The sequence below is a fragment of the Arachis hypogaea genome, chromosome 6 (assembly GCF_003086295.3).
Source record: "Arachis hypogaea cultivar Tifrunner chromosome 6, arahy.Tifrunner.gnm2.J5K5, whole genome shotgun sequence".
Taxonomy (NCBI): domain Eukaryota; kingdom Viridiplantae; phylum Streptophyta; class Magnoliopsida; order Fabales; family Fabaceae; genus Arachis; species Arachis hypogaea.
Genome location: NC_092041.1, coordinates 118,114,259 through 118,258,437, shown reverse-complemented (window position 1 = coordinate 118,258,437; position 144,179 = coordinate 118,114,259). Strand labels below are relative to the sequence as shown.

Here is a 144,179-nt window from a genome sequence, read left to right as displayed (position 1 = left end):
AAATTAAGTCGACTTGAATGTTGGTGCTACTAATAAGAATCCGTATATGTATGTGTTTATTTTCATTGTTTAAAGTTTAATTTATTTATCAAACTAATTAATCAGTTTACTTTTGAAAAACAAAAACTAAAAAAATCTTCTAAAGATTTGGCCAAAAATAAATATCACAACAGAAAAGAAAAAATAATAATTTGAGTCAATTTAAGTTATTTTCATAGAGCATTTTTGTTTTGTATTCTTTACTTGATCCGAATAGAAATTATAAAATTACTCCTCTTTATCTATTTTTGTTTTAATTTTAAATCAAATTTATCTTTGATTTATCATATGCTTAAAACAGCTTTGTATGTGTTCATCTTCATTGTTTAAAGTTTAAAAAAAAAAAACTAACTAAATATGGCCAATAATATCTGTTTCTTTTGGCGCAAGTAATACCTTTTTCATTTTACTTTGTTTAAATTTTATTTGATAAGAAGTAATCTTAATTGAGGAATGCTAGGGGCCAGCATTTTTTGTGTTTTTTAACCATCAAGTAGCCATCAAGAGTGTTTTTAATGGTGTGAGATTAAATCCAATGGTGTGAGATCATTCAATTTTCTCTTGATGATTAAATGCTGGCCAAGTTTTCAAAAAACTGTTGGCCCCAAGACTTTCCCATCTTTAATAACAAACCACAACGGTTAAACAAAGTTACCAAATTTGTTTTATTATTATTATTATTATTATTATTATTATTATTATTATTATTATTATTATTATTATCTAAAAAGATAAAATTTTATTTGTATCGTTATGTTATCAAATTAAATATACAATACGGATCCTTTATATCCCCTTCACTTTGATAGCTGTCCTCTAATAATAATTTCAGCAATTAGAATCTCACAGATTTGCCAAATTTTGAATTTGTTTAAATTTATAATGATATTTAAATTAAAAAAAATATTCTTAGAATATTTATTTTTATGTTTAACGTAGAATGAATTGTGAAATATTAAGTAGAGACCTAATTATAAAATTTTAAATTAACATAATTAAAAATTTAATATAATTATAAGGGCTCAATAATTAAACCGTAGATAAAAGTATAACCAATTTTATGTTTATAATACTATATTAAAATGAACTCGACTTGAATGTTGGTGCTACTAATAAAAATCAGTGTGTGTTCATCTTCATTGTTTAAAGCTTAATTTATTTATCAAACTAATAGTTTACTTTTGTAACAGAAAAAAGATCTCTTAAAGATTTGGCCAAAAATAAAGATCACAACGGGAAATTTTTTTTGAGTCAGTTTAAGTTATTTTTATAGAGTATTTTTGTTTTGTATTTTTTACCTTTTTTTGAATTAGGAGTAAGACTTGAACTTGAAATATTTGAGTGAAATTGGAAAGAGTATACCATTTGAATTATCCTAAAAAAAATATAAAATTACTCCTCTACAAATTCTGGTAAAAACCACTACATAAAGACGCAGTTTCTCAATTCTAATTAAATATAATTAAATTAACTAAAATAAAAACTTAAGTACTTAATTTCATGTGGAGTTTATAGGTAGGACCGTAGGAGTAATTAAATAATAATTTAGTTAAATTTATTAAATTATTTAATAATTTTTAGTTATCAACACATAAAGTTCTGTATCCAAGTATTTCACAAACACCCTCTCTTTAACACTAACAAGTAACAACTATATAACCCAAAAAATAAAATCTAAGATTTAGGATTTATGAGGATTCTGTGGGGGCAAAAAGTGAGGATCTAATTTGCTCCAGAACATGTACAAGTGCTTGAAGCATCATCATAAGCATAACTATAAGCTCTTGGACGTGCAATCTTAAACATTTTTGAGTAATTTGTAGGTGGGCATGTCTGTGGTGTTCCGTGCTCCCCGGGGCAACAACTCCGAACTGTTGAATGCTGCACACGCGCTCTTGCATGCAACTACCAAACTGGTAACACCCTTTACCTGTAACTCCTTTGGACAGTTATCATTTAGGTCAGGAATACAGCCAGCATATTGACAGTTACCGGTTCTTCCGGTTGCATATACCCCATAGGAACATTGTAACCGTCTACCAAGCTCACATCATAAAAGTGTCATTGCCGGCATTTCCAACCGTGAACTCGGCCAGTGTTACCGGCAGAACACCTCCGCCGATACACTTGAGGCCACCGAAACAGTCTCCGATAGCACATTCACCTTTACCGGTCCTATCAAAACTGCACTCGGTTCTAATCCAAAAACGTCCTGACCAACCAGCCGGCACATTTAATTGGGTCAAAAAACCGGGTCTTAGAGAAAGTTCCGTGTAAATAATATTTGGGCAGTTGCCGGAAAGACTTCCGGGCCAAACAGTGTATTTGCAATTGTTTTGTAGGGTGAATAATATGGTTGATGCAATATCACCTGCCAATATATTCATCTATCAGTGTTTTTTTTTTTTGACAAAAATATTCAAGTGCTTTGAAATTATAATTTTAATATACTTGCAATGGCATGCCAAATCCAAAAAAACGGTCGCTAGTAATATGAAAATGTTTTCATAAAGATGATTGATAAAAATTATTAGATGATTAAATATTTAATATAACATGTATCAATGTTTTAACTATCATTTTCTCGTAAAATTATTTTTAAGTCAGTAGTAAAAAAGAGTGCATGCACCAATATTTATCATCTGCTAATGAAGAATGATGGCAACCAAAACACAATTTTTTTTTATAAGTATTTAAATAGTTTCTTAAAAAACTAATTTAATTTTAAAAATTATACCACACATTAATACTATATATTTTCATAAGTTAAAAATTAAAAAAAATTATTTATGAACTTATCTACACAGGTCTTAATTAATTAATACAATTATTTTATTTCAAAAAAAATATTTAGGAAGATTAATTAAAATATAAAATTTATATTTTAATCATAAAAGAGGCATGATTCAAACTTGATTCAAAATTAATATTGAGTACAAATAATAAATTCAATCCAAAAAATATGCTTTAGACTGAGTCAAATTTTTGAACACTCTATGATGAATGATAAAGATATAAAGTATAAAATAGGATTTTTACTAATAACACAAACTTATCTATAACAAACTTTATTATTTTGTTATCTTCATTAAAAACTAAAATTACTTTTTGGATCCTATAAAACATATGCAGCTCTTTCAATTTCTACATATAGATTGATTAACTTGTTTACAAGTGTTCTTATTAATTAATAGTACAATTATCCCCAATTGAAACATCTCTTAACATTGCAAGTCATCTTTATTTTCTTAACCTCTTACAACCTTTTTTTTTTGGAAAAAATATATTAAGCTTTCTAAAGAAGAACCTAATATTAACTTTTCTTTCAAAATTATTCAAAGAAAAAAAAACTAACAGAATATTTTTTTTTTTCTTGATTAACTACTTCAAAGTGTCAAAATGTCAAATTGTACCTTAAGAAACATAAAATGCACTTAAATTTAAAAGTTTGTGAAACAACGAAGGGATCAAATAGAAAATCGTTCCTCAAGAGTCGATAGAAAAAAGTAGTGTTCAAAAGATAATAAAGTTTGGGATGAATATCCCAACACAAACCAATAAAATTGCCTCCAGAAAGTAATGTAAAATAAAATGACAAAGTAGGTGTGAAATTAAAAAAGTTGTTGAATAACCTCAATCCTCATCATAAGAGAGACTAAAACGTAACTCAGTCTTAAACCCTTCACTTTAATTTGCAAATAGGCCACTCCAAAAATGAATTATACTACTGGATACTAGTTAATTTTTAGCAATTCATATTGTCCATGAATATAAATGTGTATATATTTTTTTTACTCCATGAATATTTATTTTTCATTATGATTTTTTTTTGATTAGATGATGTGTTTTTTTATTTTTTTTTTTTTTTAAGTGTGCAATCAATAATCACTTTATACAAGCATTTATAAAAGATGTTTTTGATTTCATTTGAGTAGTTATTTTTTACCCCTAACATATATGTTGTGCTATGTGATAAAGAAAAATATATTCAAGAGATGTCACAGCAACATCTATGCTACAGTGGTATTTCCTTTTTAATGTCTTGGTCTACACCAGCAAACCTGTCCATAATTGATAAGGTCATGAATTAATTAAATTTAAGACAGTATAATAATAGAAAGAACAGAGAGAAGAGAAATATGCATGCTTACATATAGTACTTTCTATAGGGACCAACTTTAAGATTGCCCTTGGATTCAACCTTAGCAGAAAAATTTCCATCGGTTTGGAGCTTGACTCTGGCATAAGGAACAATGTTAATATGATGATCAGTGAATGACTCTTCTTCAGGATACATTTCATCTAGATTAATGAAGACATAGATTAGACTTTCCTTGCTTGTGTGGTGACAACAGAAAACATTAGACACTAATCCAATCTCATCCAACTCATTCACATGCACAATTGCCATGAATTTCTTCTTAGACAAGTCATAGATGTACCAAACATTGACAAAGTCAATAATAAGAAGAAAATCACTGCAACCCAAACGAACGAGTTTCCTACCAGCTTTGTAATCACAAAACGGCGGAAAATTGCACTCAATGGGGCTCCAAATGTTGGCATTCAAATCATATGACATGAGCCATTGATTGTTATCATCATCCAAAGAATACAACACAATGAGGGTTTCCCACAAAAAGTAAGAGTGAGGATTCAAGCGCACGCTAGCGGGCACTTCCCTCTTTTCCCAAAATTCTGATTTTAGGTTGTAGATATCAACCCATAAATTATCACCAATGAAGCACAATTTGCCATCGTATGGAATTATTATGGGGCGCAGTTGGATGGGGAAGATGATGGTTCTGCATAAACTCCAAATCCAAGTATGACCATCATACTTGAGGCACCACATGTTTTCACCGTCATCAAAATCCAGTTCTCTTCCAATATCCTCAATTAGGTCACGAAGAAAGAACAAGCTGAGACCAATGGAACAACAAAATTCTTTAGATAATGGTAAACTAGAATCGCTTGTTCCACCATGTGGAAGAGGCCATTTGACAGTTACAGGACCTCCGTCTTCAAGATCAACAGTTCCATTCTTCGTGAAGTTGACATCACTGATAGTTAACATCCTGCGACTGTAGGTTGTACTTCTAAATCCATGATACCGATTTTCCACCAAGATATATATGCGTTTTGGATCACAACAACCAGCATCATCCTGTAACTAAGAAAACAATCATAATAATTAGGACAAAATTAGATCACCATAAGTTTAGAACAATTATGTATCAAACAGAAAGCTTTTCAGTAGTGTAAGTATTCATAAGAAATGGATTAGTCATATGAAACCAAAAAATATATATACATTTGAAATCTACCTCGGGTTCAGATTGCTGGCACTTGGCATCAGCAACGGTATCCCCCAGAACCGCACCTTTCAAAACCGCAACAACCCCTTGCCACCAGTTGTCAAAATCAAAACCTGCGTCGAATTTCGTAGCCTGACTACCCAAATCCCTAATGCGATTGGCGGCCTTGGCCATCAAATTCTTGCCACCTTCAGAAACACTACTGCCTACACCAAACACACTGAAACTGCAAGCCTTCACAACAAAAACCCCACTCCCAAAGTTCTCCGCGTTATGCTGGAGCCACGAGCCGAAGTTCTCTGCTTCGAAAGTTAGGTAGCGCTTTCTAGAGAGGAAGCACTCCGGAGGTCGTTTCCAATGTTCCGAATTTGAAGCGACGAGGAGGACGATGTTCTCTTTGGGTAGCTCTTCGGGGTCGTAATTCCGTGCATCTACCAACTCTAGATACACGCAATGACGGAGGTGCTCTTCCGAGGCTAAAAACTCGCAGAGGCGCTTCGCAAAGGCTTTTGAGGTTCCGATCCGGGAGACGAATAGGATCTTGCCGCATGTATTGCGTTTGGGTTTGAGTTTAAGTCGTCTTTCACGGAGTTTTGCGAGTTTCTTTTTGTGGAGGAGGATGCGGTGGGAGTCGTAGATGAAGTACAAGGTTGTGGCGGTGGCACTGGCGGCAATGATGGTGGATAACAAGAACGGCGACGAAGGAGGCATTATTGAAGAGACTGAGAATGAAGATGCAATTGAATAGTTTTGATCATGTAGCCGCCAAGTTCAATGTAGTGCATGCATGGCTTTCTCACTTTGAGGGGTCTTTCTGCAATTTTAGTAATTTATTAGGTTTGTGTATATGATCGTTATGGTCCACTTGAATTTTAAGTTTGTGTTTCTTTTGACTTTTATAGAATAAGAATTCTTGTTTCATTCCACGGCGTTATGGTATCCCTTTTATATATGTTGCACTATGCCATGAGCTAATATGTGATTTTACTTTATATATAAATATTATTTTCATTTTTATTTTGTAATGCCACATAAAATAAAATTAATAAGTTTATTTATTCACTATAAACATAAAATTTAGTAGTTAACCTTCTTTTAGGTTTGTTTAGGGTAAAATAAAACCATTTACAATGGGGATGGTACATTACATTTCTAGACCATTGTGAGAATTTCACAAATTAATTAAATATTCTAAAATTCAATCTATAGAGTAGTAGGAAATGCAGGGTAAGTGTAGTAGCGTGGAACCCCATGATTGGCTGTGGCTCCATTGGAACCATATTATGGATGGGTGAACAGAAGAAGCTAAACCAACTAAAAACACGTTTTACCAAATGAAACAATAAGAGCTCTATAATTTAATTTACTTTAATAGGTACAACGTTGATCATCTGTGGAATCCCTTCTCCAAATTATTATGCATGGAATATTTAGAGGCATATATTTAACTATTCATAATAAACTTTCATTAATAACTACAAATACTACAATGATTTGTTTTGTATGTTTTGTTAATAGGCATTTTATTTTGAGGAGTTATGAAGATGTCAAAAATATTTTTTTATAAAAATATTTATTTAAAAATATGATTCTTTAAATAAAAATAATATTTTTATAATATACTAAAATTTAACTTTACAATTGATTATCTAATAATTAAAAAAATTATAATAAAAATAATTATAATATTTTTATTAGAGTACTTGTCTTGTTAAATAATTATTTTTCAATGATAGGTAGATTTTACTATATCAAAAAGATGTCTTATTAATAAAGTGTGAACTATTTTGTAATGGTAGGTGAATTTTACCATGTCAAAAAAAAGATAGACATGGCGTGATGCTAGTAAATTATATATTGAAATTAAAGAGAAATTTGTATGTAAAGAAAAAAAAAATTGTTTTTAAGGGTATCTTGTACTTGCTTATTAAAATTTGTATGCTTTTGCCAAAAAGATGTATATTATAGGAACTAAACATTTTGTTACTTATCATCTACCATTCAGTTACAAAGAATTAATTATCCTCACAAAATTGGGATACGAAAAAGAAAAACGTGCTTCCAAATTCTATACACACGAATATAGTAGAGGTACAAAATCAGAACTTCATATATTACTAAATAATTTAAATAAAAATAGAGAAAAACGAAAAGTAACGACGTAAAGTAAAGAAGCGGATTAACACTAATAAGTAATAACACTGTCTGTTAAAAAAAGAAAACCTTATATTTTTTTTCTCTTCATTAGAAACAAAATTTATTCCCGGATCCAATACAAGATATGCATCTCTTTTTCACTAATTTGTTTACAATTTTTTCTAATATTACATTTATCCGTCAATGACAAACTCATTAGCCAAACTAATCATCTCCATTCCTTCATTCATCCTTCCTTTCCTTTGTGAGAATGAGTTCTTCAAATTTGTCTAAAAGCATCAACAAAAACGATCATCAACTTTCTCTCTCCCCTACATAACTGGACATATTGCTCTGTCCCACTCAAATTTTAGCAGAGCCAACTTTTGTACATATCTAATTTCACATTGAAGAAAATTCCTTTATGATCTTAAAAGCAAGAAATTTCTAATTACTCTTAGCATGCCAATCATCTTTAGTTTCTAAACCACCTCCCACCTACTACCTTCCTTTTCTTTATTGGGAAAAATATTAAGTTTTTCAACTGTAGCTAACATGTATTGTATACTTTAAATATTTAGATTGTGCAATTCAAACATATATCAATGATCAAAATAATACTGATTTGTGAAACAACAAATGGATCCATCAAATAAAGAGAAATTTGTTCATCATCAATAATCCAAAGAAAAAGGAGTGTTCATCATAAGTTACCCAAAGAGCATCCAAAGGACAAGGCTTATTTATTAACATCCAACCCCACCTATATCTTCCCTCTTCCACTCCCACACAACAAACAAGTTTCGGATGAAATCCCTACCCAACACAAACCTCTAAAATTATTGCCACCAAGCTGATGCTGGTTCCACCTATGAATGTTCTGAATACTAGCTAATTATTTCAGAAGTCTCAAAATTTGACTATTGTCCCAGTCGAACTAAAAACAAAAAATAATAATGATAAAATGGGTGTGAAATTAGAAAAATTGTTGAATAGTCTCAATTCTAGCTAAATACCCAAAAAACTCAGTCTTAAACTTAGATCAAGCATCCTATCTAAATTGTATTCTAAAGTCTAAATCTTACATTTAGCAATTAGGCTTCAATGTATGGGTCCTTGACCGCTTCTCCGAAAATGAATGATGTCACCACCAGTATGATGCACAAAACTAAGCTACAATCCTCCATTTAATTTGGTGTCTTGGTCTCCAACAGCAAACCTGTACAAAGAAACTCAATGGATAGAGTGAGCAAGTTTGAAACAGTATAATAATTATAAACAAAGAGAGCAGAGAAAGGTTCATGCTTACATATAGAGTTTGCTATAGGGACCAACTTTAAGATTACCCTTGGATTCAACCTTGGCGAAAAAATTACCATTCATTTGGAGCTTGACTCTAGCATAAGGAACAAGGTCAGGATCACCACCATGTTCTTCAACAACCTTTTCATCTAGTTCCATGAAGACATAAATCAGACTTTCTTCGCTGGTGCAGTGGCAACAGAAAACATATGACACCCGTCCAGTCAGCTCTTCCAAACCATTGACGCGCACATCTGCCACGAGATTCCTCTCGGAAAAGTCATAAATGTACCACATATGGGCAGAGTCAACAATGAGGAGATAATTACTACATGCCAAACGAATGAGTTTCTTAGGAGAAGAATCACGACTTGGTGGTAATTGGCAGTAATAGGATTCCCAAAGGTTGGCCTCGAAGTCATATGAGCTGAGCCACTGATCCTTACCAGAAGAAAAATAAAACATAACGAAGGTCTTTTTACGAGGCTCCGTTCTGTCCTCCCACAAAAAGTAAGATTTAGGAGTCTGGCTTACGTACGTATCATCGACACTTCCCTTTTTTCCCATAAATCTGATTTTGGATCATAGATTTCAACCCAATATCCATCTCCAATGTCACCCCCAAAGATGCACAACTTGCCATGGTATGGGACTACTGTGGGATTCATCCGGTGGTAGAACATGCTTCCGCATAAACTCCAAATCTAGGTTGAACCGTCATACTTGAGGCACCACATTTTTGCAGGGAAAAAATGTTCCAATTTTAGCTCAAATTCAAATTTTGATCCATTGTTACACATGATACCACCAGCAATGAACAAGCTACCACCAACGGAACAAAATCCTTGAAAAGTTGGTAATTCGGAATTGATTATTAGATCATCTGCAAGAGGCCATTGGGCAGTTACAGGACCTCCATCTTCAAGATCAACACTTCCATTGGCCTCAGAGATAATTAACATTCTGCGCCTGAAGGTTCTTTTTCTATCTACTACATCCACATTTTCCACCAACATATATATGCTTTTTGGATCAGAACAACCAACATCATCCTAGAATTAGAACAACAATCATAGTGTTTAGAATAAAATTATATAAGAAATTAAAACGTCATAGTTATAAACTGACCTCAGGTTCAGATTCCCCGCACATGCCATTAGCAACTGTATCTCCCGAAACCGTGGCAACAACACTTCCCCACCACTCTTCAAAATGATCATAGTATTGAATGTGATCCAAATCCCTAAAATGATTGGCGGCCTTAGCCATCAAATTCTTCCCATCCCTTTTGCCCACTACAAATGCAGTGAAATTGCAAGCCTTCACAACAACCGCTCCGATCCCAAAGCTTTCCGCGTTATGCACGAGCCAACTGGCGAAGACCTTTGCTCCTTTCATGTCGTCCTTTTCGTAGAAGCACGGTAGGGGAGGTTGGTTCCAAACACGCGAAGTTGAATCAACGAGGAGGATGAGGTTCTCCTTGGGTAGGTCTTCGGGATCGAAAGTTCGAGCATCTACGACCTCCAAAACGAGGCCTTTCGACTCTAACAAATTGTAGAGGCGCTTCGCTAGGTCTTCTGAAGTTGAAAGTCTGATTGGCGAAACGAACATGATCTTGCCACGTGGATTGGGTTTCGGTTGTTCTTGATGGAGTGTTATGAGGTTCTCTTTGTTGGGGCAGAGGTGAGACTTGTAGATTAAGAAGAAGGATGCGGCAGTGACCGTGGCGGCGGCCACGCCGGTCAGGATAGTGGATACCGATATATCCGCCGGTAACGAAGACAACCAAAGGGGCATTATTGGCGATGCAGCGGCCGCAGGCGCCAGCTGCGGAGTTCAACGCCGCTTCTGAACGTTTCTCAGTGATCTCGAATGTAAGAGACAGCGCCGCCGTCTGGACTCCTATAAGCTGAGTTTTGATAATGCCGTTTCAGTTGAGGAAGAAGCTGGCGGTGGGGCAGCGATTCGAGATGCGAAGCTTCCCAAACAGTCAACACTCACAGTGAGAGGCTCAGGCCACTGTAGTCTTTATGTGTCTTGGGCCTGGAACTAGCCCAATATTTTTTTTTACATTAGATATATTGGGCCCCTCTATTAATTAATTAATTAATACAACTATCGTATTTAATTTGAATTATAAATATTATTATGTATTACTATAAATTATATATACAATTATTAAAGTAGGTTATATTTTGTGATTTTATAATATTTTATTTTTGCAAATTTTTTTGTCATCTATATTTACAAGTTGACTTATTTTATTTTTCTAAAATTATTAAAAGTTTAGCTACTAAAATTTTGAGTTACATAAAAATACTTAATTTTGATTTGATTTTCATATTTACATTATAATAAATTAGTCCATATAGTTCATTATTTTTATATTTATGTTTTCATAACAAAAATTATAAATGTATTTAATTAGTTTAAATTAAAATTTAATTTTAATATTTATTTATCACATTTATTAAAACTAAATCTTTTATATTTTACTTTAAGCTTTTAATTTTATCAAAAGAATTTTATAATTTAAAAAATTGAATTAAGTAAATTAACATAATTATCAATATGTATACATTAAATTGAATAAATTTTTTTAAATAAAATATGTTAGTGTTATTTACTATTTCAACTTATCTATAAATAATAAAATTCACATAGTTTCATCTTCGAGCTGGAGAGCTCCCTGCAACTCACGCCAGTTCGCATCCGAAGTGGAACTTTCCATTCGTCCGCTTGGACCAATTGGTGTTTAAGATTGTTCCTCTCTTTCTAAATGGTACTGCTGTATTGATTTAAACATGCACCAAGAAGTTCGAATTTTAAAGATGTTCAAATTTATATGATATTTGCTAGACTCCATCGAGGAAAAACTATTAGTTTTCCATGGTGTTTTTTTACTTTGGTGTGTTCTTGATGTCAATAAAAAATTTCTATTCTTATAAATTTTACTGTAGATACAGATTCATAATTTCATATAAATTGATGTCCTTGTTTATAAACGGTGAAAATAAAATCAAAATCCTATAGTCAAAGATGGTTGGTGCAGTTTATAATGATAACTGATTGCTTACTAAACAAAAAAATCAAAGTTAAAATCTTGTAACTCTGGCGAGATCAGGTTTAAAGGAATTATTCATAATTTATTGCTGGAAAATCCTATCATTTATTGTTATTTTCGGTGTGATGGACCTTGGTTCAAATGTTTGTTATTTTCAACTTCTCGACTTGAATGTTGGTGCTACTAATAAGAATTAGTGTGTGTTCATCTTCATTGTTTAAAGTTTAATTTATTTATCAAACTAATAAGTTTACTTTTGCAACAAAAAAATCTCGTTAAGATTTGGCCAAAAATAAAGATCACAAGAGAAAAAAAAAAACAATAATTTGAGTTAATTTTTATTTTCATAAGGCAATTTTCTTTTGCATTTTTTACTTGATCCTAAGAGAAAATATAAAATTATTCCTCTACAAATTTTCGTAAAACGAAAAATACAAAAAAAAATGTTACATGAAGACCAGCTCCTAATTCTAATTAAATATGATTAAATTAATTAAAATAAAAATTTAAGTACAGTTAATTTCATAGGTGAGAATCTTTAAATAATAATTTAGTCAAATCTATCAAATCATTTAACGATTTTCAACTATCAATTTTACGTTAAATTAACTACATTTAACTAATAAACCAACCACAAACACCCTTTCTTTTAACACTATCAACTATATAAGTAAAAAAAAAAAAAAAAAAAAAACAAGAGATTTACGACTTATGAGGATTCTGTGGGACAAAAAGTGATGGTGTAATTTGCTCCAGAACATGTACAAGTGCTTGAAGCATCATCATAAGCATAACTATAAGCTCTTGGACATGCAATCTTAAACATTTTTGAGTAATTTGTAGGTGGGCATGTCTGTGGTGTTCCGTGCTCTCCGGTGCAACAATATTCCGGACTGTTGAATGCCGCACACGCACTCTTGCATGCAACTACCAAACCGGTAACATCTTTTACCTGTAACTCCTTTGGACAGTTATCATTTAGGTCAGAAACGCAGCCAGCATATTGACAGTTACCGATTCCTCCGGTTGCATGTACCCCCATAGGAACATTGTAACCGTCTACCAAGCTCACATCATAAAAGTCTATATTGCCATTGTCGGCACTTCCAACCGTGAACTCGGCCAGTGTTACCGGTGGAGCACCTCCGCCAATACACTTGAGGCCACCGAGACAGTCTCCGGTAGCACATTTGCCGTTACCGGTCCTATCAAAATTGCACTCGGTTCTAGCCCAAAAACGTCCTGACCAACCAGCCGAAACATTTGATTGGGCCGAAGAACCGGGTCTTAGAGACAGATCGGTGTCAAGAATATTTGGGCCATTGCCGGAAAGACTTCCGGGCCAAACAGTGTATTTGCAATTGTTTCGTAGGGTGAATAATGTGGCTGATGCAACATTACCTGCCAATATATTCATGAGTTTTTTTTAGGGACAAAAATATTCAAGTACTTTGAATTTATAATTTTAATATACTTGCAATGGCATGCCAAATCCAAAAAAACGGTCACTAGTAATATGAAAATGTTTTCATAAAGATGATTGATAAAAATTACTAGATGTTTAAATTATGAGAAAGTATAGAGAGTCAATGAAAATTTTATACAATGTGTACAATGAAAATTTAGGAAGTATTATTTTTAAGTGAAGGTCAAGGACTAATTTGCGGCTGGCCAATGGATTGCTGCATGCACAAGGCGGGATTCAAACCCCCGACACTTGTTTAAGCGGACGAGTGAGCTGACCACTCGACCAACCCAAGTTGATTTTTTGGCAGACAAATTTAATTTGAATATAATAAGAAACCCAAGAATGCTGGCCCAAAAGTTAGTTAACCTTCTTTTTATTTTAAGGAAAGAAAAAGTTACAAGTCCAAAAAAAACAGGAAAGAAAAAGTTAAGGAAAAAGCTATGAATAAAAAAGAAAACAAGGCTGACCAAAAAAAAAAAGAAGAAAGAAAAACAAGAAAGCTAACTTATACACATATATGCTATGTCATATGATAACATATACTACATAAAGGTTAAGGAATAAATAATTATCTAAAAATTAAAAAAAAAAGTTAATGAATAAATAGTGAAATTGGCAGTATTAAACTATTAATTATTAAATACGCGTGTAAATATACAACAACAAAAAAATGCATATAAGAATGTAAAAAGAGGGAGTTATTGTTATTTACCCAAGAGGATGAATAGCCAGAAGAATGCCTGAGACATTGAGCTCGAGGATATAATTATGGCTTTGATCGATACAAAAAATTTTTAAAAGAAAGAAAGAAGGTTTGGGAAATGGAAGGGAAGCAAGGAATAGTAATGAGATTGAGAATGAAAATTGAGGGCTAAAGAGAGTTCAATTTATAATTAGTTCAAACCGTAACCATTTTGGAGAAACCATATGATATAATAATTTGGCCCTATCTTTCTGTGATCCATGTAAGGTTGTGGGTGATCTTGTGATGAAACTTTGCCAATTCTGCTGTCCATATATATGATCAATTATACATATTCTATTCGATTTTACATGACAAATAATATAAATGCCAACATCAAATCGGAGTTTTTTTTTTAAATACATGTTTTAGTTATATTTAGGATTACGATATTAGAAATGTAGTTTTGCGATATTTTTTATGAGACGAATTGTTTAGACGCTTTTCTTATGGTCTTAAAAAAAGAAGTTTGATAATATTATTCTAGAAAAAAATTTATGTGAAAAAGATTCAAGAAATTTTGAATTAAAATTGAAAGATTAGTATCACCATAATTCAAAGAATGACCAATTATTCAGTTGATTTTATGGCTAAAAATATTTACTCAAACGTGAAAGAATATGTGAAATGACTTCAGCTTTAGAATGAATACATAATTTCATATGCTTAGATAAGAATCAAGCCAATTAACTTGACTAATTGGTAATTATAGGCTTCATGTTCTCTTATTATCATTTGTTTTCAATTTGTGTTAGAAGTTAAAAACTAATTTAATTTGAATGAAATAAACATATATGCATAAAAAATTTTCTTAATTAACTTTTAAAATTATAATTTATATACATTTGAAAAAAAATTTTCAAGCTCCACCAATGCTGGTATATGAATTAATGAATGAATGTCTTATAATTGTTACACGTCACTCAATCACAATGATGTTAACTTTTATCTAATATCCTATCAAAAAGTTTCTTTTTTCTACGTGGACTTTTTCTGGTATCTCTAGAAAACTTAATGATATCAATGCCTTTTAAATACTTTTGATTAAAAATCTATCATATGTATATCCTATTGGGAAAATTAGTATTTAATTATATTTACTTTATATCAAATTTATTATTCAGTCACACGTGCACGGTGCACCTATAAACACACAAGATATGTATGATATATAACATGTTTCTAACATCTTTTGATACAATATACTAGAATTGGTTTAAAAAAATCAAATCAATGAATTCTTGATACATATTGATTTTGATCATTATTTCAGGTTTTGTCATAATCAAATATAACATTATCTATATTGACATATTAGGAACTAAGATGATCCTGCGGGGCAAAAAGTGATGGTGTAATTTGCACCTGAGCATGTAAAAGTGCTTGAAGCATCATCATAAGCGTAACTATAAGCTCTTGGACATGCATTCTTAAACATCTTTGAGTAATTCGTAGGTGAGCACGTTTGTGGCGTTGAGTGCTCCCCGGTGCAACAATACTCCGGGGTGTTAAACGCCACACACGCGCTCTTACATGCTACTACCGAACCCGTATCATCTTTTACTTGCAACTCCTTTGGGCAGTAACCATTCAGGTCATTTTCGCAACCTGCGTATTGACAATTACCGGTTCCTCCGGTTGCCCGTACTCCAATGGCCACATTGTAACCATCCACCAAGCTTACGTCATAAAAATCTTTGTTGCCATTGGTTGCACTTCCGATGGTGAATTCTACTAGTGTCACTGGTGGAACGCCTCCACCAGTGCACTTGAGTCCACCGGGACAATCTCCGGTGGCACATTTGCCATTACCAGCCATATCAAAGTTACATCCGGTTCTACCCCAGAATCGTCCTGACCAGCCAACTGGGGCGGTCATCTGGACCAAAGAACCGGATGTTAGAGAAAGACCGGTGTCAAGAATGGTCGGGTCATTGCCGGAAAGTGTTCCAGGCCAAACAGTGTATTTGCAATTGTTATGTAGGGTAAACAATGTAGCTGATGCTACATTACCTGCAAATATATTCATCCATAAAAATAATTACAATCAAGTCCTTTGAACCATAAGTTTTACTTATTCACCCATGTAATTACCATTCAAAGATAATATTGCATATGTAAGAAACTGAAAACACTTTAGGCTTAAATAGTTTATTTATATATACAATATGTCATGATTACAATACCTGACATAGAGATTAATTTATTAATCATGATCTGTATTGTTTACTTAGCTTAATTAAAGAAAATGTTTACATATGTAAAGGAAATAAAAGAAGAGGGAATTTTTGTTTACCTAAGAGGAGGAAAAGCCAGAAGGTTGCACAAGACTTTGAGCTTAATGAGGTTAGGGCCATGGCTTTGACAGAAAAGTAGTACAGAGAAATAGGAAGGGGAAGGAAAGTGAAGCAAAGAAGAGTGTTGAAGTGATAATAATGAGAATGAAAAATTGAGGGCCAAAGGGACTTCAATTTATAATTGTACATTATATTGGTGGACCGTAACACTTGAAATTTGAAGTAATTATGATATAACAATTTGTCCCTATCTTTTTGTGAACGAGGATGTAAGCTAAGATTGTGGGACATTATTATATCTCTATATTATATAGTATTTTATGCGTATGAGTATATTATATCTCTGTGGATATGTAGATAATAGATTAGCTCAATGGTCGCACATGTTGGTATGTTACTTTAATTTCATTGGTATTTAGGGTGTTATTAGTTTTCAGTTTCCAAACTATGATGAAAACAGCAAGTATATCCAAATGTCTTTCTATTTCTACACTTTTTACTCACGAACTTGTGGTTTGAATAATAACACGTGACTACGTGAGTTGTGACTCCCCTTTTTGTGACTTGGCAAGGGACAAACAACGTAGGACACAAAAAGGAATTGATGGGTCACGTATGTTGAAACTCTATCTTTAATAAGTTTGGAAGAAAGAAAGAAACGAGAAACAAATCATGACCATGGAAAGAAGATATAATCATTGTTCTAACTTCTCAACTAAACATTTTCCATTTATAGTTAATCACCTAATTGGTCTTGAAAGAAAGGCCGAACACGGAATGGGTCACAACAAAGTACTAAAGTACCATTGTGATCATCGAGAGATTGGTTTGTTGACAAAAGATCAGTCAATTCAAATATTGATAATTATTTTATAGTACTTAAATGATTAATTATGTTCCATTTGACAACTGACATGTTCATAGTACAACTCATATCTTGGGGGCAAAATTATACTTTTAAAATTAACATCAACATTCCCACCATTTAATATTGAATTAAATAAGGAAAAAGTAATATGTAATGAATGAAGCACATCAAAACTTCAGTTTTCTAAGTTCCTTCATAGATCTATCGATATGCTCTCTAAAAATGATTTAGAAAATGCTAGTAGAATGTATTAACATTATAAAATTATGTAATTAAATTCATTTGGATGATTGTTTAAGCAATTAGTGTAGAATAATTACTTTTTTTGGTTGCCCATGATATCTCCAAACCCAACAAGCTAAAGACTAATTCGTCATAGATCTAAACTTCATTTAAGAGTTTGCCGTTGGCCAATAAATTGCTGCATGCACAAGACGGGATTCGAATTCCCGACACTTGCTTAAGCAGATGAGAAAGCTAACCACTCGACAAACCCATGTTAGTTTGTAAAATAATTACTTTATTGATCCATCAATGTATAATTGAATGGTTATGTAGAATTTCCAAATTAAAGTTGAAACAGATGTTATGCCACTAGGTTTAAATAAAATATAATTTTGAATAAAGATGCTATACCAGATACCTGAATTGCAACAATTGTACAACTGTGACCCTAATTTCCTGAATTTCCAACAAACAGCAACAAATGATTTACAATTCAAATATCAATTCCAAAATTGTACATTGGCCACTTACAATTAACAACATTATCCACTCTTTTGTTTCTTGCTGTTAAAGAGTGCATTAACATAGAATGTAAAAGGCATCAATTGAAAATCATAGCGCGTTGAAATAGCAAGATACGCACATGATAGACCTACGTATAACTTGAACAAAATGTGAGAGAAAAAGGTGAAATATGTGAACAGCGCAGTGAAAGCAACCACCAAAGTATAAGTAACGATGCACTTGGATGTTGAAAGTTGCTTTTCATTTATTTGGCTAGGGAAGTGACCTTGAACCTTGAAATCAGAGAGCAATTGATCCTTCTTCTGGAATGCGTTCATTAGCCATGAAGCAGCTTCAGTTTCACAAGCTGGAATCCCGTCCACCGGAATCCGCAAAACATGTAGGTGGACTTCAGACGGATCCACACCGAAGACATTGTCCAGAAAAGTTGGACATTGATTTTTATACGCGATAGTCACATCATACACTGCAGGCAATACGGCCAGGAAGTTCAGCATATGAACATACTTAAAAAGATTAATAGATTTTGAGAAGAAAATAACATCAAGAGTCACTTGAAATATTGTGCAACTGTAATGTGAAAATAATCAAGCACGAACTAACGGTGAAATTAGGTCTATGAACTGGAATTATATTTCTACAGGAGACCGATGGAACATAAACGTCATGAACACACATACATAAAGTATGTAAACTACATCATAATAATTCTACAACTACTAAAAGTTTCAAAAGGGTTGTCAGATATAAATTGCTAGCACTGCATAATTTCTAAAATAGGCACCAGTGAGACATTATGAAGGAGTGACTGAATGAGTATCATAGGAAAATTGGAGCAAGGAATTATAATAGAAACCTGCATCCAATGAGCCTCGTAGAGCTTCCAAGCAAGCATGAAACCCTTTTGTTTTTGGCAGCAACACATTTTTCAGCACAGGTAGCCCAACTTCAGAAGCATATTTTTGACTATTTTGACTCTTCTGTTCACTGCATAAAAGCAAAAAAACATATTAATGGTGCTCCTTAATTGAATTATATATTGCTTAGTTGGTTAACATGAAGCCCAAATTTTAGCATGATAGTGGTTATACAAACTTAAATGCATGCATTCAAAATTTAAATACTTTTTTGAACTGATATGAGTTCAGTTCATTATCAAATGATGATGCAAGACTTGGTAAGTCAAAAAGATGAGATCTAAGGTGAGAGGGATAGGTGGTAATACGTATAATCGGTTCCTTCTGGAAAAAGAGCTAGCCATAAAGGATCTTGACGATCCTTTAGTGCCGAAAGCTTATGGTGCAGTATTTTCTCATCTATCTCCCACTTCCTCTCCACTGCAATGAACTCCAGAATGTGAAATCCCCAACCAAATATAGGCAATTTCATCAAGCTGCTTTTAAGGATGTATTTTATGCATCCAAGTCTTCCCTTACGAAGTGCAAGATTCCACAAGTACATCCAATCAACCTCAGTTCTGTGATTAGCAATAAGTAAAACACGTTCCTTTGACGGAACACTGTCACCAGAAAAGACAACTTTAGTTTTGTTTATCTTTTCAAATAGAAAGGGCCACAGAGCTAACCAAAGCGAAAAGATGAATGACACTGTCTTCCTACTACAATGTGTGCTGAAAAGCCTCAACACTACAACTGCCACTGGTGCAAAATAGATTAAGAACATAAAAGCTGTGGAAAGAAACACCACTAAACATAACAGACCCCTTAACAACCTAAGAGAGGTCAGGGGTTGGTGCTTTAGTTTAGTATCGGATTTAAGAGGGCTGCAAACATCCATCTTCTTCAAGGAACTGTTGATAACTTCCCTCTGCAATAATTGTGGTTTAATATTATTGCACGATTCCCAAAATTCTGGACAAAAATAGTAGCAGGTACAACAACAATAGCATAAATTTTCACATTATTTACAACAAGCAAAATAGGGTAGCAATCAATTTATGTGACAAAGTTCTGCCCGGATTAAAATGCTCTGTTATGTAAATTGGGCAATCGCATAATGAAATGGTCCAAAGTTAAAAGAAAACTTAATCAACAATATCAATGATCTTAATTTGAAGGCTCTCAATGTCTTAAGATTAAGTGGCAAGGTTCTGAATTGCTTCTTCCGTTTTTACAGTGATGTTTCAGCTAAATTTGTAGCAGAGTTACTTATAACGGATATAGATTTAGTTGAGGTACAAACATATGTAATCCTCGGTTACCAGAGGAACAACAAAGTATGTACTGAAACTTGTTTTAGTTTCCATTTCCACTTTCTAACATTTTCTACTTTTAGAATTTGCGAGAAAATCCCAAGAAAAAAGAGAGGAAAAACAGTAAAATGAAAATGGACACCAAACAGGCCTCAGATTCCCCAATTTACTCTCATTCAATCAATAAAATTTACAAGCAAAGACAACGTGTAATTCAATTATTGGCAAGCACACTTAACAAAGAAGTAAAACCATGGAATTTCTTGTGTTATAGGAATCAGAGTGATTGAACAGTTGGCGTCAAATAAACGCTCCAAATCCAAAATCACTGTTTCTATTAGTATTTGATACGTACGTAAGTCCTTGATTCCAATCCAGTATGCCAAGTACACGTACGAGTTTAGAATCTCAAAATCTTTGTTTTTACGATAACAAGCATCCTAATCCTAATCATAATCATAATCATAAACTCGCGCGCGCACAGTAATCAGGAATTAAAAATCCTAATCCTGAATTAATTTAAAAAAAAAGAAAAACCTAAAAAAGGCAGAGACACATAAGTAATAAATCAGAGAAAAGCGCATGTCGAATTGAAATATTAAAATCGAAGGAGTTAAAAGCTGAGTGGAAAGAAAGAAAAAGTAACTGACCTGGCGAGGGAACTGGTTGTTGTGAAGCTTGTGTGTGAGAGAGAGTGTGAAGTTATATAGTGTTAGTGTGTTGCAATGTTATTGTTTAAAAGAAGAAGAAGCAATGAAACAGGGAAGGGAATAAGGAAGGATTAAGGAATGAATAGTTGGAATATCGAATTCCGAGGGCGTGTTTGTTTGTTAGTATTGGAAGCGGTGTTAGCAGAAGAAGAGAAGAGAAGGGAGAGAAGGACACGATAGCTTTGGAATTAGTTTCATTTCGTTTTCTTGTCTTGTGTTCTGCCTCCACTAGGGCTGGCAATGGGTAGGGTAGGACCCTACCCGCGAGTTGAAAATTTCATTAAAACTCTACCCTACCCTACCTGCGGGTTGATAATCTCTCAACCCTAACCCTACCCGCACCCTAAAATTCTAAACCCTATCCTATCCTACCCTACCCGCAGAAATATCAAATTTTTTCAAAGTAAATATAAAATTCAATTATTTTAAATTTTATACGTATTAATAACATAAAAAATAAAAAAACTAATGCTCTAAATTACTTAATTAACTAACTAGTTTTGTGGTTGTTCACTTATTATAAGTCATTACATAAGAGAGGTTGTGGGTTCAACTCTCACTTCCTTCACTATATAGAGACATTTTTATAAAATGTGTTATATATGAGATGCGGGTATGGTAGGATAGGGTACACCCTAAACCCGTACCCTACTCTACCCGCAGGCATACCCGGACCGTACCCTACCCTACCCGCTGCGGGTAGGGTAGCCTACCCTACCCGAACGGGTTGGACCGGATTGGGTACCCGTGGGTAGGGTATGAATTGCCAGCCCTAGCCTCCACTCTCTCTTTCTCATCCAGATCTCTTTCTTTCTTTCTTTGCTCTTCTCTCCTGCTATCGCTTCTATTGTTTCCACCCTTTTTTTTCTTATATATTTGTATTCTTCTAGTTTAGGTTTATCTATTACTTTCTCTGAATTTCGAGATATTGGTCCCTCAATTTATATACCGACTTTAATTTAGTCTTAGTCACAAAAAAAATATTTAATTTAGTCTTTAAAATTTTAATTATTTTTATTTAATTTTTAAATTTTATTAATATAACTCATGTTAATTTTTAAAATAATTTTCGACGCATAAATATTAACATAATATTAAATGTAGACAATTAAATATTATATTAAATTTTGTAAAACGACGTTATTTTTATTTTCGCATTCAGATAGCTCAAAAAAATATTATAAGTAATATTTATTGAAAAAAAAATTTTAAAACAAGTAATCTGACGTCGTTTTGGGTATTTGAACATCAAAACCAAAACGGCATGGTATTACAAGTTTTAGCATATCATTTAGTTGTTTACGTTGACGCTTCATTAATATTTTGTGCCAAAAATTGTCCCAGGACTAATGTGGGTCGCTTTTATAAAGTTTAGGGACTAAAAAAAATCATTAAAATTTCAGAAACTAAATTGAGATTCGTGTACAAATGTTGGGACCGAATTGAGTATTAACTTTTGAATTTCACTGCACTAGAATACAAATTTCATATTGTTTTTTATCGGCTATGTTATGTGTACTCTAGTCATTAAAATCAACCACTAGTATAAAATATATATTAGAATATAAATACACATTAAAGATAAATTAAATCACATATGTATTTATACATAAATATATATTAAAAACTTATTTTAATAGCTAATTTTAATATATAAATAACATTTTTTTTAGCTTGTATATCTTGTAGAGTTATTTTCGTATAAATTTAATAATTTTTAGTTATTAATTTTATATGAAAATAACTATAATAGTATTTATTTTTTTTAAAATTTTTTAATAACATTCAATTTCGTCTCTTTTATTTTTTTTAGATTAAAATATATTTTTTAACAAAATAAAAATAATAAAAAATCCTAATTATTTGTTGAATTTAAATTTTATACATTATTAAGGTAAAAAAGTTTTATAATGTGAATTAATTGTTTATTGTCAATTAATAAAAATAATTTTATACATAGTAAATGAACAAAAAGTACTTTTGTCTTATTTTTCACATAATAAATGAATAAAAAGTATCTTTTTCTTATTTTATCCAAACATAATTAATAAATAAAAAAAATTTACATGAGATATCAAAACATAAAATTATTTTTATTTTTGTAAAAGATCTTTTCTAAAGATGACGTCCAACCAAGCCCATAGTATAAGAGTACAATGAGAATTCTGATATAGCTCCGTTATAGTACAAAAGAATAATAAGAATATTGTTGTTGTTCAAAATACAGGAGAATAATGAGAAACCTTATCAATTTCAACCCATACAGCAAGCCCAACAATCTCAAGAAGTGTCATTAAGAAAATCCAACAGAAAAAGAAAAAGTAGATTGATGCAATTTCGAATAAATATGTAGTCTATTTCCAAGAACATAGAAATGACATTGATTTGACAGAAAATGATCTAATTAATTTTTTTTAAATCATACAAAGTTCTAACTCTAAAAAGTAGATTGATACCATAAAAAAAAAGATGAAGTTTATAAAAAATAATGATATTTGGAATCTCATAAAATTATCTAAAGGTGTGAAATCAATCGGTTATAAATGAATATTTAAAACCAAAATGAATTCTAAGAATAATGTCGACAAATATAAAACTTGTATAATCGCTAAAGATTTTTAAAAAATTAAATAATTTTCTAACAAAATTACTATCGGTTTAGAGCTTGATTCTGGCTAAAGAACAATGTTAATATAATGATTAGAACGAGTAAATGACTCTTCCTCAATCTCCATTTCATTATGTATTCATAAAGACATAAATCATATTTTATTTGCTTGTGTGATGACACCATTTCCAAGTAGAACAATCATATTTGAGGCACTACATATTTAATTTAATATGTTAAATTAATTATAATGAGAGTATATAAAAAATACATAAGGTATAATTATTTATAAACTAAAAACATTTTTTAAGTGGTTAATTATGTATTTTTTATATATTTATTATATATTTTTATTATAATTAATTATAATCATATATTAAATAATTAAAAAATTAATTAATTTTTATTCTAATTAACATATACTAAAATGTCTAACTAATTAGAGTTTAACTCACATTTATTATCAATAAAAGATAATCTAAGTAACACTGATTTTTTTTTCTATATCGACATACTAAATGTTATAATATACAATTAAACATAGCTTGGCTTCTTCATATTATATTGAATAATACATACCCTAACAATATTGAACACAAACAATTTTATACTTAGTACCAACTATTTTCTATCATTTGAATTTATATATAACAATTGTTTTTATTTTATAACTTATTGTATCATATGATTTTTTATTTAAATTAAATAAATATAGTAACTATATCTCGGATGCTGTGTGATACTGTGCTGTAATAGGGTGACGCTGAGTTATATCATGAATACTAAACATCTGAGATAAGCACGTTTTGTGAATGGGATTTCAGTACCTGAGATAAGAACAACTCGGTAATTAACTCTTCAGCATTCGAGATATAGTCAAGGATTTAATTAGGGTCTCAATATTCAAAATATGTATATTATGGTTTAGATGTCTCTGCACACAAGATATGTTGGAGAATAAGTCTATTTATAGAGGTCATTCCAAAACTTTCCCTCACACAATTGACAAACCAATTTTTTTCTTTCTCTTCTTTCTGTTTTGTTCAGATAGAGAAATCAATTCTTCTTTATTGTGGTATATCCTAATGGGATAGGCTGACACGGTGATAAAGAAGTGATTTTCAAATCTAATAAGACGTGAACTCGGCCAGTGTTACCGGCGGAGCACCTCCGCCGATACACTTGAGGCCACCGAGATAGTCTCCGGTAACACGTTTGCCGTTACCGGTCCTATCAAAATTGCACTCGGTTCTAGCCCAAAAACGTCCTGATCAACCAGCCGGAACATTTGATTGGGCCGAATAACCGGGTCTTAGAGAAAGATCGGTGTCAAGAATATTTGGGCCATTGCCGGAAAGACTTCCGGGCCAAACAGTGTATTTGCAATTGTTTCGTAGGGTGAATAATGTGGCTGATGCAACATTACCTGCCAATATATTCATTCATGAGTCTTTTTTTTTGGGGGGACAAAAATATTCAATTGCTTTGAAATTATAATTTTAATATACTTGCAATGGCATGCCAAATCCAAAAAAATGGGTCACTTGTGATATGAAAATGTTTTCATAAAGATGATTGATAAAAATTACTAGATGATTAAATTATTTAATATAACATATATCAATATCTTAACTTTTATTTTCACATAAAATTATTTTTAAGTGAGCAAGAAAAAAGTGCATACAACAATATTTATCATCTGGTAATCAAGAATGATGACAAGTTGACAACCAAAACACAAATTAAGATTTTTTTTTTGGCAAATACATTTAATTTGAATATAATAAGAAACCCAAGAATGCTGGCCCAAAAGTTAGTTAACCTAAAAAACAGGAAAGAAAAAGTTAAGGAAAAAGCTATGAATAAAAAAGAAATCAAGGCTGACGAAAAAAAAAAAAAAGAAAACAAGAAAGCTAACTTATACACATATATGCTATGTCATATGATTAACATATACTGCATAAAGGTTAAGGAATAAATAATTATCTAAAAATTAAAAAAAGGTTAATGAATAAATAGTCAAATTGGCAGTATTAAACTATTAATTATTAAATACGCGTGTAAATATACAACAACAAAAAAATGTATATAAGAATGTAAAAAGAGGGAGTTATTGTTATTTACCCAAGAGGATGAATAGCCAGAAGAATGCCCGAGACATTGAGCTCGAGGATATAGTTATGGCTTTGATCGATACAAAAAAGTTGTAAAAGAAAGAAAGAAGGAAGCAAGGAATAGTAATGAGATTGAGAATGAAAATTGAGGGCTAAAGAGAATTCAATTTATAATTAGTTCAAACCGTAACCATTTTGGAGAAAAACTATATGATATAATAATTTGGCCCTATCTTTCTGTGATCCATGTAAGGTTGTGGGTGATCTTGTGATGAAACTTTGCCAATTCTGCTGTCCATATATATGATCAAATTATATATATTCTATTCGATTTTACATGACAAATAATATAAATGCCAATATCAAATTGGAGTTTTTTTTTTAAATACATGTTTTAGTTATATTTAGGATTACGATATTAGAAATGTAGTTTCGCGATGTTTTTTATGAGACGAATTGTTTAGATACTTTTCTTATGATCTTAAAAAAAGAAGTTTGATAATATTATTCTAGAAAAAAATTTAATAAAAAAGATTCAAAAAATTTTGAATTAAAATTGAAAGACTAGTATCACCTTAATTCAAAGAACGACCAGTTATTCACCTGATTTTATGGCTAAAAATATTGACTCAAACGTAAAAGAATATGTGAAATGACTTCAGCTTTAGAATGAATATATCATTTCATATGCTTAGATAGGAATCAAGCCAATTAACTTGACTTAGTTTTTTTTGCTTTTTCTTCTGTTTCTTTTTTTTATTATTATTTTTATTTCATATGTAAAAAAAAAAAGGTTGAAACACTGGCAATGGGACCATGGACACCTAAATTTTTATATATTTTATATACACATTCAAGTCTGGGATAGTTGAAGTGACTTGGATGGAAAATTGTACACAACTTAAGATTTTGTTCTTTTAGTGGCATGGGTTCAACACTAACTTTTTTTTTTTAATGATGTGGTTTAATTTGTTTTTGTTAAAAAATGTATTTAAGAATGGTTTCATAGTCATGGAAAATATATTAACTCCTTGTAATTTAAACTTTCATATTTGTTGTACTTTTAAATTGAAGGATCAAGAGAAGAATGGAATATAATTTGTTTACTCCCATACTAAACTTTCTATTAGATATATACAATTAATTTCAATCTCTTACCTAATTGGTAATTATAGGCTTCATGTTCTCTTATTATCATTTGTTTTCAATTTGTGATAGAAGTTAAAAACTAATTTAATTTGAATAATGAAATAAGCATATATGCATAAAATATTTTCTTAATTAACTTTTACAATTATAATCTATATACATTTGAAAAAAAATTCAAGCTCCACCAATGCTGGTATATGAATTAATGAATGAATGTCTTATAATTATTACACGTCACTCAATCACGAGTCGATTATACTGGGTAAAAATTGGATGAAAATCGGGCCATTAACATTACATTACCTTGATATTTTCTTATAAACTAGCATGTGAAAATATTCAAATTTCCAAGGTTCCAACTATTATTTGACATGGTAAAATTTACTTAGAAAAATATAACAAGAACCAACTCTCTCTAAAATTAAAGCATAACTATAATCAATACTAATATTGTATAATAACACCAAATATTTAAATAAATACAAATAAAATAATATTATGCATTAGTCTAAAATTTTATGCATTTTAAACATAAAACATTAACTTATAGTCTTATAATAACTAATAACACAAAATATTAAGGTTTGCAATACTTAAAATTCACATAAGAATAGCTATCATTCATCACTAATAACACAAAAGATTAATTGTGTATGATGACTAGGCCACCGGACCGACTTCGGGCGACCCAAACCATGGCCCGGATCCGATCCTAAATAATGACCGGGTCTATTTTTGAGACTCTTACTCAATCCTAGACCCGATAAAATTACACAAAATTAGTTCCTAAAGTGCTCAAAATTGGGCCGGATCTTTGGGTCAGGCCGAATCATGCACACCCTATATAACATGTAATTTTGTTTAACTAATTTTGTTTAATTAAAAGATACATGATTAGTTACAAAGAAAAGGATGAGCTATTATTTGCTTTCGGTTGTTAATGATAAAACAATATAACGAGTATGTATTATAAGCACGCCGGATATCATCCATCGCTCCAAATCTCAATTAATTAATTAGGTAACTTTCTTCTATTCATACCCTTTTTATTATTCTTCAATAAAAAGCAACTATTAAAAAAATTAATTCTTATTTTATCAAATTAAAAAATGCTATGAATAATAAAAAATAATTAATATAAAAGTTAGCGTCAAAAATAGTTATTATTCATGTTAAATAATGTTATCATAAAAGGAGTATAATTAAAAATAATTATTTATTATAACACGTGTTAATATTTTAATTCTTTTTTTATATAAACGAAGATATTTTATATATACGAGTATTATCACCGAAAATATAATAAAAAAATCAATTTATTATAACAACAATAATAAATTCAATTGTTCGTATTATAATTATTAGACTCGATTTAATCCGATCGATTTATATAATCTAAATCGAATAATATTTAATTTTTTTGATAAAAAGATAATTATATCCCTGATTTTTGTTTTAAAAAATATAATCCAGTGAGTTATATAAATTGGTCGGTTTGACTAAATCTAATAACAATTGGGTTTATTGTTATTATTATAAAAAAATAACCGATTCATTAATACGTCCAATAATAATGCAACACATAAATATCTTTACAGAAAGATGTTTTACGCGTCTTTATGGAACATCCTCCTAAATATAGAGGCATAGAGCAAGACAGATATTTTTTTTGACTATGGCCCAATTTGGGCAAACAACTTAATTAAGTTACTTTTAAAGAAATAGTTTAAACAATAAATGTTTATATTAAAAGTAACTTATAAATAAGTTATTTTGTATTTGGTTTTTTAGTTCTAAAAATACTTATTTTAAGAAAAAAGTGATAAAAAGCTTTTTATTATGAAAGAAGTCATTTTTTTTAACTTCTCCTTAAGCACTAAAATAACTTTTTAAAAAGTTGTAATTTTGTTCTGAAAATTATACCAAACATTAATACTACACATTTTTCTAGTGCACTCCAGATAAAGTAGGGAGTGCAGCACTCCTTAAAAGTTAACCTACTATCAAAAGTTATCAAGTAAATTTAATTTATTTATTATTGTTATTATTTTTTTGTCATGGACTGAACAAACAAACCAACACTAACAAAAAGACTAATTCCTCTGTTACTCTGTTATTGTCGATGTGATGTCTTCAAATATTTTCACTGTTTTGTTTGATGGCAGGTGCTTCCACTATCGTTTTAGCTAGCTATAGATTTTGACGCTCTTGAACCCACCCTATTCCGCTTCTACCATAAATGACCATCAAAGTCCGAAAAATTGCTGCCATAGAAAAGAAAGACGCATGTCTGTCGCCACTGCTGGTTAGCTAACTCCAAACGCAAAACGGATTCTGTAGAAGAACCCCGGTTTCCATGAAGGCGCATGATTCTCAGATGACGACACAGTCAAAGCACAATATGCATGGCAGTTACAACAAGTCCATTATCTTTTATTTCAAGTTAACCTCAACGTGTAATGAAAAATTAAAATACAATTATATTTAAACAATTATTTGTATTATTTTTTTATTAATTTATTCAAAAAATAATTAAATTCTGAAGCTAATTGGTATAAAATATTACAGATATAAAACTAAGAAAAATTTTTATTTGTATAAAAATGAGCCTAATAAATAATTATTCTATTTAATATATAATTAAGAGTATTTCTTTCTTTGCGAAGGAATTATAGTTCAAATGACATAATCTCTTTATATTTACCTAAGAATTGGTAAAAAAAAAATACTTCTTTCTTTTATTAACTTTTTTAAACATTAATTATTTATTTTACATACAATATAAAAATAAATGAATATAATATTTATTGAGTATAAGCAATTACACAAAAAATTTTGTTGTCATAGTATTTGAACGAAAGAAAAGAAAATGTTATTTTAAGAAAAAATAATAATATATTTTTAATAATATTCTTAATATAAAATAATAAATTTTAAATATTTTTTAAATAATATATATTAACTAAAATAATATAATTATCCCAAATAATATATTATAAATATAGTAAAATAACATATTTCAATAAAAAATTGTTAATACAAAATTATATAAATATTTTTTTTACATGAATTTTTGTTTCGCACAAAATAAAATTATTATATGTTTGTTTGCTTTTTACGTTGTATAAATATTTTTTTAATTAAATTTATATAGTACTAAATCTTTTATTATTCTGTTCATGTTTAATATTTTAATTTTGTTTCACACAAAATAAAATTATATATATATATATATATAATACAAATTTTTTTATCATTGTATTTATATTTAATATTATAATTTTATCTCACATAAAACAAAATTTATTTAAATTTTAATATTATATATATATATATAAAACACAATTTTTTTATCATTGTGTTTATATTTAATATTATATTTTATTTCACACAAAACAAAATTTATTTAAATTTTAATATTATATACATAATATATATTTAATATTATTTTTTTTAAGATTCTAATATATCTTTTTTTTTGGTTTTAGTACATGAATTTTTAACTTATTTTTTATGTATTATTTATTTTAATTCTAAAGTCCAATAACTTTATTTTTATACAGACATATTGTTTTTAATATTTATATACTAATTTTTTATTTTGAACTTCATCCCAATATCTGAGACTTGCCAAAAAAATTTAAAATTTGTAAAAAAAATAATTAACCTGATTAATAGGTTACTTTTTTAAATCCAGACCATTCAAATAAAATATAATAAATGAAGAGTTTAGATTTAACAAATTCACAAGGTGTGCAACACTCCATACTTAGCAAGGAGCGTTTAAGGATGAGCCATATTATATGTTAAAAGTAAAAAAAAAAAATCACTTATAAACCTATCCAAATGGAATATATCCAACAACTTTTATATTTGTGTTTTCTGTTTTATTTTTCTTATTTAAAGTATATTTTTTTTTATATTTGTGTCTCTTATTTTATTTTTCTTATTTAAAGTGTAGTTTTTTAATTGGATGAATTCATGTTTAATATCTACAAGTACAACTCTCAAATCTAACACAGTTTATAGCTGTAAATGGATGAAATGAAACATGATATATTTCTTTAAAAATTTAAGAAGTTTAAAAAATAAAGGAAAAAATAACAACTAGCTACTCATTTAAACATGTTGGTCATAACATGATTAGTTTATGGAGAATGCTAGGGACAATGATTTTGTTAAATAATATAAATAACTACTAATCAAATTAAAATACATTATATCTCTAAATTAATTTTTTAAATTTTAATATTAAAATAATTATCTGTACACTAGTAAAATGAACATCTAATATATCTATTATTTATATTATTTAATATTTTCATTGTTTACCACTACTTTTCCTTAGTTTATTACATGAACAAATCAAATTAAATGTACCCCAACTATATTAGGCTGAATTTGTCATGCCAAAATTCCATTGTAGGCTACAAGTTTGGTCCACTCCGTCCACATTGATAACAAAGTTCTTTTCAGAGTAATGCAGAAAGGGGACACATGGGTACATGCAACCCATCTAGAGGTTTCACTGATCTACATGTCAAATCTATCTCATTTATGTGTTATTTACTCTATTTATTTATTTATTATTTAAATGGTTATTATTTCGGTATTGAATTTGAATTTAATTAACAAAAATAAAAATCATGAAAAGATTAGGGTTGAGTTTATAGTTTAAAAATTAAATCTTTTATCTATTTTTATTTGAATTTGGATCTCATGTTTAACTCTTTCATATACTCTTTAGAAATAATTTTTAGTTTTACTATTCTTTCATTAAAAAAAAATGTATTATTCTCACTTGAAAAATAAAACATCATTATTGAAGTTTTTTATTCAAAATTATCAAATAAAATTTTTGTTCCTCTAATTATATAAATCATAATCTCAATAATTAAAACTAAAAAAACAGTTAAATTAATAAATTTTTATAAATATATTTAGTTAGCATCTAATAAAACATGTCAAGTATAATATATATTAATGTTTTACGTTATCAATCGTTAATGACAAGTGTTAAAAAAATGACAAAAAGACAAACATAATTTACTTTTAATTTTTAAAGACCTTATTTTTTAAAATTATTTTATTAAAAGTAATTAAATTAAATTTTTATAATTAAATTAAAAATTTCACTTAATTTTATAATTATTGAATAATTTTTTATATTTAAATTATATAATTTAACGGTTGTAAAAGAATAAAAATTTTATACAATTTAATTAAATAATTGAGATTTCGTAATTTAATACTTTAATTTTTATAAACAAAAAAATTAATTATATTATTTTTAATTTTAAATTAAAATACATAATTAAATGCTAATTTTTAAATTAATAGTCAAATAATATTTTTTAAAGTAATTTTAATGGATTAAATTACACTTTTAATTGATTACTTGATATATGGTTGATTAGCTCATCCCTTTTATTGTTCTATTTTACATTAATTTATGCATGTTTACTCTCAACTCATTTTATTTATATTACAAATTTTTATTATTCACTCAATATTCAATAATTAATTACTTCAAGTAAGAAATTCGTCAATAAAATTATTGTGGATTGGAAAAATTCTCAAAGACAATTAATCATTATATCTCAGAACAATTGATTCTGAATACATATTTTTTAATTTTTTCGGTTTGCGTCAATCAAATACTATATGCATGCCATAAAAAATTACTCTCAAGCAAAAAAATATCCCGCACGACTATATTGATCGAACAACTCTTACCATTCAATTATTTTTTGCGATTTATAGATAGACATAACTATATCACTTTCTAATATTTTTTATCCATCTTTAATTATTTATTTGTTTATCTATTTCATTTGTTCAATCGTTCACAATCTTTCAATATAATTTTTTCTTTTTCAATCCAACAAGTTGAGCTTGGGGTTGCTATAAATATAATCACAATTTCGATTTATAAGTTGGAAGCTCAACCTGTTTAATTTCAATTTATTTATTCATTAAAAATCTTATTTTTAAAAATTATTTTATTAAAAATAATTAAATTAAGTTTTTATAATTAAATTAGAATATTTACTTAATTTTATAATTATTAAATAATTTTCTATATTTAAATTATACAAAGAATAAAAATTTTATATGATTTAATTAAATAACTGAAATTTTGTAATTTAATATTTTAATTTTTATAAATAAAAAATTAATTATATTATTTTTAATTTTAAATTAAAATACATAACTAAATGTCAATTAATAAATTAATAATTAAATAATATTTTTTAAAATAATTTTAATGAATTAAATCAGACTTTTAATTAATATTCTATATTTTAATTTAATTAAAATTATCAAATTTTAATTTACCTAAAAATTATTTTTTATATTAACAGCATGAAATGGCTATTCAAAAGAATAGAGGTGATTGATAATTATATAAAATATCTTATACTATTAGTATATCAAAATTAACTATAAAATAAACAAATACAATATTATTATGGAAAAATAAAAAAATATTTTATATTTTTAAATTATATTGTTTTAATTTAAATATAATTACTTTTAGTATAATATATATAATTATTAGTCCTTAGTATGATAACTTAATAAGTGCTTGGTTTTGCTTTTATAATATATATAACTATTTACCCTATTAGTGTTAAAGAACAAGTTGTCCTTGCGGAAAATTCATCTTCTTTTATCTCGAAGGCCCTAGGTTCAAACGGCGCCGTTGGTTAGGAACCCTAACCCTTAACCAAAACGGAAAACGCGCAGCTTGGCCTCTCCTCTCTCACAGTCTCACTCAACTAGGGGTGGCAGGAGTACCCGAACCCGCGGGTACCCGATCCGTCCCTATCCGGTCGGAGCGGAGTCGGGGCTGGGGTGAACCCGCTCCGGAGTATATATTATATAATATATATTATAATATAAAATAAAATATATAATGTAAATATATAAAAATTATTAAATATAAAAAATATATAAAAGAATTTTATAGTTGTGGGCTTTATGGCTAGGGTTTCACGTTCAGAGTTTCACTCTTACTCTTCAAAGTTAAAATCCTAATTTCTTCTCCAGTTGAGCTTCTTCTTCTCCAACCCCCCCGGCTGCCGTCGTTCTCAATCTTAGAGAAGGGCTTCGCCTCCGTCCTCCGTTCGAGAGCAGAGCTTCGCCGCCGTTTTCTGTCTGAGAGAAGAGCTTCGCAACCCACCTGCATCTGAGAGCAAAGCTTCGCCATCCTCCTCCATCCTTCGCCGTGAGCCCGTTGCCGTCGCCGTCGCTGTCGTTGTGAGTCCGTCGCTGTCTCTGCATCCTGCAAATCACTAGATCTGTAAGTTTCTCTTTCTCTTTCTCTCATATTATGAATCTGCAACTAAACCCTGGAACTAGAACACTGGATCTGTAACTAGAACTCTGTAACTGTGAGTTAATTTCCTACTATTTGATGTTGATGGGTCAGGTTGTTCTGTTTATCTGAGTCATGTTAGGAGGTGTTTGCAACGTTCATACTTGTATTGTTTCTAATCCGTGGCTAGATATATAATGTTTATTCTGGATTTTCTGGTTTTACATTAAAATTTCATAATGATATATGCAATGGCTACAGAACACAGAGGTAGAAGAATGTCGCTACCCACACCCACACGAACAAAGAACCTTTTCCTTTTTTCTCTATTAATAACTGTTAACTCATCATTTACATATTAATTATTAATTAACAATATACATCATTCTAAATAAATAGTTGATGGATAGGGATGAAATACTATTATTGTTTTCTTTATATAATGAGCTATATTATTGTTCCATTTTGGCTTCGATTCAATCTTCATTTATCAATTGTTCAAAGGAAAGTTTGTGATGTACATTGAGATATCCAATTTGCACGAGGGCCTCTGTTTTGTTATCTTGTGTTTTTTATCTCTTGGCAGAAATTCATTACATTTTTTCTTTTTATTTTCTTCTTCTTCAATTACATTATAGCTTCTCCTTTTAATAATTGTCACTCCTACTTCAATGACAACATTTGACAATAATAATCATATTTTCATTCTAGAATGATATGCATCAAAGAAAGAAAAGATCCTTCTTATTATTGACAAATCATGTACTTTGAATTATTATTGTTCTGTTTATCTGAGTCATGTGCTTATGAGTTATTATTGGCAACTGAATCTGGACAATTATTCATTCTAATAATTTAAAGTCTTATACTATAATAGCACTTAATTAATTTTTTCCATCTGCTTTACATTTACCCCTCGTGTGTTTGAATGACCAAATACTTATAATTTATAATACTATATAGTGGTGTGTTGTGTTATTATTTGTTTCAACTTATATTAAGAAGACTAATATGCTGTTTATTGTCATCATATATTACTTGAATTATTTTTGTTTGTTTGTATTGAAGGATATTTTATGAAGATGTGAAAAGTGATCAAGAATAAGGATTGAAGGCTATTTTATATCTAATATTGTAATTTATTTATTATATTGTTAAATTTATAGTGATTTAACACTAGCTTTTTTTTAAATTCAAGTTATTTGAGCTAATGGCATTGTATGAATTTTATGTCTGTATTTTAATTTATCAATGAATTTTAAGTTTTTGTCTTCATTTATATATGAATATGTAAAAATTAAAATGATATTCGATTTTTATAACGGCGGGTAGGGGCGGGGTGGGGCGGGTACCCGCAGGGGCGGGTTAGGGTACTGCAGTTTACTACCCGCGGGTAGTGATGGAGCGGGTAGTACCTGAATAAAAGGACGGCGGGGCGGGGTCGGGGAGGCCAAAAACCCGCCCCTACCCGCCCCACTGCCACCCCTACACTCAACCACTCTCCTCCCTCACTCCCTCACTTCCCTCTCTCTGGCCTCTGAAGTCTGAACGAACACAATGAAGAACGCAGAAAAGAGAACTCAAACGCAGCTTGGAGGAAGCACCGAAGCAGCCATCCATCTGGTCGCCGTTCATCAACGCCCAGCCACCGCCGCCGTCCGCATTGCTATATCTTAGGCGCAACGTCGCCGTTGTTCGCCGCTCGTCCGCCTCCTTTTTGGTCAAGCTTCTGCCTCTGTTTTTTGGCCGAGCCTTGTTCTGCCTTTTTTGGCCAATCCTTGTTCTGCCCTTGTTTGAGTTGCTTAGCCTTCTGTTCAGCCTATGTTCCGCTGCCTTTCAGCCACCGTTCCGCCGTTGTTCAGCCATCTCCATCGCGCAGTCACTGTCAAAGGCCGTTCGAAGTAGGTGAACCTTGTCGTGGTGTCTCCCTCTTGCGTGCTCTGTTCAAAGCTTCTAGGTAATTTTTTTAACTATAATTGAATAATTTGTTGTTACTGTGAAGTTCTGTGAATTGTGAACGGTGAACTGTGAGCTATGTCTATGATTTAGATTTTTTATTTTTCTGTGAACTGTGAACTGAATGGGTTACTGTGAACCTGTGATTTTGTATTTGTTAATTTGTTAAATAGCTGTTGTGATTCTTGCAATTGAGATTATTCGGTTGCTTTGCTCTTCTCAAATCGTTAATTTGCTAAATTGTTGCTGTTATTGTGATTCTTCATTCTTGAGATTGAAATTGTCTTTGTTTTTTGTTATTGGGTTGCTGGATTTTCTATTTGGATTTTGTACTTGTTAGTTCGTTAAATTGTTGTGATTCTTGAAAGTTGAAATTGAGATTATTGGGTTGCTTTGTTCTTATCAAATTGTTAATTTGTTAATTTGCTAAATTCCTGGTGTTATTGTGATTCTTGAGATTGAGATTGTCTTTATTTTTTGTTATTGGGTTGCTGGATTTTCTATTTGGATTTTTTAATTGTTGAAACATTAATTAATTGTTGGTTCTAAACCTTGTTTTGATTGCTTGAAGCATGATTAATTTTTGAAGCATTGATTGATTAATTGATTAGGGTAGGGTTGTGTTGGGTTATTCCAAGATGAATATGATTGTTTTGCTTTGCGATGCTTGCTGGTTGTTATTTATTTGATCTCACTGCATTTCAGCATTTGATCAATGAAATGTTTTGCAAACATTCAGTTTTTGGTTTGCATTTCTATATATTGACTTGGATATATACCTTACTAAAAGTTATCCAACAGAATAACTCAAGCTGATCTCATGAAAATCCCAAATGACTAATAAGATTGAATGACAAACTTGGATCAGTTGGATGTTGGCATTTTATGTTTGGTTGGTTGTTTTTGTTATTTGACTTTTGAATTTGTATTTGAATGAGATCATAACATTCTGGTTTATGTAATACTTTTAATTTGGATGATATTTTAAAGTTTATATTATAATATAATTATGTTTTAATATGTTTATTTATATTTTATTTATTATTTTATTATAAAATGGTTTTTCGGTTCAACTACGGTCGAAACGGTTGAACCTATGAACCAGTAAACCAGTGACTAGAGCGGTTCAATGACATTGAATTTGAATTTGAATGAAGGAAGAAGAGAATTGATTTTAAAGTATGATTTTTAAATAAATTGAATGATATTGACGAATGATGATTGAGATATTCATATGGTTTATGTATTTGGAATATTTGAGACATTGTTGACCACATGTACATAAGATGTGACCGAGCACTTTAACTCCGCGGATTCCCCCATGGGCATGCATATATATATATGAACTGAGCTTGGAGTTTGATTCCGTGGAATATTATTGCGCTTGGAGTTTGACTCCATGGATATTATTTTTGAGCTTAGGGATGCGAGTACAGAAGGATTGTCCAATGGTTAGCTACCAGGACATGTTGGGTTGGCTGTATAATCGACAGATGAGCTCATTAGCCATAGGACAGGCATGCATTATATGCATGTGTATGCTTTGCTTGAGTTTGAATTTATTTTAGCTTGCCTAATTGCTAAACTGTTATTAACTGCTATTTGAGCTATTTGCTATAACTGTTATCTATACCTGTGCTTTCTTTGTATGTTTTGCCCGTGTTTGTTCTGATGTGGTACTTTTGAGATTATTGGTGATGAGATGATGATTGTGTTGATTGTTTATGTGATGGGTGGAAGGCTGTGATTGGTTTCTGATCGAGTTGTTAGTATAGTATGAAAAATCAAGCTAGTTCAGCATAGACTTAATAAACATATGCTTGGAACAGGTTTGTCATTCATAAAGTCTAGGAAACTGATTAAGATTTTCTTACAAGAAAAGAAAGGTTTTGGATTTTTTGAAAAAATTAAACATGTCTCATTGAAAAAGTTTTGTATAGAATGCTTGATTGTTACTTAATAAACCTATCTTCACTTTTATTATAATCATGTGTATAACTTGTAAAAGTTTTTTTTTTTTGGACGTCCCATGAAAAGCCAGCGATGTCTACATCGCATTTTGGCAAATTTTACTATAGGTTCAAGGACGAGGAAACTTCTGATGGAGCGAGGTTAGGAGAAACAGGATTTTCAGACGAGGATGACCCTTTATATAGGGTAAGGGTTCTTCATTTCGGGGAAAATGCTGATTCCGGGACGGTAAAAAGGTGGTATGAGAGGCAGCTGCTCTGCAGCAGGTTCAGTGAAGGATGTTTGAAGATGGGTTTCCTACACTTGGCAGAGAAAAGAGCGGTCGTGTCTGATTATGAAAGTGATCTGAGGACTTGGATCAACGGTAGATATGAGAAGAAGTCGACAAAATATTGGCAGGAAGGAAATCGGTGGTGGATTAATATAAGAGAGGATTTTTTGAAGATCTTCCAGCCAATTTTCGCATCCTTGAAGAAAATACATCTGATGAAGGGATATCATGGAAATTTAAATTCGCGCTCTAGTATCAAGATTCAATCATGCGGTCCTGGACAACTCAATGGCATCCTAACTGATATGCAATGCCAGGATATCCCTGATATTGAACAGATGCAAAGAAATGATGTACAAAAATTGAAAGCGATAATATGTGAGGTTATCTACCGTCCATATGGTGGACAAGCTGCGGAGAAAATTAAAATTGATGAGGTTCATGAATTGTGTTTTAAGCAACTCGATTACTTCCTTGGTGTAGGCAAGGTAACCGACTTAAAGATAAAGTGGGGATTGGATCCCGTACTGTTTTGGGCTAGCAGCAGACAAATTAAGTTTTTAAGGAAAGTTTATTGGCTTTTATACCAGAATGGGAGGGTACCGACACCAATGAAAAGGCTTCTCTCATTTCAACAATGGACTTTTGAAGCCCATATGGATCAAGCCATGAATATTGTCTACTCTCACAAAAAAAATGAAAATCCTAGACGATATGCTTTACCTGAAAGCATATTTAAATTTTATTGAAATTGTTTGGAACACCTCGACCTCAACATACAGGGAAAGGTAACTGAAATTTTAGATTGTTTGATATTTTTTTTTTGTTTTTACTTCATTAATTATACATATATATACTTTTGCAGCCAAACTACCCGAAGGAAATTCATGAGCTTTTTTTGAGTCATTATGATATCTTGTCGCCCAGTATTCGTGTTATGACTGCGATGACTGTGGAGAGGCCAACTGTTACTAAAGAATAGTAATCATCTAATCCTATGCTAATTAATTTAAAACTTTTCCCTTATTCTTTTTAAACTTATTTTATTCATTTTTTTTCAGTATTAAAAAATTAATTGATTCATTCATGGAAGAAATCAACATCTAAAATATTAAAAAGGTTAGTTTAACTTTGGTTCTCTCTAGTTTTTTTTTTTTCTTTTGCTATTTGCACCTTAGAACCTGTGGTTTTGGATTTTTATTTTTTATTTGTTATTTATTTTTTTTCCTGAACTCTGTTCGTGCTATAATTTATTAGCATGAGGATTTGTGCTAGGTTTGACAAATTTTGTCAAATAGTTGATTCATTGCTGTTAATCTTATTATTGATTAGTTTGTGATACTGAATAGAATATATGGTTATGTTAGATGCAAGTCTAAATTGCTATTAATCAAAGGTTGAATGCTGAGGTTATAAAACAGAGTTGTGTTTTTTTTCCTGCTGATTCTGTTTTCAGTCACATGAAATTAGTAGATACATTATTTTTTCTCCTATTAACTTCTGTGATCTCATGGTCAACCTCAATTTTGCTAATCCTTTCAATGCCATGTTCTTCTTTTTCGTTCTTTTCTGTTGTTACTAGCACAATTTTGCTCCCTTGTGTCATTCATATGCTGCAACTTAAAATTGTTATTGTTTATAAAATGCTAGCATCTTATGTATGTATATATAAATGAAGGCAATGAAAAGTGCTTTGGTTTTATCTTTGGTTTTAAGGAAAGCAAAACTATATTCAGCAGAGTGGAATATCAGTACTGTCAGCTAGATTCAGCAGCATGTGTCATTATTGTTGTTAACAATCTTTGTTTTTCTCATTTTCTCACTGAGCATTGTACCGAAACACGTTTTCCTAACCCCATCAAACACATTAACAACATGCAGAAAGAATAGTTGTAGATTTGTTTAAAATAATTCAGAACTAAAAGGTGAGTGTTAAAATTTTTCTTATTAAAATAATGAAAATTATAGATTTGTTTATGGATAAGAAGGATATTATGACTGATGAGAATTGTGGGAGTTATAAAGGGTTATTGAAACCGAATTGGAATGATTATTCATATCTATTCTAATTAGTACTAACAAATTATAAGCAATTAATTCTGTTAATTGAAAATTGAAATAATAAAAAACGTTGGAAACATGTACATATGTTTTGTGAGAGTACGTTTGTTTGATCTCACAAACTACTTAGTATAAACTATAAATTATAAAGTGAATGGAGCAAAGAAACATCGAAGAAAAATCAAGAAATAACAGATAATCCGGATATGAATGTAAGTTACACTGCTTTGCTTGTTTTTGTAAATATAAAGAGTAGAAATTATTCTTATTTATTAATTTGATTGTTAAAAAAGCTAAAAAAATTCCTGCATTGCATACTCCTTTGGCTTGATTTTGTTAAGATTAAGATGTTTAATCTTAGGTTTTTTGGTTCGAATTATTCCTTTTCAAATTGATATATGGATTATGGTTCAATTAGCTTATGTAGATTATGGAATTATTATTGATTCATGCTTTCTTGATTATGATTTCTTGGTCCCTATAAACTGAAGAAAAAGACATACATTGGTTTGTAATCTCTGATTATGACAAGTTTCAACTAGTTTTCCTGATATACATTGGTTTGGCCCTGTTTTTGTACTTGTTATAAGAACAAAATGTATTAAAAGTATATTGTGTACCTGTTAGAATCCTCTAAGCTGTTCTCCAAAATTGAAGGGGGAGTCATTGTTGTTAGTTTTAATATGATGTGTCACTGATCTGCTCTTCGTTCTGTAATGTTCTAGAATTTTTTAACCCTTTATCATGGATTTTAAGGACTCTGTAACTAAGAGTTGATGATTGGTGTAGTAACTAGTATTTTTTCTGTTAATAATAATAATTAATAAATAATAAAAAACATGGAGTGTGATTGGTTACTTTAGAATGTTTGGAAGTTCTGCTTTCATCTGTTGCATATTTTCATGACTATACATATGGATTCATTGGAGACTTAAAGATCTATGCAGACTCTGTTTTTTTTTTTTTTTTTTTTTTTTTACATATGAGAGTTAACTTGAATGCTTGTATGATGTAAACAATTTATTTATATATATCTATTCCTGTTTATATAATCCACTTTGAGGTTTCTACTATGTATATGATGGGATGAAGCATGTAAATGAGGTACTTAAATGATAGAGGAGTTGATTTGTTAACTGAATGGATTATGCATAAGGCCGTTGCTACCGTGCTGAAGCCCTTATATTTCAGCAGGTGATAATTTGAGCTGGCGGCATCATGTAGTGGACGCGTATTGATGTTGGGGGGTAGACGCGCAGACAAAAGCTGTTCCGCTGCAGTGGTTTCTATTAATGATAGTTATGTTTTTGGTCTTTTGGATTGGAGTTTTTGTAGGTCATGGGTATTTTGGTTTTAAGGATGGACCTGGAAGGACTTGGTAGGCAGAAGAAAAAAAAAAAAAACTAACATTGAGAGTAACCTAAGCATTGACATGAGTTCTATTAAAAGTATATTGATAATATTAAAACTTTTACTAATGTTATATTAAACAAGAAAATTTATTTGGTGAGAGTGATCATAATCAAATACTCGAGTCACTGTTTGGTTAAAAAAAAAAACATTGCAAGTGACAAGTTGTGATCATAGATGAGGTCGAACATTATTGTTGCAAAGTAAGATCATTTTAGAATTTTAGGTAGGACAATCGATAAATCAATAATGTATGGAGAACGTGAACATTAGGTACACATGCATGTTTAGTCTTGATTTAAACGGAAATGTGTTAAATAGGAGTTGATTGAGTGGAAGTGCATGTGATTAGTAGTTTCCGGGTATTTAAAGTTCTGAGGGTTTATGTGTTAACAAAAGCTAATCAGTGTATGAAGTTCGGAAGTTGATTTGGTCTAGTGTTAAATTAAATCCACCGGTTTAAGTCCCTCACTACTAGGTACAATACCATGTGTTATTCCAATTTTCACCATGCATTGAAAACATTATTTTTCTATTTCAAAGTAAACATGCATATTGGGGTCATGGAAATTAGGTATTTCTTAAATCTATGTAATTTATTATTATTTTATGTTTTATTAGTTTCTAATTTAATATGTTTTTTATTAGAGAAAATATTAAACAAAGATTAGTGTAATTGTATTCTTGTAGATTGATCAAAAATTTTAAGTTGTAATTTTTTGAAATTTTGCTATTTCAAACTAATTTTCAAGTAATTATATTTTTTCTTTATCATCTTTAAGAAATCAGTTAATTTTTTACCTTAATCAATTAACACAAGGTTAAAAAATAAGATAAAAGACGATTTTCTATCACATTAAAAGAGAAATGAGTGCAATGTTTAGTTTTGATTTAATTATTAAAAATTCTAAATCATTCAAAATGTAAAGATTAACATTTTAAAGTATTTTATAATTTTTATTTGTATAATATTTTTTTATGTTAAAAATAGATTAAATATTAGTTTTTTGATACTTAATATTATATTTTTGTGTGCATTAAATAATAATAAAAAAATACTCATAACAGAAAAAGTTAAATTTACTCCTTTGTTATATTTATAGGAATGTAAATGATTCACACAAGTGTAAGTGTATAACAAGATTTTTTTTTTACTTTATTTTTAAAGTAGTATTTACTTTTGATTTTATTAATTATGAATTATTATATGGTGTAAGGTAGAAGGAGAAGAAGAGAGAACAAGCCAATATAAGAGTGGCGGCGAGCCAATGATAAATATGTAAATAGATAATGGTAAGAAAAAAGAATAATAAAAACAAAAATTAAAAATTCTAAAAGAATAATAGAACTAAAGATAATTTAAAATGTTGAATATAAAATTATTAGAAATGAAAGTTTTTTAGTCATTAAAATTATGCGAAAGAAAAGAGTGATTTAAATTTTAATTTTTATATCTACTTTAGATTAAATAAAATTGAGAAATAAATAAATTTATAAATATTTATAAATTTTTATCTTCATTGTTATACATAATAACAACTTAATGATTTAGTATTATACCTAAATTAATTTAAATTTAATTATTCTATATATTAAAAAAATTAAATACACATTCAAATTCTCTATAATTATTCTTATACAAATACAACATAGAACACACAAAATTAAAAATTCTAAATCTGTAATACTAAATCTTTAATTGAATATTGAACAATATCAAATAATCAAATTAACTCTAATCAAAATAATTAATTACTAATCAAATATGAATGAATGAACCATCTGGCCATCTAACATAAACGATAAGTAATAGGCTAAAATTAGAAACAATAAAATTTAAAAAGCAAAAAAAACTAAATCAAGAAGTAAAGGCTGAAAGAAAGGACAAAAGGCATACAAAAAATAGACAAAAGAAAAGAAGGGGCAAAGTCCCAGCAACAGCAGATTGAAGACAAGGATGCAGCACCATGAAACGACGGGGACAAATAGTCATAGATTTCACGACGGTGCAAACCAGAGAAGAGATAGGACTGTAGAAGAAGTAGTCAAACTCATGAATGGTGATAGCACGATGGAGTTGCGGATAGTGGAGATGTGAAGAAATACAAAGCAGAAGGCAACATAGGTAAAATTTAAAAAGACAATGGCGCAAATCAGAGAGGTAGCAGACGCAGGCGAACAATGGCAGCTCCACGGGAACGACAACTGCGGGAGAACATGGAGAAAGTGAGACTTGAGAGAAACGACGCAAATGAGTGAGTTGTGAGTGAGTTTTCTTTCATTCTTTGGGAATGTTATCGTAATTCTAATAAAAAAAGTATTTTTTTTTAAAATGACATTTTTTTGAGCAAAAATGAAGAAAAACACAAACTCGCTAACTCGGTTCTAGACTCACGAGTTTGTCCGAATTTGACCGAGTCTAACCGAGTTTACTCAAAATAGAGTTTATACCCGAATCAAATCGATTCCATATCTAAACTCGTAAGCTCGTAAACTACGAGTTTACGAGTTAACTCGAGAGTTTGACAACAATATTAATATACATAAAATATATAGACACAGTAAAATATAAAATAGCTACTTGCATTGAGAAAAAAACAGAGATATATAATGAGAGTAAATTACATTGTCTTATTATATATAAAGGAATGACACTAATGTCTCTGTTTTCAGTGCTAAGAAATTCACAATGATGTTAACTTTTATCTATGTAATATCCTATCAAAAAGTTTCTTTTTTCTACGTGGACTTTTTTTGGTATATCTCTAGAAAACTTAATGATATCAATACCTTTTAAATACTTTTGATTAAAAATCTATCATATGTATATCCTATTCGGAAAATTAGTATTTAATTATATTTACTTTATATCAAATTTATTATTCAGTCACACGTGCACCTATAAACACACAAGGTATCTATGATATATAACATGTTTCTAACATCTTTTGATACAATAATATACTAGAATTGGTTAAAAAAAATCAAATCAATGAATTCTTGATACATATTGATTTTGATCATTATTTCAGGTTTTGTCATAATCAAATAACATTATCTATATTGACATATGAGGACCTAAGATGATCCTGCGGGGCAAAAAGTAATGGTGTAATTTGCACCTGAGCATGTAAAAGTGCTTGAAGCATCATCATAAGCGTAACTATAAGCTCTTGGACATGCATTCTTAAACATCTTTGAGTAATTCGTAGGTGAGCACGTTTGTGGCGTTGAGTGCTCCTCGGTGCAACAATACTCCGGAGTGTTAAACGCCACACACGCTCTTACATGCTACTACCGAACCGGTATCATCTTTTACTTGCAACTCCTTTGGGCAGTAACCATTCAGGTCATTTGCGCAACCTGCGTATTGACAATTACCGGTTCCTCCGGTTGCCTGTACTCCAATGGCCACATTGTAACCATCCACCAAGCTTACGTCATAAAAATCTTTGTTGCCATTGGTCGCACTTCCGGTGGTAAATTCCACTAATGTCACTAGTGGAACGCCTCCACCAGTGCACTTGAGGCCACCGGAACAATCTCCGGTGGCACATTTGCCATTACCAGCAATATCGAAATTACATCCGGTTCTACCCCAGAATCGTCCTGACCAGCCAGCTGGGGCGGTGACCAAAGACCGGTGTCAAGAATTGTGGGGTTATTGCCGGAAAGAGTTCCAGGCCAAACAGTGTATTTGCAATTGTTATGTAGGGTAAACAATGTAGCTGATGCTACATTACCTGCAAAATATATTCATCCATAAAAATAATTACAATCAAGTCCTTTGCAACCATAAGTTTTACTTATTCACCCATGTAATTACCATTCAAAGATAATATGGCATAGGTAAGAAACTGAAAACACTTTAGGCTTAAATAGTTTATTTATATATACAATATGTCATGATTACAATATACATGACATAGAGATTAATTTATTAATCATGATCTGTATTGTTTACTTAGCTTAATTAAAGAAAATGTTTACATATGTAAAGGAAATAAAAGAAGAGGGAATTGTTGTTTACCTAAGAGGAGGAAAAGCCAGAAGGTTGCACAAGACTTTGAGCTTAATGAGGTTAGGGCCATGGCTTTGACAGAAAAGTAGTACAGAGAAATAGGAAGGGGAAGGAAAGTGAAGCAAAGAAGAGTGTTGAAGTGATAATAATGAGAATGAAAAATTGAGGGCCAAAGGGACTTCAATTTATAATTGTACATTATATTGGTGGACCGTAACACTTGAAATTTGAAGTAATTATGATATAACAATTTGTCCCTATCTTTTTGTGAACGAGGATGTAAGCTAAGATTGTGGGACATTATTATATCTCTATATTATATAGTATTTTATGCGTATGAGTATATTATATCTCTGTGGATATGTAGATAATAGATTAGCTCAATGGTCGCACATGTTGGTATGTTACTTTAATTTCATTGGTATTTAGGGTGTTATTAGTTTTCAGTTTCCAAACTATGATGAAAACAGCAAGTATATCCAAATGTCTTTCTATTTCTACACTTTTTACTCACGAACTTGTGGTTTGAATAATAACACTTGTGAGTTGTGACTCCCCTTTTTGTGACTTGGCAAGGACAAACAACATAAGACACAAAAAGGAATTGATGGGTCACGTATGTTGAAACTATCTTTAATAAGTTTGGAAGAAAGAAAGAAACAAGAAACAAATCATGACCATGGAAAGAAGATATAATCATTGCTCTAACTTCTCAACTAAACATTTTCCATTTATAGCTAATCACCTAATTGATCTTGAAAGAAAGGCCGAACACGGAATGGGTCACAACAAAGTACTAAAGTACCATTGTGATCATCGAGAGATTAGTTTGTTGACAAAAGATTAGTCATTCAAATATTGATAATTATTTTATAGTACTTAAATGATTAATTTTGTTCCATTTGACAACTGACATGTTCATAGTACAACTCATATCTTGAGGGCAAAATTATACTTTTAAAATTAACATCGACATTCTCACTATTTTTAATATTGAATTCAATAAGGATAAAGTAATATGTAATGAATGAAAAGCACATCAAAACTTCAGTTTTCTAAGTTCCTTCATAGATCTATCAATCTGCTCTCTAAATATGATTTAGAAAATGCTAGTAGAATGTATTGTTGACATTATAAAATTATGTAATTAAATTCATTTGGATGATTGTTTAAGCAATTAGTGTAGAATATTACTTTTTTTGGTTGCCTATAATATCCTCGACAATATCCTCAACCCGATAGACTAAGGACTAATTCGTTGCAGATCTGAACTCTGTTTAAGGATCTGTCATTGGCCAATGGTTTGCTACATGCACAAGACGGGATTGAAATTCCTGACACTTGCTTAAGCGGACAATGGAGCTGACTACTCGACCAACCAAGTTAATTTGTAAAATAATTACTTTGTTGATCCATCAATATATAATTGAATGGTTGACGTTATGTAGAGTTTCCAAATTAAAGTTGAAACAGATGTTATGCCACTAGGTTTAAATAAAATATGATTTTGAATAAAGATGCTCTACCAGATACCTGAATTGCAACAATTGTACAACTGTGACCCTAATTTCCTGAATTTCCAACAAACAGCAACAAACGATTTACAATTCAAATATCAATTCCAAAATTGTACATTGGCCACTTACAATTAACATTATCCACTCTTTTGCTTCTTGCTGTTAAAGAGTGCATTAACATAGAATGTAAAAGGCATCAATTGAAAATCATAGCGCGTTGAAATAGCCAGATATGCACATGATAGACCTACGTATAACTTGAACAAAATGTGAGAGAAAAAGGTGAAATATGTGAACAGGGCAGTGAAAGCAACCACCAAAGTATAAGTAACGATGCACTTGGATGTTGAAAGTTGCTTTTCATTTATTTGGTTAGGGAAGTGACCCTGAACCTTGAAATCAGAGAGCAATTGATCCTTCTTCTGGAATGCGTTCATTAGCCATGAAGCAGCTTCAGTTTCACAAGCTGGAATCCCATCCACTGGAATCCGCAAAACATGTAGGTGGACTTCAGACGGATCCACACCGAAGACATTGTCCAGAAAAGTTGGACATTGATTTTTATACGCAATGGTCACATCATACACTGCAGGCAATACGGCCTTGAAGTTCAGCATATGAACATACTTAAAAGATTAATAGGTTTTGAAAAGAAAAGAACAACATCAAGAGTCAGTTGAAATATTGTGCAACTGCAATGTGAAAATATAATCAAGCACGAACTAAAAGTGAAATTAGGTCTATGAACTGGAATATATTTCTAATGGAGAACTATGGAACATAAACACCATTAACACATATACATAATACTAGAACTACTAAAACTTTCAAAAGGTTTGTCAGATATAAATTGGTAGCACTGCGTAAAATAGGCACCAGTGAGACATTATCAAGGAGTGATTGAATGAATATCATAGGAAAATTGGAGCAAGGAATTATAATACAAACCTGCGTCCAATGAGCCTCGTAGAGCTTCCAAGCAAGCATGAAACCCTTTTGTTTTTGGCAGCAACACATTTTTCAGCACAGGTAGCCCAACTTCAGAAGCATATTTTTGACTATTTTGACTCTTCTGTTCACTGCATAAAAAACATATTAATGGTGCTCCTTAATTATATATTGCTTAGTTGTATGGTTAACATGAAGCCCAAATTTTAGCATGATAGTGGTTATACAAACTTAAATGCATGCATTCAAAATTAAATACTTTTTGGAACTGATATGAGTTCAGTTCATTATCAAATGATGATGCAAGACTTGGTAAGTCAAAAAGATGACATCTAAGGTGAGAGGGATGGGTGGTAATACGTATAATCGGTTCCTTCTGGAAAAAGAGCTAGCCATAAAGGATCTTGACGATCCTTTAGTGTCGAAAGCTTGTGGTGCAGTATTTTCTCATCTATCTCCCACTTCCTCTCCACTGCAATGAACTCCAGAATGTGAAATCCCCAACCAAAGATAGGCAATTTCATCAAGCTGCTTTTAAGGATGTATTTTATGCATCCGAGTCTTCCCTTACGAAGTGCAAGATTCCACAAGTACATCCAATCAACCTCAGTTCTGTGATTAGCAATCAGTAAAACACGTTCCTTTGACGGAACACTATCACCGGAAAAGACGACTTTAGTTTTGTTATCTTTTCAAATAGGAAGGGCCACAGAGCTAACCAAAGCGAAAAGATGAATGACACTGTTTTCCTACTAAAATGTGTGCTGAAAGGCCTCAACGCTACAACTGCCACTGGTGCAAAATAGACTAAGAACATAAAAGCTGTGGAAAGAAACACCACTAAACATAACAGACCCCTTAACAACCTAAGAGGGGTCAGAGGTTGGTGCTTTAGTTTAGTGTCGGATTTAAGAGGGCTGCAAACATCCATCTTCTTCAAGGAACTGTTGATAACCTCCCTCTGCAATAATTGTGGTTTAATATTATTGCACGATTCCCAAAATTCTGGACAAAAATAGTAGCAGGTACAACAACAATAGCATAAATTTTCACATTATTTACAACGAGCAAAATAGGGTAGCATAATGAAATGGTCCAAAGTTCTGCCCGGATTAAAATGCTCTGTTATGTAAATTGGGCAATCAAATAATGAAATGGTCCAAAGTTAAAAGAAAACTTAATCAGCAATATCAATGATCTTAATTTGAAGGCTCTCAATGTCTTAAGATTAAGTGGCAAGGTTCTGAATTGCTTCTTCCGCTTTTACAGTGATGTTTCAGCTAAATTTGTAGCAGAATTACTTACAACGGATATAGATTAGTTGAGGTACAAACATATGTAATCCTCGGTTACCAGAGGAACAACAAAGTATGTACTGAAACTTGTTTTGGTCTCCATTTCCACTTTCTAACATTTTCTACTTTTAGAATTTGCGAGAAAATCCCAAGAAAAAAGAGAGGGAAAACAGTAAAATGAAAATGGACACCAAACAGGCCTCAGATTCCCCAATTTACTCTCATTCAATCATTTGATTCAATAAAATTTACAAGCAAAGACAACGTGTAATTCAATTATTGGCAAGCACACTTACAAAGAAGTAAAACCATGGAATTTCGTGTGTGTTACGGACCCGGCCCATGGACCCCGGGTCCACGACCGACCCCGAATCCGGGTAAAACGGGCCAACCCGTCTCACCCTGCTGAAGGCCCGGGAACCGACTCTCTAAGAGCTCCTAACCAACTTTTAAATTCAAACATCTCCCTTATCTTAGCCAGATAAGATAAGATAAGATAAACCACCAAACACCTATAAATAAAGGACCAAGTCCTTCCAGGTATTCATTCATACCTCATACCTCACACCTCTTAGATCTATTCTGACTTGGGCGTCGGAGTGTCTTTGCAGGTACCTCCCTTCCGCTCCATCTGGGCAATCCAACATCCGATCCAATCCGCAGGTTTCCGATCCTCCTCTTAGATCGTATCAGAAGCATTCTGTACATTGGCGCCGTCTGTGGGGACCTGCGACAGTCGGAATAGATGGAGGGTATCTTGGACGAAAATCCATCAAGCCAAGACGACTCCAGACCACGTCATCCGACCCCAGAACAACAGGAGGTCATGAACCAAGCCCGGATAACCAGCACTATCCACCGCACGAACGAGCACATGATCACAGATCCACAACACCCCGAAAAAACAAGGGACAAAGCAACACAGATCATTCAAGATCTCTGCCTCCGAGTCCAGGAACTTGAAGGTAAACTGACCGACAAAGGAAAACCGCCAACGAACTCGGAAGCCAAGCAACATCCCGGCCACGATCCTACCGCGGAAGGTCGCCAACCCGGCAACATGATAGGAGAAACGGTCGTAGCCACTCACGCGACCACCGACACGACAACTCGCCAGAACGGCGACACAGCAAAAAACACCACCGCAGCGCGTCCCACGATTTAAGCCGTCAGCACGACTCGGACGAAGACCCGAAACGACGACACACCAAGCGCACAAGAAACGACCACACCATAATGGGAGCCACGCCCTTCAAAGAAAGAATCTTAAGAGCAAAACTCCCTAGAGGCTTCGACAAACCGACCGACATGAAGTACGACGGCACTAAGGACCCTCAAGAACACCTAACGGCCTTCGAAGCCAGAATGAACTTGGAAGGAGCATCCGACGCGGTCCGATGCAGAGCCTTCCCAGTAACCCTTGCCGGACCAGCGATCAAATGGTTCAACGCCCTCCCAAACGGATCCATAACCAGCTTCCACGACATCATAAGAAAATTCATGGCCCAATTCACAACCCGAATCACCAAAGCCAAACACCCCATCAGCTTGCTAGGGGTCACGCAGAAGCAAGAAGAATCTACAAGAAAATACCTCGACCGCTTCAATGATGAATGCTTGACGGTCGACGGACTCACGGACTCCGTCGCCAGCCTCTGCCTAACTAACGGACTCATGAATGAAGACTTTCGCAAACACCTCACCACTAAACCAGTATGGACCATGCACGAAATCCAGAACGTCGCCAAAGACTACATCAACGACGAGGAAGTCAGCCAGGTCGTCGCTGCCAACAAACGGCAACACGTCGCCACCCAACACGGCAATCCGACCCCCCGTCATAACCCACCACCCAAAGAGAACTCACGAGACAGCCTTAGACCAACCCACCGACCACCAAGAATAGGAAAATTTTCCAACTACACCCTCCTAACAGCACCAATAACTAAGGTATACCACCAAATAGCAGATCGAGGCGTCATTCCCAAGGCCCGACCACTCAAGGAAAGGACAGGAGGAAACAAAGCTCTCTACTGCGACTACCACCGCGGATACGGCCACAAAACACAAGATTGTTTCGATCTTAAAGACGCTCTTGAGCAGGCCATACGAGACGGAAAACTCCCAGAGTTCGTCAAATTCATCAGAGAACCAAGGCGCACCGACAGAGACAAATCACCAGAAAGAGAAGGACGCAACCCGAGAACTCAAAAACCACCCCCCAGGGAAAACCCCGAAGAAGATCCGACCATCATAGTAAACGTCATCACGGGCAAGGACGTGTCAAATAAGTCAAAACTAACAATGAAAAAAGACCTCAAGATAATGGCCGTCAGGCACCACGACCTAGTCACCATAGCCGACAGCACGATAACTTTCTTGCCGGAGGACTGCCAACACGGCACCTCGGCCGAAGACGCCCCCTTCGTCATATCAGCCCGAATCGGAACAGGGCTAGTAAGAAGAATACTGGTGGACACCGACGCCGACTCCAACATCCTCTTCCGAGGAGCCTTCGACAAACTCGGGCTCCGCAACGACAACCTCCAAACGCACCGCCACGGCGTCACGGGCCTCGGAGATAACTTCCTCAAACCAGACGGCTCGGTTACTCTTCCCATCACCATAGGAACAAGCAATCAGAGAAAGACGATCTTATCCGAATTCGTCGTCCTAAAAGACTCCACAGCCTATAACGTCATTCTCGGGAGAAAAACAATCAACGACTTCTCGGCAGTCATCTTCACCAAATACCTTCTCATGAAATTCAGGGCCGACGACGGCACCATCGGAACCATTCACGGAGACCGAGAAGTTGCAGCCGAATGCGACAACAATAGCTTAGCCCTAAGGAAAAAATCCCGGGACGCAGCCGGAATATTCCTTGCCGACCTAGACGCGCGGCTAGACGGCCAACCTAGACCGGAACCAGAAGGGGACATGGAAAAGCTACAAATAGGGCCAACCAAAGAAGAATACACGTTCATCAACAGAAACCTCCCACACGACCTCAAAGAAGAACTCTCGCAACTTTTGAAACAAAACAGAGACCTATTCGCATTCACACCAGCCGATATGCCGGGAATAAGTCCCGACCTGATGTCTCACCATCTGGCAGTAGACCCCCTAGCCAAACCAGTGGCGCAAAGAAGACGGAAAATGTCACCAGACCGAGCCGCCGAGGTCCGAAAACAAGTGAAAGCCCTACTCGAAGCCAACTTCATCCGAGAACTCCCTTATACGACCTGGCTAGCCAACGTCGTACTGGTAAAAAAGTCTAACGGGAAGTGGCGAATGTGCGTTGATTACACGGACCTCAACAAAGCATGCCCGAAGGACGCCTTCCCCTTACCAAACATCGACGGACTAGTGGATGCAGCATCCGGCCATCGGTACCTCAGCTTCATGGACGCATATTCCGGCTACAACCAGATCCCAATGCACCGACCAGACGAAGAAAAAACAGCATTCATCACCCCAGACGGAACCTACTGCTATAAAGTAATGCCCTTCGGCTTGAAAAACGCCGGAGCCACCTACCAGCGACTTGTTAACAAAATATTTCGCAACTTAACCGGAAACAAAATAGAAGTCTACATAGACGATATGCTCGCCAAGACGGAATCCGGTGAGCAACTAACCGACGACCTCAAAGTAATAATGAACACCCTGCGAAAACACCAAATGCGACTCAACCCAACAAAGTGTGCCTTCAGAATGGAAGCAGGAAAATTCCTCGGCTTCATGATCACACAACGCGGAGTTGAGGCAAACCCAGAAAAATGCCGTGCCGTCCTTGAGATGACAAGTCCCAAAAACCTCAAAGAAATCCAAAAACTCACCGGCCGACTAACCGCACTATCCCGGTTCCTCGAGGCATCGGCCCAAAAGGCAATCCCTTTTTTCAAACTTATGAAAAAAGGAACCCCCTTCAAATGGGAGATAGAATGCGAAGAAGCCTTCCAACACTTCAAGAAGGTCCTAACGGAGCCTCCAATCCTCGCAAAACCTCAAACAGGGGAAACACTATACCTGTACCTCTCCATAACGGAAGAAACGATCGCAGCAGCACTCGTCCGGGAAAACGAGAAAAAGGAACAAAAACCCATATACTTCATAAGCAAGGTCCTACAAGACACAGAAGCCCGCTACTCACGCTTAGAAAAACTGGCTTTCGCACTCCTCTCGGCATCCCGACGACTACGACAATACTTCCAGGCCCACCCCATAACGGTCCGAACCGACCAAGCGGTCAAACAGGTATTACAGAAACCCGACCTAGCAGGAAGAATGCTAGCATGGTCCATCGAATTATCCCAATTCCAGATCAGGTTCGAACCCCGAAACGCCATCAAAGCACAGGCCTTGACCGACTTCATCGCTGAAATGACCCCGACCAAACTGACACCCGAACCATGGAAACTGCACGTCGATGGCTCATCAAACTCCACTCACGGAGGCGCAGGAATTATACTCGAAAACCAAAACGGGATCACAATTGAACAATCAATAAGATACGACTTTCCAGTATCAAATAACCAAGCAGAATATGAGGCCCTCTTAGCAGGCCTAAACCTAGCCCGGGAAGTCGGCGCCAAGGTACTCGAAGTTAACACCGATTCCCAGGTGGTGTGCTCCCAAATCAACGGGAGCTACCAAACCCGAGACCCCCTGCTCCAACAATACCTCAATAAAGTAAGTGAATTAAAAGAAGGATTCGAAAATGTCTCCATACAGCACGTCCCCAGGGAGCGAAACGCCAGGGCGGACCTACTTTCCAAGCTAGCCAGCACGAAGTCAGGACACGGCAACAGATCGCTAATCCAGGAGGTCGTTAAGTCGCCTTCCGTATCAACAGAAATCAACGCACACCTAACATCCTCAAACCGGGAGTCTTGGACATACCCTATCTTACAATATCTCCGTGACGGAGTCCTACCACAAGATCCGAAAGAGGAAAGGCGAATAAAGAGAGAAGCCGCCAACTATACCATCATAGCGGGACAACTATACAAACGCGGATTCTCTCAACCCCTACTCAAATGTGTCGAACCCGGGGACACGGAATACATACTCCGCGAGATCCACGAAGGCTGCTGCGGCCACCACATCGGAGGAAAAACGCTAGCCCAAAAAATCGTCAGGGCCGGCTATTTCTGGCCCACGATCATTCGAGATTCCATACAACTAACAAAAAGCTGCGACAAATGCCAAAGGCATGCCAATATCCACCAAGCCGCCCCACACCAACTCAGTATCATATCGGCTGAACGGCCATTCGGCAGTTGGGGAATCAACCTCGTCGGGCCCTTCCCCACGGCACCCGGCCAACTCAGATACCTTATCGTCGCCATAGACTACTACACCAAATGGATTGAAGCCGAGCCCCTGGCCTCCATCACGGCAACTCAATGCCGGAAATTCGTCTGGCGACAGATCATTACCCGGTTCGGAATCCCCGAAGTCATCATCTCCGACAACGGAACCCAGTTCACAGATAAAAAATTCAGAGAACTCCTAGAAGGATTGCATATATCCCATCGCTTCAGCTCGGTAGAACATCCCCAAACGAACGGACAGGTGGAATCCGCCAACAAAATTATCGTCAAAGGACTTAAGAAACGACTTGACGAAGCCAAGGGACTATGGGCTGATGAGTTGGGATCAGTCCTATGGTCGTACCGAACAACACCCCAAACGAGCACGGGAGAAACGCCCTTCCGATTAACATACGGCGTAGAAGCAGTCATCCCAGTGGAAATCGGGGACCCCAGCCCCAGAAAAACGGTTGGAGGTAACGACGAAGAAGCGGAACGAGACCTCGTGGACGAAGAAAGAAGCATAGCCCACGTCAAAGAATTAGCACTCAAACAAAGGATCAGCCTAAGGTACAACCACGGCGTTATCCGACGAGAATTCGCGGACAACGACCTCGTCCTACGACGAAACGATATCGGCCTTCCGACCCCAGGAGAAGGAAAACTCGCCCCCAACTGGGAAGGACCATACAGAATCAAGGCCGTAATTGGAAAAGGAGCGTATAAACTCGAACGACTAGACGGCAGCGAAATACCAAGAACTTGGAACGCAGCCAACCTACGAAGATACTACACTTAAATAAGTCACCTTCTGTTTTTTAAGTCACCATTTTGTTTTTTCTTCTATTTCTTTTTTATTATTATTTTCGTCTTTTAGAACCTCGGGTACTCTTTCCCTCACGAAATGTTTTAACGAGGCCCAAACCATTCAAATAAACCTTTTTACAAGTTATTCATCTCCATTACGAGTCACTACCGTTTCTCGAAAAACAAAGACGCGGCCACCACTGGAGGACTGATCACCCCCCAGGCCGAACACACGGATATCCAGAAAACCGACCAAACGAACGGTTATAATAAACAAATGCCTAAAGCCCGAACGGCCAAATAAAACGCTCCAAAACGGATCATTCAAAGACCCAAAAACGGTCGAAAATATCATACAAAACAAAGTTACGGCCCTCGAGCCACTAGGAAAAATTTAAACAAGTTCAGAACTAAAATACAAAGAAACTACTCGATATCAACAACCCGACCATCACAGACGGTCTTGAAAGCTCCCGTCACAGACACATCCACGCCAGGGGCCAACACCAGAAACTGCGCCTTCATCGTCTCCTCGGTAGCAGCAACAGCATCCCTAGCATCAGCCAACAAAGCCGTCTTCTCCTTCTTCAGAACTTCGACCTCAGCCTTCAGAGTTTCCGACTCGGCGAGAAGCAGGGCAGCTTGAGAACTCGCATCTGAAGAACGCTTCCGCTCCTCAGCCAATTGAGAAAGAAGCGAAGTCTCAACGCCGGCAAGTCGGAGAATCTCTGCCCCGGCATCCTCCGACGACTTTTCCGCCTTCTCCTTTGCAGTTTTGGCTGTCTCAAGCTCCTCTTTTAACTTGGTCGCATCAGCCTGGGCCTGTCGAAGCTTCTTCTCCAACAAACCCACTTGGGCCATCACAGGCTCAGCCTTCCGAACAACCACAGCAGAGCGAAGGCGGGCACGGTAAACCGACTTAGCCTGGAAAGAGACGTCACAACCATCAAAAAACGACTCTGTTCCAGGCATTAAGTGCTGATCAATAAAGCCCGTAGCGTCGAAACGACGGTCCATCACACTAGGAACCAAGCCCTCCTCCTCAAAGGTCTCACTACCCGGCTCCTCAGTCCTACTCCTCTTCCGAGAAGCCTCGGCAGCCGTCATCATGACAACCTCGGGCGAGCCAGGAGGAACTTCAACGCCAGTAGGCGCCCCCGAAGGAACTACCTCCTGAGGAATAGCCTGAGAATCCACGGCCGGGCCCGAAACAGGAGTCGAAGGAGACGACGACCCTTCCTCCCGAACCAACGCGGCCTTCAACCTCGCCAAAGTAGTCAGCCCGCCCGCCATCTCAACTAAAAGAAAAAACAAAGAGGAGTTAAAAAAAAAAAAGAGAAAAAGGGAAAACACACCAATATATGTCCGACAAGCCTCGGGATCCCCCATAACGTCTCGAGGATTCAACGGACGTTCGCCAAACAAATGCCACAAAACGCTGGCGATATCCTTATCCTCCCGAGACAAATCATCATAAGAGACCTTAGTCAGACCCGACGGCCCGGCGCCAAAATTCCAATACGTCGGAAACCGGCGCTCACCCTCCAGGGTAAGCCAAAACGGGTGATGCCCCCGAACGGGACGCACCTTGAAATACTCCCACTTAAACCCGTGAAAGGAATCCTCGAATAAACCAAAAATTCGGCGATGAGGCTGAGCACGGAAAGACATATATCCTTTCTTGTGCTTCCCCTCCTTAGTCGGAAGAGTGCACAAGAAAAGGAATAGAAAAACAGGAACCGAAGCCGGAAGGTCGAGATACTGGCACACCAACTCAAAACACCGAACGGCTGCCCAGCTGTTCGGGTGAAGCTGAGACGGTGCCACGGAACACCGACTAAGTAAGCCCTGAACAAACGGGGAGAAGGGGAACCGCACTCCAAGCCGAGTAAACATGGATTCGTAGACCCACATCCAGTCCGGCACGGTGGGTGAACGGAGGTTCAGATAACAAACACGCTCATCAGCATCAGGAAGCACGAGCTCGTATCGCCCCTCCTCCTCACCACCACCACAAATAGCCCCCTGGTCGCGGAGCCGTTGGAGATCACCCTCCGTCATCCGCGACGGGACACCCCACACATCGCTGGTCACCCAACCATAGCGATTGGGAACGCCCCTAGAAGGGGCTATGGGGGCACCCACACTCTCATTCCTCCGACGCTGCATACCTAAAACAGGGAGGAGCACCACCATCAGCCTACCAACTCAACACAATAACAAAGATAAAAACCTAAACACCACTACAGTCAAAGTAGAAAACGGCGGTGCTCAGCCCCTTCCCCAAACTCCACAAAAACACCAAACACAGCAAAACAAAAAGGGAAGCAGGCAGAACAAAGCATGGCAAAAACAGAAAACAGGCACACACAAACAAACGTACGAAAGAAAAAGCAAAAAAGGAAAATACCAACCTGGTAAAGTTAGAAGAAAACTTGAAGGAAAACAGGGAAATGAGGAGAAGCAGAGCAGCACCAGGAAGCAAAAAACCACTAAGTAGTTTTTTCTCAGAAAATGAAGAGTTCTCTTTGAAAAGAAAAACGGACGAGGGAAATAAAAGCCAAAACGAAACGGTTTCAAAAAGAAAGACAAAAAGATGCAACTGACCCTGGGCATAACAAAAACTCGCGGGGGCAAAAAAGAGAAAACCCCTCCTCAATAAATGCCCCCCTCGGAAAAGCAAACTAATCAATTACGCCTCAAAAGACGCGACGGGTGCAGCAGGCACGGAAGGGTCATGTCAAAGACCAAAATACGGTCAAGGCGAGTCCTTTACCAAAAGAAATCGAGAAACCGACTTCCCCATCAAAACAAACGCTCGACCGGCACCGGATGCGCGACGGGAAACACTTTAAAACTTCTAGCGACAAACCGACCATAGTCGCTCTCCCGCTACGGGGGCAACTGTTACGGACCCGGCCCATGGACCCCGGGTCCACGACCGACCCCGAATCCGGGTAAAACGGGCCAACCCGTCTCACCCTGCTGAAGGCCCGGGAACCGACTCTCTAAGAGCTCCTAACCAACTTTTAAATTCAAACATCTCCCTTATCTTAGCCAGATAAGATAAGATAAGATAAACCACCAAACACCTATAAATAAAGGACCAAGTCCTTCCAGGTATTCATTCATACCTCATACCTCACACCTCTTAGATCTATTCTGACTTGGGCGTCGGAGTGTCTTTGCAGGTACCTCCCTTCCGCTCCATCTGGGCAATCCAACATCCGATCCAATCCGCAGGTTTCCGATCCTCCTCTTAGATCGTATCAGAAGCATTCTGTACAGTGTGTTATAGGAATCAGAGTGATTACACAGTTGGCGTCAAATAAACGCTCCAAATCCAAAATCACTGTTTCTATTAGTATTTGATACGTACGTAAGTCCTTGATTCCAATCCAGTATGCCAAGTACACGTACGAGTTTAGAATCTCAAAATCTTTGTTTTTACGATAACAAGCATCCTAATCCTAATCCTAATCCTAATCATAATCATAATCATAATCGTAATCATAAAACTCGCGCGCGCACAGTAATCAGGAATTAAAAATCCTAATCCTGAATTAATTAAAAAAAAAAAACCTAAAAAGGCAGAGACACATAAGTGATAAATCAGAGAATAGCGCATGTTGAATTGAAATATTAAAATCGAAGGAGTTAAAAGCTGAGTGAGAAGAAAGAAAAAGTAACTGACCTGGCGAGGGAACTGGCTTTTGTGAAGCTTGTGTGTGAGAGAGAGTGTGCAGTTATATAGTGTTAGTGTGTTGCAATGTTATTGTTTAAAAGAAGAAGAAGCAATGAAACAGGGAAGGGAAGGGAATAAGGATTAAGGAATGAAGGACGAGCAAATGACTCTTCCTCGATCTCCATTTCATCATGTATTAATGAAGACATAAATCAGATTTTATTTGCTTGTGTGATGACAATAAGAAAACGTTAGACACTTTTTTTTTTTTTTCACCAGGGTATCCATCATGCCGGAAGTCCAAATGACTAATTCCTCGGGTACTGTAGAGGCACATAAAGTGGGCGACCCTCCCAAGCAAGCAAGCTCCATTCCCATCTTCCAGTGAGTATCGAACTCGGGAGAGATGGTTAAGGGACACAAACCCTCATCCATTTGTGCCAACTTGCGTTGGTAAAAAACATTAGACACTATCTCCAAATAGAACAATCATATTTGAGGCACTACATATTTAATTTAATATGTTAAATTAATTATAATGAAAATATATAAAGAATATATAAGGTGTAATTATCTACCAACTAAAAATGTTTTTTAAGTGGTTAATTATGTACTTTTTATGTATTTATTATGTATTTTTATTCTAATTGAAATATACTAAAATATTAAAGTGTCTAACTAATTACAGTTTAACTCGCATCTATTATTAATAGAAAATAATCATTATGTTTCCTATATCGAAATACTAAGTGTTATAATATACAATTAAACATAGCTTCTCTTTCTCATATTATATTGAATAATACATACCCTAACAATATTGAACACAAACAATTTTATACTTAGTACCAATTATTTTCTATCATTTGAATTTAATATATAACAATTGCTTTTATTTTATAACATTGTATCATATGATTTTTTATTCAAATAAATAAATATAGTAATTATAAAAAATAAATATAGTAACTACATCTCAGATGCTGTGATAGAGTGACGCTGAGTTACATCATGAATACTGAACATTCGAGATAAGCACGTTTTGTGAATGGAGTCTCTGTACTTGAGATAAGAACAACTCGGTAATTAACTCCTCAGCATTCGAGATATAGTCAAGGATTTAATTAGGGTATCAGCACTCGAAATATGTATATTATGGTTTAGATGTCTTTGCATCCAAGATATGTTGGAGAATAAATTTATTTATAGAGGTCATCCCAATACTTCCTCTCACACAATTGACAAACCAATTTTTTCTTTCTCTTTTTTCTGTTTTGTTCTTATGGAGAATAATCACTTCTTCTTTATTGTGGTGTATCCTAATGGGATAGTCAGACACGGTGATAAAGAAGTGATTTTCAAGTCTAATAAGACTATCATGTTGCGCACTAACTGGGTTGATAATCTGGATGTGCTAAAGATAGTGATGCTAAGCAATATGGGGGGAGTAGGTACGAAGGAAGTTGAGCGGGTTACATATAGATTTTTGCACGCGCTTCTGAACGGTGAATTTACCAACCGGTTATTTTGGATTGATGGAGATCAGCAAGCGAGAGTAATGTTTGACGTACATGCACAACTAATACCGCAACATGTGATGGAGTTGTATGCTGCGGTCCATGACGTGGTTGTTAGTGGTGGGCCGTCTTCTTCGACTCCTGAAGTTTTCCCGCTCGAGGCCACACCGATCCACTACGCCCAACCTCATGATAGTGCTGACGAGGACGACAGCAAGGGTGATTTAACTTATGTTGCTGGGTCTGGGTCGTCAAGTGATACAGTGGATGAAGATGAGTATGTGCCAGAGACTCTGGTCGGCGGTGTTGGTATGTTTTTCTTGCCTCCCCCTTTGGTCATTCCTCGACTGTTCGATGTTTCGAGTCATTATCACACGTTACACTTGGACACAATGCAGCCGGATGATCTTCTGAATTCTGGTGACGGAAAGGATTACAACATGGATGGTGAGGTAGAATTCTGAATTGGGCATAGGTTCAAGAACTGTGAAGTAGGGGTGTAATCGGTTCGGTTTGGTTTGGTTTTGGACCGAAAATCAACAGAACCGACCTGGTCGGTTCTACAATGATACCAACTGTTCGGTTTGTTGCTTTCTGGACAACTGAACCGAACCGAAATAACAGCGATTTGATTCGGTCAATTTTTTTGTTTTTTTAAACCTAATAATCAGAATTTAAATTACCATAAAATGAAGTTTAAAACCGTCAATAAACTAGAATAACAAGAGTATATCACATCCAAATTCAATACAAATTCAACTTAATTAAACATGAAACAAAGACAATTAAAAATGTCTAGCAAACAACAAAAACAAACACACTTTAAAACATACTAAAAACCAAAACAGCCACTTTAAACCAAATAAAAACCAAACAGCCACCATGCTTAATCTAAATCCACACCAGACTCATCATCATCTTTTTCGGTTGGTGCAATTTCTACAAAAACAAAACAAAAAAATCAATATAGATTATAAACATAAACATAATATAGATTATAAATTATAAACATAAACTATGAAAGGAACTTCAAATTTATTTTTTGCATATCTAATTCAAGTTTCTCGAACTCCTCAATAAGCTCCTCAAAATCAATTGTTATTGGAGAAGCATGAAGCCAATTTATGTGCAAATCAATGCCTCAATTGTCTTTAGAGTTAAAGAACTCCTATAGTTGTTAAGCACTCTTCCACTAGTGGTAAAAGCCGATTCTGAAGCAACAATCGAGACCAACATTGTTAAGACATCTCTAGCTATTTGGGATAAGATAGAATACTTGCTAGAATTTACCTTCCACCAATTCAATATGTCAAAAGTATTTTGATCACGAGGCTTCTCTAAACCATCCATCAAATACAAATCCACCTCGTTCTTGTTGATGATCTCATGAAAATGCACCTCCTTGAAAAAATCACTAGCCATGTCGCCATCAGGTACTCCCACATCTGATACATCATCCATTGTTGCTGAAGTAAAAGATCTACCCCCATTATTTGCATTTACATAGCATTCAAACATCTTGGAGAAGGTCTCTTTCACTTTGCACCCAAAAAATCAGCATCATCCTTATCATATAGCTTTTCAAAGCTAAAGTTCACAAACTTCAACTTGTATCTAGGATCAAGAACCACAACAACAAAAATCATCATATTGATATTTTTTATGTTACCCCAGTATTTGTCATACTTAAGCTTCATCCTCTCAGCCATACTCCCAAGTAATGGATCTCGACTACCGCAAGAAGCCTTGAACACTCGCAAGATCTTACAAAACTCATGAAAATATTGAGAAGAAGTCACAAGCAAACTACTAGACATGCTCTTTGTAACATCATGAAAAATTTTCAAGAACTCCCTAAAGTATTTTGCATTGTCCCAATCAAGATTTCTCATAATACCATCTTGCATTAGAGCATATTCTGTATCTCTCTCCCCTAACCTCTTGAACGCATTTTGAAACTTCAAACCAATTTCAATCATGGTTTGTTGCCACAACTTAGGGTTTGTTACGATGGTTTATGACTGGACAATGGCATGGACTCAGGACTGCACGAGGGTGCGAACCGGACGATGCTTCTGGCTACACGACAGTGCTGCTCTTTGCTACGCCTGCGAGTCTGCGATGGAGATGAATGGATGAATTGTGACGGCTTCGAGCGACGATGGAGGACTTTCTTGGTGGTGGATGATTCTCTCTGGCTCTCTCAGACTCTTATTCTCTCAAGCATGGCCGCATGGAGGAGGAAGAATGGAAGTGAGCTGTGGCCTGTGGGTGAGTGGGTGTCTGTGTGAGGAGTGGACTGAGGCTGCGCGAGTGCAAAAAGAGAGTGAGGGTATTCAGATTTAGGGTTTTATTCCTAGGTTAAACTAAGGGTAAACCAGTAAAAAGAACTACTATGGAACATCTTCTTTGGTTTGGTTTAGTTCGGTTCGATTTCTCCCAAGCCAACTGAAAACCAAACCGAACTTATCGGTTTAATTCAAAAAAAACCGATTTTTTGGTTTTTTCATTCGGTTGTTGTAATTTTTGGTTCAGTTTTACGATATTTTTCGGTCTAATTTGGTAACTTACACCCCTACCGTGAAGTAGTTCTAATGGAAGTGAAGAGCTACAGTATTCGGCGGAATGCGAAGTATAGAGTTCTCGAGTCAGATAGGCTTAAATACCATTGTCGTTGCAAGCAATTTACCAATGGTTGTCCATGGAGTCTTCGTGTGGTACTACGACAGAACTTGAATTACTAGTATGTGTTGAGATTTTTTTTGGATGCATTAGACCCTGTTACGTTAGTTTTGTGTTTTGCATAATGTTGACATCTGCGAAAAATTTGTAGGGAGATGTGTTGGTTCGGTGGATCACATACCTGTCTGGCACCTACAATGTCTCAGGACCATTCTCAGCTGGATAATGGTTTGATTTGCATGGTCGTGTTACCTATGATAAAGATTGACCCGTCGGTGTTTATCCCAGTGTTGCAAAGTGCTTTTCATCAAAGTTTTCATTTGAAGACCTCGTATCGAAAGGTGTGGATGGCAAAGCAGAAAGTGATTACAAAGATCTATGGCGACTGAAAAGAGTCATACAACAGGATACCTGTGCTCTTACAAGCTTTGCTGAAGTGCCTCCCAAGTACGATTCACGAATGCGTTGCTGCTCTTTATTACAACGGGGACATGGTTGACTGAGAGTAGAGTCAATTTGATAAGGTTTTTTAGGCATTTTCTCCATGTATTGAAGTGTTTAAGCATTGCAAGCCTTTTATATTTGTGGACGGGATGCAGTTATATGAAAAGTAGGAGGGCGTGCTGTTAATTGCTATGGCTCAAGATGGTTATAACAATATTCTTCCCATCGCTTTCTTATTAGTTGAGTCTGAGACGACGGAATAATAGTCATTTTTTCTCTTGAATTTGAGACAACATGTTATTCCATAACCAGGAATCCTTATCATATCAGATAGATCATAGGGACAAGTGTAGCGGACTTGTCCGTAATCAGAAATCCCCCAATAAGCATCATTAAGTAGCATCGGCATACTGACGAAGTGTATCCGGGAATGCCTCATCAGGAATGTGTGCACCCTGTCCCTGAGCCACGTCATCCTCACCCCGAAAACCTGCTTCCCTCCCTCCAACCGTGGTGGCGGCCTGGCGCCCATTAAATCCTCAACCCACTCCTAAGTGTGATATCCATGCCATCGCTGAAAGTCTCTGGTACAATCCCCAATGGGCTCTCTAGCAGTGCACAAATCAATGTGGTAGGCAACATCCTGAAGCCTAATGCTGGCCTCACTCCATGAAAGGTGGAACGTGTGGGTCTCGGACTTCCATCACTTGACAAATGCAGAGATCAAGAAATTGTCAAATTTAAAATTTCTCAACTTTACTGCATATCCAAATCCAGCCCCCCTCATATAGGGCAACAGGATGGCCGGCGGCGGGAGACCCAGGGTCACACGACGTGGCAACAGTAACTGTAGTCTCTGCAATTCCCAAAACATTTATTAGCGCATATTAATTACATCTAAACCATTAATTGTTGCTAAACATTACTAAAAATTATAATTCACCTAGATAAGCATTTATATTAAATGTAACAGATACCTATTTATTGGACTAATAAGTTAAATGAGAGTTACTTATTTTATTTATTTAACTTAACTCAAAATTAGGTGCCTATTTTATTTATTTAACTTAAGTAATTACAATCAATTATACAAAGTATACAATGATCCTAGGTATAGCAACGAAATTAATGTAGATCTTCTAACTTTGTCAACTGACTATACCAACTCCATTAGCTAAGTTACTAAAGACTAAACATCTAAATTTATTATTCACTAACAATAAAAAAAAATTAAACTACTAACCTCAAAGTCTAAGACTCCAGCTACGTGCCAAGTAGCATTCAGTTTGTTGATATCTCCTTCGCGGACATATTGTCGGGAGGCTATGTTTTTTGAAAGAACTCGAATTTACACGCTTAGAAGGTCACAAAAGTAAAAAAAAAATAAAAAAATTGTAATGCACGTAATTTTCGGATGCTGTGACCTATTGATGAGCGGATAATTTATACGCTTTTTGGCATTGCTTTTATATAGTTTTTAGTAAGTTTGAGCTACTTTTAGGGATGTTTTCATTAGTTTTTATGTTAAATTCACATTTCTGGACTTTACTATGAGTTTGTGTGTTTTTCTGTAATTTCAGGTAAATTCTGGCTGAAATTGAGGGACTTGAGCAAAACTCTGAAAAAGGCTGACAAAAGGACTGCTGATGCTGTTGGAATCTGACCTCCCTGCACTCGAAATGGATTTTCTGGAGCTACAAAACTCCAATTGGCGCGATCTCAACGGCGTTGGAAAGTAGACATCCAGGGCTTTCCAGCAATATATAATAGTCCATACTTTATTCGAAGAATGACGACGTAACTTGGTGTTGAACGCCAAGTACACGCTGCTGTCTGGAGTTAAACGCCAGAAAAACGTCATTATCCGGAGTTGAACGCCCAAAACACGTCATAACTCAGAGTTCAACTCCAAGAGAAGCCTCAGCTCGTGGATAGATCAAGCTCAGCCCAAGCATACACCAAGTGGGCCCCGGAAGTGAATTTATGCATCAATTACTTACTCATGTAAACCCTAGTAGCTAGTCTAGTATATATAGGACATTTATCTATTGTATTAGACATCTTTTGACCACTTTAAGTCTTTTTCATTCGGTCACTTGATCATGGAGAGGGCTGGCCATTCGGCCATGCCTGAACCTTTTGCTTATGTGTTTTCAACGGTGGAGTTTCTGCACACCATAGATTAAGGGTGTGGAGCTCTGCTGTACCTCAAGTATTAATGAAATTCTATTTTCTTTTATTCAAATCCTCTTTTATTCTTATTCCAAGATATTCATTCGTACCCAAGAACATGATGAATGTAATGAGTTAGATAACCCTCATTATCATTCTCACTTATGAACGCGCGTGATTGACAACCACTTCCGTTCTACATGCAACAGAGCTTGAATGTGTATCTTTTAGATTCCCCAACAGAATCTTCGTGGTATAAGCTAGATAGATGGCGGCATTTATGAGGATCCGGAAAGTCTCACCTTGTCTGTGGTATTCCGAGTAGGATTTCGGTAATGAATGATTGTGACGTGCTTCAAACTTGCAAGTGCTGGGCGTTAGTGACAGACGCAAAAGAATCAATGGATTCTATTCCAGTAGGAGCGGGAACCAACCGGTGATTAGCCGTACTGTGACAGAGTGCGTGAGCATTAGTTTTCACTGCGAGGATGGGATGTAGCCATCAGCCATGGGTGATGCCTCCAAACGATTAGCCGTGCGACTGACAACCGCATAGGATCATTTTCCCGAGAGGATTGAAAGTAGCCACAGTTGATGGTGAACCCCTATACAAAGCTTGCCATGGAAAGGAGTAAGAAAGATTGAGTAGAAGCAGTAGGAGATCAGGCGTCCTTGAGCCATACAGCATCTCCATTCGCTTATCTGAAATTCCTACCAATGAATCTGCATAAGTATTCTATCCCTTTTATTATTTCTTCTTTAAATTTCGAAAACCCATAAACCATTTTAATCTGCCTGACTGAGATTTACAAGGTGACCATAGCTTGCTTCATACCAACAATCTCTGTGGGATCGACCCTTACTCACGTAAGGTTTATTACTTGGACGACCCAGTACACTTGCTGGTTAGTTGAACGGAGTTGTGAATTCAACCAGTGCCATAATAATGATTTCATACAAAGACAAACAACTTGAAAGAATAGTGATCACAATTTCGTCCACCAAGTTTTTGGCGCCGTTGCCGGGGATTGTTCGAGTATGGACAACTGACGGTTCATCTTGTTGCTCAGATTAGGTAATTTTCTTTTCAAAAATCTTTTTCAAAAATTTTTCTTTTATTTTTCGTTTTTCCAAAATTATTTTCGAAAACAAAAATTAATAAAAATACAAAAAAAAAATTAGAAAATCATAAAAATCAAAAATATTTTGTGTTTCTTGTTTGAGTGTTGAGTCAATTTTTATGTTTGGTGTCAATTGCATGCATTAAAAATTTTTCTTGTATTTTTTCGAAAATCCCATGCATTCATAGTGTTCTTCATGATCTTCAAGTTGTTCTTGACAAGTCTTCTTGTTTGATCTTGAGATTTTCTTGTTTTGTGTTGTTTGTTGTTTTTCATGTGCATCTTTGCATCCATAATTTCCATGCATTAAAAATTTCTAAGTTTGGTGTCTTGCATGTTTTCTTTGCATCAAAAATTTTTCAAAATTATGTTCTTGATGTTCATCATGATCTTCATAGTGTTCTTGGTGTTCATCTTGACATTCATAACATTCTTGCATGCATCTTGTGTCTTGATCCAAAATTTTCATGTTTTGGGTCATTTTTGTGTTTTTCTTTACAAATTTAAAAATAAAAAAAAATATCTTTTCCTTATTTCCCTCCAAAATTTCGAAATTTTGGGTTGACTTGGTCAAAAATTTTTAAAATTAGTTGTTTCTTACTAGTCAAGTCAAAATTTCAATTTTAAAAATCTTATCTTTTCAAAATCTTTTTCAAAAATCATATCTTTTTCATTTTTTTTCTATTTTTCGAAAATTTCAAAAATCTTTTTCAAAATATTTTCAAAATCTTTTTCTTATCTTTATATCATATTTTCAAAAATTAGCTAACAATTAATGTGATTGGTTCAAAAATTTGAAGTTTGTTACTTTCTTGTTAAGAAAGGTTCAATCTTTAAGTTCTAGAATCTTATCTTGTAGTTTCTTGTTAGTAAAGTAAATAATTTCAAATTTTTAAAAATTAAATCTTTTTATCTTTTATCTTATCTTTTTCAAAATTTTATCTTTTTCAAAATTTGATTTCAAAACTTTTTCAATCAACTAACTAACTTTTTGTTTGCTTCTTATCTTTTTCAAAACTACCTAACTACTTTTCCCTCTCTAATTTTCGAAAATACTTCTCTCTTTTTCAAAAATTCTTTTTAATTAACTAATTGTTTAAATTTTAATTTTAATTTTAATCTCATCCTATCTTTGATTTTCGAAAATTACTAACCTCTTTTTCAAAAACTATTTTCGAAATTTCTCTTCTCTTCTCTTCTTCTATTTAATTAATTAATTACTAACACTTCTCTTCACCCCCTATCCTTACTCTTTATACAGACTATTCATTCTTTTTCATTCTTCTCCCCTTTCTCTTTCTACTAACATAAAGGAATCTCTATACTGTGACATAGAGGATTCCTCTTTCTTTTCTTGTTTTCTTCTCTTTCATATGAGCAGGAACAGGGAAAAGGGCACTCTTGTTGAAACTGATCCAGAACCTGAAAGGACTCTGAAGAGAAAATTAAGAGAAGCTAAATTATAACAATCCAGAAACAACCTTTCAGAAATTTTCGAACAGGAGAAGGACATGGCGGCTGCAAATAATAATGATAATAATGCAAGGAGAATGCTTGGTGACTTCACAAAGCCAACGTCCAAGTTTGATGGAAGAAGCATCTCCATTCCTGCCATTGGAGCCAATAACTTTGAGCTTAAGCCTCAACTAGTTGCTTTAATGCAACAAAACTGCAAGTTTTATGGACTTTCATCTGAAGATCCCTATCAGTTCTTAACTGAGTTCTTGCAGATCTGTGAGACTGTAAAGACGAATGGAGTTGATCCTGAAGTCTACAGACTCATGCTTTTCCCTTTTGCTGTAAGAGACAGAGCTAGAATATGGTTGGATTCACAACCTAAGGATAGCCTGGACTCCTGGGATAAGCTGGTTACTGCCTTCTTAGATAAATTCTTTCCTCCTCAAAAGCTGAGCAAGCTGAGAGTGGATGTTCAAACCTTCAAACAAAAAGATGGTGAATCCCTCTATGAAGCTTGGAAAAGATACAAGCAGCTGACCAAAAGATGTCCATCTGACATGTTTTCAGAATGGACCCTATTAGATATATTCTATTATGGTCTCTCTGAATTTTCGAAAATGTCACTGGACCACTCTGCAGGTGGATCTATTCACCTGAAGAAAACGCCTGAAGAGGCACAAGAACTCATTGACATGGTTGCAAACAACCAGTTCATGTACACCTCTGAGAGGAATTCCGTAAATAATGGGGTACCTCAGAAGAAAGGAGTTCTTGAAATTGATGCTCTGAATGCCATATTGGCTCAGAACAAAATGTTGACTCAACAGGTCAACATAATCTCTCAAAATCTGAATGGATTGCAACATGCATCCAACAGTAATAGAGAGGCAGCTTCTGAAGAAGCTTATGATCCTGAGAACCCTGCCATGGCAGAGGTTAATTACATGGGTGAACCATATGGAAACACCTACAACCCATCATGGAGAAATCATCTAAATTTCTCCTGGAAGGATCAACAGAAGCCTCAACAAGGCTTTAACAATGGTGGACGCAATAGGCTGAACAATAGTAAGCCATATCCATCATCTTCTCAGCAACAGACAGAGAACTCTGAACAAAATAATTCTAATTTAGCTAATATAGTCTCTGATCTGTCAAAGGCCACTTTCAGTTTCATGAATGAAACCAGATCCTCCATTAGAAATTTGGAGGCACAAGTGGGCCAGCTGAGTAAGAAAGTTATTGAAACTCCTCCCAGTACTCTCCCGAGCAATACAGAAGAAAATTCAAAAGGAGAGTGCAAGGCCATTGATTTAATCAAAGTGGCCGAATGCACAAAGGAGGAGGAGGACAAAAATCTTAGTGAGGAAGACCTCCTGGGACGTTCCTCAAGCAAGAAGGAGTTTCCTATTAAGGATCCTGAGGAATCTGAGGCTCACCTAGAGACCATAGAGATTCCATTAAATCTCCTTCTGCCATTCATGAGCTCTGAAGATTATTCATCCTCTGAAGAGGATGAAGATGTGACTGGAGAGCAAGTTGCTCAATACTTAGGAGCTATCATGAAGCTGAATGCCAAGCTGTTTGGTAATGAGACTTGGGAAAGTGAACCTCCCCTGCTCATTAGTGAACTAGATACTTGGATTCAAAGAACTCTACCTCAAAAGAAACAAGATCCTGGCAAGTTCTTAATACCTTGCACCATTGGCACCATGAGTTTTGAAAAAGCTCTATGTGATCTTGGGTCAGGAATAAATCTTATGCCACTCTCTGTAATGGAGAGGCTGGGGATCATTGAGGTACAACCTGCCTTGTTCTCATTACAATTGGCAGACAAGTCAATAAGACAAGCTTATGGAATAGTAGAGGACGTGCTAGTAAAGGTTGAAGGCCTTTACATCCCTACTGATTTCATAATCCTAGACACTAGGAAGGAAGATGATGAATGCATCATCCTAGGAAGACCTTTCCTAGCCACAGCAGGAGCTGTGATAGATGTCAACAGAGGTGAGCTAGTCCTTCAATTGAATGGGGACTACCTTGTGTTTCAGGCACATGGCCATCCCTCTGTGACAAAAGAGAGTAAGCATGAAGAGCTTCTCTCAGTTCAGAGTCAAGGAGAGCCCACACAGTCAACTTCTAAGTTTGGTGTTGTGAGGCCACAACCAAACTCTAAGTTTGGTGTTCAAACCCCATATCCAAACTCTAAGTTTGGTGTTGGGACTACACACTAAATTGACCTGATCATCTTGTGGCTCCATGAGAGCCACTGTCAAGCTATTGACATTAAAGAAGCGCTTGTTGGGAGGCAACCCAATTTTATTTATCTAATTTTATTTTATTTTGTTTCTTTGTTATTTTTGTGTTTTAGTAGGTACATGATCATGAGGAGTCACGAAAAAAATCAAAAAAATTAAAAACAGAGTCAAAAACAGAAGAAAAAAATTTTTCACCCTGGAGGTAGCGCAGACTGGCGTTTAACGCCAGTAAGATGCATCTGGCTGGCGTTCAACGCCAGAACAGAGCATCTTTCTGGCGCTGAACACCCAAAACAAGCAACAACCTGGCGTTAAACGCCAGGATGGTGCATACAGAGGACAAACTGGCGCTGAACGCCAGGAACAAGCATGAAACTGGCGTTCAACGCCAGAAACATGCATCACATGGGCGTTGAACGCCCAGAACATGCATCAATGGGCGTTTGAACGCCAGAATGATGCATGAAGGCAATTTACATGCCTATAGGGTGAAGGAATGGTATTTCTTTTCACCTCAGGATTTGTGGACCCCACAGGATCCCCACCTCAGGATCTGTGGACCCCACAGGATCCTCACCTACCATATTCCCACCTTACCTCTTAATCCTATTTTTGTGATTTGAATACCCCATGTCACAATTCCCAATATTCTTCATCAATCACCTCAATTCCTCTTCCCAATTACCCCATTCACCATTCACATCAATCCACTCTTCCCCATAAACCCCACCTACCTCCATAAAATTCAAATTCAATTTCCCACCCTTTCCCACCCAAAATGGCCGAACTCCCACCCTCCCTCTCCCTATAAATACCTTTCCTTTCTTCTTCATTTTCACACAACACAAACCCCTTCTTCTCCCATATAGCCGAACCCACCTCTCTCCTCCTCTACCAAATTCTCTTCTTCTTCTTCTACTTTTCTTTTCTTTCTTGCTCGAGGGCGAGCAAAAATTTTAAGTTTGGTGTGGTAAAAAGCCTAAGCTTTTTGTTTTTCATCACCATCAATGGCACCTAAGACCGGAGTATCCTCAAGAAAAGGAAAAGGGAAGGCAAAAGCCTCCACCTCCGAGTCATGGGAGAAGGAGAGATTCATCTCCAAGAGCCATCAAGACCACTTCTATGATGTTGTGGCAAGGAAGAAGGTGATCCCCGAGGTCCCTTTCAAGCTCAAAAAGAATGAGTATCCGGAAATCCGACATGAAATCCAAAGAAGAGGTTGGGAAGTTCTAGCCAACCCCATGCAACAAGTCGGAATATTGATGGTTCAAGAGTTCTATGCCAATGCATGGATCACTAGGAACCATGATCAAAGTATGAACCCGAATCCAAAGAACTACATCACAATGGTTCGGGGGAAATACTTAGATTTCAGTCCGGAAAATGTGAGGTTGGCGTTTCATTTACCCATGATGCAAGGTGATGAACGCCCCTACACAAGAAGGGTCAACTTCAATCAAAGGTTGGACCAAGTCCTAATGGACATTTGTGTGGAAGGCGCCCAATGGAGAATAGACTCCAAAGGCAAACCGGTCCAACTAAGAAGACTGGACCTCAAGCCTGTAGCTAGAGGATGGTTGGAGTTCATCCAAAGATCCATCATCCCTACAAGCAACCGATCTGAAGTTACTGTGGATCGGGCCATCATGATTCATAGCATCATGATTGGAGAGGAAGTGGAAGTTCATGAAGTCATCTCCAATGAACTCTACAAAATAGCCGACAAGCCTTCACACATGGCACGGATAGCCTTCCCCCACCTTATATGTCATCTATGTTACTCAGCTGGAGTTATCATAGATGGAGATGTCTCCATTGAAGAAGACAAGCCCATCACCAAGAAAAGGATGTAGCAAACAAGAGAAGTTCCTCACAGCCCCCAAGAAGAACATGAGGAAGTTCATCATCAACAAATGCCTCAAGGAATGCACTTTCCTCCCAACAACTATTGGGAGCAACTCAGTACCTCTTTAGAGGATTTGAGCCATAATGTGGAACAACTAAGGGTGGAACATCATGAGCACTCCATCATTCTCCAAGAAATAAGAGAAGATCAAAGAGCAATGAGGGAGGAGCAACAAAGGCAAGGAAGGGACATAGAAGAGTTGAAGAACACCATTGGTCCTTCAAGAAGAAGACGCCACTAAAGGTGGATTCATTCCTTGTTCTTTATTTCTTTCTGTTTTCGGTTTTTAAATGTTGTGTTTATCTATGTTTTGTGTCTTTACTTCATGATCATTAGTATGTAACCATGCCTTAAAGCTATGAATAAAATCCATTAGTCCTTCACTTATCTTAAATGAAAAATGTTTTAATTCAAAAGAACAAGAAGTACATAATTTTCGAAATTATTAGTGAATTTAATTTAATTATATTGATGTGGTGGCAATAATTTTTGTTTTCTGAATGAATGCTTGAACAGTGCATATTTTTTATCTTGTTGTTTATGAGTGTTAAAATTGTTGGTTCTTGAAAGAATGATGAACAAAGAAAATGTTATTGATGATCTGAAAAACATCATGAAATTGATTCTTGAAGCAAGAAAAAGCAGTGAAAAAAAAAAGAAAAAAATGGCAAAAATTTTAGAAAAAGCAAGGATCCAAGGCTTTGAGCATCAATGGATAGGAGTGCCCAAGGAAATAAAATCCAGGCCTAAGCAGCTAAATTAAGCTGTCCCTAACCATGTGCTTGTGTCATGAAGGTCCAAGTGAAAAGCTTGAGACTGAGTGGTTAAAGTCGTGATCCAAAGCAAAAGAGTGTGCTTAAGAGCTCTGGACACCACTAACTGGGGACTCTAGCAAAGCTGAGTCACAATCTAAAAAGGTTCACCCAGTTATGTGTCTGTGGCATTTATGTATCCGGTGGTAATACTGGAAAACAAAGTGCTTAGGGCCACAGCCAAGACTCATAAGTAGCTGTGTTCAAGAATCAACATGCTTAACTAGGAAAGTCAATAACACTATCCGAAATTCTTAGTTCCTAGAGAAGCCAATCACTCTAAACTTCAAAGGAAAAAGTGAGATGCCAAAACTGTTCAGAAGCAAAAAGCTACAAGTCCCGCTCATCTAATTAAATTAATATTCATTGATATTCTGGAATTTATAGTATATTCTCTTCTTTTATCCTATTTGATTTTCAGTTGCTTGGGGACAAGCAACAATTTAAGTTTGGTGTTGTGATGAGCGGATAATTTATACGCTTTTTGGCATTACTTTTATATAGTTTTTAGTAAGTTTGAGCTACTTTTAGGGATGTTTTCATTAGTTTTTATGTTAAATTCACATTTCTGGACTTTACTATGAGTTTGTGTGTTTTTCTGTAATTTCAGGTAAATTCTGGCTGAAATTGAGGGACTTGAGCAAAACTCTGAAAAAGGCTGACAAAAGGACTGCTGATGCTGTTGGAATCTGACCTCCCTGCACTTGAAATGGATTTTCTGGAGCTACAGAACTCCAATTGGCGCGCTCTCAACGGCGTTGGAAAGTAGACATCCAGGGCTTTCCAGAAATATATAATAGTCCATACTTTATTCGAAGAATGACGACGTAACTTGGCGTTGAACGCCAAGTACATGCTGCTGTCTGGAGTTAAACGCCAGAAAAACGTCATTATCCGGAGTTGAACGCCCAAAACACGTCATAACTCAGAGTTCAACTCCAAGAGAAGCCTCAGCTCGTGGATAGATCAAGCTCAGCCCAAGCATACACCAAGTGGGCCCCGGAAGTGAATTTATGCATCAATTACTTACTCATGTAAACCCTAGTAGCTAGTCTAGTATATATAGGACATTTATCTATTGTATTAGACATCTTTTGACCACTTTAAGTCTTTTTCATTCGGTCACTTGATCATGGAGAGGGCTGGCCATTCGGCCATGCCTGAACCTTTTGCTTATGTGTTTTCAACGGTGGAGTTTCTGCACACCATAGATTAAGGGTGTGGAGCTCTGCTGTACCTCAAGTATTAATGAAATTCTATTTTCTTTTATTCAAATCCTCTTTTATTCTTATTCCATGATATTCATTCGTACCCAAGAACATGATGAATGTAATGAGTTAGATAACCCTCATTATCATTCTCACTTATGAACGCGCGTGATTGACAACCACTTCCGTTCTACATGCAACAGAGCTTGAATGTGTATCTCTTAGATTCCCCAACAGAATCTTCGTGGTATAAGCTAGATAGATGGCGGCATTTATGAGGATCCAGAAAGTCTCACCTTGTCTGTGGTATTCCGAGTAGGATCCTGGGAATCCGGAAAGTCTCACCTTGTCTGTGGTATTCCGAGTAGGATTCCGGTAATGAATGACTGTGACGTGCTTCAAACTTGCAAGTGCTGGGCGTTAGTGACAGACGCAAAAGAATCAATGGATTCTATTCCAGTAGGAGCGGGAACCAACCGGTGATTAGCCGTACTGTGACAGAGTGCGTGAGCATTAGTTTTCACTGCGAGGATGGGATGTAGCCATCAACCATGGGTGATGCCTCCAGACGATTAGCCGTGCGACTGACAATCGCATAGGATCATTTTCCCGAGAGGATTGAAAGTAGCCACAGTTGATGGTGAACCCCTATACAAAGCTTGCCATGGAAAGGAGTAAGAAAGATTGAGTAGAAGCAGTAGGAGATCAGGCGTCCTTGAGCCATACAGCATCTCCATTCGCTTATCTGAAATTCCTACCAATGAATCTGCATAAGTATTCTATCCCTTTTATTATTTCTTCTTTAAATTTCGAAAACCCATAAACCATTTTAATCTGCCTGACTGAGATTTACAAGGTGACCATAGCTTGCTTCATACCAACAATCTCTGTGGAATCGACCCTTACTCACGTAAGGTTTATTACTTGGACGACCCAGTACACTTGCTGGTTAGTTGAACGGAGTTGTGAATTCAACCAGTGCCATAATAATGATTTCATACAAAGACAAACAACTTGAAAGAATAGTGATCACAATTTCGTCCACCACCTATATACACATGCGAGCTTATCTTGGATGCTGAGTCCTCATCCATGACAATTGTTTTTATCTCGGGTGTTGAGACCCCATTCACAAAATGCGAGCATCTCGAATGCTCAGTACCCGATTTCGATCTTTGCACATATCCCGGGTGCACCCATTATGTGATGAGTGTCCCTATCACAGCCAGTATGTAAGATGTGGCCATTATAAAGTTACACCTTTAACATCCAAAATGTATTTTAAGTTGTATTTTTGTAAATATCTCACTATTTATTTATTTATTTTATAATTATTATATTTATTTAATTTAAATAAAAAATTCAAAATTTGAAGGACATAGATCTAAAACAATTATAAAAAATGAAATTGTTGTAATTTATAAAAAATATAAATAAAAGTATTTATTCAGTTTTTCGAACCTTTTTGGTGATATGTAGTATATATAGACGCACATTAAAAAAATTAATTTTTTAAATAATAATATATTTTATGTATATAGTAATTTATAGTGACATAAAACTTAAAAATATATATACAAACCTTAGCAGAATGGAGTTTGACTCTGACTTAAGAAACAGTGTTAATAGAATGGAGTTTGACTCTAGCCTAAGAAACTGTGTTAATATAATGATTAGGATTAGTAAATAACTCTTTTTCAATATCCATTTTATCTGTATTAACGAAGACATATAGATCAGACTTTTTTTTGCTTGTGTAGAAACCGTTAAACACCATCTCCTAATGAAATTATCATACTTGAAGCACGGGAACGGATCCTCTCCAGTGGAGAAAAAAATTGACACTGTCCAGTGGAAGATCCCAACCTTTAATACAATCAACGGTCCTAATTATAACTATAATTATGACTATTACTTTCCCAAATTTTGCAAACCCTTCTTCTCTTCAATTTCACTTTTCACAAGTCTATTCTTTTCTCGCAGTAATAGCACCAAGAAAAAGCTCTCTCTTCTCAAATTTTATAAACTCTTCTTCTTATCTTCACTTTCACAGTCCACTCGTTCTATTCTCTTTCCCAGCAGTAACACAACAAGAAGAAGAACCTTCATTCGTCATCTTTTTTTTCTGCTTCAACAATTTTGCGAGTACAATTTAAGATTTGAATACCTTTTCACGTTCTTCTTTCTCTCTGTCAATCACTAAATTCCTAAATTAATAAATTTTATTGATAATAATTGGTTTGAATTTGTGTGGTTGGTCATTTGAGATATAAATGGTCTTATTACCGATGTGGGTGACAAAATAAAAAAAATTAGTTTTCTTTTTCTTTAAATTGCAATAGTTTGTGTTTGCTATTCTACACAATTTTACTCAATTCGTTTGATTTTTTTTCTTATTTGTGTTTGCTTCTAAAAATGTTGTCTTTTTTTTTTCCAAACAAAATTATTTTTAATATTCTGTTTTTTGAATTAGGCATTTGGTGTCACTTTAAAATAAATAAAGGAGAGCAGTGAAGTTCTAAATGATATGTGTTGTAAGTTAGTAAAAAAGAGCAATAAAGTTCTGAATGATATGTGTTGTAAGTTTTGCAGAAGATAAACAATTTTATTATTCTTACAATCATCTTATAGTTTAAGAATTTAATTTATAAAAAATTTGAGGATTTACTTATCTGTAATGTTGGCCATTCAAGTAGTACCCTGTTTTCATTATTTAGACCTTAATCATATTTAGTGGTGATGATTGAATTTTGATTATATTATTTTGTTATGCAAAATATCCACTGCTTTTAATTGGTATGACAGGATCTGAGTTTTGTAATTTTCAAATTCTGCATATAATTGTCAATTTTGTAGATTATTGCCAAAACAAATGAGTTAGCGAAAATCCAATCAGGCAAATCAATCAAAATAGTAAAATTACAATATGAAATGTTAAGAAATATATCCCAAAAAACAAATTATAAATGATAGGTTCTTCTTCTCTTTTACACTATTCTGTTTTTGTGAGATCTATTACAACTCTATTTCAATAATTCAGTCAAATATCTTCCAAAATCAATAGTAATCCAAGCATATTTGGCATCAAAAAGCTCTGTTAGTATGCATCCAAGATTCTACAAAAAAAACAATATAAAATCGTTATTAAGCTCTGTTAGTATGCATCCAAGATTCTACCTTGTCTTGTTTTTGTTGTTGTGAAGTGTTGCTAATTTGATTCTTCTTATTTTTGGGTTGTTTTTCAACCCAACTTTTTGGACGCCTTTTAAAATTTCTCACGCCATTTCTTCTTTTCAAACCTCTGACTTCCAAGGGTTGAAAGTTTGTACATTGAATTGGGAGGGAAGAATCAGTATCGTTGATTTCTAATCCCAAATTTAGTTTGCAGATATCATCAACCTTTTTACTTAACTCCTCCACAGCTTTTTCCACAAAGACACGTGCTTCTTTACAATCAGAGGCTTGTGTGACTATTCTTACTAACTTAGGACAGGTTTGCTTAAACCATTGTGTGCTAGTAAGACAAGTATCTTCTTCAACTATTCTTCCATGCATATCATTTACTAATCCCCTCATTGCTCCTCTTGTCCACCTCTTCAAAATATACTGGTCAGGCAGTAATTTAATATCTTTAACATCTAAAACTTTGATTGCATGACAACACAAAATGCCAAAAGTCTCAAACTTTCTACAATTACATGAAATTGAGCTCAAGGAAGGATCAAATGTTACTTTAAACTCTTTATTCTCATTGCACAATGCAACCACATATTCATAAACAAAGCCTCTATCATTTACTTCTCTTATGCAAGGTATATACTTCAGAAACTTGTTGCAATAGTGGTGAACTTACCATCTTCAACCTGGGTAACTTCTGTCTGGATTGAAATTCTTCTTGTAGCTCATTGTATCTCTTATCATTGACAACTCTTTTAAAGTGATTGAAAAATTGAATGATGTTTAGGTTTGGTTTCATACAATTTTTGAGATCTGCATTCAAACTTTCACTAAGCTGTGTACTCCGCATGCCAATAGTAAATGCATTGTTCATATAGCATCTTGCCCACTTCTCCTTTAATTTATACAAGTTCATCAACCACTTATTTTCCTTAAGATCATAGTCATCTAATAATTTATCCCATGCTTCTTTGAAATTAGTTTCATCTACATATTCATACATACATGCTTTAAAGTCTCGCAGAAAATAAGAACCATTCTTCATCAAATCACCAAGATGTTTTATGCCATTTTGCATCAAATGCCAAGAACATAAAGCATGATATGTTTCAGGCATTACCTTAGCCAAACCATTAGCCATTGCAGCAGCTTGATCTGTGAAAATAGTTCGAGGCTTCTTGTTTTTGTGTGTCTTCAAAAACTCTCTAAACAGCCATTCAAATGAATCTGAACTCTCGTCATAAAGAAGTGCAGCTCCAAATATCACTACCCCTCTAAAGTGATTAAATCCTGCAAATACAGCCAAAGGCCTACCAGCATTATTAGTACTATATGTAGTGTCAAGAGTAACCACATCACCAAAATATTCATAATCCATGATCATTTTTGTATCAGCCCAAAAAATATTCGTTATTTGTTCTTCTAAATCTAATTGAATAGCATGACTGAATGATGGATTTTCTAGAGATTCTTGTTGAAAATATGCTAACAAGCTGCCTGCCTCCCCGTATGCCATGCTTTTCATTCTTTTGGTACGAAGATAATTTTTTTGGTCTAAACGTGTATAACCAATATTTTCTCTTCCACCAACTTGTCTACTCATCAATTCAAATGAAGCCCGTTGTGTGATTCCTGAGTCATCTGCCATTTTAATTTCTTGAGCTTGAACCTGAGATATTTTCCGTTGACATGCTAACATGTGAGTTGTATGTGGAAGATGCAAAGGATGATTATGCTCACTGAAAAAATCATGAATCTCATATTTTTCAATGCCTTTAATATATCTGATTCCTAATTTTACACCACAATTAGTCCTTGTTTCAAGTCTAGGAATGACCGTCAAAGAATCTCTTTTGTCTGATTTACGAACACCTTCTTTGGCACAGACGAATCTAAGACTTAGAATTTTTCCATCTGCATTTTTGTTAGAATATTGCTTGCGGACACCAAATCCCATCCTCCCACCATAATCAATCCAAAATTGCCATGCTTCTTCGACAGCGTTAAAAGTTTTGCCCAATTTAGGTAGCCAATCAAATTCTACATCCATATTTTGGACATTCAAGAATTGTTGCACATCCTAAAATAAAAACAAAAATGAAAAGAAAAAATATTTAAAAAGTACGTTTTTTTTAATTGTTAACAGAAAAACTAATTTAAAGATTCAATTACAAGAACATGAACATTAAAAAACAAAAGTACTCATATAGCACAATTTGTTAATTTTCAATCAGAAAATTTATAGCTTGAAAAAAAATTAATGTCAAACTAAACGTATTATCACATGATTGGAAAAGAAGACTTGAGTAAGAGAATTAGATAAAAGAAAATGAGAATAAGAATAAAAGCACAAAACCTCAATGTTAAAGGAGAAGAATTGTTATCCTCAAAATGAGTCTGTAATGGCCTTCTATTAGCATCACAAGATATTATTAAAAATAAACCACTTGAAAAGAAGAATATAATAGAAGTTCAAAAATTTAATTTTTCAGAGAAGATGGTGAAAAGAAGCGCGGGAAGATAATAAAAATAAAAGAAGCTGGAACGTGAGAGTACTAAAAAAATAAAATAAAATTATAATTATAGTTATAATTAGGACCGTTGATTTTATTAAAGGTTGGGATCTTCCACTGGACAGTGTCAATTTTTTTCTCCACTGGAGAGGATACTTATTTAATTCAATATGTTAAATTAATTGTAGTTATAGTATACAGGGAGTACATAAAATATAACTGCCTAAAAATTAAAAACTAAAAACGTTTTTTTAGGTGGTTGTATTTTATATATTTTTTATGATTATGGATTCTTTACTCCTACTTTTATGTGAGAGTATCATTAGCCAACACTAAAATAATTATAAAAAGAATCCTATTTTTTTGTTTTTAAAAAAATTAGTAATTAGATATTGACCCTCTAATTACTCTTTTTTACACATTGTTCTTTTTTCTTTAATTTCAGATTCAAAGTAGTGGTGAGAGTGAGACATTTGGTCTGCTAGAGTTTTGTTTTCCTCTTTCAATCACCATAGCGGTATAGTCATTCTCTCTTCTTCTCCCTATGCAGTCTCTCTCGTTCGTTGCCGTCGTCTCGCAAGACGTCGCCGCCACACTTGAAGGTTAGTTAATCATTATTTTTTTCTCAATAGTCAAGAAATTTAATTATGCTTGCAATGAAAACTTAAAAATCTATTCAGTATTTTCACTGAAAATAATTTTATTTGTATATGTATCTGGTCACTACCTCTATGGTAAATACTAAATAGAGCAGCACTATCTAATCTAGTGTAGTAGATGTAGATCAACTCAAACTTTTATGAACAGAAAAGAAAAGAAAGTTGTGGAGGCACGTGAAGTGCCATCAACTTCTGTGTATGTGTTGTGGCCAATGGCAGTGAAGGGTGTCTTTTGGATGCTTGCTTTTCTAGCTGCATAAACGGGTAATTATTGGAGAAAGAGAACCGTTATGCGTGACAATGTAAAATTGACCTCACCATTGTTTTATATTATTCATTTAACGTTTATTATAATGCTGTTGAATGGTCCTTGTTGCTAAAACATTATTATACTTTACTGCTATTACTGCTGTAACCTGTAAGTGATTAATCTTTGTTGAATGAGACTTGATTAGTAAGCTGAGTTAATTGGAATTTCTAAGGGGGGACAAAATCTAAGATAGCAGTAGCTTAGGCATGGCGGATGAACTCAATAAACTATTTATACTCAAATTGGTTTGGAATTTTGGTTTGGTTTGAGAAATCAATTCATTTTAAAATGTAATCAAACTAAACCCTTCTGGATCCTTCCAAGTTTCAGGGTCTCTATGGATGGCAAACACATTTACGTATACTATCGTCTTGGCTTCAATTTCATACCCTGCTATTCTGCTATTTTTGTTGAATTCTCTTGGTACCAATGGTGCAGGTGCATAATATCTTAATGTTTCTTTGATCACTGCTTTCAGATAAACAAGCTTTTCAATATCTTCATCTTCTATGAATGGTTTCTTGCCATATAAACTTCGTATCTTCTTCCGAACGCAATCCTGCACACTATAGAACTTGACACGGACATCAATATCTCACTCAGATTCGTGGTTTTCGAAGAACTCACGTGCTCTGATATCTTGCCTAACATTCTTTCCACTTCAGATTTTCTGATGTGGTAGAATCCAGAGATTCGCTTGGAGCTGAAGAAATGAACGACGCAGATCTTCCTGATTTCTCTCCAGTACTCGCTGCATGGAGAGAAAATCAAATCGAAACCGTTGTAAGAGAGTCTAGTGGTTCCGAGCGACGGAGGTCTGCTTGAAACGTCAAGATCATGGTCTTTGAGAACCTCCTTTGCGAGTTTCGGTGAGGAGATAACTATGGCTGATTTGAACCCTATTTGAAGGGAGAATATGGAGCCGTAGATCTTTGAGAGGTTCCATAGTTGGAGATTGAGGTTGGAGCTGTCGAGTTGGTGGAGGTTTCCGATTATGGGAAATGGTTTAGGACCTGGTGGTAGAGTGGTTCTTTTGTGTTGTTGTTTCTTTAAGTGATGAAATATCACTACTGCCATTAGAGGAATTGCAAGAAGAAGCAGATAATACAGAAATGAAAACATTGAGTGGAAGAAATTGAAGAAGCCAATGCAAGCTAAGGGTGACTAATTAGTTATAGAGAACGATCAGATACACTTTGCTGCTAAGAAAATTAAATATCTTACTATATATATAGAGTTAAACCTCTTAAAATTGATAGTTGAGAGTCGTTATTTTTTTTTGTAGTTATGATATTTGATATGATATGAAGCAGCCGAAGAAAATTCATAGTCCAAACGGAGGTGCAGTATATATTTTTTATGTTGTATATTCTGGTAAATCAGCAGAGAATTAAAACTTTATATTAAATTAATGTACTAGCAAGAGATGATATAAGACCAAATGCTCTGAATAAGAAGACAATTCCAAGTCGAAAGAGTTGTTACAATTTATATATGAAGGCTGGTGTATGTGTAGCAATTGAAGAGTATGCAACTTTTGTGTGACTCTACTCTTACATTCGACAAGTGGATTCATACTCATTTTGACAAGTTACGTTTTGTTGAATCTATTGGAATTCATTATTAATCTATTATCTCAGCTTATACAATGTACCAAAAAATACGCACGCTTTCTTGTCTCCTCAGATCAGAGGTGCCGCTTCATGAATTTTTTTTATAAAAAAAATATAAATACACAATGAAAATACTAAACAATATGAATAATGAATATATTATATATTTAATTTAATAAATATGCAGATAATTATGTTTGTTATTTTTAATTGGATGGTTATTTCTTTTAATATGCATATGCCCTTCGATGACACTAAATTCAATTAAACCAAAGAAGTAATAATATATCTCTTAAGAAGAATCGAGGGATAAATACATTACTAACAAATCTTGGAGATTAAGCTTCATAAACCTAACTACTAACTATTATATCAGATTCATCCATGAAAGTATTGGATTTTCAATGTGTCATGAACATTAAATCTGTTTGCATTCTCACTGGTGGCTGAATCATGAATTCTCAGCCTATCAAATTTGGTACATCAATTCTGATCCAATTTCTATAGCAGCAATATAAGAACAGAAGATAACAAAACAAAAGGCTAAAACAGAAGTATCTTATTACAGATTTTAACTAAATACATTTCAATAGGAGGGTTATTTTGTTATTGTCATGTTTTAAGAAGGATGGACCTTGCCAGAAGAGATTTCCTTCCAAGCAGATTTCATGGAAGCAGTGGCTGAATTGAGTGCAGCCTCAATATACTTCTTGGAAGCAATGGAGGCAGCTTTCTCCATCAAATTTCCCATCTTTCTTGCACCCTTAGCAGTGTTAACTAGGCTCTCCATTTCAGCCTTTGACATGCTCTCAAGCTCCTCTTCGAAGCGCCGGAACTCGTCCATGGCACTTTCCGTGATAGAATCAAGGTAGTCCTGAGCTTCCTGCATGGAAACCTCAGCCTCTTCAACCTCTTTCTGTTGCTCAAGTTCTGCAGCTGCCCATGCCTTGTATGACTCAATCTCAAACAGCTTCATGAGGACGATTTTTATGGTCTGGGAAACTGTTCACTTTCTCTTATCTCTCCGAAAATTGAATCCCTTGAGGTACAAGGCTGTAGTTGGATCAGGCTCGCTGAAACCGGGCATTTGAAGAAGCTTTCAATTTCCAACAGTTCGGGTAATTTTCCATATTAAGTGATTCTTGTACATATAGTTTTTTCTTACTGGCTGTGTTTTCTTGTTCTTATATTTCTTTCATCTCATGTTAATTGTTTCCAGGGAGGGTATACATGATAGATTTCGGAAACCTCAATGTTCCGGAGTTCCTGTCGATGCGAGGAGTCCAGTGGTGCTGGGATGCAATATGTAAAATGCTGAAATTGGCAAGTGAGGTGAAGCATCTTTTTATGAAGGTTGAATTCACAGGGGACTTTGAGGCTCTGCAACCCTTTCCAGAGATTGATTTTGTCGAATTTTTCAATAGCCATCCAAAGCTGCGCAAGATATAGTTTTTGAACGGAATAGTCTACTAGCTTCGTTGCTCTGGGTTTGTCTCCAAGATTTAGCTTACTTGCTCCCATCATAATTCATAACTGTGTATGAAGTCGTGATGGCCATGCTGTAATCTAGTGTGAATGATTGTGACACTATAATAACCCAAGAATCACTTGAATTGACATATCGGAGCCGTCAAAAACATTAATATATTTGTGAGAGCAAAGCAATAACAATAATCATAATAATGCAGCACAGAGCAAATTAAGCTGAGGAAGAATCATAATTTTATCACTACATACTCCATAGACTGAAAACAAATGTCAAGGCCATGATCAAACTACTAGTCGCGCCATCATAGGGCCATAAGCCATATACATTAACATCAATACAGTTATCATCATCATTCATTTTTGGCATAAGTACTTAACAGATCAGTTTCAGAATGCACCAGGCACAAAATTACTAGTGGCTATTCGTTTTTCTAATTTATAAAACAAAACAGAAGGATTATCTTATTTATAAATTTTCATTTTGAGAAATATTAGAAGACTAATATTTTTCTTTGTATTATCTTACATACTAGTCAACCTAATAGCTGCGTTGAAATCACTATTATCCCTAGAATAACATTCCTCATAGCTACTGAGTAGCAAGGCAATATCATCACTATTATCCCTAGAATCAAGGCAGGAGAATCAAATCCAATTGGCAATTTCTGAGTGTGGAACCTAATAGCGGTGTTGAAATCATTAAAAAACCTCCTGAAATTCAAATTCTAATCCCCTCTGCCTCCAAGTTTCAAGCTAGGAGAAGCAGCAGAACACACACTGTGGTTTGTGACATTGAAGTGCAAGTAATTTGATAAAGCTAAAGCGCAATTATCAGAGCCAAAGGTGAAGAACTTGGAATCAAAGGCAAATCGACTAATATGGGATACAAAATCATGGACAAGACCATGCTCTTGTTGAACACTCGCCGAATGAAACATGGTTTTTGTTCCGTGTTACTCTGCCGAGGTTACAACTACCATATGAATAAGCCAATAAAACACCGAAAACTAATAAATATAGTAGCAAGTAGAGAGAGTTGACATGAGAAACACCACCGTTACCACCACCAACAACAACCACAACGTGTGTTAACCATTTACAACATAGAAAGTGCGTGTGTGTGGAGGTCAAAGTCAGAGAGAGGGTCAAAGAGATTGAAGAAGTAACAGTGCAAAGAACAGAGAAGAAAACATACGAAATGATGAATTGAAAAGGCATAATGATTAACTAACCTCCAAGCGTTTAGGCAGAGTCCTGCGCGGCGGCGGCGGAAGCAGGGCGCGGCGGCGGACGCAGGGAGCGGCGGCGTCTGAGGCGTGTTGCGGCGACGAGGATAGGCGAACCAGAGATACAGCAGAGGAAGAAGATGAGAAAATGGCGTTGATTGAAATTGAATCCATAAACCCTAACAAGCATGCTTCTCTTTTGAGAAACTGAAACTAAAAGAAAAAGAGAAAAAGTGTAAATAACAAAAGTTAAAGGGATCAAAATCTAATTAGTAAATTTTTCAAAAAAAAAGGTATATTTTGCAATTATTTTGATGCAGGTTAATGATACTCTTAAAAAAATGTAGGAATAAGGAATTCATGGCCAATTTTTCAGGTAGGAGGTTTTGAAACTTTTTAAGATTGCGTGGAGTAGAGGTGTACATGAGCCGAGCTATACTGGGTTTGGCTTAATTCAGATCCGATCCGAAATATAGACCGGACCTAATTTTTAGATTCTAACTCGATTTTAGACTCGATCAAACCTACGCATCTTTGGGTCGGGTGAAAATTGGGTAAAAACCGAATAAAAATCGGGTTTTTAACATATAAAAATCACATAATCTCCAACCATTATTTCACAATTCACATAGTAAAATTCACTAAAAAAAGTATAACAAGAACCAACCATTCTCTAAAATTAAAGCATAACCATAATCAATACTAATATTGTCTAATAACACCAAATATTTAAATCAATACAAATAACACAGTATTATGCATTAGTCTAAAGTCTTATGCATTTTAAACATAAAACATTAACTTATAATTTTATAATGACTAATAACACAAAATATTAAAGTTTACAACATTTAAATTTCACATAAGAATAGTCATCGTCCATCACTAATAACACAAAATATTAATTGTGTATGATGACTGAGCCACCAGGCCAAATCCGGGTGACCGAACTATGATCCAGACCCGATCCGACCCGAAATAATGACCAGGTCTATTTTTGAGACCCTTACCTGACTCTAAATCCGATGAAATCACACTAAATAAACCTCTAAAGTGTTCGGAGTTGGACCGAATCTTCAAACCGAACCGGACCATGTACAACACCTGAAAATTGTTCTAGCAGAATAAATACTGCAAAATTGTCGAAAAAGATTTTCGATATATCAGAATCTTGTATTCAGATGGTGCTTCAGCCGCACAATCAAATTGAGGTAAATAAATTATTCCAAACTTTTTAAAATAATAAAATGAAATAATGAAGCTATGCACCTCACGAATTTTGTCCTCGTATTAAATTATGATTTGCCTGTCGTACAAAAAGTTTGAATTTAGTGCATGAAAAAGTTACAGTATTACTTCTTTTGATTTTTTACCTTCAGTCTTTTAGACTTTTATTGTTGTTTTCTTTTTCCCACCTGCTCTGGTTTTCAAATTTTTACTACTTAAAAAGCAATTTTTTTTCTAAAGACAAACATAACTTTTGTATTTTAACTCTTATTCACTAGAAGTAACAAAGTGTATTTTTTACGTTTGCGTTCAATTGTTAAATTAAAAAATAATTGAAAAAAATATTATTTTTTTGTTAATTTTGCTATTCAATTTCATTTGTAATAAAAAATACTAAGAATAATTATCAAAATTTTTGTTTTTTTTCACAGTTATGTTTTATAAATAAATATTTTTTATACTATTATTTTTAGTATTCTTTTATAAGTTTTGATTTTTTTAATCAATTTTTTATTTATATTTTATACTATTATTTTTAGTATATATGACAATATATGGATTTGGTGTCCAAGATTTCTTTCCCGTACCGTGGTTACAATTGGCGTTTTATTTTTATATGGATATATTTGTCAGCGTCTGTATCTTTTATAGGTATAAATGGTAATTTATTCTTTTTATATATGTAATATGATGATTTTTTGTTTGGTCCTTTTTGTTGAAGTAGGATGCTTCTAGAACATATAAAAAGCCTTGGAAGCTACTATTAATTCCCTTAAATTTTTTTTTTTAAATTACAAAGTGGTTGAGTGTCATAGAGGCTACATTTCAAGAGATTAGTGTATGTAAAGAGTTGCAAATTCACAAACAAATTATGAAGATCAAGATTCAATCATTATGTAAATTTTTAAGGACAATGGCTAATCATATACTTTGTACATCAAAAAATGTCTAAAATGGTGAACAAGAAACCCACCAATCACCATAGCCATATGATTTACTAAGCTATAAGCTAAGATTCAAAAGACTTTATATTATTGTTATTATTATTCTACATGTATATCTTTCCTATAGTTTCAATTGAAAGTGAAAAATAGCAAGTGTTAGAAGCCTAAGACCCTTGAATCCATATCCAACAAAGGTTTCAAAGAACTAGGAGAAAATTTTCTTGCAAAAAGAACACAAACTGTGGAGTTCCTTTCATGTATTTGCAATGATGACGACTGCGAATTCTAACGATAAACTCTTCTCTGATGTCTGATTTTCCAAAACTAGCCGGGTGCGCGCCACCCCGGGACCAGTCCACCCAGGTTAAGCTCCGATTAGCCAATGCTTTCCCTGCTTCAATGCTCAGCATGGTTGGAAAATAATGCTCATCAACATAACAAGCTGGTCTACAATACTTTTCGAAAATCGGATAATATCTTGTGTCTTCAACAATGCTGGTGGCAATCTTTCGATTCACTTCAAACCATTGAGAGCCTTTACGCCACTGTGTTATGTTCACAAGAGGGGCCATTTCATTCCGGTAGCGTCCCCTTCCATAAGGTCCAGGATCATCAAACACACTCATGAAGCTGTGCTTGGATTCCATGATATAATTGTAGACGAAACTGAAATTGTAGAGAGGAATGCATGATTCGGATAGAAGAACAAACTGCTCATTGTAGATGTCAAGCAATGCATTGGCAAGTAGTCTTCTTTCGGCGTCGCACATGCTCATCCTTCCCCACTCAGCAACCTGCAGGAGAAAAGAGAAATTCATGTATTTTCAATATTCGAACGAATTTAAGCACGAAAGCAACACAGGAATAACCTCAACTCTGAAATGCAGCCAAGTCTCCAGTTTATCAGGCATAATCATTTCTTTTGTAAGGGTGTGTTTGGCCGAAGGTAAAGAAGGGGCGAAAACTTTTCATGGATGATTCGATTGTGTAGAACAACTAAAATTACACATAAAGCTCGTCCATGAAAATTTCAATCCAATTTTTTCCTCCTGGCCAAACATACACTAAGAATGATCCTTATAATATGGCTGAGCACAAATTATGTAAATTCACAAAACCTTAATCTATGGTTAAAAACCTTAGGAAAACTGATTGATGCAACCACTTCCTAAAGAGAGCACAAATCATGATTACCAATTTGCTAAACTAATCCATAGTTTGTAATCTTAGATTCAGGGGAACATTTATCCATAATATGATCAAATACAGAAACCCTTCAACCTTGTTGGAGAGACAAAGAACCAACCTTGTACTTTTGACTAAAGGTTTGCGTCGTTTAGACGGCTGATCTATAATGGTATTAGAATTTTTATAGCTTCGATTGGAGTATGATCATAAACTAGATTTTAGCATATGATCAAGTAAGCTTAGATAATGTCCATGTTTCGAGCCCAAAGTACTACAGAACCAATCTTGTTCTTATTATCTTATACATAGCAACTTAAACTCTAAAACCATTTGTCCTTAAAAACTCCTCATTAAGAATATGCATCAGAAGAATCTAACAAATGTCTATCTTAATCATGGCAACAAATATCTCTTATAAGAACTACGAAAGGAAACAGAGAATAAGTAATTGCAGATTATGGACGCACCTCCCCTCGAACTCATCAAGACTAATCACTAATAATTTTGAAGAAGAAAAAAATTGCTGCATTTTCATCAAGAAACTGCTGATTTTTTGTTACTCAACTCTGTTGCACCTAAATCTACAACATAGCAAAAACGAAAAGCAAAACAGTACTAACACCAGAAGCCAGGATTATGAAAACACAAAATTCTCTTCAAGCATGTAATTGATGAACAAACAATCTAAACAACTAAACTGGTATCAATTAAGGATTACGGAATAAATTAAGTAATCCACAAATGAAATTTAAATCAACAAACTATGTGTACCATAAGAGGATCAATATCAGCATACCTTGCTAGGGATTTGCCTGTTATAAAAAACAGAAGAACGACTGAACTGAGGCTGAAACGATGGCAGCGAATGGACATATATCGAATAAAGCCTCTCATTTCCTTTGAAAAACCTCTCCCAAAGAGGTGCTAATGGCAATGGTCCCTTGGTAAGGAACATAAATGCAACCTTAGGAACCCTTTTAAAAGGGTAATCCTTGATCCTAGAACCAAATGAAGCTCTCCAAAGCAATTCTTTGTCACTCATATTGTGGATTGGATTTGAATTAGGCCGAATCCAATCTTCCAAGTCTAACAACCTATCCTGTTCCCCACGACATGGCTGAAAACTAGATTTCATCACTGATGTTGTGACAACACTCTCAATCCCAAAATGCTTAAGTGTGTATATGCTAATAACTGAGAAAACAGCACAGATTGTAACAAACAAAATAAGCACCCTCAACAACGTTATAGGTAACCCTTTTACTTGGTTTGTTGTTCTCTCTTTCCCTTCTTCAAGAACCATAGCCCTAGATTCCATCTTTCCCAATAGGCAAAACAAAATCACTAAAAATCTAACATTTCAATTACAAAACTCTTCTTCTCTTGTAATGAAGTCAACTCTGAACACAGCATCATCACTGAATATAAATAAAGGCATCAAAATGAAGGGGAGAAAAAAAATCTATGATATGGTTGTTATTTTCAAAGCTTGAATTGAAAGGTTATGGCACAACAATAAAACCGCTATAGATCTATCTAATAGGGAGTACCAATACCATAGACTGCGCCAAAAATCAAGCCTTAACATGTGATGTTGTGAAGAGTGAAGATCATCAATATGGGCACATGGGTAGTTATAAAAACATGAACTTTATCAATGATTGAAGCCAAAATTGGGGATTTTTACTATTTTATTACTGATTATATAATTGGGATCAAACAGAATTAAAGGGGTTATGCAGAAAACTAGAAACTGAAATTAAAAAGGACTTTGAAATAAGAAGAAGCAGTAGTGGCGCGAGTAACTAACAATGATGTAAAGCAATCTATGCATATCTGATATCTATGATGAATGGCATTTGTGTTTGGTACGCACACAAACAGAGTCAAAGGTTGTTGGGTATGAAGCATGAAGAGGAGTGTGTTATTTTGGAGTTTGGCACAAATGAATGAAATGTGTCACGTTGTTATTTGTCAAACCCAAATGGCCAACCTTCATTAAAGTCAGACACTGTACTTTTCACATTCCATTTTTCATCTTAGATGCTGCCGTATAATGTGGGATTCTTAGAGCATGAAAATTCCTAGAAATTTTAAATGCTTATTATATTTATTGAATTAAATCCCTTTGAGGCTTTGAATGTGAATTAATTCTAGAAGGATGCTAATTCGAACGGTCTTAAAAGACGAGATAATAAAATAAAATAAAATAGGAGTATAAATTGGTTTAACCCTTTCGATTAGGCTAAGTCGATAGTCTGACCACCATTTAAATTAAATATTTAGTTGTAAAATGGTTGTTACAATTTCGAAACATATATATACTTCTTTTAATGCTAAAATTACTAATTATATTATTCTAGCTATACCTTTTAATTAGTTGTAATTTCACATATTGTTAGCATTTTGTCGCTGAATGATAATACTACATATGATAAAAATGTGTTAAGAAACGTACTCATTATTAAATAAGTTAGCATAATATACCTCTTGTTTTTGAAAAGTTAGGAGATTAATTGAATTAGTGATTGATAGATTAGCCAGAACCAACGAAAAAGTTAGCACGGGTTAGGGGAAACTTAATTTGTCCAAAGTGAGTCTTCAAGTAATATCATAACTCTATGAATCAAATTAGTTTTCATAAAAAGTGAAATTCTTAATGGCTTAATGCAAAATACACCAACTTTTCCTTATTTAAGTGTGAATAGTGTTCTTTATTTTACCAAGGCAAAGACAAACATGCTTGACTGCAGAAGCTGCCGTGGCCCATGGCAACAATTCCATTATTGTTGGCTGCTGTCTATGTCAATTCTTCTTTCCCCCAGTTTGGAGTGGGGTGTGGGGACGCTATAATACACAAGGGTTTGGCTCCGGATATTATTACGAAGAAAAAATATAAGTAACTAACAACATTTTTGAACTATGTGAATTAATATGATTAAAAAAAATAAATTAATTTTAAATTTAATTAATAGCATTAAATTAGAACATAGTATATTTTTATTTGATTGGTAATTGTTCATATTGTTCAAAATGTTCATTGTTTACCTAGCACAAAAACATATAGAATTTAATTTTTTTAATGCATTTATTATATATATTTGGTGAAAAAAATAGATAATATATTTAATATATATAACTTAAAATATATGTTAGCAAAACTCTAAATCAAATCGATTTTGGCAGTTTACTAATCATTTTTTTAATTAAAAAAACTAGAGATGTATTATTCACAACTAATATTAGTTTAACCTAAAACCACAAGAAACATTTAAATAAAGAATGCAGCATCTTACTACAAAAACACAAGTGAATAATTATATTGAGCGCGTTATTTCACTTAAAATAAAAAAGACTTCTACCAAAAAACATGAGAGCGTTAAAACCTAGAAATCAAACAGAGTTAAATTTATTTTAATTTTTATTATCGTTTTAATATCATCAAATTAATTAGTATTTTTCACTCTACCGTCATCTTATTCTTCTGGATTTTTTGAAATGATATATCACAGTCAGACTTATCCTCCAAAGTGAATATCAATTAAAAATGTTAAAAGCATTGAAATTGATTTGTTAATATTTTCAAAATTTATTCCAGCAATATAAAGCTATAAAAAAAAGATGTGGAGTATTAGAAACAGGAAAAAGGGAAAGTGGGAGATAATGGAAAAATTCAGAATAGAATACCTAGTTTGTGAATATTAGAAGATAGCAAGACAATAATGAGATCTTCAGATGGAAATATAGAATAAGCATACAATACACTTGGGAGCCATTCAAAGATTTTTATTCATGAAAACAGAAAACGCACCACATTTGATTTCTGTGTGTCAAAATGGGAGTGGAAAACATGCAGATACTTTGAATTATCAACCACCACAGGGGTTATGGCATAAGAGGTGTCTCAGAGGTTCTCATCATTTAGAAGGTAATTCAGATTAGACAAAGACATCAATCAACATAACGCAACTTACCAAATATGAAATAAAATGTGCTTCACATCGATCACTTGGAAATAGGAAGCTGTTTCTCCCCCCTCCAAATACATCATGGTTAACATGTATAGTTTTAAGGTTCTCACGAATACAGTGCCTAATTACAACCTAAGGTGAGCTTAAAAGGTAAAACATGGAACGGTCGATTTTATGTACCCGGAAATGAGCAAACAGCAAACTAGTTTACTCTACTTCACCACCTCAAAAGTGGAGCGAAGATTGGATATCGTGACAGGGCACTCTCCTTTCTCATCATAATCGGCGAAGTCTCCATTTGACAAGTCAATATTTTCAAATCTGGTTCCCTCCAGCTACAAAGGTACAACTTGCATTATTCGGAAAATACAAAATAGGCACAAACGTGGAAAATTTATGTTGTCAAAAAATATGAAGCATGTCAAAAGTCAAAACCTCAAGTAAACAATGAAAATCAGATGAAGGATTACAGAATTTGCTGATAATCTCAACAATCATGAAATCAGAAATAACATATCCAAAATGATTTGGAAGAGAAAACAAGATGACAAAGCCAATACCTAAGGAAGTGAAGATAGATATTTCCGCATCAGGGGAAAATGATCAACTAGTACAACTTTGCATGAAAGGGGGTCTGGCTCTCACTATAAATTTATTTTGAACCTAATCATTATTGCTTATAATTATTACTTTTGTTTCAGCACAAAAATTAATATTCATGCAAGTTTTGAGTTCTTAAGTAATTTTCAAGCATAAGGGATAACGTATATCTAGTTTTCAACAGTAAACATAAACCCTGATAATGTTCACTTTTACCACCTTAGAGAAAAGCTGTATGAGCTAATTGCAGTATTTAGTTGATATATCAGCAACACTGAACTATAATAGGAAATCACACATAGTATACCACACTTAGAAAACAATGAGCAACAATAAGGAGACTCACCGACTCAGCTTTCCATCCATCAGCAAATACAAAATCCACCGGCTCATATCCCCTACAGTCAAACAACATCAATGGAGCATACTTCCCTGACTGACTTTGTGAATGAGTAAGAGGTTGGCCTCTTCCTTCAATCATTGCCACTGTACCATCCCTGCCACAGAATTTGCACTGCATGCCAAGTAAAAGTTAGAGGTGCTAAATGAAATAGAATTCCACTCAGAATTTGCACTGCATGCCAAGTAAAAATACCAGAGCTACATATCATTTGTTCTACAGTGGTGCACTCATTCAAATCAATCTTATTGAAATGAATTCAATGGAGACTATAGCCATCAAAAATCAACAGCAAAGTTTGTCTGACTAGATGACATCAGTGCTAGTCAAATCTTGTCGATATTAAAACCATTACGATCAGAGTGATACAACATTTTTGAGTCAAGTACCATGCCAACTCCATAAGAATTCATAATTTGTTAGTTCATTACTGCCCTTATTTATATTGCTAATTACTAACTAAATAAATAAATCCCTAACAACCCTTAATTGGCCTAAAACTACTGGGCTAATGGGCTCTGGCCTTCTAGTCAAAGTTCCCCCTCTATCTCTAGCTATTAAGACTATTGTCTATCCTGTAAACCTCCTTAATGGGGCCTCTCACATGTCTTCTACACATTTAATCAAACAGAAAGCATGAATAAAATTATACGGTAAATAGGGGCAAACTGTATTAGCTCATTTAATGGAAGATTACAACCAAAGTAATTGCTGGGTAGCACAGGTTACAAATTTGGTCATGCAAAAATAACAAGAGTTGATCTATTTTGTTGAATTGAATCATCTAAAAACACAGTTAACAAAAATAAAGAGCTGAAGAGTGATTAATTGTACCTTCCGAACGTAATTGAGGATCCTAGGGCAAGGAAAAATTCTGGGATAAGGCTAAATGAAACAAAATTCCTCTCAGTCTTAACTCTTAAACTAAAAACGAGCTTATATATATATATATATACTTCGAAGTTGTCAAGTCAATAAACACGAAAATTCCAGTACTCATCGAGTCTACAACCACATGCAAGAAACTATTTAGATAGATAACTTCAGAGACACCAGAGTTGCATATTCTTCGTGTTCCAGAGCGCAGCATAACTTCACAGTTCAAAAATACCAGAGCTACATATCATTTGTTCTCCAGTGGTGCACTCATTCAAATCAATCTTATTGAAATGAATTCAATGGAGACTATAGTCATAAAAAATCAACAGCAAAGTTTTGTTCTACTAGATGACATCAGTGCTAGTCAAATCTTGTCGATATTAAAACCATTACGATCAGAGTGATACAACATTTTTGAGTCAAGTACCATGCCAACTCCATAGGAATTCATAGAATTCATAATTTGTTAGTTCACTGATGCCCTTATTTATATTGCTAATTAGTAACTAAATAAATAAATCCCCAACAACCCTTAATTGGCCTAAAACTACTGGGCTAATGGGCTCTGGCCTTCTAGTCACAGTTCCCCCTCTATCTCTAGCTATTAAGACTATCATCTATCCGGTAACCCTCCTTAATGGGGCCTCTCACATGTCTTCTACCCATTTAATCAAACAGAATGCATGAATAAAATTATACGGTAAATAGGGGCAAACTGTATTAGCTCATTTAATAGGATTGGGCTTTTCATAGTAAGGAAACTGTTCTTTCAAAGGTTGAGTGTTGTAGAGATCTGATGGTTGTAATAATGTGAATTTATTATTAGTAGTAATTGAAGGGTTCTTAGAAGGTAATGATGATGATGATGATACTTTTACAACCTGTGACATTGTCATAGGTCTTAATGATAATGATTTTGCTGGTACAGGGATAATAGGTAATTTTGTTTCTTTTACTTGGTCAAAAGGTTGACCATAATCTTCACTGGAGGCTGGTTTTTGCTCCATTCTTTCCCTGCAAAAATTCTCTAGTAAGAAAGTCAGGGAGTGAATTTAGTTCTCCTTTTATATGTTCAATAGTAAAATCGAAGCATGATAAAATAGCTTGCCATCTTGCGAATATTTGTTTTGAAACCAAATTTTTTACATCATTTTCTAAAACATTTGGGGCTGCTTTACAATCAGTTCTTATTAAGAAGGTTTTATTAAATAAATCTTCTTGAAATTTTGAAACACATAATACTATGGCAAGTATTTCTTTTTTAACTGTGGGGTAGTTCTTTTGAGCTTGGTTCCAAATTCCTGAATGATATTTTACTATTTGTTCTTTTGAGCTATTAGGAGGTATTTGTTTAAGAATTCCTCCATATCCTAATTCTGATGCATCTGTTTCTACAATTAGTTTGGCCGAGGGGTCTAGTATACTTATGCAAGGTATTTCTTTTACTGCATTTTTTATTTTTATTATTATAGAAGTCATTTCTTTTGTCCATGGAGGTGGGTTTTTTCTTAACCTCTTATAAAGAGGTTCGCACGTAACTCTTATACCAGGTAGGAATTCTGCTACATAATTTAAACATCCCAAAAATCTTTGTAATTGTTTTTTGTCAGTTATTTCATTTGGAAACTTATCTGCAAATTCAATAGCTCTTTTAATAGGTACTATGGTTCCTTGATAAATTTCATATCCTAAGAACCTTACTTTAGTTGTAAAAATTTTCATTTTCTTTTCTGATAAAACTAATCCCTGCTCTTTTATAATTTCTATAAATTTTTCTAGATGATATATATGCTGCTTTATTCTTTTTGAGTATACTAATACGTCATCAAGATATACTATAGTAAATTCTATATGTGGGTAAAATATATTATTAACTTTAAGAGATACCAGATTCCAAAATTTTAGTGACTCATTAATAGGAATATTAGAAAGTAACTGTCATGATGGACCAGTTTTCTTTAATTGTTACCCAAATTATGCTATGAATTTAAAAAATGAATACACCTGGCAAGCATTAAAATTACAAGTAAGATCTGATGAGACAATTATAAATGAGAAATATGATCCATTCGAAATAATCTATAGAATATATTATAAGATTACTAAGGTTAATTATGACTTTAAAGCATTAAGACAATCTTCAAAAGAAGAAACGATAATTATGCATGCAAACCTAAAGAGATCTAATATACAAACCCCTAGAAGGTTAAGACATGAAGAATTAAAAAGCAGAATGCCTGAAGAATGGGTAATACCTGATGGTATTGAAGAACCACAAATACAAAATACGAGGATAAGAGAAATAATAAGAGAAGGTCCTGATATTAGAATCAGGATGAATAGATCCCACTCATTAAGAATTCCTGATAATGTTGAAACTATTAGCCATAGAAATTCTATAGATAATTCATCAATAGGAAATATCGATGATATCGTAGGAATTGACAACAGAAGGCCACATATTGCCACTGCTGTATATAAATCACCGTCATAATTTGATCCAAGAGAATCACAAGTTTTATCAGTAATTATAAAGGAAGAGCCATTTGAGATTGATAAAGAATGGATAAGACAAGATTTTAATGCTGATTATAATAAACCACTAAGAGATTGGTATTTTACCAACCATTCAGAAAATGAAGTTATTAGACTAAGAGAACTATTTTATGATTTTATGAAAGAAAATAGAATTAGCTTATACTTCTTTGACTGGTACGTTAATTATTACTCCAAACCCGATAAGAAATTATGTCCTTTAACAAAACCAACTGTTGTTTGGAAAACAAGCTCAGGATCAGTAATAGAATCCGAATACCCTCCTAAAGAAACTATTAAAATACCAATTGGAAAAGACTTAGAAGTTGAAGCAACACCTTATAAAGATAGTAATGCAGAAGAAAACATAGAGAAAAGAGATATTAAGAAACTACATCAACAATTAAACTTTACTAATACCATGTTAGATATAATGAAAAATCAATTAGGAAGAATGGAAAATATGGAAAAAGTTATTAAGGTAGAAAAACCCATAGAAAAACCTATATATAAATTACAAAGTTTAGATAATATTAGCTTAAAATCTAAAGTAGAAACAGAAGTTGAAGAACTAAAAGAAAAACTTAGAAGTATTAGTCTAGGAAAATTAACAATTAATACATTACAAAAGGAAGAAGAATTAAAATTAAATAAAATATCTTATAAAAGAGATTATCCTAAAACCAGAAATTATTATCCTAGACCATCACCAGTAGATGTAGGCCTAGAAGAGCGAACACAATTAGTACAAAATAGTTTTTCAGGCTCAGACTTAGTAGAATGGAATATAGATGGATTAAGTGAACAAGCCATTTTAGATCAAATGTGTAATATGACTATGGCTGCAACTGCCTATAAGATGAGAAAAGCCTCTGATAAAGAAGCAGCAATTATGATAACTCAAGGATTTACAGGACAATTAAAGGGTTGGTGGGATAATTTTCTCAGTATCCAAGAAAAAGAATTAATTATTAATAGTATTAAACAAGAAGATCAGTCATCAGACGCTACATCCACATTAATATACACTATTATTAAAAATTTTGTAGGAGATCCCAGTATTTTTAAAGATAGGATACATACTCAATTAATGAATTTAAGATGTCCAACCATGTCTGATTATAGATGGTATAAAGATGTTTTTATGTCAAAAGTTATGATAAGAGATGATGCACATGCGCCTTTCTGGAAAGAAAGATTCGTAGCAGCCTTACCAAAATTATTCTCTGAAAAAGTATTACAAAAACTACAAACACAGTTTGGGACCCAGATTCCCTATAATTCATTAACTTTTGGACAATTGCATAATATAATAGTACAAACAGGTATAGAAGTATGCACAGATACCAAGATACAACAGAAAATAAAACAAGAAAGTATCACGGGTAAAAGAGAGCTTGGCACTTTTTGTTATCAATATGGAATAACTCCTGAAAAAGCACCTAGTGGGCAGCATAAAGTTAAAAAGAAAAAATTTTATAAAAAACCTAAATATAATATAGACAAACCCCTTTATTATGAACAGAAATATCATAAAAAATTCTATAGGACTCCTAAAGGAAAACCTAAATTTCCTAATAAGAAAAAACAAGTAACATGTTGGAAGTGTAAAAAACAAGGACATTATGCTAATAAATGTACGACAGAACAAAAAATAAATAAAATAGAAAATAAAGAAATTAAACATGCTTTAACAGCCATACTAATCAATTCAGAATCAGAAGAAGAATCAAGTTATGAGGATTCTTCTGAAACTGAAGATTATTTTATACAACAATTAGACTTTATGTCAGAAGAAGAGAGCTCAGGAGGAAATAGTGGGAAAGAGGAACAGGATAATAATAATTGTTTAGGAATAGGATTATGTAACTGTAGAAACTGTGAAAAAACTGTAAATGTTTTAACTAAAGAACAAACTTCTACACTAGTCAAAATAATTGACAAGTTAGAAGATACACCATTAAGGGATGAGTTTATAAGACAATTAGCTGAATTAGTTAAAAAAGAAGAAGAAAGTAAGCAAGAAATAAGACCAATAGAAATAAAAGAAATTTATAATCGTTTTAAAAATCTACAAGAAGAAGTTTCCCTTAATTCTCTCAAAGAAGAGATAAAAAAGTTAAAAAGAGAAGTTTCAGAATTAAAACAACAAAACATTAATATGGACTACAGATTACTAAAAATAGAAGGAGAAAACATAATAAAAATCCAAGAACAATCTTTGCAAAATAATGAAGGGACTAGTAATATAACAATCCCCGAGAATTATATTAACCTAGGTACAGAAAATTATATAAATATATTAACATTATTAGTAAGTCAAAAATAGTTCACTACGATAACTTTAATAGTAGGAGAAGAAAAATTTGATTTAATAGCTATGGTAGATTCAGGAGCTGATGTTAATTGTATACAAGAAGGATTAATACCCACAAAATATTATGAGAAAACTACAGAAAGAGTCTTAATGGCAGAAAATGACAAAATGACTATAGACTATAAGTTATCCAAAGCAAAAATTTGTAAAAATAGGGTATGCTTCGCCACTACATTCTTTTTAGCAAGGAATATATCTCATCAAGTTATATTAGGAAATCCTTTTACTTTATTATTATATCCCTTTAATGTCAACATCGACGGAATAACTTGTACAAGAATCCCTAATCATCCTGTCCATTTTGAATTTCTCACAAGACCAAAACAGCATGAACTCAATATGTTACAACACCTATCTACACAGGTTAGTGTAATGGAAACAGAAGTAAAACAAATTAATTGTTTGAGTCTAGAGAAAATTTTACAACACTTACCACGTCAAGTTAATATCATAGAAAGAAAGACAAGACAAATTAACTACTTAAACCAAGAAGTTACACATAAAAGAATAGAAGAACAATTACAAACTCCAGAAATACAAGATAAAATAAAAGCAATTGAAGAAAAAATTAAAAAAGAATTATGTAGTTTAAATCCCACAGCTTTTCAACATAGAAAATTACATGAAATATCTTTACCATATGAAGATGGGTTTAATGAAAAAGATATACCAACAAAGGCAAAACCGATACATATGAACAAAGAGTATCTAGAATATTGTAAAAAAGAAATACAAGAATATCTAGATAAAGGACTAATAAGGCCTTCAAAATCACCCTGGAGCTGTACAGGCTTCTATGTGATGAAAGCATCTGAAATAGAAAGAGGTGCTCCAAGATTAGTTATCAATTATAAACCTCTAAACAAGGTATTAAAATGGATTAGGTATCCTTTACCAAATAAAAGTGATTTAATTAAAAGATTAAATAAAGCAAATATCTTTTCAAAATTTGATTTAAAATCAGGATATTATCAAATTGCAGTAAAAGAGGAAGATAGATATAAAACAGCCTTTGTAGTACCTTTTGGACATTATGAATGGAATGTAATGCCTCAAGGATTAAAAAATGCTCCAAGCGAGTTTCAAGAAATAATGAATAATATATTTTACCCACATATAGAATTTATTATAGTATATCTTGATGACGTATTAGTATACTCAAAAAGAATAAAGCAGCATATATATCATCTAGAAAAATTTATAGAAATTATAAAAGAGCAGGGATTAGTTTTATCAGAAAAGAAAATGAAAATTTTTACAACTAAAGTAAGGTTCTTAGGATATGAAATTTATCAAGGAACCATAGTACCTATTAAAAGAGCTATTGAATTTGCAGATAAGTTTCCAAATGAAATAACTGACAAAAAACAATTACAAAGATTTTTGGGATGTTTAAATTATGTAGCAGAATTCCTACCTGGTATAAGAGTTACGTGCGAACCTCTTTATAAGAGGTTAAGAAAAAACCCACCTCCATGGACAAAAGAAATGACTTCTATAATAATAAAAATAAAAAATGCAGTAAAAGAAATACCTTGCATAAGTATACTAGACCCCTCGGCCAAACTAATTGTAGAAACAGATGCATCAGAATTAGGATACGGAGGAATTCTTAAACAAATACCTCCTAATAGCTCAAAAGAACAAATAGTAAAATATCATTCAGGAATTTGGAACCAAGCTCAAAAGAACTACCCCACAGTTAAAAAAGAAATACTTGCCATAGTATTATGTGTTTCAAAATTTCAAGAAGATTTATTTAATAAAACTTCTTAATAAGAACTGATTGTAAAGCAGCCCCAAATGTTTTAGAAAATGATGTAAAAAATTTGGTTTCAAAACAAATATTCGCAAGATGGCAAGCTATTTTATCATGCTTCGATTTTACTATTGAACATATAAAAGGAGAACTAAATTCACTCCCTGACTTTCTTACTAGAGAATTTTTGCAGGGAAAGAATGGAGCAAAAACCAGCCTCCAGTGAAGATTATGGTCAACCTTTTGACCAAGTAAAAGAAACAAAATTACCTATTATCCTTGTACCAGCAAAACCATTATCATTAAGACCTATGACAATGTCACAGGTTGTAAAAGCATCATCATCATCATCATTACCTTCTAAGAGCCCTTCAATTACTACTAATAATAAATTCACATTATTACAACCATCAGATCTCTACAACACTCAACCTTTGAAAGAACAGTTTCCTTACTATGAAAAGCCCAATCCTATTAAAATATTAACCATTGAAAAAGAGTGGTTCAAAAAAGACAGAAAAACTCTATACAAGACTATTTTCCCAAACACTTTCCATTACATTCCTATTAACCCACAAAAAACCCAGAAATTCTATGAGTTCATATTAGTAGACACTGGATCTATTGAATTAACACATTATAGAGACTCCAATACCAAACAACCTATTTATTCAAAAATAAAAATCATGAAAATATTATCTCTAAAAGAATGGGAATTACCCCCATATCAGTCTAAAAACTTCTCTTTGAAGTTTGAACCTCAAAACTATACCTATTATGATTACCAAGAAGCATGGAACCATATTTTATTCCTATCACCAAGTCCCCATTCTTGGTTCATATGGTTCAGGAAGGGGATATCATTACAATTTCCCAAATGGTTCCAATCATGGTTCCAGAATTTTGGACCAATAGAAGCCTTCTTCCCGAAAGAAGCCAGTATGGCGTATGAATACTTCAAAAGCAAGTCATCATTTCTACAAGAATACAAATTCATTTCATTTATAGCAGCTATGGGAATAAGCTGGATTATGACTTGGGAATATGATTCAGCAGCATATGAGGAATGTGCAAGCATACAATATTTAGTAAGAATAATAAAAATTAAGTGGTGGAACAAATATGATATAAATCTGCTAAGTAAAAGAGCTATTGATCAATGGTTAACAACATCACAAAAGCGTCCGGCAATAACAGCTTCAAGCACCAACAATGAGCAAATAGCATATAAAAAAGAGACCCAATTCTTAGCACAGAAGCGACAAATTATGGCAGCACTAGCAGCAGCAACCTCAGAAGAAGATATCCAGAGCTCCCTGCAAGCAATACAAACAGTACCTCTTGGAGAAGACGAAGAGGTGCAATCCAGCCCAGCTCATTATTATCAAGACTCTCAAGACCCATTTGAGATGTAAAAAGTATTATATATGCAATAAATGTAAAAGCCCAATCATAAAGAAAAATGATCTTTGTAAGCTCAAAAAAAAAAAGAGAGTAAAAAGTAAAAAGTAAAAAAGTAAAAGTAAAAAGTAAAAGCAAACAGTGAATGTCGGCAAACAGTAAAAGCAAACAGTGAATGTCGGCAAACAGTAAAAGCAAACAGTACTGTCGGCAAACAGTACTCAAATAGTCATCATTTGGGGTCTATAAATACCAAAGGCCTCACTCATTCAGGGATATCAAAAACTTGAATACTCAAGAAATCTCTCTACTCTTATATCTTCTTACTTTATAAATTCTCCCAGTATTTGTAATCATCTTCAAGAAGTGTATCAACTCTGCAAGCAATAAAAGTACAAGTTCATCTTTGTAAGCTTACTATCTTTCTTTTATTTATTTTCTTAGCTATTATTCTTATACCATGAAAGAGTTTTATAAAAGGCTTAGATCTTTAAAATTAGTTAGAAGAAATATGAAAACAAGAGTAATAGCAATAGATAGAAAAATAAGAGAACTAATAACTGAATCTTCGGAATTAAAAGTAGAAATAAAAAAGATGGACAAGAAAATAATCAGAACTAAAAAGCTTCTACAACAAATTAAAACCAGAAAATCAGTAAAAACCGCTAGACAAACTATTAAGAATAAACGCATTCATTATGTTAGAAGAATGCATTACTTACATGTACAAAGCATGAGACAACTTTTAGAGATAGAATCAAGAATACATATTTTTAATGTTCAAAGAATTGATGGTAATCCCCAACCTTTACAAGAAACAAATCAACCTATAATAGACCAACCTTTACAAGAAACAAATCAACCTATAATAGCCCTATATATATATATATATATATATATATATATATATATATATATATATAATTTGGTATGTCCAAGCATGCAACTCTACTTTAACTCATTGAGGACTACATTAGAAGATGATATAGTATTTAATTACGTACAGAATAGTATGTAACAAAGACAAAGTATTAATGATCTTCATATTTTTGTTCTAATAATTTTCTATGTTATTTTCTTTTTCATAAAATGTATTCATATCTTGGGTGCATGTTAGCTAGCAGATAGTTTTTTAGATATAACAAAATACAATTAATTTATATCTGAAATATAATTATTATATTACATCAAGGAGAGAGAACAATAAAATTATATTTTAAAATTAATTATCTTATTTAAATTATAATTAAGAATTCGTTTTATATACCCTGGTAGTATATAGTGTATAATATAAAGTAAAAATATTTAACTTAATCACAATTTTTACGATAATTATATGTTTAACTTGATCTTAAATAAGTTTCAAATTAAAGAATTAAGATATTTTATTTTCTCAAGTATTACATTTTTTTACAACTTAATATAAAAAATAAAAAATAAAGGAATATTGGTTTGATTGCTATATCAAAATAAAACCATTTAAAAAATTTATACTATTTTTTATATCAAAATAAAAGTTTACATCAAAATAAAACTATTTATAAAGGAGACCATTGTGCTACTATCATAGGATTTTTTTTATATATATTTTACCACTCTATTTTTATTATTAAATTTGTATTTAACATTATGTGTGGTATGAAATATAAGTTTTAATTCTATTTTCTTCGCATGTGATTTTATTTTTATATGATTTGTTAATTTTTTTTTTTTTTTGGATAGTACAACAAGTTCTAGATCTCATTACAAGAAAAGAAAATTCTAGTAGGAGTAGCAAATAAAAAATAGCAATAAAACATACATGACTAACATTTTATATTTATTTTTTATTTGTACCTACCATATCATACATAATAAAATACTAAATACTAATTATACAATAATTTTTTTTGATATTGTCATCAAAATTATTGTAAATTAAAATTTTATTAAAAGGTATTTATTATTATTATTATTTATAGATAATTTTTCTATACATAAACCGATACTGAGTTAGTTGCCCTATTATATATAAGGATCAAAATAAATATATATATAAAAAATAAAACACTATCGTTGATATGCTATGATATTTGTTTTTTATATTGACTGCCTATTACAAACTGTACACAAACCTAATATTAATTATAGGAAATCTCACTCCCAAAAGCACAAAATCCAATTTTTTTTATCAATTTTTGAAGTGAAAAAATGTGGTTTTTTTTTTGTTTCACTATTGTTTTAGAAAAATTAAAAGTAACTCAGAAAAATTAAAATTCTAAAAGAAGATATTGACAAAGAGAGTGAGACAGAGAGCACTTAAAAAGAGAGAATTTAATAAAAAATCGAACAGATATAATAATAGAATTCTTTGCTATGGCTACGTCATTCTGTCGCTATAATGACATAACTGTTGTAAAAAATTTTCTTATTGTCTACTCAATCTTTTGGTGAATTCTCTCTCTTCAAACTCTTTCTCTTATTCTCTTTATCATTATCTTCTTGGAAAATTATAGCGTACAGAGGTAATGTTATACAAATTTGAAGAGATTTTGTGTTGTTAAAAGTTGTCATGACAAGTGGTGTGTTGATAGTTGTAGAGGAGCAGCTCGACAGAGGTGTTTCAGGCGTTGTGGGCCTGGGAGTTCTTGGAGCCGTGCTAAGTGGTCATAACTCATAAGGAGGGAAGCCCGTAACGGGCCTTGGATGTGGGTTTCGTAACCGTTATTGTATAGGAAATGGACTATGGAGAAAATAAGTTGGACCAAGTATGTATACATTGTTAGTGGGTTTAAGGAGTTAGAGTTTCACGTGCCCAAAAAAAAAGGAATGAGAGTTTCAGGATTGTTAGAACAGGAAAAAAAATGTCAAGAATAGTAAGATTGGGTTTGATTTAAATGTCTTCTCCTTCTTGTGATTTTTGCAACAAAAACTTATGTAGACTTAATTAGATACAAATAATAATGAGCATGTAAAAAAATAAAGAATAAAATAGCATAAATTAAGTATATTTAAAAATTAATACATTTTATACCTAAAAAAATCAACACATTGTTGCTGGATGTGATAAAATGAAGATGAAATTTTACATAGTCATGGATAAATGTTATTATTTTTGTTTATTTTGTAAATCGTATTTAATTCGAAGGCAGTATGAAAAAATGATAAACCGAGAACTTGTTATGACTATGACTAATTTTGATATATGAAAAATTATCCTTTTAGATTTTATATTTACGAAATTAAGCTATATTTTTATTAATTTTGTAAATTTATTAATGTTTATTTTTGTTATATCTTATGTTAGGTAATGTTTGACTTTTTATGTTATTCTTCGTTAAAATACAAGTTTTATTATATTTAGAAATTAAGGTATTATTTATAAATTTAGATTCTCTAAATTTTGAATTTTCATTCTAGAAGGTAAAGTGTGATCTCTCACCTTTGAATAATTTCTCTCTCATATTTTCTCTTAGTCCCTACTTATGAAATAAATAATGAAAGATTACACTTTATACTTTACACTTTAAAGTAAATTTCAAAATTTAGAGGATCTAAATCCATCATTTATTATTGTATTACCACATAAGATTTTTATGTATGTTGTAATTTTTCTAAATTTGAAAAGTATTTTTAGCTGTCTCTATTCGGTGAAGACTTACTGACGTTACTCTCTAATTAATATTATGAGTTTCATTAATAATCTCTGTTATTATGGTTATAATTGGACTCCAAAATATATCTCGTTGACATCAAAAAAAGGGTTCCTACAATGACTGCTTCTTGTGTGTCGTGCTATGGGTTTCTCGTTAATTCGACCAGTGCGTGAAACCTGCGAAGAAGACAACGACGCTCAAGTCAGGGTCAAACTTCAGAATGCTTGATATCTAAAGACACGGTGTTTTTTTTTTTTTTGTCATTGTATTGAAACATGTGATGCCCCTCTATAGCTCGCAAGGGGCTGTATTTATTGTCATGTTGCGGTAATCAACTTAGAAGCGTAATCTGAGAGTGATGGTGCTTCTATAATGGTGTGAAACGTATAATGACCCTCAATTTTAAAAATATAAATATAAATAAGTTATAATTTATTTTATAAAATTAGAATCTCCTTATTTAAAAAAAATATATTATTCAATTATCAGAAAACGAACTAATAATTTTAATTTAATTAAATTCATATTATTATTATTATTATTATTATTATTATTATTATTATTATTATTAATATTATTATTATCTTCTGACTTTCCTATTTTGATTACCTATGCTTTCGTTTATATATATATATATATATATATAATATACCTTATTATTATTCACTAAAGTTCATTCCTGTATTATTATTATTATTATTCACTATTTAACCTAATACTTTAATCATTATATATATATATATATATATATATATATATATATATATATATATCCACTAAAATTTATCATTATCGATATGTATACGTATACATATAATATTAAGCTTTGTAATATAATATTATGCTATTATAATTCATTCTTAGCTTCCTTCTATATAAGTATAATTTATTATTACAATTCCCTTTCATAAAGTGTATATATAATATAAAGGAAGCTAAGGCGGCGTACTAATCATACATATATATATATATATATATCATTAACGTATGCGAGAGGAAAAGAACAGAAAGAAAACGGAGAGAGAAGACCAAGAGAGAACATAATTCTTCTGAACCTCCGGCTTTGATTTTTTTTGTAATCCGTAACTCCAATCAAAAATCTAATCCGGTAAGAGTATTCGTAACCTCTTCTTCTACACGTTGGCACCATTTTTGATTAGTGGAAGTTGACAGTGACATAGTTCATCTTTTCTTTGGGTTTGGCCAACGGGAATTTTAGGAGGCATAGACGATTCTGGACGTTTTCTTCTTCGATAGCTCGGTCAGAAAGCTTCTCCAGAGTTTTGAATATTTTGATTCAAAACTCAGGCTAGAAGGTATGGTTTTGGTTTCTCGTAGTTAACATTTAATGTCACGTGAAAACTCAGGCTAGAAGACCTTAAGATAGGAATGGACTGAATGTATAATTGATGGATTGTGTATATGGAATAGAATGTGTGGTTCAGCTGTTGTTAATAATTTGCTGTTGAAGTTGGTCGGTTTGGAAAAAGATTTAATATTGGTATTTGTTTGATTATGAAATAATTTGTTACTGGAAATGATCTGAGTGACTGATGGGTGTTTGGTTTGATAGTTGGGACCCTTGAAGGGTGGCAGAAATTTCAGTTTTAGAGGAGATATTGCCAAAATTTCTTTAAGAATTGGAGTTTGATTTGAGGTAATATTTTAAAAGGGAAAGAGATTATTATGTGGCTTGTATATTTGAGACTATTTGTTGACCCTCTGTCGCAAGATGTGACCGGGCACTTTAACTCCCCGGATTCCCCCATGGGCATGCATATAAATATGAATATTGAATATTATTGAGCTTGGAGTTTAACTCCATGGAATACTATACTATTGAGCTTGGAGTGTGACTCCATGGAATATTATATTTGAGCTTGGAGTTTGACTCCATGGAATATTATTGAGCTTGGGGATGCGCGCACAGAGGGACCGTCCAATGGTTAACTACCAGGACTTGTCGGGTTGGCTGTATAACCGACAGATGAGACTCATCAGCCATAGGACAGGCATACATCATATGCATTTGTTTGCTTTGTTTGGGTGTGCATTGCTTTAGTTTGCTTAACTGTTAAATTCTGCTTATCTGCTACTTGTTCTACTTGCTGTAAATGCTTCTCTATCTGCGTTTTCTTTGCTTGAATTGTATGTGTATGTTTTTTTGGAAATTCCTCTTGACGAAGGTGTGAGGAGAGAGGATTATCCCACCAATGATTCGGAGGATTAGAGGAGACAGAACGTGAATTATTAGGTTAAAGTTAGATTCAGAATTAGAATACCTTAGATAGCTTACCTAACTTTTGGTTTAGTTTATTTTCCTTAAGAACGATTCTGAGTGTCGAAGTTTTAGGATTGCCTCTGGCTTTCCCGAGACCTTTTATATTAACTATGCGGGCACCTTTACCATACTGAGAACCTCCGGTTCTCATCCCATACTATGTTGTTGTTTTTTCAGATGCAGGTCGAGAGACACCTCGTTGAGCATTTGGGTATCCTCTTTACGAGCGAAGAACTGTCTTTTGGACTGTCATATTTTGTTTTAGGCTATGTATATATGTTTATAGAATCTCCGCATGTATATTTTGTGTTTTGTCCCTCCTAGAGGTCGACTTGGAGATACAGGGGTTTATTTTGTGGTTTGAGTTTTATTTTGGGTTGTATATAAACATAATTATATACTCTGGTCGGCCTTAGCTTCGCAGGTCGAGTCTGGAGCTTGCTATCTGAGTTTTGGAACTCTGATATGTATATATATGTGTTCAGTTATCTTTCGATTTTACCTGTCCGTTTTACGAATATCCATGCGAGTGTGTCACGATTTTCTATTTATCAATTTGTTTAGCTTGTTCTTCAAGGCTCCTAAATATGATTTCACCCAACTATATCTATGTAGATATCATTTTCTTTTAGAGGTCGTAATACCTTGCCACCTCTGCTTTACGACTTAAGCGTAAGGCCCTGTGTGGTAGGGTGTTACAAAACGGCTGTTTGTTTAAACTAATTGGAAAATAGTTGCTCAGAGGTTGAGAAGCTAGTAGACAACCTTTGAATCAATATCCATATTCGTCACTCGATTGATGGATCTTCCGCTCTCTAGCCATCACGTTCTTCACCCAAGATAGCGTTTACTGTGTATAAACTGAGTAGGAACTGCTGCATTAACAATAACAGCATAATTCATGCAGTATCGCCAAAAAGGGAAAGTGTAAAGATATGTTGAATTGAATAGTGTATAATTGCAGCTTAGATGTGTTGTGTCAGTGTCATAGTTGTCAAAATCGAAAAAGTGTTTGAACCAGTCAGACCTATGGTTTATTGGTTTATTGATCCGACAGATGAGTAACTAGTTGAACTGGCAGAACCGGTCCTACGTAAATTTAGAATATAAAATAGTCTAAAGCGTAAATTTAAAAATTAAAAAATATATATGTTCACTAATATTTTAAAAATAATCAAGTGATAACAAATTATAATTAATAAGTTATAATCTAGTTATTATTAAATAAGTATATAAAATTCTAGTATTTTTTTTATAATAACGATTGCTTAGTTTTATTTTTATATTAAAGTAAATATTTTTTTGTTTTAATGACTTATTAATTAGTTTATATTATTTATTACATCGTATATGTTATATGTGTTTATCGAAAAATAATATTAATAAATATCGTATAATCATATAAAAATAAGTATATTGTAAATAATAAAAATATTTAATATTTTTTATTTATAAGCATGTTTAATTATATTTAGATTAATAAATATAAATAATAAAAAATATAATTAATTACGACTATACTAAGTTGTTTGTTTTTTGTAAAATATACAATGTATAATTGTTTTACCACTACGAATGTTCTAAGTTTGAACTACAACCACATAAATAAATTTTTCTTTACAACATATATTAGTCCCTAATCTTTTTTTTTTGTTTTCTCTAAGTTCTTGACATTGTATAATATTATAATCATTTTAAAATAATAATTAGTTCTTGACCTTTCATCTTTCATAAAATAAAAGATAAATTAATCTTTAATCATTTTTAAACAAGTTATAAATTAATTATTTATTTTTCTAAAAAATAGCCTTATTAAAAAATTACCACCATAATTGCTTTTGTTAAACAATAATTTATTCAAAAAAATTATTCAATTCTAATTTTGTAGAGTCGGTTTGTGCGTAGGGTGTCCCCCACTCTTGTCCCGGAGCGCTAAGGGGCTAGAGTTTTTGAAACTAGGGTCGTAGGAATAGCACACTAACTTCATCTTGCAATACTAATCAAATTTTGCGATTAAAAGTATAGACGCAATTAATTCGCAACACGTATCCTCCGAGAATCGGGAAGTATATCCTCTTTTCTTAGAGATCTAAAGATCGCATGTGAGGCAATGAGCTCTATCAAGATCATCAATTCAATTCGCAACAGATTGCATATAGGAAATGGAGGAGGTGGTGACGTGAATGAGGGTGTGTTGACATAAGAGCCTAGCAAAAAAAAATCTCTACGGAGTCTTCGCGTCGACCCATTTTGTTTCTTGTAGGTACATGATATTAATCTTTCTCCTTGTCATGATATCCATCACCTCCATAGATTTTCTTGTTAGAGCGCCTATATTCCATGTCCAAAATCTCAACTTTTTGTCATTTCGACCTTTACCTTTACCTGTTTCTTTGTGAAATAACTTATTTATCCTCATCCGTTCACGAAAACGCGGTTACTCATTTAACATTACACCCGAACACCGATGCAGCGGCTCTTACTCATTTGACACTGTACTTGAGCCATACAGCGCGTTGCTTCTAGACAATGACTTAGCTTTAGCACAATAACGTCTTTGATTTATGTCATGAAGATTCGACTAAGTTTTTATGTTGGTTATCGAAGGCCTAACACAACCCTCCTCCTTTATCCGGACTTAGAATCGGCTATGTACTGCAAGTATAACATAGGTAGAGTTAAATTTATAATTTTAAAAATAAAAATATTAATTTCTTTAAAATAATAAAAAGTGACCAAACAGACATGATAGGGTCAGTTGAGTTGAGCTGCTAGTTTTAACGTGAAAATAACTTGCTTAAATTTAAAATATCAATATTAAATTATTAAGTGAAGATTTATAAACAATATTTTTTTATGTTAAATAACATTTAGGAACAGCTATTTTAGCACATAACAATTATATAGTGTTGAATTAATTGTTTCTAATAAAATAGCGGTGATTGTATTTATATTTGTAATATGATGAAATTATTGATAAATGAAATATATCTATTGGATAATTTATTTATTTTTTTTCCAAAAAAATAGAAACAATATAGACAAAGGTCATACTATATAATATATTGAAATGATGTAAATAAATGCTTGCTAAATAAGTCTTTACTGTTTACCGAAAAAAATAATTAGCAACTAATAACTATAAAAACAAAATCAAATTCTCACAAAAGGTTATTTTCCAAACAAAATATTAAACATTAAATAAAAAACATAACTATGTTCCACAAAAATATTATTTTCTAATTTAATGGCCAATGTCCAATTGCTATACTCAGTGTAATGTTTTTGAGTTCGTTTTTTTACTCTTGTGTCTCGTATTCATATAAAACAATGGTCCAACAGTCCATCATTAAGAACGGAACTTGGTTAATTCTGTTCGAAATGTTGGCTCAGCTTCAAAACACCCAAACCACATTTGGAAGAAGTTTTTTTGCAAGGATTCGACTATGGTGCTGAAACAAAAGTTTTTCAGCATCTGTTGAAAAGAGTTGGCATTAGAAAAAAAGAACACGTATCGTTGTTATTTTATAGGAGGAGACAAGTTCTGAGACAAAGCAGTCAGAGCAGAAATTTTTATAAATTGATTACCTTGTGAGGTCTGATAATATTATAGGATTAACGAATTATTAATTTGGATTATATTTTTTGGTTATTGTTGTTTTGGGCATGGGCTTATGTTTTATTTTTTGGCGAATATGAATTAAAAAGATGTATGCTTAGTTTTTGGTGAATAAATTATTCTTTCAAGGTCGAAAGTAAAAACCAAAATATCATAGAGAAATAACATAATAATAATAATAACAACAACAACAAATAATACATTTAAAATGATTGAATTTCATTGTCCCCAAATTTTTTCTAACCCGCGATAATCCAAATTAAAACCATGAATTTTTTATTTAAATTAATAAAATATATTATTTATTGAAATTTCTAACATAAATAAAAAATATAAAATTATCATTTTAAATTGATGGTACACATTTTGGATATACTGTTTCAAATTTTATAAATTACAGGTACTATATATTCAGTTATATTTAAAAAAAATAAAAAAATAAGTATAGAGTGTTTAAGATATATTCTGCAAAAAATTAAGGTCAGTGTATCAAAAATATATACAATAATACGAGTATATTTATTTATATTAGTTTTGCACATATTTTAGATGCATTTAAAATTTTAAATTATTAATTTTTTAATTTAAAAATTTTATACCGTTATTTTTTTTAAATCAAATATATAAATATAATTAATCATATAAAAATTGATAATATTATTGTTTAATTTGGTATGCATAATTTTCTAAATAAAATATTCTACGTAAGTAAAGTTAAATTATATCTAAAAATTTAAAAAAAAAATTGCTAGTATTTAATGAGTTCTTCACTATTCTTTTAAATTTTGAATGACTCATTAATTATTTATAAATGTTCTTCAATTTTTTTTATAAAAAAAATTAAAATCATCAAATTACAAAATACTAGCAAAAATAAATTTTTTTTTAAATTTCTAGATATAATTTAACTTTACTTACCTAGGATATTTTATTTAAAAACTCATGCATACCAAATTAAACAACAATATTATCAACTTTCATATGATTAATTATGTTTATATATTTGATTAAAAAAAATAGCGGTATAATATAAAATTTTTAAACTAAAAGATTAATAATTTAAAATGTTAAATGCATTTAAAATATGTGCAAAACTAATACAAATAAATATATTCATCTTATTGTATATATTTTGGGTACACTGATCTTAATTTTTTGTAGAATATATCTCAAAATTCAATACCTATTTTTTTTATATTTTTTTAAATATGACTGGGTACAGTACCCTATAATTTATAAAATTCGAGACAGTATACTTAAAATGTGTACTATCAATTTAAAATGATAATTTTATTTATATTAGGTATTTTAATAAATAGTATATTTTATTAATTTAAATAAAAATTCATGATTTTAATTCAGATTATGGCGGATTGAAAAAAATTTAGGAATAATGGACTTCAATCATTTTAAATGTATTATTGTTGTTGTTGTTTTGGTTTTTACTTTCGACTTTAAAAGAATAATTTATTCACCAAAAACTAAGCATACACCTTTTCAATTCACATCCGCCAAAAAAATAAAATACAAACCCAAGCCCAAAATAATAATAACCAAAAAAAATAATCCAAATTAACAATTTCTTAATGCTATAATATTATCAGACCTCACACGCTAATTAATCTGTAAAAATTTCTGCTCTTGCTGCTTTGTCTTAAAATTTGCCCCCTCTTATAAAAACAACAACCACACGCATTTTTCTTTTCTAATGGCCATTTCCTTTCAGCATTCAGCAATAAATCATTTAGAAAAAATTAAATTAAATTAAATTAACATCAGCAGCACTACCAGCACACCGCACGTCAGTGTTCACAATTTGATATTTTTCAACATGAAATCAAATTCTTTTTTCTACTTTCTTTTTCCTCAATTTTTCTTACCTTATTTTGCAGATGGATTTCAGACATAGTTTCAGATGAATCAGTTTTCCAACGACAGAATTTCACCAAAGACACTACCTAAGTGGAACTTTTCATTGCTCCCAAATTCCCAAAAACCAAAATCACATTCAAGCCATTAACCAAACCACCCTCGAAGTTAAAAAACACATCATATGCATACAAAAACTCAGAAAACTCACCGAAATTATCTTCAATATCTTTCAATTATGCTAAGATTAGTATTGAACTTATAGTTTACTTAAAGAATTATGCTACAACTAAGAATAAGATATAATAACGTAAATATACATTAAAAATTCTAATTTTTTTATTTTAATTTGAAAAATTTCTTTTCGTATTCGTGATTTTTATCTAATTCTTTTTATTTCTTGATATATGCAATATTATATTATATACCTGCATATATACTCGATTATTATTATTATTATCAAAGGGATTTAATTTTTTTTATACCAAAAATAAAAAAATTCGAATCTGCAACCTCTTAAGTGAGAATGAAAAGATTATACTATTTGAGTTATAACTCGTTGAATTGAAAGAATTTAATTTACAAGTTTCACATCATATCCAAATTATTCATCTATTAAAAAAAATATGGATTGAAACCTGGAATAAATATATAATAGGTGTCAAACTTTTTCCTATTTTCTGCCGTTGTTTCACATGTATTTAATATTTATTAGATGCAGAAATCTTTTATGATTACGAGTTTAATTTGTCATACTAAAATTCGTGTAAATGGAAGAACCGCACATATATGTATTATTATAAAGGGAGTGTTCAAGAGAACCAATAATTAAGTTTTTTAGTGGAGAATCTCATTCAGCAAGCACCAAACATTTGATGATGAATATAGGTAGAAAAAAACATGGCGAATCTATAATTAGGAGTTTTGAACAAAAGCATGGTTGATGGTTCAATTCATAAATATTAGTCTTTTGAAGTAATATAAAAAGAACTAAGTAAATTCTTAAAATGTTTAAATATATTTATGCTTACATGATTATATCAATATATTTTTTATTTACTTAATTTGCTTTTTAAGCATTATTATAATGTAACTAAATTTTATTTGGTATATAATTTTATTATTATGTACGCTTATATAAAAAAATATTTACTTAATTTGTCTCTTTAAGCATTATTATAACATTATTTTATATGGTATACAATTTTATTAAGTTACCTATAAAACGTGTTTTTATTTAATAAAAAATATATCTAGTGATTTCTTTTTATTTTTTATTAGAGATACATAAATAATTGTATCTAATATGTTTCTTATGTAATATTCTTTTTTATTATTACTAGATTAAGTTCTTGGAGGCATAAAGTTCATTTTTTTTATGGTCCTCGACTCGTGGCATGAAGTTCATATTTAAATATAGGCATAGTTGTAAGAACCGAACCGGTGATCGAACCGGTCAGGTTACTGGTTCACTGGTTTATTGGTTCAACCAATAAATTGCTGGTTGAACCGGTAAAATCGATTTCACGTAAATAAAAAATATAAAATACTAAAAATAGTCATAAACTTAATAAATTCAAAATATATATCTTTAGTTCTTCACCAACATTTTAAAAACAACCAAGTTTCAAAGTCTAAATATAACTAATACAAAGATAAACATAAAATTAGTTAGTACTAGTACATTAGTATCTTAATTAAACACAATAAGAAGAAACATGGAATTGGTGTCTCACTGGCAGTGAGTCTTTATCTATTATTATATAATTTATTAAAAAAAGTCACAAAAGAAATATAATTTATTAAAAAAATGATATTAATAGATATCATATAATCATGAAAAAAATAAACTGTGAATAATAAAAAATTTTTATTTATCTTTTTAATTTGTATATATTTAATAAAATTTATAGTTAAATAAAATATAATTGATTTAAAATTAAGTGATTTTATAATTAAAATAAATTGAATATAAATAAAATAAAAGATTGCTATATGTATTATAATTTGTCCATAAATTTTCAAAAGACATTGCAGCTGGGTGGTGGAATCATTCTCGTTGTATGCTAAGTTCACGGGTTCGAAACCCATGGTGGCCATTTTGGAAAATTTTTCAAAATTCATAAGGCATGACACTTGGCAAGACATGGAGCATATGGAGTACGGTCGAATGCAGGTGCGCCGATGCGTCATAAGTTTCCCTTCAACTGCCACCCACGCGGTTCGGTCCGGTCCGGTTTTTACCGGATTTGACCGGTTTTTACCGGTTCATTCCGGATTTGACCGGTTCGTACCGGTTCTTTGCCTTGAACGGTCCTAAACTTGGACCGGACCGGTATGAAGTCCGACTCACCGGTTTTCCGGTCGAACCGGCCGGTCCGGTCCGGTTTTGACAACTATGAATATAGGTGTTATTTCATTGCCAAACAAAATATGCTTTCCGTTGAAAAAATGTTATATCATTTTGGGGAATAGAACATTTGATGTAGTTTCACATTTTCATTACCAAACGATAATACATTGGTTTAAAAAATATATCTAGTGCAACTTGGCCCAGCCCAAATCATATTTATTCAAGTATGTAAATGGGCTTGCTCATGGGTTCACCTTTATTTTTACAAATGTAGAATTCTATTCACTCTTGTCACCAATAAATGTATATGAGTAAATAAGATCCTAAACCACCGGACCTTAACTCAATAAACACTGATGTGATGTTAATATTACTCATGGTAGAATAATAATCCCAGAAAAAACAAAGAGGAAAAATTAAAAAATAAAAGGTAAAATTGGTGGTAATAAATCATAAAATAAAACAAAGGAATTTTTTTCAGAAGTAAAATAAAAAAGATAATTATTTTTTCATATCTGATTTTTTAACTTTAATTTTTTAAATATATATTTTTTTAATTTAGGGCGGGTTAGCTGCACTTCTATGATAAACAACAATTAAATCAATTTAAATTCAGAAAATGACTAAACAAATTGAAGTCATATATTTTAAATTTTTAATCGGGTCTCCTTATCAAACATTAATAATAACAGGTGAAAATTTTATACAATTTAGTATTATGAACAAACTAAAAAAAAAGTTCTATGCAAATAAACATTATCTTGTAACTACAGCATTTGGTGGTGGAATAACTACGTCCTATGACTTGTTGCTTGTTCTTTTGCAACGCATTAAATTCTTGAGTCATAGCTAGTTTCCACTCTATAAATTTCATTGCTTGAGTAACATTTTTAGAATTTAGATTTTCTAATTTTAAATTTGTATTTTAGAGAGTAAAATATGATCTTCTACTTTTAAATAGTTTTTTTCTCATATTTATTTTTAATCCCACTTATAAAATAAATGGTAAGAAATCACACTTTACTCTTTAAAATGAAATTCAAACTTTAGAAAATCCAAATCCACATCTTTGGATAACAAATGATCATCATCAATCTAGGTAGAAGAGGCAGTGGATAAGAATGTTTTTGGTTTTGTAATGCCAGCTTTGGCTCTTGTGGTCATAGGATGTTGATTCTGAGGTTTAGGATTTTTAGGAAATGAAAGATCAATCTGAATTCCTTTAATTGGTCAGAAATAGATTGAGATTGTGATATAGAAGTAGTATGGTAACTTAAAATGTAGGAAGTTGTTCTGGTATGGCAATGTACGTAACGGAATGTGATATTCCTCTCATTTTGACCATAGAGATATAACATAAATTAATATGAACGGTCAAAATTTTGATAAACTACTTTGAGTGTACGTGAAAATCAGGAGTTCATGGTAGATTTGCAACAGGTTTTATAGTTGACAAGTATATACCCGCACACAATGTCCCTTCTATCCATAACCCATGTGACTGATATGAGATAAAAGTGTGAATGGCTGAATGCATAATTTTTAAGCAAAGCCGTTTTGTTGGGTAAACTAAACATATCATCATCATTATTAAAAAATTATTTTCCATTTTGTAACACCCTACCACACTAAGCTTTATGCTTAAGTCGTAAAACGAAGGTGGTGTGGTATTACAACCTCTAACAGAAAATGAGTACATATAATAGCAGAAAAATTATAATATGCTAGGAGCCTTGAAGAATAGGGGAAATAAAAATCGCGAGATAAAAGCGCAACGCTCAAGGAACGAGTTAACTTGCGTGCTAAGAAAACCATAACTGTCAAACATAAGATAACAGAAGTAGGAATAGAGTGTCAAAAATACAAAATAACAAGCTCCTAACTCAGCCTGCAAAGTCAAGACTGGCCGGAGAATATTTACACATATATACATACATATCCAAAACCCAAAAGTACATATACACAATCCTGCCTCTCCATAAACCTCTAAGAGGATCAAAAAGAACAAGTTATGCAGAGAGAAAGCTAAGTACATATATATACACCACTGTACAACAAAACTATACAACAACACTATCTAGTAACCCCTCCGCTTTAATAGTCCAGACGCCTAACGAGATGACTCCCGAACTGCATCTGAAAAACAACAACATAGTATGGAATGAGAATCGGAGGTTCTCAGTATGGTAAAGGTGCCACACACATAAGATATAAGGTCCTGGGAATGCCAGAGGCAATCCTAGAATGCGGACACTCAGATTATAGAGCTTAAAGTATTAAACAGAAGCCATAAAAGGTGGTTTTCTAAGAGTATCTAAAATTAACTTAACTTAACCTTAAGTCTAAACCCCATATTGCCGTTCCTCCATACCTCCACTTCCTTCAGTATTTCACAGACAGTTAAACAGATATAAGCAAGCACAAGAAAGTTACAAATACAACAAGTAACAATTACACATTTAACATGGCAAATACAGTTAGGCACACCCAACTAATGCACAAACAAGTAATTCGAGTAATATGCAGATGATGCATGCCTGTCCTACGGCTGATGAGGCTCATTTGTCGGTTATCCAGCCAACCCGACAAGTCTGAATTGTACTTAGACTGTCCCCCGACGTGCATCCCCATGAGTCTATGCATAGCTTTATCTCAAATAATTAATATTGCTCAATGGGGGTAACATTTTCGAGAATTTATATAGTGCCCGGTCACACTTACATCGTAGGGTCAACAGAGTATCGAGTTTTCAACCTGGTACACGTGGTGGCAGTCAGAGCAGAAATTTTGAAGCTGAGCCAACATTTCGAATAGAATTAACCAAGTTCCGTTCTTAATGATGGACTGTTGGACCATTGTTTTATATGAATACGAGACACAAGAGTAAAAAAACGAACTCAAAAACATTACACTGAGTATAGCAATTGGACATTGGCCATTAAATTAGAAAATAATATTTTTGTGGAACATAGTTATGTTTTTTATTTAATGTTTAATATTTTGTTTGGAAAATAACCTTTTGTGAGAATTTGATTTTGTTTTTATAGTTATTAGTTGCTAATTATTTTTTTCGGTAAACAGTAAAGACTTATTTAGCAAGCATTTATTTACATCATTTCAATATATTATATAGTATGACCTTTGTCTATATTGTTTCTATTTTTTTGGAAAAAAAATAAATAAATTATCCAATAGATATATTTCATTTATCAATAATTTCATCATATTACAAATATAAATACAATCACCGCTATTTTATTAGAAACAATTAATTCAACACTATATAATTGTTATGTGCTAAAATAGCTGTTCCTAAATGTTATTTAACATAAAAAAATATTGTTTATAAATCTTCACTTAATAATTTAATATTGATATTTTAAATTTAAGCAAGTTATTTTCACGTTAAAACTAGCAGCTCAACTCAACTGACCCTATCATGTCTGTTTGGTCACTTTTTATTATTTTAAAGAAATTAATATTTTTATTTTTAAAATTATAAATTTAACTCTACCTATGTTATACTTGCAGTACATAGCCGATTTTAAGTCCAGATAAAGGAGGAGGGTTGTGTTAGGCCTTCGATAACCAACATAAAAACTTAGTCGAATCTTCATGACATAAATCAAAGACGTTATTGTGCTAAAGCTAAGTCATTGTCTAGAAGCAACGCGCTGTATGGCTCAAGTACAGTGTCAAATGAGTAAGAGCCGCTGCATCGGTGTTCGGGTGTAATGTTAAATGAGTAACCGCGTTTTCGTGAACGGATGAGGATAAATAAGTTATTTCACAAAGAAACAGGTAAAGGTAAAGGTCGAAATGACAAAAAGTTGAGATTTTGGACATGGAATATAGGCGCTCTAACAAGAAAATCTATGGAGGTGATGGATATCATGACAAGGAGAAAGATTAATATCATGTACCTACAAGAAACAAAATGGGTCGACGCGAAGACTCCGTAGAGATTTTTTTTTGCTAGGCTCTTATGTCAACACACCCTCATTCACGTCACCACCTCCTCCATTTCCTATATGCAATCTGTTGCGAATTGAATTGATGATCTTGATAGAGCTCATTGCCTCACATGCGATCTTTAGATCTCTAAGAAAAGAGGATATACTTCCCGATTCTCGGAGGATACGTGTTGCGAATTAATTGCGTCTATACTTTTAATCGCAAAATTTGATTAGTATTGCAAGATGAAGTTAGTGTGCTATTCCTACGACCCTAGTTTCAAAAACTCTAGCCCCTTAGCGCTCCGGGACAAGAGTGGGGGACACCCTACGCACAAACCGACTCTACAAAATTAGAATTGAATAATTTTTTTGAATAAATTATTGTTTAACAAAAGCAATTATGGTGGTAATTTTTTAATAAGGCTATTTTTTAGAAAAATAAATAATTAATTTATAACTTGTTTAAAAATGATTAAAGATTAATTTATCTTTTATTTTATGAAAGATGAAAGGTCAAGAACTAATTATTATTTTAAAATGATTATAATATTATACAATGTCAAGAACTTAGAGAAAACAAAAAAAAAGGATTAGGGACTAATATATGTTGTAAAGAAAAATTTATTTATGTGGTTGTAGTTCAAACTTAGAATATTCGTAGTGGTAAAACAATTATACATTGTATATTTTACAAAAAACAAACAACTTAGTATAGTCGTAATTAATTATATTTTTTATTATTTATATTTATTAATCTAAATATAATTAAACATGCTTATAAATAAAAAATATTAAATATTTTTATTATTTACAATATACTTATTTTTATATGATTATACGATATTTATTAATATTATTTTTCGATAAACACATATAACATATACGATGTAATAAATAATATAAACTAATTAATAAGTCATTAAAATAAAAAAATATTTACTTTAATATAAAAATAAAATTAAGCAATCGTTATTATAAAAAAAATACTAGAATTTTATATACTTATTTAATAATAACTAGATTATAACTTATTGATTATAATTTGTTATCACTTGATTATTTTTAAAATATTAGTGAACATATATATTTTTTAATTTTTAAATTTACGCTTTAGACTATTTTATATTCTAAATTTACGTAGGACCGGTTCTGCCGGTTCAACTAGTTACTCATCTGTCGGATCAATAAACCAATAAACCATAGGTCTGACTGGTTCAAACACTTTTTCGATTTTGACAACTATGACACTGACACAACACATCTAAGCTGCAATTATACACTATTCAATTCAACATATCTTTACACTTTTCCTTTTTGGCGATACTGCATGAATTATGCTGTTATTGTTAATGCAGCAGTTCCTACTCAGTTCATACACAGTAAACGCTATCTTGGGTGAAGAACGTGATGGCCAGAGAGCGGAAGATCCATCAATCGAGTGACGAATATGGATATTGATTCAAAGGTTGTCTACTAGCCTCTCAATCTCTGAGCAACTATTTTCCAATTAGTTTAAACAAACAGCCGTTTCACACCATTATAGAAGCACCATCACTCTCAGATTACGCTTCTAAGTTGATTACCGCAACATGACAATAAATACAGCCCCTTGCGAGCTATAGAGGGGCATCACATGTTTCAATACAATGACCAAAAAAAAAACACCGTGTCTTTAGATATCAAGCATTCTGAAGTTTGACCCTGACTTGAGCGTCGTTGTCTTCTTCGCAGGTTTCACGCACTGGTCGAATTAACGAGAAACCCATAGCACGACACACAAGAAGCAGTCATTGTAGGAACCCTTTTTTTGATGTCAACGAGATATATTTCGGAGTCCAATTATAACCATAATAACAGAGATTATTAATGAAACTCATAATATTAATTAGAGAGTAACGTCAGTAAGTCTTCACCGAATAGAGACAGCTAAAAATACTTTTCAAATTTAGAAAAATTACAACATACATAAAAATCTTATGTGGTAATACAATAATAAATGATGGATTTAGATCCTCTAAATTTTGAAATTTACTTTAAAGTGTAAAGTATAAAGTGTAATCTTTCATTATTTATTTCATAAGTAGGGACTAAGAGAAAATATGAGAGAGAAATTATTCAAAGGTGAGAGATCACACTTTACCTTCTAGAATGAAAATTCAAAATTTAGAGAATCTAAATTTATAAATAATACCTTAATTTCTAAATATAATAAAACTTGTATTTTAACGAAGGATAACATAAAAAGTCAAACATTACCTAACATAAGATATAACAAAAATAAACATTAATAAATTTACAAAATTAATAAAAATATAGCTTAATTTCGTAAATATAAAATCTAAAAGGATAATTTTTCATATATCAAAATTAGTCATAGTCATAACAAGTTCTCGGTTTATCATTTTTTCATACTGCCTTCGAATTAAATACGATTTACAAAATAAACAAAAGTAATAACATTTATCCATGACTATGTAAAATTTCATCTTCATTTTATCACATCCAGCAACAATGTGTTGATTTTTTTTAGGTATAAAATGTATTAATTTTTAAATATACTTAATTTATGCTATTTTATTCTTTATTTTTTTACATGCTCATTATTAATTTGTATCTAATTAAGTCTACATAAGTTTTTGTTGCAAAAATCACAAGAAGGAGAAGACATTTAAATCAAACCCAATCTTACTATTCTTGACATTTTTTTCGCTGTTCTAACAATCCTGAAACTCTCATTCCCTTTTTTTTTTTGGGCACGTGAAACTCTAATTCCTTAAACCCACTAACAATGTATACATACTTGGTCCAACTTATTTTCTCCATAGTCCATTTCCTATACAATAACGGTTACGAAACCCACATCCAAGGCCCGTTACGGGCTTCCCTCCTTATGAGTTATGACCACTTAGCACGGCTCCAAGAACTCCCAGGCCCACAACGCCTGAAACACCTCTGTCGAGCTGCTCCTCTACAACTATCAACACACCACTTGTCATGACAACTTTTAACAACACAAAATCTCTTCAAATTTGTATAACATTACCTCTGTACGCTATAATTTTCCAAGAAGATAATGATAAAGAGAATAAGAAAAAGAGTTTGAAGAGAGAGAATTCACCAAAAGATCGAGTAGACAATAATGAAATTTTTTACAACAGTTATGTCATTATAGCGACAGAATGACGTAGCCATAGCAAAGAATTCTATTATTATATCTGTTCGATTTTTTATTAAATTCTCTCTTTTCAAGTGCTCTCTGTCTCACTCTCTTTGTCAATATCTTCTTTTAGAATTTTAATTTTTCTGAGTTACTTTTAATTTTTCTAAAACAATAGTGAAATAAAAAAAACCACATTTTTTCACTTCAAAAATTGATAAAAAAAAATTGGATTTTGTGCTTTTGGGAGTGAGATTTCCTATAATTAATATTAGGTTTGTGTACAGTTTGTAATAGGCAGTCAATATAAAAAACAAATATCATAGCATATCTGATAGTGTTTTATTTTTTATATATATATTTATTTTGATCCTTATATATAATAGGGCAACTAACTCAGTATCGGTTTATGTATAGAAAAATTATCTATAAATAATAATAATAATAATAAATACCTTTTAATAAAATTTTAATTTACAATAATTTTGATGACAATATCAAAAAAAATTATTGTATAATTAGTGTTTAGTATTTTATTATGTATGATATGGTAGGTAAAAATAAAAAATAAATATAAAATATTAGTCATGTATGTTTTATTGCTATTTTTTATTTGCTACTCCTACTAGAATTTTCTTTTCTTGTAATGAGATCTAGAACTTGTTGTACTATCCAAAAAAAAAAATTAACAAATCATATAAAAATAAAATCAAAATAGAATTAAAACATATTTCATACCACACATAATGTTAAATACAAATTTAATAATAAAAATAGAGTGGTAAAATATATATAAAAAAAATCCTATGATAGTAGCACAATGGTCTCCTTTATAAATAGTTTTATTTTGATGTAAACTTTTATTTTGATATAAAAAATAGTATAAATTTTTTAAATGGTTTTATTTTGATATAGCAATCAAACCAATGTTCCTTTATTTTTTATTTTTTATATTAAGTTGTAAGAAAATGTAATACTTGAGAAAATAAAATATCTTAATTCTTTAATTTGAAACTTATTTAAGATCAAGTTAAACATATAATTATCGTAAAAATTGTGATTAAGTTAAATATTTTTACTTTATATTATACACTATATACTACCAGGGTATATAAAACGAATTCTTAATTATAATTTAAATAAGATAATTAATTTTAAAATATAATTTTATTGTTCTCTCTCCTTGATGTAATATAATAATTATATTTCAAATATAAATTAATTGTATTTTGTTATATCTAAAAAACTATCTGCTAGCTAACATACACCAAGATATGAATACATTTTATCAAAAAGAAAATAACATAGAAAATTATTAGAACAAAAATATGAAGATCATTAATACTTTGTCTTTGTTACATACTATTCTGTACGTAATTAAATACTATATCATCTTCTAATGTAGTCCTCAATGAGTTAAAGTAGAGTTGCATGCTTGGACATACCAAATTATATATATATTTTCAAACCTTCAATTTTTGAAAGCAGTATTCTTTCAGAAATTGTTATAATCATTTGCAGTTTTTGGTTAATAAATTTTTTTCAAAAACCGCTATTTCTATAGTGGTTTTGTTCAGCACAAAATTCGACCGTTACATTTTATAGTAGATTAGTTCAATTAAAAATTATTACACTCGATAGCAATTTCTATAAATATAAAAAAATTGTAATTTTTTTACTGTATTAAAAAGTTATAATCGAATAAATTTAATTTTCAAACAATTTATTTAAATAATTTATCCTAAATAATGAGTAACGTCTGGAATTAACATTATATCTATCAATTTCAGTCAATATAATAATAAGGGCAATTTACGCATCTAAATTGTTTGAGCCCCAATATTACGCAAATACATTGTTTCCAAATTCAATACGCAAATGCATTGTTTCACTATTTTATGTAAACCACTACTGGCAGTAGCGGTTTATAGGTGTGCATAAACCGCTACTACCTGCCGCGGTTTATGTGTGGGAGTGTGTGAGTGTAAACCGCTGCTGCCAGCAGCGGTATACGTGCGTGTGTGTGTGAGTGTAAACCGCTACTGGTAGTAGCAGTTTACGTGTGATGGGCTGAATAGGTCTGCCTATATAAACCATAGAGGGACCAAATGTGGAGAGGTAGAGTGTTATTCACAAATGGAGGGGGAGGATAGTTTTGTGGCTCTGCTTCACTGCTCTGGAAAAATTCAAAAGAGCAAAAGACATGGTGTAAAATTCACAGATAGAGAACCACTTAGTGTTTTTATCTGATTATCGAATACGTTGGCGGAGATTAAGTAAAGCATATTACGGAAGCTCGGTACGTGTGGGACGAAGTGGGTAAAAAAATTATTTTACAAGATTCCCATTGATGTTATCTCAACTGGTGTGAGATATGAGACCTTCGTGATCGGGTCGGATGAAGACTTGCAGGTCTTGTTTCACTGCAGGCGTAGTTTTCCGGAGGTGAGGGTAACTGAGCTGTTTGCGAAGTTGAAAGATGGTGTGAATAGCTCTGGGGCATCGGCACCTAATCCTCAGTCGACCCCAGCTGGTGGTGCATCAACATCGATGCCTGTGTTAGCAGTGGCAGTTCCGAATGTGGAGCCCGAACGTGCTGGGGCTGTTCATGCATATGTTGGTCCTGTTGTTCCTAATTTTGAATGCCATGCCGGACCGGATCGAGTTGAGAATGCACTGTTTGATGATGATTCGGATGAGGAGCCTGTCGATATTGGTGGGGAAAGTGATGATGATATTCCAAGAGGTAGACGTTCAGCCCATGGAGGTTCCGGTTCTGCAACACAGAAGTACCCTCCCCACCTCTCTTCTTTGAACTTGGAAGCCATCGGCCAACAGCAGAATGCTGATGCAAACTCACCAAGGCAACCACTCACAGCATCCCCATCCACAGGCAGCCCTAGCTGAAATGCCACGTCATGCAATGTCACTGTGCATTCTCCGAAAGGCATGTGGAATGTATGCGTCTCAGGACGCCACCTCTCAACGAACGCACTAACAAGTGGCTCATCCAACCAGAACCATTGGCTGTTTAGCCTTGCCAAATGGAATCCAGCCCTCTCTAAATACGGGATGATCCTTTCATGCATGGGCATATTCTGTTGCCGTCTCACACTGTATATACACCTAGTGTGCTGCACAGAACAATAAAGAAAAACAGAGTCCAATTAAATTCTCCTATCCTTGAACAAATTCCCATATCTAACCGTATACGAATACCTTAAACCATCAACAAATTCTCCTATATAGTATTAAAAAAAATTCCCTAGTCACGATAGGGAAAATAACAACACACATACTTTACTAAATAACATCCAGAAATTTTAAAATATTGTAAAGCTTTAAAATTTAAAACTTCATATCATACAAATATCCTAAACAAACTATAATAATTCACTAACGTCAACTATCCCTTTCCCTAGACTAAACCAACACCATGTAGCATAACATTCATTGAAGGGATTTGAAATTCAGGTAACTAGGAATATTTATAACTTACCAAGAAAAACTCAAAATACTAAACCAAAATCAGTGAACTAACATGCTAGCATGCGAAGCCTAATTTCAAACTAGAGGAAATAATCTATAAATTCTAATTTGTCTACCTAACCTACCATTTTTCTGACTAACATATGCAAAGCCTGGAAAAAAATAAATGTTAACTAACCTCGTCACCAATAGAACCGGCAATATGCGCAACACCGTTCAGTCGGTACAGGGTCCTGTCTGCCATGATAACTCGCCAGAAGTCGCCACTGAGAAACCTCGGGCCCGCTCACAACTTGCTCTGACCTCTCTCTAGAATTTTCTCTCTCTAAAAAACTCCACAAACCATCTAAATGCATAATCCGCGGCTACAACCACGGTTTATATAGGCAAAACATCACACATAAACCGCTACTGGCAATACAGTTTACACTCACACACACACACACACACACACACACACACACGCGTAAACCGCTACTACTCACACACACACACACACACACACACACACACACGTAAACCGCTACTGCCAGTAGCGGTTTACAATCACACACACACGCATGTAAACCGCTGCTGGCAGCAGCGGTTTACACTCACACACTCTCACACATAAACCGCAACAGGTAGTAGCGGTTTATGCACACCTATAAAATAGTGAAACAATGCATTTGCGTATTGAATTTGGAAACAATATATTTGCGTAATATTGAGGCTCAAACAATTTAGATGCGTAAATTGCCCTAATAATAAATTATCGAATAATATAACAGATTAAATTGACTAAGAAGAGACCTACATCTATAAATGGCACCAAGCATGTCAACGGTATAAAGTAGATCATGGTTCAAAAGTTCAACATAGCTAACAATCCAAGCTTCGACATGTTTGTATGATCATTCTTTAATTTTTATTTGAAAATCAAATTGTGATTTTGGGCAAAAACATTTAGACAGAAATTTTTGCCCAAGTCGTAGTTTAAAATTTGACAATCATGTATCAAATGGAGTAAAAGGAAGTCAGACGCTTAACCTAGCAAAGAAGCAGTCATAGGCGTAAAAGAAGGGTCGTTCTAAATCTACTAAACGGGGGAAACACACTCTCTCCTTTGAGTAAGGTGGCTCTAACACATAGTTTCTCTTCTCTTTTTTATTCTCACAGATGCTATGCACTACAAAGGAAACGGGGAATTGCGGCGCTTTTTAGAGTGATTTGCAGCGATTTTAAGCCGCCGCGAAACGGAATTCCAGCAGTTCGTTAAACGTCGCCTATTAGAAGTTGGTTATATGATTTAGCGGCGATTCTAAGAAACCGCTGGCACAACCGCTACAAATCAGATAATTGATTTTGCAGCGGTTTTAAAACCACCGCAAAACTAGGGGTGTAATCGGTTCGGTTTGGTTCGGTTTTGGACCGAAAACCAACCGAATCGACCTGATCGGTTGTACATTGATACCAACCATTCGGTTGGCTGCTGTTTGAACAACCGAACCGAACCAACAGCGGTTTGATTCGGTCGGTTTTTTCGAACAGCTCATAAGCAGCTTATGAAAAATTAGCATTTTTAATTATATACAGCCATATATATATATATATGCACTTATGTAGAACAAAACCATTGGATAACAACTTCAACATCTTGCACCAAACATATAGACTATATTATAAATAGACCATATTTCAAAGTCTTAAACTAAATTCAAAGGGGCAATTAGTGTAGAACCGGCACAAATATATACACTATATTATAAATTGACCTTTGCAATGTGAAATATCAAATGTCACGATATTTCATGCCACAGTTGAAGCCTTCCTCAACTTGCAGTTCTGTTACATCTTAGAGACTTAAAAAGACACAATAAAAGTTCCAAACAAACTATTAAACTAAGACTAAGGCATTAAATTATTAAGTAAGACAACTACCATGCATTCTTATTATTAATAACTTCATAATAATATAATATGTTACCATGATATACATACAAAAATCTGGTGCCAAAATGCTCTTAGTTTTATATAGTTTCCACAACTGGTGACACGGAAACACCACCACTTGCCAAAATGCTCTTTACTGTTATAGCCACATTTTTTAGCTTTTCAGTACACTTAAAACATGGTAAAAGACAAATTTTCTTGTAGTAATATAACCGAAAAAAAAAAAAAAACTGAAGATGGATTATGTTTTACAAATGTAACCTTAACTACTTCATGTATTAGAGCATCAATTCCATAAGTAATCTGCAGAATCTAGCATCATGATCTTAACAAGTTCTCTAATCTGACTGCTCAAAGAATTGCATTTATTATTGGTTGCATATTTCACTGTCAGTGATTTTTGGTATCAATATTAGTGTGGAAATGAGATACAAGAACTTGATTTTTAGGAATAAAAGATACAAGAACTTGATTTGATAAACATTCAACCAGAATTCGAGAGAAAATGAGATAGAGGAAAACTGATATCATTCATGGTTGATAAATTGGAAAGCTACCCTATACAAGTGGACAACACTCACAGAAAATAAGAAATAACCAAAACAAAAGTAAATTGGAAGAAATTAAAAGATAAGAAACTCACATAACAGTACCACAATATCAAGCTCAATATCACTAAAAATCCCACTAAAAATATAAATCAAGCACAACATCAGTAAAAATCACACAAACAGAATTTAAATCAAGCACAACATCACTAAAAATCCCACAAACAGAATTTCTAAAAACAGAAGCACAAACAGAATTTCTAAAAACAATTATTCAGGTTAAATCAAGCATAATATCACTAAAAGTCCCACTAAATCAAGTACAAATATCACTAAAAATATTGCAGACTAGGATTTTGTTGACAATATATACATTAATTACTGTAAAAAAAATTATAACCAAGCACAAACTCTAGCCTCCAAAGAAGACATTGTTCAGTTGCTTTTTGCAGGAGAGGGCTTGGTGAAGAAGACTGGATTGCTGGTCGGCGACGGACTGCTGCTCGGCGACGGACTGGTTGGAGTGCTGCTCGACCCTAGTCTTAATTCTCCATCGTCACCCCTAAGGAATAACACAGCATCTCCAGACACAAGCTTCTTCTTGTTCACAAATGCACTCCATCCAGTTGTGAGCAAATGTCTCCGTGGCTGCCCTGCTCATAAAAAGACAAGAAATGATTACTCCGCGCATGCAGACACATAAGAATGGTAATGAATGAGATACCTCTGTATATATGTCTAAACCTCCATTCAAGGCCATGCAAATCCTTCGCCACAAGCTCTTGTGAAGGCCTCTGTTGACTGTAATCCTAAAGTGAGCAATAAAACATAATTTCAAATTGTTATAAAGATAATGAACGAACAAAAGTCTTAGATCTGCTAACTTCACCACATCAACAGAACATTTAGAGGATCAGACTTGACTGCAGCATATAAAAGTAGGATACATTATTTGAACAGTTCTCTTTGACAAGGAGAAAGGAGTGCCTCAAAGTTCATAATTTACCAGAGGAGGAAAGCAATCTTCAGCTGCTCGACGAGGCACAGAAAATCCACCATGAGTGCTAGTGTCAGAAGCAGTAAGAGTCTTGCAAAACATATGGGGTGTTGTTGACTTCACCACAGCTTCAGTATCATCTTCACCATCAGCATCAACTACCCCATGCCGCAAGTTTTTCTCCACTTGCTACAATTATAGTAACCAAGTTCAAGCATCCTTTTTTTGTTTTTTGAATAAAAGAAATCAACTAATAGAGATGCTTCAGTTAATAGTAAACACATATCTTTCCTTTCCCTTTCACTCTTCTAACAAGAAACTTTGTACTTCTCTTTTACCAGTTAGAAAGTAAAGTTGAAGAGCTAGGTAACATAGACAAATACACAGGTACCATTGTGTACTTTTTGTGTTATTTGGTTCCCAGAAACATGACACGCAGCTAAATTAAGCAAAGCTTAGTCAATCTTACTTTTAATTGACCCCTAAGGTCTAGGCACTGAGTAGTACTAAAATGTTGAGAGAATTTGAAGTATGTTTCTCAATGTCTTCTTCAAATCTAAACTAAAACAAATTAAGATCATAAATATCCTAAATTCATAATTCAGAATTCATAGTCGTGTATAAATCTCACCTCACTTTCAGGAACCAACAAGACCTGGCAATAGACTTCATCACTGCCTTCCTCTGCCTGCTCAGAAAAAGAACAAACATTTCATGAAATTTTCAACAGAAGCCAAACTAAAACTTCGAAAGAGAAAGAATCACACAAGTGCTTATTAAATCCATGAAAATAAAAGGTTGAACTCCTCCACTTTTCACTGAGGAAAACTAGCAAACAGTTTGTGTGCATATTCTATAAAAACAACAAAAATGCACAAGATAACAAGTTTATGCTATATCTAAGATTCTGGGAACAGAAAACAGAGTCAAGGAATAATTATCCTCCCCGATTTGAACAAGGAATAATTAAACTGTAGAGTACGAGACATGATTAGGGTCTAAACCCATTGTGTACATCTCCCTCAGTAGCACTGCCGCTTCATTTAATTTGCCATGCCTGCAAAGTCCACAGATAATTGAATTACAAGTAACCACATCAGGTATGATCCCGTTCATAATCATTCGCTCATACAGAGAAAGGGATTCTTCAATTCCACTATGCTTAGCATACCCATCAATTACTGTTGTGTACGCGGAAGGTGTTGGCTGCAAGTCTCTTATCTCAGCCTTAGTTTTAACAAAACGGTTTTTCAATTGACCAAATTCTTCATCATTCTGAAACCCCAAAATCTCACTGAGAAGAGACTCGGCCCTCACAATGTCGCCCATCTTACAAAAAGCTTTGAGCAAAGTATTGTAGGTAACAATATCAGGCCTGATGCCACCCCTCCAGCCGTTCTCCATCAAAACCAAGGCATGATTCATCAGTCCTGCTTCACAATACCCATCAATCAATGTGTTGAGGCCTATAACATCTTCTGGAATACCCCCATCAACTAAATTGTACATCACCCACTCTGCATATTGAACCAATCCAATTCTGCAATACCCCTTAACCAGGATCTTGCAGGTAATTGAATCAACACATATCCCTCTTTTCAGCATCTCAGACAACAAACCAAACCCCTGATCTTCCAATCCTTGCACACATAAACCCCAAACCACAGTATTATACGTAACAGTATCAACATCATTGCTCCTAAGATACTCTAAAGCCAAATCCAATTCTCCAACTTTGCATAAAGAATGAACCAATATGTTGACACTAAAAACATCAGGCACAACACCACGGAAGACCAAAAAATAAAACAGAACCTTTACTTGAGAAACAAAACCAGAAGCATTGAATTCATACAAGAGCCTATTCCACAAAGGCAAAACAGGAACAAGACCAAGTCCACACATGGAAGAGAAAGCACAAGAGGCTTTGCAAAACCTGCCACAGACCACGTAGAGGCAAATAAGGGTGCAGAAGAAGGAAGCGTAGAGATGGGTCTTGGTGGGTGGGATCAAAATTGAATCTTTATGGGAAAAGGAGGAGAATATTCTGATGGGAGGGGAAGTTCGGGGAAAAGTGGGAGCTAAACAGTGTGAGGTTGCGGCCATGGAAGAGACACGGAGTGCTTCAGATTCTTGCATAGCACGGGCTTGTTCACCTTCAGGTTGCGCTTTAGCGGCGGTGAGAGAAGGTTGAGTCAGCAGCCACGCGACTCCACGGTGAGACAGCGGCGCACGGTGGAGCAGAGAACAGGGTTCCACTCTCCTTTCACGGGTTCTCCACTATATATTTTGGGTAATTTGAAGTTTTGAACTGATTTTGGGTGAAATTGGGTTAGGGTTAGCTGCGGGGCTTCATCGAATCGACGCTATCCAAATTGAATATGCGTCACATTGGAGAGATCGGACGCCAATCACAATTATCTTGGCAAATTGCTGCACAATAGAAAAACCGCAAGCAATTTCTGGCCGCTATCCTCCGTGTTTCCTGTAGTGATGGTGTCTACGGAATTCTTCATAATACTCACTATCAGTAACAAGGATACAGCAAAGAACAATATTATCTACCCAGATACGAAGATTTGGAGAAACTTTGGTCCGCATATTCTTAATAACATGGCGAGATATAAAGGCTACACCTACAAATACAAAAAATAAAGAAGACTGTTACTAAATAAATCGGACATCATCCCAAAGAGGCCGGGTAAAACATCAAAACCAAAAAGAAAGCTACTCTTTTAAAATTCTTCTTCTGCACAAAAATCAAATGTTGCCACTTCCCACTCAGCAGTACATCAAAGCAATACCATTAGGGACAATACAGATGTACAATCAACAGACCCAGCTAGAAAAGTAAAAGTTTTACCAAACTAAGCCTTAGTCTAGGTCAGCTTCTGTCAGACCTGCTGACCAGTGATGGTCTTAATGCAGACTTTGGAGGATCACACTTCCTGGAGGAGATTAACATCATCATGCAGGAGGATGAGGAACCATGTCAGAGATCACATGTCATCGGTCCCAGTCACACCTAGATGTGGACCTGAATGAACCTCCGTCAAGCCCGATGCAGGAGCATTTTGCTTTGGGTAGTATTCCTCCATTCGCCTACACAGCTGCCCCACAAGCTGTTGTAGAACCATCTAGGCCACCCCCACATTCTGAGGCAGGACCATCTAGGCCACCCCCACAGGCTGCACAAGAGGATGATGCAGACAAAGACGGAGAAAAGGATGAGGTGCTGCTTGTCCAGAGACGCCACAGGATCTGGCGCCCTCGACGCTACTTCACAGGGTCGCCTCTTATTTGTATTTACAGATTCACTTCTATCTAATGCTTTTGCAGATGAGGGTTACGCGGAAAAGTTGCTGTCCTACTTGTTTTTTGTTTATATCTATTATTTACTATATTTTTATCTTTGAATTTTGAATTAGTAAGACACTTGTCAACCATTCAAATAAAACACTTGTCTACTACAGAATGTATCATTTGTTGATCAATTAGCCTATAAACTTGTCAAGCATTGAACCTACTACTACTCTCCTATTATATATTAATAGATAATAGATGCTGTGAATGTTCAAATCCAAAATCTTCACCTATCGATCAAAGCGTCCTGAACAAGTATTCTAGAACCTATAACTATTAATAGAACCCACTAATAAAGAAAGACAAGAACTATTATATATAAAAAAGGAAGAGTCACGGGATGTTTATGATTCTAAGAGCCTACTAACACATCAAGCAATCAATTAAACAAGTTTAAAAGTTTAAGTCATAAGTTATTGTTAGCGGTCATTAACGATAAAATTCCAATAAGTTCAAGGAAACACATTCCAAATGGCTACCACAACAACAACAACTAAGCTACATTCTTCCCTTCAATGTCTTCGTCTCCAACAGCAAACCTGTTCAAAGGGTTAAAAGTAAACAAGGAAAGTTCAATGGATAGGTTCAGGAAGTTTGAGACAGTATAATATAAGCAAAGAAGATAGAGAAAGGCGCATGCTCACATGTGGAGTTGGGAATAGGGACCAAGTTTTAAATCACCCTTGGATTCAACCTCGGCAGAAAAAATACCTTCAATTTGGAGCTTTACTCTCGCATAAGGAACAAAGTCAGGAAGATCATAGTCTAGACATGGTTCCATGAAGATACAGACCAGACTTTCTTTCCGGGTGCAATGACAACAGAAAACATGCAACACCAGCAGAGTATCATCAAGACCACCTATATGCAGATCTGCCAAGACGATCTTCTTAGACAAGTCGTACACGTACCAAGTAGCGGCGAAATCAATAATGAGTAGATAATCAGTGGATCCCAAGCGAAGGAGTTTCCTAGGAACGTACACATCATCACGAATTGGCGGAAACCGGCACTCAATGGGTTTCCAGATGTTTGCTTCAACATCATATGACATGAGTGATTGTTGCCTATCATCAAAAAAATACAAGAAAAGGAGGGTCTTGTGATTCTTAGTGCTGTTGTCCTTCCACAGAAAATAACATTGAAGATCCATATATCCTTGAAAAAAGTCCTTATAAGTCACTTCCCTTCTATCCCAGTAATCTGATTTTGGGTCGTAGATCTCAACCCAATCAGCCCCAAAGATTAACAACTTGCCATGGTATGGGACTACTAAAGTTCCGTTCTTGAATGTGTTACCACGTATACTCGAAATCCAAGTAGAGCCATCATTCTCGAGGCACCACAAATTTTTGGGGTAATAAACGTCCGAGCCTACCTGATATTTTTTTGGAAGAATCCAATGCACCATACCACCTGCGAAGTACAAGACACCACCAACGGAACAGAATCCTAGAAACATTGGTAACCTTTCATCAACTCTTATACTTTTGGCAAGAGGCCATTGAGGAGCAACAGGATCTGCTTCTTCAAGATCAACAGAGCCATTCTTCATCAAGTTCGCCTCAGTGACAGTTAACATCCTGCGTGTGTAGGTCGTATATACCTCTTCCTCAAAATTTTCCACAAAAACATAGAATCGCTGCGGCATGAGTAGCTTTGGATCGGAACAAGAAACATCCTGAAATTTGGGAAACAACTATATTATCCAAGATAATATTAAATCAAGAATTAGTTTAGAACAATTAACTGATTCAATTGGCAGGTGTGTTGATAAGAGGATGCAGAAACCGACCTCAGGTTCAGATTCCTCACACTTGCCATCAGACACTGTATCTTCCAAAACTGCACCTTTCAAAATCCCAACAGCCCTTTGCCACCAGTTGTCAAAATCAAAATCATTGTTGAATTGAGTAGCGTGACCCAAATCCCTAATGTGATTGGCGGCTTTAGCCATCAAATTCTTGCCATCTTCGGAAAACCTACCGACCACACCAAACGCACTGAAAGTGCAAGCCTTCACAGCAAACACTTCACCCTCAAAGCTCCTTACTCTCTCCTTGAGCCACTCGGCGAACTCCTCTGCTGCGATACGTAGGATGATGTCTTTCGTGATGATAGGCCCTCGTAGCGGATATCGGTTCCAATGTTCCGCAGTTGAAGCAACGATAAGGACGAGGTTCTCCTTGGCTAGGTCTTCGGGTTCGTAATCAACCGTATCTACGAGATCTAAAATAATACCGTTTGAGGCTAACATATCGCGTAGTTGCTGCGCCAGGGCTTTTGACGTTCTGATTCGGGAAACGAATAGGATCTTACCACATGGACATTCGCGTTCGGATGGTGGACAGAGCGTTGTAAGGTCCCCGATGTGGGGGCTTTGAAGGAGGCTCTTGCGGCGACCCTTGTACAACATGATTAGGGCAGCAGCTGAGGCGGCAGCCGCGGTGAATAAGAGAGAGGATACCGTCATATCCACCGGTAACGAAGAAAACGGTAAGTTTTATTATTGGCTTTTCTTTTCCGTGTTAGGGTTTTTTTTTTTTTTTTCCAGTTGAAGAAACTAGGAAAGTGTATCGATGGCAAAACGGGGAATGAGGCAAACAGAATAAAAAGGAGACGGGCAAATGTGCAATACGCTATATTTTAAAGGTGATGGGGTTTTTGGTCATTTTGGTGATAGGCATTTTTTTAAACCAGCAAGATCTGTAGGCTGATAAAATTAACCAGGAAAAATTGAAATTGATTGTATACTCATAAAAAAAGATGGCCTTTTGCAAAACGGTCCTATTATACATTTAAATTTTGTTGGTAATTAAGTCTAATTAAGTTAGTCCAAACCTAATAAAAATTATTTTTATTAACGTGTATATATCCGTGTTTTACTAACCCAAACTAATCAGATATACAATGTGCTTACATAACTTCACGGATAGAATGAAACAAGCACACAACACATTGATTGAATGAAATATAGCTGATTAGCTGATTTTAACTTTGGCGTGGACGAAGAAAAAAATAAACTAAGTACAGCTCCTACCATAAATAAGAAGCGGTCTTCAGGTAGTTGAAAACAAATGGAATCAGAGACTCAGTTACTAGTTTATTATGCACGCAGAAGATAACTACAATGCCTGCACTCTATTTTAATAATAACTGCTAATATAATAAAACAAAAAGTTATGCGACTATATATTTTAGGAAAATTATCTCATGTACCAGTCGAAAAGAGAGGAACATGGTATGATAGGTACGAACAAGTTGCCAAACTTATTGTTATCGTGTAGTGAAGTACTAAATGTTAAAAAAATCCTTGAATTTGATAATGAATTGACGACTTGACGTAAATGACCAATTTGAGAACAAGAATCGATGGCTAGTTGGTTTCTGAAGTACATAAAAACAAAATCAACTTTTAAATATTTTATTTATCAAAAATATCTTTTATTATAATTAATAACTATAATTTTATATCTTTAATTTTATTTTTTTTCTCCAAATCCTTAATTTTTCTCTAAATCTTAATTTTTTCTCTAAATTCTAAACCTCATATCCTACTCATCTAATCCCCTTCACATTTATATTTGTATATTCCTTTAATGTTTTTCTACACCTATTCTCATTTTAATTTAAGACAAAACACATTTTAAGATTATTCTTTACTAATTTTACACCTTCTGATCTATAGATATATCATTTTCATTCTATTCAATCCAAATTAAACACTGATATTCAAAAGAATAGAGTTCATATTGTTATTGGTATTTTGTTAGTATTGCTCTCTAATTCTTATTATTCCGTTAGAAGAACTCCTCAAATTGTCATATTTTATTGTATTTGATTATTAATTTTAGTTACACATTTAATTAATCATATAAGATGTATATACAAATTAATTTAAGTTTGACTTACAGGAATTAACGTGAAGCTTTAAGAGTATTGATTAATTCAAAGTAATTTTAAAGTTTTATTTTTTAATTATTTATTTGTGATTAATTATAAATTTATTTTCTAATTTTTTGTTTTCTATTTTTACAAAGTTATATTGTTTTTATAATTTTAAATTTTTTTAATTTTTTGTTTGATTAGTATTTATTAGTATTTTAATAAGTTTGATTTCTATGACACTGATTTTATTGATTAGTTAGTTCTTACTTTTTTGTTTTGTATTATTAAAAATACTAATAAAAAATTACATATAAATATAATTTTGATATTGTCTTATTTTATAATTACACAAAATAGCATGCTTCCAAAACTAATTTCTAAACTAACTAATGAAAAAATTCAACTGACAAATAACTGAAAAAGCTAGATTAAATTATTATACTACCAAAGTTTTTCTTATTTTATGTGAGGAGAAAATTATTGCTAAAAATATGTCTCCTACACACTTTAATAGAGAAAATTTAAAAAACATAGTAACTAAGTTCAAGAATATCACATGTCGTTCAAGAATATTATTGTTACATGAAAACTAATTGAATAATTATTAATTATTAGAATAAAACTCTACATTCAAGCAAATTTTCTAACCAAATCAAACTGAGTTATTATAACCGCTTTTTAAATCATGCGTCTTCTCTTTCTCCGTTTCCTTCTCCTTTTCCTTCTCTTTTTCCTTTTCCATTTTCTCCTCCTCCTCCTCCTTCTCCTCCTCCTCCTCCTCCTCCTCCTCCTCCTCTTTCTTTCGTTATCGTCATTATCAATAACACCAACATTTTGCTAACATCTTTATTGGTTCTGATTTTTTCTGGTACCATCATTAAATAATATTGGTTTATTTCAGTTCATTTGTGTGCTAATTGATAGTGTTAGCTTTTCTCTTTTCTACTCTGTCCTGTTTTCTTATATTCATGAGATAAAATGAAATTGTCTCATAAATTTTTCGCCGCTTAGTTCAAATAGTTTTAGACAGCAAGTTTGTTTTAAAAGGGTTATTACAGTAACTTAAAAGAATGTCATAGATTCAACCCCCTTCTCTAACTCTTCTACAACCTTCACTAACCTATGTTTAATTATATATTTTAGACTATGTTTGATTGATTAGATAGAGTTGGACAATATTTAATTATATATTTTAAACAATATTGGTTTTATTATTTTATTTTAAAAAATTTGGTTGATCATTATGTATATTAGATATTTAGAATTATAAATACTTTAATGTTTATGAATTTAATTATAATTTTTTATATCTTTAGAAATTATAAATTTATTGAAATACTCATGAAATTATATATTGTTTATTTTAATGGTTTAATAATTTTTCAAAAAGAGAAAAAGAGCCCGTCAAACTGCCATTAAGTAGGACGGGATAGAAATTTAGGACCGTTTCAATAGACGGAAGAGGAATTAGTCCGCCAAATAGTGATCTTGCCACCCCTAAAATTTATTTTCTTAATGAATGTTAATTTTGTTGTGAAATTCTATATTTCATTTAAAAATGTAGCATAATTGAGTCTAATTCCTACATTTTGAAATGAATTTACTCAAAAAGATTTAAAATATAAATCACCTTTTTTTTACAAAAATTTTTTATTAACATAATTAGTAGTGCTTACTTGAATAATTATATTTAGATTCTAATGATATTAAAGTCAACCTATTTTATTGTCTTACGCCTTCAAAAAATTTACAAGACCGACATAAAAATGTAACAAGTTATATATTTTACTAATAATGTACGTCAGTGATTGATCTTTTAATATTTAAAATAGTAAAAAACTTAAATCTGTAATTTTTTAAAAACATTAAAAAGATACAAATTTAAAATTGACCTTAAACATAAAGATTTGTATTAAAAATAGCTTATAAATTAAATAAATTATTTTATAATTAATTTTTTAATTATAAAAATATTTATTTTTAAAAATAATGATAGAAAATTTTTTATTATAAAAAAAATTAAATCACTTTTTCTAATATCATGATTTAGCATTTATGCAAATTAATGACTTATTCATCTTGGTGATATATTCGTTAACCTTTATTGAGATTGGAAAATAATATTCTTATTTAGTCATATTTATGATATGTTATCATATTATTTTTAGTGATAAAATTTTTACTGTTATTAAAATTAATTATTCATTTTTTTTAAATATTGATATCTAAAATTTATAAATTAAACAAATGATTTATTATCGTACACTTAATTATAGTTTACAATTAAATACTATTTAAATTTATAAATATAAATGTTAAAATTTGTAATTGGATTCTTTGATTTATATCCAATTAATTGAAATTCAAATGGTTTTCATTTAATCATTGATTTCTTCTAGTTTAATTTTTTTCCTAATACCAACTAAATTTAATATAATATGATTTTAATTGTGAAACTTATGAGTTATTGATTAATTTAAGAAACAAAGAAGAAAGTTAGGAGGAATAGAGGGAAATTGATGTATATGAAATGTGTAAACCCCGATTAAATTAGTAAATAATTAGTCAATAAATTAGTTTTTAATAAGGAGGATTAGAAATGTGAATATTATATCAAATTAGGATAGAGCTCATCGAAACGAGAATTTTGACACCAATTTCGAAGAAAATGATCCAGAATTGAACCGAACGGGCCGAACCAGTTGAACCGGATCTAAACCGAACCCTTGGGCCCAACCAGCCCAGCATGTTTAAGTGAAAATTACGGTTTCTTCCTCCCCATTTCAGCAAATGATACGCTGAAACCATAGCAGGGGAGAGAAGAGAAAACCTTCCCTAACCTTACGTTACTTTCCAACGCATGTAACTCCTCCGTCCGAGCTCCGATTGCCGCACCGTTTGTGGCCACACGTTTACCGCGTCGAGCTTTACGTTTCTATTGGAACAATTTCATAGGTAACTTGTTTAATCACTCTCAACCTTCTCTTCCCCCAATTTTCGAATTTTAAGTAGGAATGTTGAATTTCTTTGATTTCTGATGTTTTAGGATCCAATTAGCTTGAGAGAAACGTTCACTCTTGCTTATGTGAAGCTTGGGTAAGGTGAGGATATGATAATTCTATTTTATTTTCTTTGAATTTGAGTTTTGAATATTAAATTGGATATATATGTGTTATAAATGTGTATTAGGTTGAAAATAAATATTTGGAGCTTGAAATTGTGAATACTAGAACTTGGAGGAAGCGGATTAGATGAGGTTTTGATGGCTGAGTTCTTTTAGAAAAATTGTCTTGGAATAATACTTGGGAATCGGCTAAGGTATGGTTTAGGTTTCTTACATTTAATATATAATGTTCTGTGAAAACTTAGGCTAGATGACCATAGGATAGGTTAGATTGCATGCATATATTTAATGCTTAGTATCCTGTTGATGAACATGGTTGGTTTGGTGCTTGTTGGTTAACTGGTGATTTGGTGAATTATTGATTTGAGGTATTTAGTGTTAAAAGCCTAGGATTTGTGAACTATGATTCTTAGTTGAATTTTGGTTGTTGGATTTGAATATTGTATGAGTATAATTGTTGATTTGAGGTAGATTTATTGTGGTGATTTGTTATGATGATGAGGAAGGGTATGTTGAATTGAAAAGAATGCAGGTTTGGACCCGAAAAGGGTGGCAAAGTCCGAGTTTTAGAGGAGATGCTGTCGAAATTTTATAAAAGTTAGAGATTTTGTTTATATGATTATTTAAAAGAGATTTAGATTTAAAAGTTATATGGTTTGATTTTAAGTTATTAAGAAAATGAGTATGTTTTAAGTTTGAAGTTTGATTCTTAGAAAAGAATGAATTATGTTTTGAATTGAAACTATTGATAGACGGAATGAGAGGTGTGATAATGAAGGATAAGGATTGAATATGTTTAATGTATGATGATGAATGAGATGCAATTGAGAATGATGTGGATGTTGATGAATTATAATTGAATTATTTATATGACTTATGAATTTGAATGATCTGAGATACGAGATTCCCTGGATTAAGTGTCGTGACTTGCCACCACGTGTACCAGGTTGAAAACTCGATACTCTGTTGACCCTACGATGTAAGTGTGACCAGGCACTATATAAATTCTCGGAAATGTTACCCCCATTGAGCAATATTAATTATTTGAGATAAAGCTATGCATAGACTCATGGGGATGCACGTCGGGGGACAGTCTAAGTACAATTCAGACTTGTCGGGTTGGCTGGATAACCGACAAATGAGCCTCATCAGCCGTAGGACAGGCATGCATCATCTGCATATTACTCGAATTACTTGTTTGTGCATTAGTTGGGTGTGCCTAACTGTATTTGCCATGTTAAATGTGTAATTGTTACTTGTTGTATTTGTAACTTTCTTGTGCTTGCTTATATCTGTTTAACTGTCTGTGAAATACTGAAGGAAGTGGAGGTATGGAGGAACGGCAATATGGGGTTTAGACTTAAGGTTAAGTTAAGTCAATTTTAGATACTCTTAGAAAACCACCTTTTATGGCTTCTGTTTAATACTTTAAGCTCTATAATCTGAGTGTCGGCGTTCTAGGATTGCCTCTGGCATTCCCAGGACCTTATATCTTATGTGTGTGGCACCTTTACCATACTGAGAACCTCGATTCTCATTCCATATATGTTGTTATTTTTCAGATGCAGTTCGGGAGTCATCTCGTTAGGCGTCTGGACTATTAAAGCGGAGGGGTTACTGGATAGTGTTGTTGTATAGTTTTGTTGTACAGTGGTGTATATATATGTACTTAGCTTTCTCTCTGCATAACTTGTTCTTTTTGATCCTCTTAGAGGTTTATGGAGAGGCAGGATTGTGTATATGTACTTTTGGGTTTTGGATATGTATGTATATATGTGTAAATATTCTCCGGCCAGTCTTGATTTGCAGGCTGAGTTAGGAGCTTGTTATTTTGTATTTTTGACACTCTATTCCTACTTCTGTTATCTTATGTTTGACAGTTATGGTTTTCTTAGCACGCAAGTTAACTCGTTCCTTGAGCGTTGCGCTTTTATCTCGCGATTTTTATTTCCCCTATTCTTCAAGGCTCCTAGCATATTATAATTTTTCTGCTATTATATGTACTCATTTTCTGTTAGAGGTTGTAATACCACACCACCTTCGTTTTACGACTTAAGCATAAAGCTTAGTGTGGTAGGGTGTTACAAAATGGAAAATAATTTTTTAATAATGATGATGATATGTTTAGTTTACCCAACAAAACGGCTTTGCTTAAAAATTATGCATTCAGCCATTCACACTTTTATCTCATATCAGTCACATGGGTTATGGATAGAAGGGACATTGTGTGCGGGTATATACTTGTCAACTATAAAACCTGTTGCAAATCTACCATGAACTCCTGATTTTCACGTACACTCAAAGTAGTTTATCAAATTTTGACCGTTCATATTAATTTATGTTATATCTCTATGGTCAAAATGAGAGGAATATCACATTCCGTTACGTACATTGCCATACCAGAACAGCTTCCTACATTTTAAGTTACCATACTACTTCTATATCACAATCTCAATCTATTTCTGACCAATTAAAGGAATTCAGATTGATCTTTCATTTCCTAAAAATCCTAAACCTCAGAATCAACATCCTATGACCACAAGAGCCAAAGCTGGCATTACAAAACCAAAAACATTCTTATCCACTGCCTCTTCTACCTAGATTGATGATGATCATTTGTTATCCAAAGATGTGGATTTGGATTTTTTAAAGTTTGAATTTCATTTTAAAGAGTAAAGTGTGATCTCTTACCATTTATTTTATAAGTGGGATTAAAAATAAATATGAGAAAAAAACTATTTAAAAGTAGAAGATCATATTTTACT

The 144,179-nt window shown here is 33.4% G+C and overlaps 12 protein-coding genes, 4 long non-coding RNA genes and 3 pseudogenes across 31 annotated transcripts; 5 read left to right on the top strand and 14 right to left on the bottom strand.

Moving 5' to 3' along the window:
* Nucleotides 1–1,713: 1,713 nt before the first annotated feature.
* Nucleotides 1,714–2,426, bottom strand: LOC112806007 (pathogenesis-related protein 5-like; annotated as a pseudogene).
* A 5,139-nt stretch (nucleotides 2,427–7,565) lies between these two features.
* Nucleotides 7,566–10,939, bottom strand: LOC112697937 (S-adenosyl-L-methionine-dependent tRNA 4-demethylwyosine synthase-like). Of its 2 annotated transcripts, XM_072198478.1 has the most exons (4): nucleotides 9,924–10,939; nucleotides 8,803–9,847; nucleotides 8,579–8,712; nucleotides 7,566–7,783 (listed from the first exon to the last, which is right to left on the bottom strand). In XM_072198478.1, the coding sequence occupies exons 1-2, from the start codon at nucleotides 10,590–10,592 to the stop codon at nucleotides 9,500–9,502; spliced, it is 1,017 nt and encodes a 338-aa protein (XP_072054579.1). In that variant the 5' UTR covers nucleotides 10,593–10,939; the 3' UTR covers nucleotides 7,566–7,783; nucleotides 8,579–8,712; nucleotides 8,803–9,499. The 2 variants fall into 2 exon arrangements, with proteins under 2 accessions (XP_072054579.1, XP_025607119.1); XM_025751334.3 differs by lacking the exon at nucleotides 7,566–7,783 and having other exon boundaries at nucleotides 8,147–8,712.
* A 1,180-nt stretch (nucleotides 10,940–12,119) lies between these two features.
* On the bottom strand, nucleotides 12,120–13,276 carry LOC112697936 (pathogenesis-related protein 5-like). The gene has a single exon (XM_072198386.1). It carries the CDS (start codon nucleotides 13,274–13,276, stop codon nucleotides 12,569–12,571), a length of 708 nt encoding a protein of 235 aa, XP_072054487.1. The 3' UTR covers nucleotides 12,120–12,568.
* Nucleotides 13,277–15,215: 1,939 nt separating this feature from the next.
* Nucleotides 15,216–16,692, bottom strand: LOC112697935 (pathogenesis-related protein 5-like). Its single transcript, XM_025751331.3, has 2 exons — nucleotides 16,366–16,692; nucleotides 15,216–16,082 (listed from the first exon to the last, which is right to left on the bottom strand). Exons 1-2 carry the CDS (start codon nucleotides 16,655–16,657, stop codon nucleotides 15,391–15,393), a joined length of 984 nt encoding a protein of 327 aa, XP_025607116.2. The 5' UTR covers nucleotides 16,658–16,692; the 3' UTR covers nucleotides 15,216–15,390.
* Nucleotides 16,693–17,920: 1,228 nt separating this feature from the next.
* On the bottom strand, nucleotides 17,921–21,140 carry LOC112697933 (probable 1-acyl-sn-glycerol-3-phosphate acyltransferase 4). 2 transcript variants are annotated; one of them, XM_025751328.2, is made up of 4 exons: nucleotides 20,847–21,140; nucleotides 19,210–19,811; nucleotides 18,841–18,971; nucleotides 17,921–18,450 (listed from the first exon to the last, which is right to left on the bottom strand). In XM_025751328.2, exons 2-4 carry the CDS (start codon nucleotides 19,779–19,781, stop codon nucleotides 18,002–18,004), a joined length of 1,152 nt encoding a protein of 383 aa, XP_025607113.1. In that variant the 5' UTR covers nucleotides 19,782–19,811; nucleotides 20,847–21,140; the 3' UTR covers nucleotides 17,921–18,001. The 2 variants fall into 2 exon arrangements, with proteins under 2 accessions (XP_025607113.1, XP_025607114.1); XM_025751329.3 differs by having other exon boundaries at nucleotides 19,210–19,855; nucleotides 20,847–21,134.
* A 12,338-nt stretch (nucleotides 21,141–33,478) lies between these two features.
* On the top strand, nucleotides 33,479–41,884 carry LOC112697932 (uncharacterized). 12 transcript variants are annotated; one of them, XM_025751321.2, is made up of 6 exons: nucleotides 33,479–34,083; nucleotides 35,167–36,055; nucleotides 38,092–39,084; nucleotides 39,162–39,277; nucleotides 39,358–39,415; nucleotides 41,552–41,884. In XM_025751321.2, exon 3 carries the CDS (start codon nucleotides 38,098–38,100, stop codon nucleotides 39,043–39,045), a length of 948 nt encoding a protein of 315 aa, XP_025607106.1. In that variant the 5' UTR covers nucleotides 33,479–34,083; nucleotides 35,167–36,055; nucleotides 38,092–38,097; the 3' UTR covers nucleotides 39,046–39,084; nucleotides 39,162–39,277; nucleotides 39,358–39,415; nucleotides 41,552–41,884. The 12 variants fall into 12 exon arrangements, with proteins under 12 accessions (XP_025607106.1, XP_025607107.1, XP_072053936.1 ...); XM_025751322.2 differs by having other exon boundaries at nucleotides 41,549–41,884; XM_025751325.3 differs by having other exon boundaries at nucleotides 33,790–34,083; nucleotides 35,642–36,055.
* Nucleotides 41,885–44,669: 2,785 nt separating this feature from the next.
* LOC112697931 (pathogenesis-related protein 5-like) lies at nucleotides 44,670–46,077 on the bottom strand (annotated as a pseudogene).
* A 1,249-nt stretch (nucleotides 46,078–47,326) lies between these two features.
* Nucleotides 47,327–49,271, bottom strand: LOC112697930 (probable 1-acyl-sn-glycerol-3-phosphate acyltransferase 4). The gene is given in 4 exon segments (XM_025751319.3): nucleotides 47,327–47,891; nucleotides 48,254–48,384; nucleotides 48,614–48,941; nucleotides 48,944–49,271. Coding segments are annotated over 4 exon segments (1,149 nt in total). The 5' UTR covers nucleotides 49,185–49,271; the 3' UTR covers nucleotides 47,327–47,442.
* A 1,513-nt stretch (nucleotides 49,272–50,784) lies between these two features.
* On the top strand, nucleotides 50,785–52,918 carry LOC112757929 (uncharacterized). Its single transcript, XM_072198385.1, has 2 exons — nucleotides 50,785–52,815; nucleotides 52,874–52,918. The coding sequence occupies exons 1-2, from the start codon at nucleotides 50,785–50,787 to the stop codon at nucleotides 52,916–52,918; spliced, it is 2,076 nt and encodes a 691-aa protein (XP_072054486.1).
* A 9,492-nt stretch (nucleotides 52,919–62,410) lies between these two features.
* LOC140173796 (zinc finger BED domain-containing protein RICESLEEPER 1-like) lies at nucleotides 62,411–62,854 on the bottom strand. The gene has a single exon (XM_072198383.1). The coding sequence runs from the start codon at nucleotides 62,852–62,854 to the stop codon at nucleotides 62,411–62,413; it is 444 nt and encodes a 147-aa protein (XP_072054484.1).
* A 1,850-nt stretch (nucleotides 62,855–64,704) lies between these two features.
* LOC140173795 (protein FAR1-RELATED SEQUENCE 5-like) lies at nucleotides 64,705–80,163 on the bottom strand. The gene is made up of 2 exons (XM_072198382.1): nucleotides 78,790–80,163; nucleotides 64,705–64,857 (listed from the first exon to the last, which is right to left on the bottom strand). Exons 1-2 carry the CDS (start codon nucleotides 80,161–80,163, stop codon nucleotides 64,705–64,707), a joined length of 1,527 nt encoding a protein of 508 aa, XP_072054483.1.
* An 857-nt stretch (nucleotides 80,164–81,020) lies between these two features.
* Nucleotides 81,021–83,145, top strand: LOC140173546 (uncharacterized). Its single transcript, XR_011862774.1, has 2 exons — nucleotides 81,021–81,228; nucleotides 82,074–83,145. It is a non-coding gene; the product is annotated as an uncharacterized lncRNA (long non-coding RNA).
* A 470-nt stretch (nucleotides 83,146–83,615) lies between these two features.
* On the bottom strand, nucleotides 83,616–86,149 carry LOC112697929 (uncharacterized). 3 transcript variants are annotated; one of them, XM_025751318.3, is made up of 2 exons: nucleotides 85,929–86,149; nucleotides 83,616–84,795 (listed from the first exon to the last, which is right to left on the bottom strand). In XM_025751318.3, the coding sequence occupies exon 2, from the start codon at nucleotides 84,182–84,184 to the stop codon at nucleotides 83,828–83,830; it is 357 nt and encodes a 118-aa protein (XP_025607103.1). In that variant the 5' UTR covers nucleotides 84,185–84,795; nucleotides 85,929–86,149; the 3' UTR covers nucleotides 83,616–83,827. The 3 variants fall into 3 exon arrangements, with proteins under 3 accessions (XP_025607103.1, XP_025607102.1, XP_072054578.1); XM_025751317.3 differs by having other exon boundaries at nucleotides 83,616–84,815; nucleotides 85,929–86,147; XM_072198477.1 differs by having other exon boundaries at nucleotides 83,616–84,774; nucleotides 85,929–86,112.
* Nucleotides 86,150–88,018: 1,869 nt separating this feature from the next.
* On the bottom strand, nucleotides 88,019–91,224 carry LOC112697928 (glycosyltransferase BC10-like; annotated as a pseudogene).
* A 2,008-nt stretch (nucleotides 91,225–93,232) lies between these two features.
* Nucleotides 93,233–94,368, bottom strand: LOC112697927 (uncharacterized). Its single transcript, XR_011862773.1, has 2 exons — nucleotides 94,199–94,368; nucleotides 93,233–93,587 (listed from the first exon to the last, which is right to left on the bottom strand). It is a non-coding gene; the product is annotated as an uncharacterized lncRNA (long non-coding RNA).
* A 13,466-nt stretch (nucleotides 94,369–107,834) lies between these two features.
* Nucleotides 107,835–109,611, top strand: LOC140173391 (uncharacterized). The gene is made up of 3 exons (XR_011862030.1): nucleotides 107,835–107,946; nucleotides 108,058–108,154; nucleotides 109,297–109,611. It is a non-coding gene; the product is annotated as an uncharacterized lncRNA (long non-coding RNA).
* Nucleotides 109,612–130,299: 20,688 nt separating this feature from the next.
* Nucleotides 130,300–133,814, bottom strand: LOC112697925 (auxin response factor 3-like). Its single transcript, XM_029287733.2, has 4 exons — nucleotides 131,671–133,814; nucleotides 131,049–131,228; nucleotides 130,767–130,851; nucleotides 130,300–130,695 (listed from the first exon to the last, which is right to left on the bottom strand). Exons 2-4 carry the CDS (start codon nucleotides 131,139–131,141, stop codon nucleotides 130,478–130,480), a joined length of 396 nt encoding a protein of 131 aa, XP_029143566.2. The 5' UTR covers nucleotides 131,142–131,228; nucleotides 131,671–133,814; the 3' UTR covers nucleotides 130,300–130,477.
* Nucleotides 133,815–134,695: 881 nt separating this feature from the next.
* Nucleotides 134,696–137,208, bottom strand: LOC112756227 (uncharacterized). Its single transcript, XM_072198475.1, has 3 exons — nucleotides 136,198–137,208; nucleotides 135,047–136,083; nucleotides 134,696–134,941 (listed from the first exon to the last, which is right to left on the bottom strand). The coding sequence occupies exons 1-3, from the start codon at nucleotides 136,873–136,875 to the stop codon at nucleotides 134,896–134,898; spliced, it is 1,761 nt and encodes a 586-aa protein (XP_072054576.1). The 5' UTR covers nucleotides 136,876–137,208; the 3' UTR covers nucleotides 134,696–134,895.
* Nucleotides 137,209–141,070: 3,862 nt separating this feature from the next.
* LOC114924196 (uncharacterized) lies at nucleotides 141,071–143,282 on the top strand. Its single transcript, XR_003810998.2, has 4 exons — nucleotides 141,071–141,245; nucleotides 141,337–141,391; nucleotides 141,480–141,608; nucleotides 142,977–143,282. It is a non-coding gene; the product is annotated as an uncharacterized lncRNA (long non-coding RNA).
* Nucleotides 143,283–144,179: the final 897 nt, after the last annotated feature.

Coding starts and splice junctions, on each gene's coding strand:
- LOC112697925 (XM_029287733.2), bottom strand. CDS start 131,141: ATGTTTTGCAAGACTCTTACTGCTTCTGACACTAGCACTCATGGTGGA. Junction 130,852..131,048: donor AAGATTGCTTTCCTCCTCTG/GTAAATTATGAA, acceptor TGCTCACTTTAG/GATTACAGTCAACAGAGGCC. Junction 130,696..130,766: donor GTTTAGACATATATACAGAG/GTATCTCATTCA, acceptor TTTTATGAGCAG/GGCAGCCACGGAGACATTTG.
- LOC112697936 (XM_072198386.1), bottom strand. CDS start 13,276: ATGAATATATTGGCAGGTAATGTTGCATCAGCCACATTATTCACCCTA.
- LOC112697933 (XM_025751328.2), bottom strand. CDS start 19,781: ATGGATGTTTGCAGCCCTCTTAAATCCGATACTAAACTAAAGCACCAA. Junction 18,972..19,209: donor CCAGAAGGAACCGATTATAC/GTATTACCACCT, acceptor GCTTTTATGCAG/TGAACAGAAGAGTCAAAATA. Junction 18,451..18,840: donor ACGAGGCTCATTGGATGCAG/GTTTCTATTATA, acceptor TATTGCCTGCAG/TGTATGATGTGACTATCGCG.
- LOC112757929 (XM_072198385.1), top strand. CDS start 50,785: ATGGGAGCCACGCCCTTCAAAGAAAGAATCTTAAGAGCAAAACTCCCT. Junction 52,816..52,873: donor GGCTAGCCAACGTCGTACTG/GTAAAAAAGTCT, acceptor ACCTCAACAAAG/CATGCCCGAAGGACGCCTTC.
- LOC112697929 (XM_025751318.3), bottom strand. CDS start 84,184: ATGAAGCTGTTTGAGATTGAGTCATACAAGGCATGGGCAGCTGCAGAA.
- LOC112756227 (XM_072198475.1), bottom strand. CDS start 136,875: ATGACGGTATCCTCTCTCTTATTCACCGCGGCTGCCGCCTCAGCTGCT. Junction 136,084..136,197: donor GTGAGGAATCTGAACCTGAG/GTCGGTTTCTGC, acceptor CCCAAATTTCAG/GATGTTTCTTGTTCCGATCC. Junction 134,942..135,046: donor CCCTATTCCCAACTCCACAT/GTGAGCATGCGC, acceptor CCCTTTGAACAG/GTTTGCTGTTGGAGACGAAG.
- LOC140173796 (XM_072198383.1), bottom strand. CDS start 62,854: ATGATTGAAATTGGTTTGAAGTTTCAAAATGCGTTCAAGAGGTTAGGG.
- LOC112697932 (XM_072197835.1), top strand. CDS start 38,098: ATGTCTACATCGCATTTTGGCAAATTTTACTATAGGTTCAAGGACGAG.
- LOC140173795 (XM_072198382.1), bottom strand. CDS start 80,163: ATGGATGTAGAATTTGATTGGCTACCTAAATTGGGCAAAACTTTTAAC. Junction 64,858..78,789: donor AGTTACCCAGGTTGAAGATG/GTAAGTTCACCA, acceptor TGGGAATTGCAG/AGACTACAGTTACTGTTGCC.
- LOC112697935 (XM_025751331.3), bottom strand. CDS start 16,657: ATGTCCCACAATCTTAGCTTACATCCTCGTTCACAAAAAGATAGGGAC. Junction 16,083..16,365: donor CTGGCTTTTCCTCCTCTTAG/GTAAACAAAAAT, acceptor ATATATTTGCAG/GTAATGTAGCATCAGCTACA.
- LOC112697937 (XM_072198478.1), bottom strand. CDS start 10,592: ATGCCCCTTTGGTTGTCTTCGTTACCGGCGGATATATCGGTATCCACT. Junction 9,848..9,923: donor GCGGGGAATCTGAACCTGAG/GTCAGTTTATAA, acceptor TTCTAATTCTAG/GATGATGTTGGTTGTTCTGA.